The 138,197-nt window shown below is 43.0% G+C and overlaps 5 protein-coding genes and 1 long non-coding RNA gene across 11 annotated transcripts in view; 2 read left to right on the forward strand and 4 right to left on the reverse strand.

Moving 5' to 3' along the window:
• Nucleotides 1–16,152, reverse strand: part of LOC111977234 (phosphatidylinositol 3,4,5-trisphosphate-dependent Rac exchanger 1 protein-like) — a 161,705-nt gene extending 145,553 nt beyond the window's left edge. The window contains 1 exon segment of the mRNA XM_024006602.2: nt 15,488–16,152. Within this exon segment, the coding sequence (XP_023862370.2) occupies nt 15,488–15,628 (141 nt within the window). The 5' untranslated portion in view covers nt 15,629–16,152.
• A 26,799-nt stretch (nt 16,153–42,951) lies between these two features.
• Nucleotides 42,952–52,503, forward strand: LOC111977214 (RING finger protein 223-like). Of its 2 annotated transcripts, XM_024006574.2 has the most exons (3): nt 42,958–43,290; nt 47,415–47,570; nt 50,477–52,503. In XM_024006574.2, exon 3 carries the CDS (start codon nt 50,576–50,578, stop codon nt 51,299–51,301), a length of 726 nt encoding a protein of 241 aa, XP_023862342.1. In that variant the 5' UTR covers nt 42,958–43,290; nt 47,415–47,570; nt 50,477–50,575; the 3' UTR covers nt 51,302–52,503. The 2 variants fall into 2 exon arrangements, with proteins under 2 accessions (XP_023862341.1, XP_023862342.1); XM_024006573.2 differs by lacking the exon at nt 47,415–47,570 and having other exon boundaries at nt 42,952–43,290.
• Nucleotides 52,504–53,585: 1,082 nt separating this feature from the next.
• On the reverse strand, nt 53,586–117,196 carry LOC111976610 (tyrosine-protein phosphatase non-receptor type 11). 4 transcript variants are annotated; one of them, XM_024005575.2, is made up of 16 exons: nt 116,853–117,196; nt 91,448–91,570; nt 81,288–81,482; nt 80,549–80,741; nt 79,389–79,505; nt 79,099–79,212; nt 77,445–77,541; nt 77,275–77,354; nt 73,616–73,771; nt 72,979–73,110; nt 63,515–63,669; nt 63,028–63,095; nt 62,474–62,625; nt 61,992–62,095; nt 61,696–61,823; nt 53,586–57,190 (listed from the first exon to the last, which is right to left on the reverse strand). In XM_024005575.2, the coding sequence occupies exons 1-15, from the start codon at nt 116,864–116,866 to the stop codon at nt 61,733–61,735; spliced, it is 1,791 nt and encodes a 596-aa protein (XP_023861343.1). In that variant the 5' UTR covers nt 116,867–117,196; the 3' UTR covers nt 53,586–57,190; nt 61,696–61,732. The 4 variants fall into 4 exon arrangements, with proteins under 4 accessions (XP_023861343.1, XP_023861340.1, XP_023861342.1 ...); XM_024005572.2 differs by having other exon boundaries at nt 79,389–79,508; XM_024005574.2 differs by having other exon boundaries at nt 53,586–57,193; nt 79,389–79,508.
• LOC111976612 (uncharacterized) lies at nt 63,663–72,937 on the reverse strand. 2 transcript variants are annotated; one of them, XM_070448111.1, is made up of 4 exons: nt 72,600–72,937; nt 71,304–71,502; nt 70,952–71,066; nt 63,663–70,837 (listed from the first exon to the last, which is right to left on the reverse strand). In XM_070448111.1, the coding sequence occupies exon 4, from the start codon at nt 66,802–66,804 to the stop codon at nt 65,986–65,988; it is 819 nt and encodes a 272-aa protein (XP_070304212.1). In that variant the 5' UTR covers nt 66,805–70,837; nt 70,952–71,066; nt 71,304–71,502; nt 72,600–72,937; the 3' UTR covers nt 63,663–65,985. The 2 variants fall into 2 exon arrangements, with proteins under 2 accessions (XP_070304212.1, XP_070304213.1); XM_070448112.1 differs by lacking the exon at nt 72,600–72,937 and having other exon boundaries at nt 71,304–72,545.
• Nucleotides 115,460–120,353, forward strand: LOC139029067 (uncharacterized). The gene is made up of 2 exons (XR_011481336.1): nt 115,460–115,533; nt 119,943–120,353. It is a non-coding gene; the product is annotated as an uncharacterized lncRNA (long non-coding RNA).
• Nucleotides 120,354–133,272: 12,919 nt separating this feature from the next.
• The window catches only part of LOC111976655 (agrin-like), a 411,714-nt gene continuing 406,789 nt past the window's right edge, over nt 133,273–138,197 (reverse strand). The window contains exon 36 of the mRNA XM_070448114.1: nt 133,273–135,964. Coding sequence (XP_070304215.1) covers nt 135,795–135,964 — 170 coding nt within the window. The 3' untranslated portion in view covers nt 133,273–135,794. The remainder of the gene's footprint in view (nt 135,965–138,197) is intronic.

A 138,197-nucleotide genomic window follows, 5' to 3' on the forward strand; every position in this document is an offset into this window, starting at 1 on the left:
TGCCCGGGAGGTCCTTTTACCGCTCCAGAGGATGCTCGTCCCATGTCAATCCTTCTCTTTCCCACTGTGCTGTCGTTGGCTGTCCGTTAACCCGCTGCTTGTAATCTTGGTTTGTGTGGGTGATTCGTGTGAAAGGTTTTCTTCCTGGTGACGGAGAGACCAAAATGCAGCGTAACAGCGCCATGCTCAAACATGTTGGTTTAAGTGGTATAAGAACAAGTGAACACTTACGAAACAACTTACAAAATAAACAGGAGCGGTGCAAGAAGGCCGAGACGAGGACGCCTACTGGTGCAGAACACAAACACAGAGACAGTAACCTAACACCGCACAACGAACAACAGTGAAACAACCTACCTAAATATGACTTTCTTAAATTAGAGGAAACGCAAGAAAAAGCACCTGCCTCGAATAGAGAAGCCAACCAGCAACCCTAACCAACATGAGAAACACAACAGAGCGTGGAATCCCCACCCAAAACTCACGCCCTGACCATCAACACATGACAAACACAAACAAAAACAGGGTCAGGAACGTGACACGTTAGGCGTTGTCGGCTAGCTAGCAGCAAAGCAAGGGATAAGACCGTTCCCAGCAATGGAAAATAAAGGCACGAACGACTGTGTCACGGTCCATAATATTCGAACGTCTGGGTTCGCAACTCTAGAACCACCAAAGGATGGGAGAATTTAGCTTTAAAAATAACAATGAGAAAACGTTTTTTTTTTACGAGTAAATGTGTGCTTTCATATGTTTTCTTTGCAAACTGTGGTTATAGTGGGAAGTAAACGCCTGTTTCTGCTACATTACCTTTGGAAAATTGCACCCTCAAAAAGGACTTGCGCGCCGTTCGTCCAAGGTATGTACAGAAACGTTTACCGTTTATCCCGTACATGTTGGAGACTTGAAAGATGGGAAATGATCATAGCATCAGAACAATAGAATTGCAGTATTGTGACATTTACACATATTCCCAAAAGTCGTAGGCCAACAGATAAGATGAATGCAGTTGAATTCTCAACACAGGCCAAAATGCAACTCAATTGGTTAGGGAGTGCCACAAATCCTCAGATGCAACCATAAGAGCCATAACGCTTATTTATCATACTACTCATAAAATGGGTTTGTTACATTTCATACAGATGACTGTGCCCTTATTTCCACTTCCCGATGCTTTCATGTCATAGATAAAGATCAAGATCATTGGAAGCTAGTAGCAACACAAACTAGCCAACCATCACCACAGCTGGAGAGATAGCATTTCTCTGCCACAAACTGCTGGTGGCGCACTAGTCATACCCAGGGAGGGCATGGTCCAGTCTCATATGACTTGCAGCCAAAAGGGTCATATGTGGGTTGGTCACCGAGTTTGCCATTTGTTGTGATTTAGCAAAGCGAGGAAGGGCCAGACATACAGGTGTCCACGAGCAGACGCACATATGTGGGTGTCGGGTTCCGCGTTCACTCATCTGGACAGTGACAGGAGGGTGAAAAGGCCTGCTGCCTCCAACATCGGCCCTGGGTCGGGTTCACTGGCCTGGACTGGGTTCATTTTGAAACTGAGCAATGAAAAATTACATTTCTTATTGGAAGTCTAGGTAGTTGGCTACCTGTTCGGTTTCGAAACGTTCTCTACTGTTTTGTTCCTCCTGAACACGACCCCTGGTTCTAAAGACACTTTTCCGTGCCCAAAGCGAGAAGCCAGTCTGACTACAAGTGATCCCTCTGAGCCAAGCTTAACATGGTTGTGTTAAACTCCTAACTTAACGGTAATCACATTAACTTTGATGCAGAACGACGGCAACTTTCAATCAGCTCAAATTTGCATAGCTTTCAAAGCCGCATTTTAGACCTAATTACGTTGAGAGTGGTAATGGTAAGAAGACTACATTAATTGAAGCACTTCTTCCATTGTGTGGACCCAGTCATCCCCATAGGCCTTGTGATGCAGTTGTGTCCGTAGGGACATGGGGAGAGAGCGCTACAGCTACATCGCCTCTTAACATTATGAAATAACATGCTAAATCAAACTTACAGGGAAATCTAAATTGGCACATTCTGTAAGAAACAAAAGAGCGGTGCATTCAGCTCAGGATTAACTGATAGAGAAGTGACGAATGTTGCCCTTANCAGGGAAATCTAAATTGGCACATTCTGTAAGAAACAAAAGAGCGGTGCATTCAGCTCAGGATTAACTGATAGAGAAGTGACGAATGTTGCCCTTAACTGCCGGCAGGACTGTTCCAAGTTGCGAAATGGGGCCAAGGTCCGCCAAGTCAGCTGTAGTAGCGAAGCTGGAAGAGCCATAACGCTGCTTGCGGCAGGGACTTCACGTGGGGTACAACATTACAGAACGTTCAGATATAAAATGTTTTGAGTAGAACACATCTGATTGTCTATCATCAGGGACTGTCAGCTCTCGTCATGATATTGTAATCTGCAATGTTCCGAACATTTAACTTCACCGAATATCCTCGAATAGAGGAAAAGGGGGGGATTCCGGTATGGCGCAGAGCTTATCAGTCGCGTGTTTTTTAGCTCCGCTACAAATTTGAAATAAATCCTGAAATAAGTTCACCCTTAAGCTTAAAATGTACCAGGAAAGGCAGTAATAGTGTATTAGCTTCTGAAACCCACAATGCCGACAAAAAAAAAGTCACACCAAAAAGCCAGACTTAACGAAAGAAAGTTTAGAGTCTGAGGATGAAGGCGCCGTGCTAGCTTCATGTGGTAGTGGTGGAAGCAGGACTGACGCGATAAACACGTGCAATGCCGATAGCTCCGAAGATATCCTCAAGGTCATCAAAGATATGAATGCAGAATTCTCTATCAAATTCGAAAATGTACTGTCTGCAGTGGACAGCATCAAAAAGGATGTCCAAGAATGTGCTGGGCAAAATCTCTCAGGTTGAGGTACACATCTCTGGAACCAAAAACAACATTATAGCCCTGCAGGCAACGACCACRGCTCTTGAGGAAAAGGTTGAATCGCTAACCTCTAAACTAGTTGATTTGGAGGGCCGCAGCAGGAGATCGAACTTGAGACTAGTGGTTGATTGTTAGGCATGTGCTTTTGTACAACAACGTGCTTTAAAGCGTCCTTTGTTTATTGTGGTAACAGAGGTCTATTAGTATATTAGGCTGATCCAATGTGCCCTTATGGGGCAATGTTTTAGTTCAAGTGTCCATGGTAAATTCGATGACTCATAGTGTTAAGGTTACATTTACATCCTGGAACAGTAGGGGATTAAATAAAATAGCCAGAATAAAACAGGTAATAAGTAGATTAAAACAACTTCAGGCGAAGATCATATTTAAGTAAGAATCACATCTATTATCTGGCGACATTCCTAAGATACACAAGACAGTCCCTCCAGGATTCCACGATTGCATAATTCAATGTAATTTTTTTTAATTTTTATAAAACAATTATGCGAGAGCTCGCAATTTTGACCAAACCCTGCACTTTTAGCGCATAAAAGGGTCCAATCGAAAGCGGGTTCGTAATTTTGACCAATTACTGCACTGTTACCGTGGAGAATGGCCCAATCCACACATTAAAAGTTTTCCACCTGGCCTGTCAGCATACTTACGTGCAAAGATGATAGGTGATTGTTGATGGCTGACATGCAGTACAATGATTTCTGTTCATTCTCATTTGCCAACAAAAATAACAGCTAACGAATAAGTCGACAATCAACAGTCACTTCMAATCAGCAAAGCATATGAGAATGTCAGAACAGTTCCCACAGCAGCGGCAGATCACCATGACTGAAGTGGTAGCAGGGAAGACTGTGGCAAGCACTGAAAGAATCAAGGTGAGTGGCGTTTTACTCAAACTTTTACTCCGCTAACCTTAGCTTTAGTAGGGTGGTCGGCACTCTGCTCTCCCCAGACAGTCTATGGAGAGCGCTGCTCAAAGCACGGAGTGCAATTTGTCAGCATTGCCATTTTAAACTCTCTGTAAGACTTAATACGGACCACGAAAGCACAATCTTTCTGGATTCTTTAAAAAGGAATAATGAAAATCAACCACAACTCTATTTTTACATGTTCTGTTCTTTATCTCCCTTATGACCCTTTCAGGYAAAAAAACAAGACAATTTATTAGAAAGAAATATCGATCCTCAAATTGAAAGTGATTGATCAGCGAGAGAGAGCGAGATGCATCTCGTGTTGATAGCAAGCCCAAAGCCTGATGGAGAAGTGTGTGAGTGAATTATGACAGAGCGGTTTGTTCAGGAAAATAAACAGAATTGAGCACTTTAGATGTTTAATTGTTTTTGTATTCTGCTTAAAATCATCTTAAAACTGAGCACATATGACTTTTATTGCTTTATAGGAAATTAACGTGAACAAAAAAAACATTGCAAAATGTAAATCAAAGATTTTTTGGGGGCCGCAAAAATCACAAAACAAATTTGCGAAATCCTGGATGGACTGGCAAGAGGTGGCCTGGGCAGGTCATTGCAGCCTCATTTAGTTCCCATGCAAGGGGAGTTATTATTCTTATCGATAAGTCCATTCCATAATCAGATATTGCAAACAATGTGATCCCACCGGCAGATATATTATTACCTTGCTGTCCGAGCAGTTMAATTTAATTAATGTGTATGGTCCCAACGAAGATGATTCTAAATTCTTTAACGATTTGTTTTTAAACCTTTCCACACTTCCAGGTAATTATYTTGTTGCAGGAGACTTTAATTGCACTTTAGATCCTGTTAAAGATCGCACCTCGGGTTCGAACTAGTCCCACACCCAATCTAGGAAAACCATGCAGCATTTTATGAAGGATTTAAATTTAGAGATTGAGACAAATGAAACCAGATGATGTGGAATACTCCTGTTACTCTAGCACTCACCAGACCTATTCCCGAATCAATTTTTTTTTGATCTCAGCAGCATTACACTCAAACTGAAGATTGCTTTTATGATAGCATTGTCATCTCTGACCATGCTTCAGCAWCGCTTATATATTCCGATTCCAATTTAGTAGGTGTCCCACCTAAATGGCTCTTCCAACCTAAATGGCTGCAAGATACAAGTTTTACAGAATACATTGGACAGAAAGCAAATTGACCTATACTTTTCAATTAATACAACACAGACCTCAGCTTGTACTAGACGGGAAGCCTTTAAAGCTTTCATAAGGGGTAAAATTATACATTTCACGAGCTCCAGGTCAAAAAATACTAATCAAAAAATGAAATTACTTAAAACCAAAATGTAAAAATTCTGGAGAGAGAAATTTCCCACACTAATTCCACAGGTMCACACAAGGAGTTGCTCTTGCTCAATATAATATAATTTCTGCGGGTAGAGCTGCAGCAAGCTTATTGAMACTAAACCAATCATATTATGACCAGGGTGAAAAAGCTGGGAAGCTGTTGGCCTGGCGAATCAAACAGCAGCAAGCGGAGAGAGCAATCAATTCAGGATGCAGGGGGAGCTGTGACGGTAGACCCTCGGGAGATGAACAATACCTTTAAATKATTTTATCAAAAATTATATGCATCAGAGTATCCTCCTGAAACTGATACCCAGGCTAGATTTTTAGATTCATCTGAAAGATTGGAGTTTCCCCAATATAAGGATATTCTTAATATCGAGCTGACTGTTGAGGAAATTTCCAATGCAATTGATAGTATGAGGGCATCTGGCCCAGATGGGCTGCCCATTGACATCTACAAGAGATTTAAGAACAAACTGTGCACTCCTCTCCAGGAGATGATTTTGGAATCTTACGAAAATGGTCTCCTGAACCCCTTCTTTGAGAGCTCTGATCACTCCGCTCCTAAAACCTGAAAAGCTGCATACCAAACGTGATCCCTATCGTGCTATTTCACTTTTGAATTCTGACACTAAGGTTCTTTGTAAAGCATTTGTGAGGAGGTTGGAGGATTTTCGTCCGGATGTGGTGGGTTGACACCAAAATGGCTTTATTCAAGGTCGTCAAGGATTTAATAATGTTAGGAGAATGCGAAATGTTCTGCTTCCAGTCTAAATTGGGTCGTCAGACACTGCGATCCTGTCGTTGGACGCAGAGAAGGCCTTCGACAGGGTTGAGTAGCCCTAACTCTTTGAAATGTTAATTCGTTTTGGTTGTGGTGAGAGCTTTTGTAAATGGATAATGATACTAAATACAAATCACAATGCAGAGATCCTTACTACTAATACGGTATCTAAAACTTTCGACATCTGCGGGGGTTCTAGGAAGGGCTGCCCTCTTTCTCCTCTCCTGTTTATCCTAGCCATTGAGCCTCCAGCCATATATGTTAGGTGCCACCCCAATATTTCAGGTATCAGAATAGATCAGATGGAACATCGAATTTCCCTTTATGCAGGCGATGTAATTTTGTTTCTTACAGACTTGTGCYATTCAATATCCGCACTTCTGGACCTTATCAAAGAGTTTGGGGTGTTCTCGGGATACAAAATAAATACAAAATCCTCAATTATGATGCTAAAGGAGGAGGAAAGACACAGACCTACACCTRTGACTTCTTTTCTTAATGCTACGGAATGCTTCACATATCTCGGCATTCATATTGTGCCAGAGATTGACTGCATAGTCTCAACTAACTATGCACCTGTAGGAGATTCAATAACTCAATCGATAGATGGTCATCTTAACCTGCTGTATATCTTGAATTGGCCGGATTAACATTGTGAAAATGAATGTCCTCCAAAACTGTTGTATCTATTTCAGAATGTTCTCTTGCCACCTCCACCATCCCTCTTCACAAGGCTTCAAAAGATGTTCACTATATTTATCTGGAATAACAGACGTCCCAGAGTTCGCTTATGCTTATTGTACKTACCGTATGACAGAGGGGGGCTCCATTTGCATTAATATCCAGTGGTACTACTGGGCAGCTCAGCTTCGCATTGCAATGTACTATTTTACCTCAGAGTCTCTCCCTTCGTGGATGGAGATTGAAATGTCTTCAGTTGTACCCAAATGACCCCTTAACCTCTACATTTACTCAGCTGATATCAAGACACTAAAAAAATAATACGATCAACGTTTGGTATGAGGTGCGGAAGTTCTTTGGTGAAATGCATTCTTTGTCATGTTTTAGTCCTATCTGTGGAAACCACAGTTTCACTTCTGGGAGAGCTGATCCGGGTTGGGCCAGCAAGGCTTTAAGGAAAGTTCAAGACCTGTATAAAGAAGGTATTTTTATGTCATTTGAAGAAATATGACATTCCTAGAAAACTTTTTTATTTTTTATGTACAGCTAAGGAGCATCCTCACGGCTGCCCAAAACCAAAACCTAACAGAACCCCTTCTATCCACTTTAGAAAATACGATCTCAGCCCATTGTAAATGGTAAGGTTAGAATTTCAGCTCTATACAATATGCTAGAGTCTGGCTCAAACGAATCCTCTGCACACAAACTGAACTATTGGAAGGAAGATATTCGGGAGGACATAGTCTTGGAGTGTGGAGTAGTATATGTACTAAGGCTCAGAATGTGAATACTCGGCAAAACTATTGCAACACAATTGGTTTATGCAAACATATGTAACCCCTGCTAAGTTAAGTAAATTTAATAGTACAATTCCAGATATATGCTACAAGCACAATCATTCTAAAAAGGGACTGTTTCATTGTCTGTGGGACTGTGAGAAAATTCAAGATTTTTGGAAGGAGGAGAATATATTATATCCCAAATAGTATCAGTAAAATTACCTCTCTATGCCAACGTGTTCATCCTGGGGTTGTACCCAATCAATCCTCATCTAAAGAACCAAGTGCAAACACTTATAGATATGGGGTGGCAGGTAGCCTAGTGGTTAGAGCGTTGGACTAGTAACCAAAAGGTTGCAAGATTGAATCCCCAAGCTGACAAGGTAAAAATCTGTCGTTCTGCCCCTGAACAAGGAAGTTAACCCACTGTTCCTAGGCCGAAATTGAAAATAAGAATTTGTTCTTAACTGACTTGCCTAGTTAAATAGAAGATAATTTTTTTTTTTTTTTTAATTGCTTGTTGTAAGCAAAACGCTTGATAGCTCTTGCCTGTGAAAGTGTGAACACTTCTAGTATTGCCCAATGTCTTAGGGAAATGTCGTCTTGCCTAACAATAAGAGTAAACAAGACACTTTTAAAAAGGTTTGGGGACCATTTTGGGATATGATGTGGTGATGTGGGTGAAATATTGGCTAATGAAGGGAACTCTGGGTAGCGTACTACGCCTTGTGTGCATGTGGGGTGGTTGTGAGAGATATCCGATTGGCTTGTGGCACTGTTTCATCTGAAATTTATCCCAAATATGTTCTATCCTATTGGATCAGACCATTGTAAAATGTTATTTTGGTGGTGTTATGCTTCTGTAACACTTGTCTTAGGATGTTTCACCATTCATTTATTGTTCCATTCATTTGTGTTTTTTCATAACCGAAAATATAATATTTATTTTCAGCGGTTTGAAGCAGTGTACAAAACCAAAAGTAAGATGCAAAAACAAACTTAAGAACGAGAAGCCTATACATAGAGCACATAGAACCAATCTACCTCTCCTTAGATTGCTTTCAATGACAGATCTATAACTAACAGCTCTATAACTAACATTTCCAATGTGAATTTTGTCAGATCGAAAAGTGCAAAAATTATAAAATGTTTTACTATTGCAACATTACGTACAATCCCGTTCACAGAGGTTGTCTGGAGCGTGCTAAAGTTCACATCTCATCGTAAATGGTTATTCCCAATKGTTTGCAACCATGTCAATGAGCATCATCCCTTTCCTTTGCAGTACCTCACCTAGTCGGCACGGGGATTTGAAACAGCGACCTTTCGGTTACTGGCTAGGCTACCTGCCGCCCCTACCTGTGCATTTCCATACAGGATTTATTCCAGTGTTTTACCAAAGAGGCTTAGACTTTTCAGTTTCCATCTAAACTTTTTTTGGTCTTGACCTTTTCTGAGATACATTGTGGATACAGGCCCAGGCCCGAAGGGGAAGAGAAAAAGCAGAAGTCACAAAAGGGGCCAGCTCAGCCATTGTGAGGAGGGTAAAAAATAAATTTTAAAAAAGAGAGCCTAACAGAGCAAAAGAGGGGATGGATGAGGGCAGGGGAAAAGGGTGGTAGGTACTTTTGCAGTGAATTGTATCGACACTGCAGTGCTGCATGGTCTCGATCATTCCTCCATTATTAAGCAAAGGAAATGGCAGTCCTTTTGTGACTGTAGTAGAAGTGCACCAGTGCTTATATTAGAGCTATGATGAAAAAGCAAAATCGACCATTGGTTTCCTGGCATTACATCTGGGTATGAAGTACGAACATGGGCAAAGTGAAACAACTATGGGAATCATATGGTTCTCTCTTCGCTATGAGTGAAAGAGAGTGTGTGTGTGTGTTCACATCAAACTGCTCTGCATGTTCTCAACTACACCCCAATCGGAACAGTAATTTGGGTGCAACAAGCACCAGCTCAAGAGGTCAAAGGTCAGTCAGTTGTGCAACTAAGACCCCCATTTCACCCTCTGGTAGGTTGATTGTAAGCTAGTGTGGCAGAAGAGAGCCAGTGAGTAATCTGACTCCACAAGGACATGGAGATACTGTAGATTTGGCCATGGGTGCATGGCCAAACTGGTTTTAACATTAAATCAATGGTTCTGCATAACAATACATGTTTATCTCCTAAGTTGGTCACCACACCCATCTCGAGTGTTGAAATGGTGTTTTATTTAGTTATCTTGGCAAGTCAGTTAACCACATCATCTCCACCCCTGAACCAGTATTCTAAAAGAGCACAGACACAAGGGACAACAGACACACCGGTCTGTACATTGCAGATGAGCTGAAGGCAGTCATCAAGGACCTTGGACCACAGAAGGTATTTGCACTGGTGACAGACAATGCTGCGAACATGAAGACTGCTTGGTCTAAAGTGGTGGCGTCCTACCCTCACATRACAKCCATTGGCTGTGCTGCTCATGCATTGAATCTGCTCCTKAAGGACATCATGGCACTGAAAACAATGGATGCACACTACAAGAGAGCCAAGGAAATGGTTAGGTATGTGTCATCAAGTCATAGCAGCAATCTACCTCACCAAGCAAAGTGAGAAGAATAAGAGCACCACCCATTTGGGGTGGTGTTGTCATCATGTTTGACAGTCTCATGGAGGGGAAGGAGTCTCTCAAAGAAATGGCCATATGACAGTCTGGTGATATGGACAGCCCCATCAAGAGGATCCTCCTGGATGATGCATTTTGGGAGAGAGTGGTAAGCAGCCTGAAACCTATAGCAGTAGCCAATGCACGGATTGAAGGAGACAATGCCATCCTGTCTGATGTTTAGACTCTGCTTGCAGATGTAAGAGAAGAAATCCGTACTGCCCTGCCKACTTCACTGTTGCTCGAAGCAGAGGAKACTGCAGTTCTGAAATACATCAAAAAGCGTGAAGACTTCTGCCTGAAGCCCATACACGCCGCAGCGTACATGTTGGACCCCAAGAATGCTGGCAAAAGAATCCTGACTGGTGCAGAGATCAACAAGGCCTATGATGTCATCACTGGTACCGAGTCAGTGTGCGGGGATACAGATTAGTTGAGGTAATTTGTACATGTAGGTGGGGGTGAAGTGACTATGCATTGATAATAAACAGCAAGTAGCTGCAATGTAAATTGTCAGGTGGCAAATTTATAAATTGTTCAGCAAGCTTATGGCTTGGGGGTAGAAGCTGTTGAGGAGCCTTTTGGTCCTAGACTTGGCGCTCCGGTACCGCTTGCCGTGCGGTAGCAGAGAAAACAGTCTATGACTTGGGTGTCTGGAGTCTGACAATTTTATGGGCTTTCGTCAGATACCGCCTATTATATAGGTCCTGGATGGCAGGAAGCTTGGCCCCAGTGATGTACTGGGCCATTCGCACTACCCTCTGTAGCACCTTACGGTCAGATGCCGAGCAGTTGCCATACCAGGCGGTGATGCAACCGGTCAGGATGCTCTCAATGGTGCAGCTGTAGAACCTTTTGAGGATCTGGGGACCCATGCCAAATCTTTTCAGTCTCCTGAGAGGGAAAGGGTGTTGTCGTGCCCTCTTCACGACTGTCTTGGTATGTTTGGACCATGATAGTTTGTTGGTGATGTGAACACCAAGGTACTTGAAACTCTCGACCCGCTCCACTACAGCCCTGTCAATGGGGGCCTGTTCGGCCCACCTTTTCCTGTAGTCCACGATCAGCTCCTTTGTCTTGCTCACATTGAGAGATTGTTGTCCTGGCACCATACTGCCAGTTCTCTGACCTCCTCCCTATAGYCCGGCTCATTGTTGTCGGTGATCAGGCCTACCACTGTCGTATCGTCAGCAAACTTAATGATGGTGTTGGAGTCATGTTTGGCTACGCAGTTGTTGGTGAACTGTGAATACAGGAGGGGACTAATTACACACCCCTGAGGGGCCCCAGTGTTAAGGTTCAGAGTGGCAGACATGCTGTTGCCTACTCTTACCACCTGGGGGCAGCCCATCAGGAAGTCCAGGATCCAGTTGCAGAGAGAGGTGTTTAGCCCCAGAGTCCTTAGCTTAATGATGAGCTTCGTGGGCACGTGTTGAACACTGAGCTGTAGTCAAWTAACASCATTCTCACATAGGTGTTCCTTTTGTCCAGGTGAGGAAGGCAGTGTGGAGTACGATTGAGATTGCGTCATCTGTGGATCTGTTGGGGCAGGATAAGAATTGGAGTGGGTCTAGGGTGTCTGGGAGGATGCTGTTGATGTGAGCCATGAACAGCCTTTCAACGCACTTCATGGCTACCAACATAAGTGCCACGGGGCAGTAATCATTTAGGCAGGTTACCWTCGCTTCCTTGGGCACAGGGACTATGGTGGTCTGCTTGAAACATGTAGGTATTACAGACTCGGTCAGGGAGAGGTTGAAAATGTCAGTGAAGACACCTGACAGTTGGTCTGCGCATGCTTTGTGTAAGCGTCCTGGMAATCCGTCTCGTTCCCCTGTTGCCTCCATCATCCTCCAAATCCCACAYACATCAGCCACCTCAGAGCGCAACTGMTCCTTCTTTGGGAACACCAAAGAACGCAACAGGCTGACCAATACAAGGGTTGAAACATTAGTGGCCATCCAGGAAAATTTGAAGCTTTTTGAGCCTAACAACAAGCCATCCTCAACAAGGTTGGAAAGTGACAGTGAAGATGAGGCCTCAGAGTCTGATGTTCAAGAGGTGGACATTGAGGAGGTCCAGGGAGAAGACATGGAAGCCTGAGAGGAAGACAACCAAAGCTTTAGTTTCTAGACCATCATTTTACAGATGTATGTTGAAAACGTTTTTGGGAGATGCGATGGATCATTCAATATTCCCTTTATTTATTTTGTTGTTCAGTGAAATCATCCCATGTGAAGAGTCAAGTCATATACTACATTTTTTTTCCTATTAGAAGGATTTAATAATTTGAAAGTATGTATACTTATGATAAGGTAAAAGGTTTCTGTTTCTGTCTCAATATGCTATGGTAAATATATCCAATGCAAAAACATCTACATTTAAATGGTATTAATTTGCATATTTTTCWGTTAATTCCCCTATATTCCCATTGAAAGTTTCCACCTCTGAATATTCCCCAAAATATGCAACCCTAGGCACAAGCACTTCACTACACCCGCTAAACATGTGTATGCGACCAATAACATTTGATTTGTATCAATAACACGGCCAATCACTACACTTGTCAGGTTCTCTACACAACCTTTTCAATTCGCTCCACTTCCCCCACCAGTAGAGATGAAACACTTGAGTGTATCGCAGATACAAGTGACATGGCATGAAATTGAATAAATAAATTAAGAAATCCCCTTTTTGTAGCCGGTCCACAGCGGGGCGTAAAATGATCCTTATAATCTTACCCTCTTCCCCCACAATCCTCCTCTCTCGGCCGTGCGCATCTCCAACAAAGTCATATTTTGGTCTCGTGCCTTTCCTCTCGCTCACTTCTGCTTTAAGGGCTGTGAAGTTCACAGCTCATTGAGAGGCTCACATAGGCAGAAGTTGGCTTGCTACGGGGAGGCTAGTCGGTCTTTCCTCAGCTCCGTCAAAATGGAGCCGCAGACAGGAAGACTGGACCAGAGACGTCCTCTCAAAGACAAGAGAGACCAGACACTCTGTTGTCTTGTCTGTAGGTCTGACGAGCTTGGTTCCATTTAAAACTTCTGACAGAAGTCTCTCGATACATGACACTTTGTCTTGGGGTTGTTGGAAATCTTGTACGATGCTGTGCTTTCTAACATGATTGAAAAACCAAATGAAAATATTACTCAATGGGTTCTACAACCATGTCAAGACGTAAAACATTTTACTAATTGCAGCCATGCTGATTGGACCCCTAATGTATCAAGATTCAGTGAAAAACGGAGGGTTCCATCATGACAGGGTATAGTGACCAATGCATCTCATATTGCTACTAGTCTGTATGTGAGAACCCTGAACATTCAACTAGATCTGGGTTAGTTGAATGTACAGCTTTTTTAGTACATCTTGTCCTCTGAATCAGGACCTTTTAATTGGCCCAGTAGTAAAGAAGCATGTCCAATTGGAGGGGAGGGTCTTTGTAATCATCTCATTTGGGTGTACCCGACCTAGGTCGCTGAACGCGTATTGAAATCGGTTTTAAATATCCTTTTATGAGCACTTAGCTCTTTCAAGTCAGTCCGCTGTTGCTGCCACAATTATGTTCACCCCCACTCTTTAATGTGCGTTTGCATTTGCACGAGTGGGGTTTTTGAGTGGAGCTTTTCTGAAGTGGATATGGGGACTCGGTGGTTGGTGTCATGTTGAGAGGTGACGTGCTGGAGATAACATCTTGGGACAGATTGTAGAGGCCATCTGGAAGTCTTGATGTGTGTCCACTGTGACAGAGATCAGTTGGACAGGGAAGAGAGCTGTAAGATCTGGAACGTTCCAATATGATACGGGCCTCAGATCTGTCGGTGATGTACAAGTTACCCAATGTCTTACATCTCCACTCCATACTATGGCTGTTCACTAGATACGATTACATGCAAACATTTAGATGTATGTAGAGGAATCGGGAGTTATCTACACAGTACAGGAAGTATAGCTTCAGAATATAGTGTATAAGGGATAAAAAGGTACAAACAATAAGTGATACAACAGGAGATGTTTGTGTGTATTATGTGTGTGTGTGCGTCAAGCCATAGGATGCCACACTTTGAAATTACTCAGCCCGACATAAGCCATTAGCAGCGTCACTGAGACCTGCTAAGAAGATGGCTTGTGGGAAGTGAAATAGCGCCCTGGCATGCCATCATGGTCAGAATAGGATCAAAGCAGACACCCACCCACTGGTTCTGAATCAGACAAGAGGAGCGGACCAGTCATAGACAGTATCGTAGCCAATAAACAGACCAGAATCAGCTGAACAACGTCTCTAAATTGATGGGATACAATTACGCATCTTCTGATCAGATGGTATCTTGTAGGGCTGAGTGATTAACCAAATGTTGGTTATTTTTCACACAACTGATGTCAGTTGAATTATTCGAATTCCATTTTGTTCTGCTTTTTTTTCTTCCTGTGWGCTCAATGCACGCTGCAGTTTCTCTTGAAATAAAATCATATCATGCCTGAACTGTGCGATGTAGTAGGGAGTTGTAGTTTCCAACTGGCAAATGTTCTACATAGTTTAGCGCAGAAAAAGTGCTACCTGACTATAATGAACATAATCACGGCTACTTGTCCAGTTTGTGTTTCTTTTATGGCTGCTATGTAAGATACAGAAGAATGCGTGATCAAGAGAGGATACGGAGACCAGTTGCTTAGCGGGGTATTGATATTCACAAAAATAGTGATTCTGTCAGACAACATAGGGAGCAGATCTATGGATATGAGATTGCGTAATGAATTKAAGTTAATAAAACAAATGTAATATACACAACCAACATATGTTATTAAAGTAAAGTAGTGTGAATAACTGGTGGCTAATAAATGACAAGCACTCATGGGCAACCATTACTTTCATYGGACTTGCACAGGACAAACATACAGGTATGCATACAGGTGAGCGTTTTCAGAATTGACAAGTATCGGCTGATGATGATGATTCAACGTTGTTGCTAGCAAATGGTGCGACCTGTTACCAATACTTAACTCCGCCTCGCTATATTGAMAACAGAGTTGAGCGTTCCTCAGCTAGCCCAAATTGTCATGCGGGTGAAGTGACCGTTCCCTCAAATGAAAACCTCATTAAATGCAGAAAAGCGCCGCTCRAACAGGCTACCATAAACAGAAAGGTGAAGCTACAAGTTTAAAACCAAAGAGAGGATGTTGGATTGTGTTCTCGGTGCAACCAGCAGCTGTAGAAAGCCAGCCTTACCTTCACTTTCTCGTAAGGTGTTTGTTGCCATCACTTTGTGATATGTGACAGCTGAACAATACAAATACCATGTTTGGCAAGCAGACTAACACAAGTTCAGTTAATGCCAAAAGCGTGAACAAAAACTTACCGACTGAAGGAAAAGCAATACCCGAACGTAATCCCTCTCGGTGTTCAAGATTTCATGTAAAACACAGAGCCTCAAGCGTTGCTGGAGGTCCGACTCTTTGGTGCTGTGGAGGACGCCGTTCTGTTTCCCCTCTTCTTCCATGATTGATCTTTATCCAAAAAAGTAGGGGAAAAAACAAGTCTTTCGATTATTTTTGATACTTGGGTCACTGCAAAAGTATCCCGAGTTAGTTGCAGTTTAAGTCCATTTTGCATCACCGTATTTTCAAACCCCCAAGCACTGATGCGCAATCGGCTTTACATGAACTTAACCAAAAGTATTAAAACAAAAACACGCGTCTTGAACTTTTTTGTTGTTTCTTGAAAAGACTGAAGCCACAATAAATGACGAACGACTCCAGATCGACTTGATTGATCCGATTCCCGGACAAGAAAAGACAACTTCAGATAAGAATATTACAGCTCATAAACTCAGAAGAGAGCTAAAACACAAGCTCTCAGGTTGGTTAGTTGTGTGTCAAAAATAAGTTGAGGAGACGACACATGATGTAGACAGTACTAGTTCCGCAGAAGGCAGTCTGAAAAGTGCCTGTTGTCCTCTTCTCGGCTTTTGTTGGGACTAAGCTCAGTGCCAACGCTGGTGCAAGTGGTGGCTTTCAGAAGTGCCGCAGTGTAGTGACCGACCACCTGTAGGTTAAGTTAGCATAACGAATGTATGTTCAATATCAAATAATWAATTCTGCACCTACAACATATGCTATACCCAATTCTTCTTTCAATAAGGCAGCCTAAACAATAAGTTACTTTACGCATAAAGTGCCATGGTTTGTCCAGGCCTYTTAAGCAATTGAACAAGTCGAGGCTGCAAATGAAGTCGACATTTTTAGGAATACAATGTCATATTTTAGATGATTGTTGTTATTTAATTTATGAAGAGGGTCTGAGAGAACCAACAGTACCACCAACTGGCTCAAATATTAAAGCGCTGCATGGTCAATCCAAGGTCTCCATTGGCCGTGCAGCGTTTAGGGAGATATGGCCTCTGCAGAAGTCAGGCATTCATAAGTCTTGCAAAGCTGTTGTCAGCACAGAGCGGTTGAAGTCAAGGAAACGAGTTTGTGTTTATAACGGACATCTCGCCCCCACCTACAGTCAACCAATCATGTCAATGTGGAGAGATACTGAGCACTCCGCTGTTGCAACATTTTGGAGGCGCATGGAGATGCTGGCCAGAGTTCTGTTTGGCCTCTGCGTGTCCCCCGAGGCTCCGCGATTGCGTCACACAGAGCCTCCGACTACATTTTCGGATCAAGCATAAGCATGAGTTGAGCACCAAGCAGCAGCCGTGTTGAATTTAGAAATATGAGAGTGGACTCATTCATATGAGAGTGGACTCACTTTAATTTGGGTCAAATTAAAGTGTCAAACGAGTAAAATTCCAATGATTGAGAGAACGTTAAGTGTGTTTTTACTTTATTCCTCAAATGTTGGGGGTCAAAAATTTAAGAAATGAAAATATAATGACTGCAGGTTACATTCATTATCCACTGTGATTCTAGTTGCATACAATTTTTTTTGCCTTTTCAAATGAGGAACGCAACAGACAACTGATATGGCCCTGTCCGGGGGTATCATCGGATGGGGCCACAGTGTCTCCTGACCCCTCCTGTCTCAGCCTCCAGTATTTATGCTGCAGTAGTTTATGTGTCGGGGGGCTAGGGTCAGTCTGTTATATCTGGATTATTTCTCCTGTCTTATCCAGTGTCCTGGGTGAATTTAAGTATGCTCTCTCTAATTCTCTCTTTCTTTCTCTCTCTCTCGGAGGACCTGAGCCCTAGGACCATGCCTCAGGACTACCTGGCATGATGACTCCTTGCTGTCCCCAGTCCACCTGGCCGTGCTGCTGCTCCAGTTTCAACTGTTCTGCCTGCGGCTATGGAACCCTGACCTGTTCACCGGACGTGCTGCCTGTCCCAGACCTGCTGTTTTCAACTCTCTAGAGACAGCAGGAGCGGTAGAGATACTCTCAATGATCGGCTATGAAAAGTCAACTGACATTCACTCCTGAGGTGCTGACCTGTTGCACCCTCAACAACTACTGTGATTATTATTATTTGACCATGCTGGTCATTTATGAACATTTGAGCATCTTGGCCATGTTCTGTTATAATCTGCACCCGGCACAGCCAGAAGAGGACTGGCCACCCCTCATAGCCTGGTTTCTTATACACATCTAGATGTGTATAAGAGACAGAGGTTTCTTCCTAGGTTTTGGCCTTTCTAGGGATTTTTTCCTAGCCACCGTGCTTCTGCACCTGCATTGCTTGCTGTTTGGGGTTTTAGGCTGGGTTTCTGTACAGCACTTTGATATATCAGCTGATGTAAGAAGGGCTATATAAATAAATTTATATATTTTTTTTTTGTAATGATGTGCAAATAGTAAAAATACAACTGACATTTACTCCTGAGGTGCTGACCTGTTGCACCCTCAACAACTACTGTGATTATTATTATTTGACCATGCTGGTCATTTATGAACATTTGAGCATCTTGGCCATGTTCTGTTATAATCTGCACCCGGCACAGCCAGAAGAGGACTGGCCACCCCTCATAGCCTGGTTCCTCTCTAGGTTTCTTCCTAGGTTTTGGCCTTTCTAGGGATTTTTTCCTAGCCACCGTGCTTCTGCACCTGCATTGCTTGCTGTTTGGGGTTTTAGGCTGGGTTTCTGTACAGCACTTTGATATATCAGCTGATGTAAGAAGGGCTATATAAATAAATTGATATATTTTTTTGATATGCCTCACTTTATTTACATATAATTCTTGCTTCCTGTAAATCACAAGTTATGTCCTTAAAATTGTCCATAAAATATGTAATATTACTGAACAACAAATAAGTAATTTATGCAGGGGAGCAACTTTGGTTTTAGGAGTGGGGGGGACCTATTTTCATTTTATTTTTATCCGGTAGGATAAACACTCCAAACAGCCTACTTGACGCTCGGAGGCGTCCGCATGGTCCTAAAGCACACCGTTGCCTCGTTTTGTATCACATTCCAATGATAAAACTCGTGAACAGTTGCACCCCTGAATTGATAAGATTAATTATTGACTGTATGCAATTGCTTTGATTAATTAATATTCAACACTTTTTTCCTTCACAAAAAGTATGCAAAAATTACATAAAAATCATAAACCGTCCAAAATTAAGGGACATGATCTATTGCAATGATAGTAAATCAAAAATTAAAAAAGATTTTAGTCAATCACATTTCACAAGATAAAACTCTTCCTTGAGTATACAGTGGCAAGAAACAGTATGTGAACCCTTTGGAATTACCTGGATTTCTGCATAAATTGGTCATAACATTTGATCTCCTAGGTCACAACAATAGACAAACAGTTTGCTTAAACTAATAACACACAAACAATTATACGTTTTCATGTCTTTATTGAACACACCATGTAAACATTCACAGTGCAGGGTGGGAAAAGTATGTGAACCCTTGGATTTAATAACTGGTTGACCCTCCTTTGGCAGCAATAACCTCAACCAAGCGTTTTCTGTAGTTGCGTATCAGACCTGCACAACGGTAAGGAGGAATTTTGGACCATTCCTCTTTACAAAACTGTTTCAGTTCAGCAATATTCTTGGGATGTCTGGTGTGAACCGCTCTGGAGGTCATGCCACAGCATCTCAATTGGGTTGAGGTCAGGACTCTGACTGGGTCACTCCAGAAGGCATATTTTCTTCTGTTGAAGCCATTCTGTTGTTGATTTACTTCTGTGTTTTGGGTCGTTGTCCTGTTGCATCACCCAACTTCTGTTGAGCTTCAATTGGCGGACAGATAGCCTTACATTCTCCTGCAAAATGTCTTGATAAAGATGGAATTCATTTTTCCAAGGATGATAGCAAGCTGTCCAGGCCKTGAGGCAACAAAGCAGCCCTAAACCATGATGCTCCCTCCACCGTATTTTACAGTTGGGATGAGGTTTTGATGTTGGTGTGKTGTGCCTTTTTTTCTCCACACATAGTGTTGTGTGTTKCTTCCAAACAACTCAACTTTAATTTGTCCACAGAATATTTTACCAGTAGCTTCGTGGAACATCCAGATGCTCTTTTGTGAACTTCAGATGTGCAGCAGTGTTTTTTTTTGACAGCAGTGGCTTCTTCAATGGTGTCCTCCCATGAAATCTATTCTTGTTTAGCGTTTTACGAATCGTAGACTCGTCAACAGAGATGTTAGCATCTTCCAGAGGTTTCTGTAAGTCTTTAGCTGACACTCTAGGATTCTTCTTAACCTCATTGAGCATTCTGCGCTGTGCTCTTGCAGTCATCTTTGCAGGACGGCCACTCCAAGGCAGAGTAGCAACAAAGCTGAACATTCTCCATATAGACGATTTGTCTTACCGTGTACTGATGAACATCAAGCTTTATGCAAGTCAACAATTCTTAATCTTAGGTCTTCTGAGATCTCTTTTGTTCGAGGCATGGTTCACATCAGGCAATACTTCATGTGAATAGCAAACTCACATTTTGTGAGTGTTTTTTATATGGCAGGGCAGCTCTAACCAACGTCTCCAATCTCGTCTCATTGATTGGACGCCAGGTTAGCCGAGTCCTGACTCCAATTAGCTTTTGGAAAAGTCATTAGCCTAGGGGTTAACATACTTTTTCCAACCTACACTGTGAATGTTTAAATMATGTATTCAATATAGACAAGAAAAATACAATAATMTGTGTMTTATTAGTTTAAGCACACRYTGTTTYTCTGTTGTGACTTAGAGGAAGATCAGATKAAACATTTTTTAACCAATTTATGTGGAAATCCAGGTAATTCCAAAGGATTCATATACTTTTTCTTGCAATTGTATTTCCAAACTGCAGGCCAGTGTAAAAAATAAATAAAACTACAATATATGAGAAAATAAATGTGCTCAGTGCATTAAGACTTCCCATATGAAACATTAAAGAAATATGTTTGGTTGTTTTATCCTCTTCAATCTTTGAGATAAATACATTCACATTGTTACAGGTAAAGGGTTCACTTCAGGGCTTTCAACTCATTGCAATACGCAAAGTAAACTCATGATTGTATAGATGGAATAAACATTTTGCTCGTTTGCAGTGAACATGAAAATCAGTTCAATCAGAGCATTTTCTGATTCCAAATCATATGCAAATTTGCTTCACCTTTTGTTATTAAAACTAAACTATCAGTTAACGTTGCCATCCAGTAAATGCTTTCGCCCAATGGTTCGTTTGTAGGGAATGAGAAATCCTGAGACATCTCACATTCAAACAGACCAAAACATTCTCAGTACCCAAGGTGCATTTCTGATAAAGAGCAATGCCTGGACACATCTGACAAAAGAAGTGTGCCATCTTCAGAATGAAGAATAATCATGTGCCTTTACCAGAAAGGAGAACTGTATGTATGCCTTCCTTCTCTAGAAACAGTCATGAGACAGTTGATGACTGGTGTTGCATCACACATCCAGTATAGACATCCCTTTGCATGGGCTAGAGATGAGCAAAAACACCTCAGATGCAAAATTCACATCTCCAAAGTTGGCTCACACTTAGTGAAATATGACCTATGAGTCAAAATGGTTCAGAGCTGGAAAGACTAATYCTGGTCTACTTRATTGTAAGAACAATATCTGTGCACCCTSTTAGCAGKTGACAAACATTAAAGGGATAGTTGGTTWAAAAAAAACTCAACAATTTGGATACAAGGGTGAAGTACCCCTTTAAATGCCTTTGGTTATTTTTTATTCATCTTCAGGTTGTTTCAGTATGTTTTAAACTGACCAATTCCCAATATTGCTGCTTTGTTCAATTCCATTTTCTCAATGACAGGGAAGACTTTGTACAGATACATGTGAGGATGTAAAAACCTTCTTTGAAACCAGTTATTAGATAAGATGTAAACACGTTCAAAGTAATATATGGATCCATAGTGTAAAATGTATGAAATCCAACTGCAGTTCACCAAATCTCTCACCGTAACCACTAGATTAAGAATTTATATCTCCACTATATCTGCATAATTCTTTCCTTCTCCGTCCTCTCCCTAGCTGTGTTGATATGATACATGTCAAATTATCAAGAAGTTAACCTATATTTTGAGTCTGGTCCATCTACATAAAAACGGACTCTCTAAAATTGAGGATTTGAAGGACAATAACATTGTTCACTCTTCATTACAATGTAAAATAAAAAATGGCCAACGAGTAGACTATTCTATTGCAATTATAGAGCATCAGAAACTGATACCACGAAGCATAGACTGATAATGATGTGCAGTTACTGGATGTGTAGTAACTCTTCAATGCCAAGTGCCCAGAGCTTAACTGGGGCTTATTGGCCACCAAAAGACAGGCTCAGATGTGTGCGTACGACAAATCTACCGCTTGCACAAGGTACCTCTTTTATTACACTTTGCTCTCAACATCTGTGGCATGAAAGTGTTTGATATAAATCATAAAATATAACCGTATAAATATAGAGAATCTAGGGCTGTGTATGTGTGTGTACACGTGGCTGGTTGTCCGTGACTGTGTGCATGTGTTTTTCTCCGTGTGTTAGTGTTTTTCAAGGAGGAGGGGGTCAAAGGTGAATAGGCCTCCCTTCCCCCACCTCCTGGAAGACTGAGGTGTAGAACTCGGGCTCCAGCAGCTTGCAGTAGCGGTGCACGATGTCGGTGATCTTCTGCTTGCGCCGCATGTGCGGCGGGCTGTACGTCTCACTCTCAAGCCACTTCCACCGGCACACATTGATCACTGTCTGCCGCACCAGGAACCCTGGGGAAAAACTGTGAGAAGAAAGTAACATCATGAGCCAAATACCTAAGTGAAATGGGACTAGAATTTAGATGACAAAATCGTTAACTGCCAGCATTCAGTTGACTTCAGTTCATTTAGTAAATAAACACTTTGATAAAAAAATATGGAAATCTGATTACCGCAACAGAGGAGACACTAAGGGCAAATGGGTTGAATGCAGCTTAACATAAATGACAATAAGACAGTAGCATTTCATCTAGAGACAAGGGTAGAGAGAGAGTGGTCACCTAGTGCTCTGTCGCTGACCACTATGCCGTCCACGAGGGGAATGACCATGCTGAACTTTCCCATGGCCCCGTGGAGCCTGACCCGGAACAAACCCGTCCTCAGGAGGTGGATGACAATCAGGGGCATGTCCTTCTCCAGGAGCCCCAACCTGGGGAGGTAGGGGGAAGAGAAAATTGACGTTCTATTCAAAAGCAAATATGTGTTGCAGTGGATTTTAGGGTGTCATAACTGAAAATGTCCACAGTGGTAACCTCCTGAAATTGTCATTCTATTTGGCATGAATACAAAATATTCCTTACTGCTGAAATGATCATATCTATACTGATGAACTATTATAGGTGCTACTTAGAAATAACTAAGAAGGATATAACTGTCAAGAGGAAGGCATCCCGTTTAAATATTTGCTTGTACATCTGGCTCTACAGTACATTACTCCTTTCACTATAACGGACAGCCCTGTTTGGTGTGTTCAGCCTGGTTAGGAGCCTGAGGGTTACTGTTTGGTTGGGCGTGGGCCTCAGAACCTGCAGGAAGTGCTGTTGTTAGGGTTCACCTCCAAACCTGTGCTGGTTTCCACCAAGAGGTTAGACAGAGGGAAGTTCTCTAGAGAAAAACAAGGGGAAACACCTTCAACTGTGTCTCACTTTGGTTTCTCACTTTGGTTAGGCAGGCGCTGCTAACGGAACAGTAAAAACAAATCATGGGTGGTCTTATGCAAAATCATATGAGGACAGAAATACAGACACAGGTCAGAGGGTGAACGTGTTATAAAGGAACTGTATAATCCAAGGTTGTTTACCGATGTCGTCGTAGCGCTCCACCCAGGCCACAAGCACCTTGGTCTCAGGCCCCGGGGGAGGAGCAGTCTTTCCTGTAGATGATCTCTTGGTCTTCACCATATGACTCTGCTAGAGGAGAGAAGAGATCAGAGACAGATGTCAATAGACCAGGCATAGAAGTGTCCAGAAATACCCTGAGATTTAATATTTTCCTCCAAAAAATCCTTGAAGTTAAGTTTGAATATATAAAATGTTCAAAGAATTTCAAACTCAAGTAACGTTAAAGGTGCAATCTTGGATTCAAACAACAACACACACAAACGCAGACAGCTAAGTAATGGGGTTGGAGAAATGTAACCACTCTAAAATACATAGACCGAGGTTGATACAAGGACTGATTCATCCATGAGATCAAAGTGATCTGAGAAATCTCAGCGCTGACGACAATACCAAAACAACTCTTTGTTGAATCAAAACTGTCTTCATGTAGGATTGTGGGTTAGTTAACCCTTTGGGAAGCTGATAGGTTGTCTGAATAATCGGGGAAGAGCTCCAGTGTTAGGTTGGGTTGCTTCAGTAAACTAGGCAGGAGGTCTGCGTGTGTGTCCGCCTCCACTTTCGAGTCACTGTGCACCGAGGAATCCTCTGCAAATACAAAAAGAGCCATAAGCCATCCAGAGATAGGCAAAACTGTGTCTTCTTGCATTAAAGAGACATTACACTCAACACTAAGTTTGTCATATGTTCTACACGTCAAAAGTGATCCATTGAGATAAGACCACATCCCAGGACATCTGTTCAGTAGCTTTCGTTATATAAATAAATCCACTATAATTGAGAATTTCAATAAGCATTTTTCTACGGCTGGCCATGCTTTCCACCTGGCTACCCCTAACCCGGTCAACAGCACTGCACCCCCCACAGCAACTTGCCCAAGCCTTCCCCATTTCTCCTTCTCCCAAATCCAGTATCTGATGTTCTGAAAGAGCTGCAAAACCTGGACCCCTACAAATCAGCTGGGCTAGACAATCTGGACCCTTTCTTTCTAAAACTATCTGCCGAAATTGTTGCAACCCCTATTACTAGCCTGTTCAACCTCTCTTTCGTGTCATCTGAGATTCCCAAAGATTGGAAAGCAGCTGCGGTCATCCCCCTCTTCAAAGGGGGGACACTCTTGACCCAAACTGCTACAGACCTATATCTATCCTACCCTGTTTTTCTAAGGTCTTCGAAAGCCAAGTCAACAAACAGATTACCGACCATTTCGAATCCCACCGCACCTTCTCCGCTATGCAATCTGGTTTCAGAGCTGGTCATGAGTGCACCTCAGCCACGCTCAAGGTCCTAAACGATATCTTAACCGCCATCGATAAGAAACAATAATGTGCAGGCGTATTCATTGACCTGGCCAAGGCTTTCGACTCAAGGATGTGGTCAATCACCACATGCTCATCGGCAGACTCGATAGCCTTGGTTTCTCAAATGATTGCCTCGCCTGGTTCACCAACTACTTCTCTGATAGAATTCAGTGTGTCAAATCAGAGGGCCTGTTGTGGGGCCTCTGGCAGTCTCTATGGGGGTGCCACAGGGTTAAATTCTTGGGCCGACTCTCTTCTCTGTATACATCAATGATGTCGCTCTTGCTGCTGGTGAGTCTCTGATCCACCTCTACGCAGACGACACCATTCTGTATACTTCTGGCCTTGCTTTGGACACTGTTAACAACCCTCCAGATGAGCCTCAATGCCATATCAATGCCATACAACTCTCCTTCCGTGGTCTCCAACTGCTCTTAAATACAAGTAAAACTAAATGCATGCTATTCAACCGATCGCTGCCTGCACCTGCCCGCCCGTCCAYCATCACTACTCTGGACGGTTCTGATTTAGAATATGTGGACAACTACAAATACCTAGGTGTCTGGTTAGACTAAACTCTCCTTCCAGACTCACATCAAACATCTCCAATCCAAAGTTAAATCTAGAATTGGCTTCCTATTTCGCAACAAAGCATCCTTCACTCATGCTGTCAAACATACCCTCGTAAAACTGACCATCCTTCCGATCCTCGACTTCGGCGATGTCATTTACAAAATAGCCTCCAATACCCTACTCAATAAATTGGATGCAGTCTATCACAGTGCCATCCGTTTCATCACCAAAGCCCCATATACAACCCACCACTGCGACCTGTACACTCTCGTTGGCTGGCCCTCGCTTCATACTCGTCGCCAAACCCACTGGCTCCAGGTCATCTACAAGACCCTGCAAGGTAAAGTCCCCCCCTTATCTCAGCTCGCTGGTCACCATAGCAGCACCCACCTGTAGCACGCGCTCCAGCAGGTATATCTCTCTGGTCACCCCCAAAACCAATTCCTCTTTCCAGTTCTCTCCTTCCAGTTCTCTGGAACGAACTACAAAAATCTCTGAAACTGGAAACACTTATCTCCCTCACTAGCTTTAAAGCAAAACACTGTGCCCCGGCTTTGATATAATACAGCCCTCAGTCACCCTCAGTTAGATAGTGAGGAAGAAACGTAACAATGTGAGTATACTCCATGGAATCTTTTTCAATCAGTGATCTGGTTGACCTTTGACCTGTCTGTCTCCAAAAGGATGGGACAACTCACGTGTGGGTGATTGTACCTCAGTATGCATGGCACACACACTTCATCCTGCCAGTTCATAGAAAACACTTGATTCCACATCAATACGAATGTACCATAGTAACTGGTCTGTCTCCATAAGCACGGGTAACATTATCATTTTACTCTTTATTCTCCACATCAAGGGTTTTGTCCAAAAGTCATTCACTTTAGAATAAGTTTACACTACATTCAATTTGGACAGTGATAAGAGCTGCGTTCCAATATGCTAAACTACTTTGACCCTCCTCTCCCTGCATTCTTTCCTTTATGATCATGGATAGTAGAACACTGGATAGGTGCCAGAAATAAGATGAACACTTATCAAGGTACTTTCAGATCATTGGTCATGAAAGAGAGGATATGAGAAGACTAGGATAATCAAGAGTCTATTGGGGTCATGGTGGGGTCAACATTGTCGCTCACACCTCCTTGTCGACTATGTCGTCCAGGTCTGGAACGCAGACGTCAGCTTTGACAAGGGGAATCTTGTCCACCACCTCTGGGAATCGGCCTCTGCTTGACGTTGTAGCGGATCCCCACGTCATCCTTGGGCGCTGGGCTGCCCTCTGGGACAAACACCTGCTGTAGGAGAGGAGAGGATGTTCAATTAGTGTTTATTATTATTATATCATGCTGGGTATAACAGTTGTGTATTACTATAAGAGTAGAGTATGGAATCAGCAGAGATTTGAGTAATACTAGTTGGTGTAAACAGCTACCACAAAATAAAGCCTCAAACATTTGAAGATGCAAATAATCGCTTGTCAGTGTAGTTCGCTAGCCATTTCATTTCTAACATTTTCCTATTGGTAATAGGGAAAGCACCCCCTTACACTAATCCTTTTGTATGGAAGCAAAGCTCTCATACCCTTTCCACACTACTGAGCGAAGCAAAGCAAAGCCAAACTGTACTATGACAATAGCAGAGCCAGAACAGTAAGGTTTGTGTCATTAAGGTAGTGTGAAAGGTTATACTCTGTGTGCCTCACAGACAGACTAATGTGGACCAGTGGGCCAACTAACTGGTCTCACCCTCTGGTTGGCCCATGATCCTCTGGGCTGGTGGAAGYGCTGCATGGTCCTGGTGTGTCGCCCCGGCCACGCCCCGGATCAGGAAAGCCACTGACGGGTCTGCAGAGAGTGGAGAAGCAGTTACACCAGGGTCCCCAGTGCTCGAGACAAAATGGGTGCCTGACTAGCCATCTGCCATTGAGATGCCTACTCACTTTCATAAGCCACGTTCCTATTTGCATTTATGTGTCCGACTTATTTTGCTGTTCATTGTACCAGGTGAGTGTCATGATTGAGAAACTTAGCAAAACAAGTTTGGTTTTGAGTAAAAAGCAACACAAGCATCAACCAACAGACATGACGCTACGACAAAAACAACAGCAACATGCAACTACTTATACAACTGAAAATAGTTAATAAACCTAGTTGTTACATGTCAAAAGCAAGACAGTGCACTATGCTTGTGGTGAATGTGGTTATAGTATGCAACTGCTTATAGTGAATCAATTGTCCTGCACGGATGTGATCGCTATAAGAGGAATGTACAGTAGCTGCAGTCTATCCAAATAAAGTGGGTTTATCCAAATAAAGTGAAAGCCCAGCTCTTTTTTTAAAAAGGAGGTCTGGTTTTGTCAGTTCTGCTCAGTCCCATTTACTCATTGCCCAACGGTTGCTCCAGGATGACTGAGTTGCCCAGGACAAAGTAACGGAAGTTGTTGGGTCCCGTGGCTTTGAGGCGGGCGTAGCGTATCAGAGTATCCTCGTTCAGCAGGCTGCATGTGGAGGCTGGGCCACTGGGGGAGGGGAAGGCCCCCAGGACCTGCATGATACTGGACAACAACAACAAGAGAGAGAGAGGAGGTTGGTTTCAAAGTGGCTAGACCGATACCCAGACGGGAGCAATACACAGTATTTATTTAGTTAGTTATTATTGGACATGTGCAATTTTGGGCAAAAATACAAGGGTCATGTTCATCAAGGCACACCGTAGCAAAGTGTTTTGAAACGGAAAACAAAAATAGATTTGTTAATGGACAAGTCAGGGCAGATACACCCTGTATCAACCATTTTCCTTCATTTTTATGTCTAATGAACACAACCCAGGTGTTTAGTGCACTGTGCACTCTCACCAGGAGAGGGGGGCCTCGGCTGCATCCTTAACCCTCATGGAGGCCGGGATGTGCTCCTTCTCTCCCTTGTGCCTCACCTCCTGCTCTTGTTTAGACTTGCTGCCTGAGATACCCATCTCTACGATCTTCAACACCTCCACCAGACAGTCCAGACAGAGAGAGACACAGGTCAAATACAGGCAACACTCCACACATGCAGATACATGGTCAATACCACAAACATGGTCAGACATGGTCCTACTTGACAAACATGGTCAGACATGGTCCTACAACAAACATATTGGTCATACATGGTTAATAGACAAATATAGTGAGGTCCAAAGGTATTTGGACAGTGAAACGTTTTGTTGTTTTGGCTCTGTATTCCAGTACTTTGTATTTTCATCCATTTCGGGTGAACCGTTGAAAAAATTACTGTTGGATGCATTTGCAGTTTGTTTTGGTTGTGTTTTTAAGATTATTTTGTGCCCAATAGAAATGAATGATAAATAATGTAGTGTGTTATTTTGGAGTCACTTTTATTGTAAATAGTAGAATATGTTTCTAAACACTGCTTCATTAATGTGGATTCGACCAACATGTTTCAAGCAGACCACCATAGTGCCTGTGCCCAAGAACACTAAGGTAACCTGCCTAAATGACTACCGACCCATAGCACTCACATCTGTAGCCATGAAGTGCTTTGAAAGTCTGATCATGGCTCACATCAACACCATTATCCCAGAAACCCTAGACCCACTTCAATTTGTATACCACCCCAACAGATCCACAGATGATGCAATCTCTATTGCACTCCACACTGCCCTTTCCCACCTGGACAAAATGAACACCTATGTGAGAATGCTATTCATTGACTACAGCTCAGCGTTCAACACCATAGCGCCCTCAAAGCTCATCAATAAGCTAAAGACCCTGGGACTAAACACCTCCCTCTGCAACTGGATCCTGGACTTCCTAATGGGCCGCATCCCAGGTGGTAAGGGTAGGTAACAACAAATCCGCTACGCTGATCCTCAACACAGGGGCCCCTCAGGGGTGCGTGCTTAGTCCCCTCCTGTACTCCATGTTCACTCATGACTGCACGGCCAGGCACGACTCCAACACCACCATTAAGTTTGCAGATGACATAACAGTGGTAGGCCTGATCACCGTCAATGACGAAACAGCCRATAGGGAGGAGGTCAGAGACATGGCCGTGTGGTGCCAGGACAATAACCTCTCTCTCAATGTGATCAAGACAAAGGAGATGATTGTGGATTTGCATTGCTGTTTGACCCTCTTATACCACTGCTACTCTAAGAGCTTTGRACACCTGGATAGTACAATATTTGTACATTATTATTTGTATTGTTCTTCAGGCTCTGCCATGTCAGTTGTTGATCATTGCTAGACATTTAAGTCTTGCTATAGATTTTCAAGACGATTTAAGTCAAAACTAGGCCACTCAGGAACATTCAATGTCGTCTTGGTAATAAACTCCAGTGTGTATTTGGCCTTGTATTTGGCCTTGTGTTAGGTTATTGTCCTGCTGAAAGGTACATTTGTCTCCTAGTATCTGTCGGAAAGCAGACTGAACCAGGTTTTCCTCTAGGATTTTAACTGTGCTTAGCTCTATTCCGTTTCTTTTTATCCCCCACAAAAATCTTCCTTGCCGATGACAAGCATACCCATAACATGATGTAGCCACCACCATGCTTGAAATATGAAGAGTGGTACACAGTGATGAGTTGTGTTAGATTTGCCCCAAACATAACACTTTGTATTCAGGACATAAAGTTCATTTCTATGCATTTTTTTTGTTGCAGTTTTACTTAAGTTCCTTATTGCAAACAGGATGATTCTATACAGACTTCCTTCTTTTCACTTTGTCATTTAGGTTAGTCTTGTGGAGTAACTACAATGTTGCTGATCCATCCTCAGTTTTCTCATATCACAGCCATTACATTTTATTTTAAAGTCACCACTGGCCTCATGGTGAAATCCCTGACCAGTTTCCTTCCTCTCCAGCAACTGAGTTAGGAAGGACACCTGTATCTTTGTAGTGACTGGGTGTATTGATACACCATCCAAATTGTAATTAATAACTTCACCATGCTCAAAGGGATATTTAATGTATTTTTTTATGCAGAAAAAAAGCATAACAAATGTGTGTTGCATTCTGAAAATGCAGGTGTACAGGCCATTACATTCAATTTCAAGTTACAAATGTTTATATTTAAACAGACTCGCTGTGATTATCCAAAAACGTTAAAACTGTTCAAACCACAAGCTTTCTCTCTGCGGCAGTGCTCGGAGGGTGAGTGTGGCAGGAGTAGCTGTCAGTGGCATTTTTGTTGCTCGGTTAGATTTAAACCGGGGGAATATTTTAAGAAAAAAGCTTGAATGAATGGAATGGCTAGCCAACATAAACAATGACGAGCCAATTAACACAAAGAACACTTTTAGGGTTCTTTAACCCCTCCGCAAATCAAAATGAAAGAGAGACACTGTGACAGAGAATGTGACAGACAGAGAAAATGACAGACTGCAGCTACAGAAATAGCCAGGAAAGAGGAGACTGCAGCTGATGCTAAACAGCTTAAATTGAAGGAAGAAGTAGTAGCTGGTGTGAAAGGGAAACATATGTTTTGCTCTTTGTGAGAAATGTGGGAAAAATGTGGCCTTCACCAGAGGCTGCGCAACATATCCGGAAGTGCATTAAAACTTCATGCAGAGCAGTGACCACCGGGAAGCAGTATTGCTCAGCCCTTACACATTTTTAGGGGGAGTAGCCTAACATTGGAACAGGCAGAAAAGCAAACAAAGGACTCCAACATGGTACAACTGCTGACTGTATGGCAAAAGAGTACATACCAGACAGCAAGTTTTCAATATTGATAGCGCTGCAAAAAGAAAACGGATGCCCTGCCCTTCAGTCGGGTACCACCGACACCAGGGTTCCCCAACTGGTGGCCCGCAGGCCGAATTTGGCCAGCGGATGGTTTTCTCCAATTGATTGTAATGTAAGAAATCTGTTCCAAAGTATTCCCACGCATAATAGAGAGACACATTATCATATACAAATGTAAGCAAGATTTGAAATTATTATATTTTAGTCAAACATATGTGTTTGGCCTTCTTGCAGTCAATTTSCAGTCTACAAATTATTTGAAATTATAAACTAGGTGGTTCGAGCCCTGAATGCTGATTGGCTGACAGCCGTGGTATATCAGACCGTATTCCACGGTTATGACAAAACATTTACTTTTACTGTTCTAATTACGTTGATAACCAGTTTATAATAGCAGTAAGGCACCTCCCGGGTTTGTGGTATGTGGCCAATATACCACAGCTAAGGGCTGTATCCAGGCACTCCTCATTGCGTCGTGCTTTAGCTGTGGTATATTGGGAATATACCACACCACCTCGGGCCTTATTGCTTAATTATGTTCTGGCCCCCCAAACATTCACTTAAGAAAAAACTGGCCCACGGCTGAATATAGCTCATTATCCCTGACCTAAACCAATAATTACACACATCACTCCAGTGTTGCGCAAATAAAGAATGCCATGAGTGAAACACTATCTGTGAAGGACATACAAGAGATAGAACGTATGTTGGAATAATGATAGACAAGTGACAAGTCTGTGACAGTCGAGAATAAACTTGTGGTGTTGGTGAGGTATGTGCATGAGGGCCAGGTGAAGACTGTGTTATTAGCAAATGTAATGATACAGTCACAAATGTTGTTCTAGCAACATTCGTATCAAAGGGTTTTGATTTTAAGAAGGTTGGACTGGGCAGCAATGGTGCAAGTGTCATGACTGGAAAARGCACGGGGTGGGTCAGAGACTGTAGGAGATAAACTGTGGTGCGCATTGTGTTGTGCTTGTGGCCTGAGATGCATCAAAAGGAACAGAGAAAATTGCCCGATACAAAGCAACCCAGTGGTGTGAGGTGGCTGACCCTATCCAGAACAGTGAGGGAATTCACTCCAATTGGCCTGCGCTGGTGATGGAGATGGAAGAGGGCGCGGCAACAAAGAGAAATCTAATCGCCGAGGTCCTGCTGAAGCGAGTCAAGACCGAGAGCTTCGTAGCAATATCCCACTTCTTGCTGGATTTGCTTCCAATCGTGGATAAATATGTCCGTTGCACACATCAAGCCGATGGTTGTGGCAATCAGGGCCACCATACAAGATCTCCACCAGGGCCACCCTACAAGATCTCTCTGAAAACCAGCGAGTGTATGAACGACAGCTCATGAATGAGATTACTGCCAACCCTGGTTACTACAAAGGCCACAAACTCCTCCTCAGCAGTGATGGCAATGTGAGCTCGCACAGGCGAGTGCGCACAGACTTCGCACCTTATCCAGGGCCTAAATGACCGATTTGTAAAGGATGATCTGAGCCATCTCTCTTGCATGGACAAACTTCTAAACCCTGCCAATCTACCAAACAATGTCATAGACCTTACCCAGCATGGAGCTACAGAACTCGACCGTCTATGCAATATCTACAAAGATATTCTACCAACCATTGTCCTGCGCCAGGAAATTACCCAGGCAAAATATGTGTTTATGCTAAAATGTTATTGTTTACAAGGCAATTTGTGTTTAATTAATATCATGATGAATAGAGTTTTGTGCATGTTTTCTCTTTCCCATGCGCCTCACTCACACACCAGTGGTGGTCAGTGCCGTTTAAGATGAGGGAGGACGATAGCATTTTTATGAGCATTATCATTCATATTCCATTCACCCAGCTCAATGTAACGTCGATAGGCTTAGGCTACTATCCCCGTTTCGTTCTGTTTGCTTCCGTTTAAGAAACATGTTTCAACAGAATCAGCAGAATGAWTACACCCCTTATCACATGCAAACATAGTTCACTTTCATAGCAACCACATAGAAACAGCATGATCACACCATGGTGAGGCTGGAAGACAGCTAGTCTTCTCCTCTGGGTACATTGACTTCAATACAAAACCTAAGAGGCTCATTGTCCTCACCGCCTTCCATAGACTTACACAGTAATTATGACAACTTTCGGATGACGTCCTCCAACTATCAAAACTCTTGCAGCATGAACTGACATGTTGTCCACCCAATCAAAGGATCAGAGAATTAATCTAGTATTGAAAGCATAAACTACATCTAGCTAGCTAGCTGCTAAAATATCGCTCAGATTATGTGATTATAATGTTTTCACATAGCACCCTCTTGAACTGACCCATATTGTCCCGCTTTCTAGAACACTGAGTATGTATTTATCGTCCTTTTGTTTAATTAGAACGCAGGTGAACTCTATTAAAGCGCAGATTTTTTGAGGGTCTGCGTTTTGAAAATGCAGACTTTTGAAAGCTAATTTGAGCCCTGAGAGTCCGTGCAATTTATTATGTGACTTGTTCAGCAAATGTTTACTCCTGAAATTATTTAGGCTTGCCATAACAAAGGGGTTGAATACTTATTGACTGAAGACATTTCAGCTTTTCATTTTTTATTAATTACTAAACATTTCTAAAAACATAATTCCACTTTGACATTATGGGGTATTGTTTGTAGGCCAGTGACAGAACATCTCACTTTAATCCATTTTAAGTTGAGGCTGTAACACAACAGAATGTGGAAAAAGTCAAGGGGTGTGAATACTTTCTGAAGGCACACTACCCCACCGGCGCAAGGCTTTTCTTTGTGGAGAAGAATGACAAAACCCTGCATCCGTGTACCGAATACCGGGGCCTGAATGACATCACTGTTAAAAAACGTTACCCGCTTACACTTATCGCCTCAGCTTTCGAGGCTCTCCAGGGGGCTACCATCTTCTCCAAGTTGGACTTCCGAAATGCCTACCATCTGGTACAGATACAGCAAGGGGATGAGTGGAAGACAGCCTTTAACATGGCTAGCGGACACTACGAATACCTGGTGATGCCGTTCGGACTGACCAACTCTCCTGCTGTGTTCCAGGCCCTGGTAAACAACGTTCTCCAGGACATGTTGAACCGGTTCGTCTACCTTGATGACATCCTCGTGTTTTCCCACTCGGCTCAAGAACATGTCATCCATGTCAGACAAGTCCTCCGGCTTCTTCTGGAGAACCAGCTGTTCATCAAAGCTGAAAAATGCAAATTACATCGCTCCACCATCTCCTTCCTTGGGTACATCATAGCTGCAGGCAACATAAGGATGGATTTTGAAAAGGTGATAGCGGGGTGGTTTGGCCACAACCCACCTCCAGAGGGCAGCTGCAACGCTTCCTGGGGTTCGCTCATTTCTACCACCGGTTCATTCGGGGCTACAGCAGCCGGGCCCCCCCCCCCCTGTCAGCGCTCACCTCTCCCAAGGACCCGTTTGTTTTTGGTGGCCCACCTTGGTTCCTGACGTCTCCGCGTTCGCCGCTGCCTGCACCGTGTGTGCCCAGAATAAGACTTCTCGGCAAGCTCCAGCTGGCCTCCTTCAACCACTTCCCGTCCCTCACCATCCCTGGTCACATACTGTATATCCCAGGACTTCATCACTGGTCTTCCCCCGTCTGATTGCAACACGGTTATCCTTACCGTGGTGGACCAGTTTTACAAAGCCACCCATTTCATTCCTCTCCCCAAGCTACCCTCAGCCAAGGAGATGGCCCAGCTCATGGTGTAGCACGTCTTCCCGGATCCATGGACTTCCGGTGGACATGGTCTCCAACCGGGGTCCTCAGTTCTTGTCCCAATTCTTGTAGGAATTCTGCACGCTCATTGGGTCGTCGGCCAGCCTGTCTTCCGGGTTCCACCCCAAGTCTAACGGCCAGTCGGAGCGAGCCAATCATGACCTGGAGATGACTTGTCGCTGCCTGGTCTCCGCCAATCCCACCAACTGGAGCCAGCAGCTTGTGTGGGTAGAGTACGCCTACAACACCCTCCCTTGCTCAGCCACTGGTCTCTCACATTTTGAGTGCTACCTGGGATATCAGCCCCCGCTCTTCCCGGAGTARGAGGAAGAGGTCAGCATACCCTCGGCCCAAATGTTCGTTCGCCGCTGTCGTCGTACCTGGAAGAGAGCCCGGTCGGCTCTTCTCAAGACCACCTCCAGGTATCAACAACAGGCGGACCGCCACCAGACCCCAGCTCCCCGTTATCGTCTCGGGCAGAGGATATGGCTGTCCACTTGGGATCTGCCCCTCCGGGTATAGTCCTGCAAACTGTCCCCCTGTTTTACCGGCCCTTTCTCCATCTCCAAGATTCTTAGCCCCTCTGCTGTTCGTCTTCTGTTGCCCCGTACCCTCCGTATACATCCCACTTTTCATGTGTCTAGGATTAAACCTATGTCTCACAGCCCTTTGTCCCCTGCCGTCCTGTACCTGCCTGACTCTGACCTGTTCACAAATCTATGCCTGTCCTCGACCTGCCCTTTGCCTGCCCCGTGTCTGCATCTGGGTCATATCCTGAGTCGTGATAACATAGTGATGACTATATTGAAATAAGATTGAGGTAACAACCTTTTAGTCAGGTTAAGTGTTACTTTAATGTCATTGTTTACAATGCTGGTTGAAATTAGATGAAAACAGTACTTGGTTGATTGCTCTTTTCAAATACAATGTATTTTCCACATTGATTCCACATCACAATACATTGACAAATTGCATTGAAACAACATTGATTCAACCAGTGTGTGCCCCAGTGGGTAGCTGCATTTACTTTTGTTTTACTCTTTTCTTCTATTTACATTTCTTTGTATATATCCATAAAAAGTATGCTGATTCATGATTTCGGCTGGCTGAGATAAGCTGTCTGTTTCATCCTGACATGTTATGGGACATGCAATTCAAAATTAAAACAAGGCAAAAGTAAACATGTCATCCACCACAAATTATGTATCGGCCCCCTTAGGCCAATCAGTGTAATTTTGTTAATGACGGATCTCTATGGCAAGATGCATCATTCACCCAAGTTTTGTCCAAATCGGACCAGCGGTGTCAGATATTGCATGTGACCAATGTACTTACAGTTGATTACCTTAGCGCCCCCCTTGGGCCAATTAGTGTAATTTTGTAAATGCCGGATCGCTATGGCAAGACGCATCATTCACTCACGTTTTGTCAAAATCAGGCCACTGGTGTCTGAGATATCGCGTGGCTTGGCTAGACTCATATCCCTGAGCATGTGTGCCAAATTTCAAACAGATCAAGTGATATAAACATGTGCCTGTTATATCTCCACCGTGTGGTCGATATGAATGTTCTTGCGTATGTTTAGTTTGGACAGTGTTTGCAAAATGTGTACCAAATGTTGTTACAATATGAATATCATTGACTGATTTTATATGCAGATTTATATGCATTTACAGTGGGGAGAACAAGTATTTGATACACTGCCGATTTTGCAGGTTTTCCTACTTACAAAGCATGTAGAGGTCTGTAATTTTTTTTATCATAGGTACACTTCAACTGTGAGAGACGGAATCTATAAAAAATCCAGAAAATCACATTGTATGATTTTTAAGTAATTAATTTGCATTTTATTGCATGACATAAGTATTTGATCACCTACCAACCAGTAAGAATTCCGGCTCTCACAGACCTGTTAGTTTTTCTTTAAGAAGCCCTCCTATTCTCCACTCATTACCTGTATTAACTGCACCTGTTTGAACTCGTTACCTGTATAAAAGACACCTGTCCACACACTCAATCAAACAGACTCCAACCTCTCCACAATGGCAAGACCAGAGAGCTGTGTAAGAACATCAGGGATAAATTGTAGACCTGCACAAGGCTGGGATGGGCTACGGACAATAGGCAAGCAGCTTGGTGAGAAGGCAACAACTGTTGGCGCAATTATTAGAAAATGGAAGAAATTCAAGATGACGGTCAATCACTCTCGGTCTGGGGCTCCATGCAAGATCTCACCTCGTGGGGCATCAATGATCATGAGGAAGGTGAGGATCAGCCCAGAACTACATGGCAGGACCTGGTCAATGACCTGAAGAGAGCTGGGACCACAGACTCAAAGAAAACCATTAGTAACACACTACATACCGTCATGGATTAAAATCCTGCAGCGCACACAAGGTCCCCCTGCTCAAGCCAGCGCATGTCCAGGCCGTCTGAAGTTTGCCAATGACCATCTGGATGATCCAGAGGAGGAATGGGAGAAGGTCATGTAGTCTGATGAGAGAAAAATAGAGCTTTTTGGTCTAAACTCCACTCGCCGTGTTTGGAGAAGAAGAAGGATGAGTACAAACCCCAAGAACACCATCCCAACCATGAAGCATGGAGGTGGAAACATCATTCTTTGGGGATGCTTTTCTGCGAAGGGGACAGGATGACTGCACCGTATTGAGGGGAAGATAGATGGGCCCATGTATCGCGAGATCTTGGCCAACAACCTCCTTCCCTTAATTAGAGCATTGAAGATGGGTCGTGGCTGGGTCTTCCAGCATGACAACGACCCGAAACACACAGCCAGGGCAACTAAGGAGTGGCTCCGTAAGAAGCATCTCAAGGTCCTGGAGTGGTCTAGCCAGTCTCCAGACCTGAACCCAATAGAAAATCTTTGGAGGGAGCTGAAAGTCCGTATTGCCCAGCGACAGCCCTGAAACCTGAAGAATCTGGAGAAGGTCTGTATGGAGGAGTGGGCCAAAATCCCTGCTGCAGTGTGTGCAAACCTGGTCAAGAACTACAGGAAACGTATGATCTCTGTAATTGCAAACAAAGGTTTCTGTACCAAATATTAAGTTCTGCTTTTCTGATGTATCAAATACTTATGTCATGCAATAAAATGCAAATTAATTACTTTAAAATCATACAATGTGATTTTCTGGATTGTTGTTTTAGATTCCGTCTCTCACAGTTGAAATGTACTCATGATAAAAATTACAGACCTCTACCTGCTTTGTAAGTAGGAAAACCTGCAAAATCGGCAGTGTATCAAATACTTGTTCTCCCCAATGTATGTGCCAGTCTGTGCCCACGTGAATATTTATTGATAAATAGCGGCCATTGTTGTTTTAGGTACTAGTCTAGAAATACTACGTTGAGTGACCTTTGTCCGTAGATGCCACATATCAAGTTTTGTGCAGATCGGTCATTTGGTGCCAGAAGAGTAGCATTTTAAGTGTTTTTCACAAAATTCTAATTGGCGGAACATCCATCACAGCAGACCTTATGTGTCCCTGAGGCAAATTTGTTCCTTCAGGACTTTAAGTAAAATGAGGTGAGGGGCAGGACTTTTCAAAGTTAGCATTTTCCATCTCTTTTTATAGTGCCACCACCTGACCAATTAGTGTGATTTTGAAAATGCCGGATCTCTATGGCAAGACGCATCATTCACCAAAAAGTTGAATCAAAATCGGGCCAGGGCTGTTTAAGATATCGTGTGTGACTAACATAAGAAGGTACAAACGTATCATGGACAGAGACAGATCCAGTACTAACGGCTGGAGACAAATGTACAGTCTCCTCCCTGATTTCATCGTGGAGGACAGCAATGTTACAAACTTCGGAGAGACAGACAACAAGGTTTATACAAATCTCTACTGTTGCAAACCAAATGCTAGCAAAAAGCAAGGGGAGATGTCTTCAGTAGATGCTTTTTTACAGTGGAGATTTGTAAAAAAAAAAAAAAATTGCATGGCTGGGGAGATGAGACAGTGAATTGAGAAGTGAGATGGAAACTTAATAGGCATTTCAATGTCATAGCCTTAGCCAGTGGTAATTCTAGACGTGAAATAGACACTGATTGGTTTTAACCAATCAGCATCCAGGATTAGACCCACCTGTTGTATACATATCCATATTTCAACTTCCTCTTTGCATGTTATTGCTATTTCCCCTTCACATTAAGGCAATTTACCTATTATTTAGCTTTTATACTTTTTACAGTGAATAGGCCAAAAAAATCCATATTTGGTTTATACACAGAGTATGTTTTTCTGCAGAGAATCTCTCTCCTCAGAACTAGGTCCTGTTCTTATAGATTTATAGAGATCACAATGTTGTATATGTGCCATTTTGGCATCTGACAGCATTTGGCGGCGCCATTAAAGTTACCTCCACTTTAAAGTAGTACATTTTCTTCTTCTGTTGATGTTAGGCAAAAAAATCTGCTATTACCAGTGATTTAGCTCCACTTGAACTGCTGGAGATTTGAACCAAATCTTGTTTGTCATTATTTTATTGTGGCCACTAGATGGCGGTGATATAGTTTAAAGCCATTTACAAACTAGGCAAACCAATTTGAAGAAGAAGACAACCAATGCTCTGATCATTGGTTGATCACTCCCAACCCATAGGGATCCCCATCCTATTGACAACTTTAAAATAATGGAAGCCCTCAATGGCAATGTCGCTGCAAAAACGGGTTATTGCTAAGTAGCAATCTTTATACGTCTCCATGGTCCTGTTGTAGAATGGATGATAATGGGTTTTCTTTTACTACTGAAGTGCAAAAATATAGGACTATGTGACAAAACCATAAATATTTCCAATAATAGTTCAGTAGTATGTTTTAGATGCTATTCAACAAGGGGTAAATCCTAACTTCCCATTGACATCAATGCATGACTTAGGGGAAATGCAACATAAGCAAGTAATTCAACTCATTTGAAAGATCATATTTAGCCAAGAAGCCAATAGACGGTCACGCTATCCTACTGCAGAACCTACCAAGCAAGATGCAAAACGTCTCAGAGTGTCTCGTTCGCTGCATCAGAGATACATACTTTTCTACTGCAGAACCTACCAAGCAAGATCCAGAACGTCTTCGGAGACTCTCATGCGTTGCGCTAGCCTTCACTGTACCAAAATCATCTGTTAGCTCCGTTCACAGGCCCAGGCATCGAGGCCACTGCGCTGATAAGCGGTTTAAAAATAAACAGCATCTTTGAATTGACATACATTGTATCCATGCTTGCCCTAGTTAGGGGCATACAGTATGATTCAAGTGTGAGGGTTTTATAGTTTAGTTGTTACTAGTACGGATGAATCTATTCATGGTGTATGCTAAGCTGTGGAGCGCAGGTGAGCGTGGGCTGGCTGCTGGTAAATGGAGGGTGGAGAACGAATGGCCTTAAGGTATAGGATTTCTTCTCCACCTCCGACCTGTTGAACTCTATCGATTCAGAGAAATGCTGTTTGGCATAAAAAGGAGCCAGGGTGCTTTTTGAGTTGAGCAGTTCAGAGTTACATAATACATTGATCATCAAATCCCTCCCTTTGCAGCGCTGGCTAATTTAATCACACACTGCATATGGACTGAATTATAATGACCCATGCATTTCTGGTTAAACACTAACATACTCAGAAATATTAATGACTGATTAACTAACCCTGATATGTCTTGTATTTGTAGCAAGGCATATTTTCTATTTCAAATATACTTGCAAAATCACACAAATCATGAAGCACTCAAAAACAACAGTGTATACCACCAAAGTTGGCTTTAAAACACATATAACACGTTACAATATAGGTTTTCAAGACACTTATGTGACTTACAATCGAAGCCCATGATGACCTTATGTTAAATGGAAACAAATCGCCTTTTCCCTATCTTGCTTGTATAAGCAAATGCCTCAACAGGCCCAGAGTAAAATGTAGATAGTTAACCTAGTATTATTTATTTCCCCTAGGGCAGCGCAGCAACCATTACTGCCCGCTCACGTGCGAGCATCAAGCTTCATCTAGCAACCAGTAGAATCAAACCGTCTTGTCATGGTCGCTGTGTGCTCCGTTGCTTCTCTTCGGGACAGTCACTCATTTTAAAGGCTGGCAACATATTTACAGGCATGCACACAAATTCCAGGTATGAGGGAAGTTGATTATTTAACTAGGCAGGTCAATTAGGAACAAATTCTTATTTACAATGACGGCCTACCCCGTCGCTGGGCCAATTGTGCGCCGCCCTATGGGACTCCCAATCACAGCCAGTTGTGACACAGCCTGGAATCGAACCAGGGTCTGTAGCACTGAGATGCAGTGCCTTAGACAGTTGTGCCACTTGGAAGCCCTTAATTATTCCTCTGTTACCCCCTCTCCCTTCCCCCTCAGGCACATGCAAGCCCCCACACCTCAGCAACCAATAAATGACTGGGGTGATATGAAACAGCAGTATTTGTATTCCAGTTACTAAATAACAGGCGGGCTACAACAGCTGTTAGCACTAGGCCAAAGTTTTGCTAATGGCCCAGACCCATGTCACCATGAACTGCCATGTGTTATTAAAACAGACACGGTTCCCTGAAGTGAGCGGATATGTGATGCACCGTTTTCAATGCCTCACCTTGTGACACAAGCACTTTTTCAGGATGGATGTCTTGATTGTAATAGCACAGGCTATTCAATGAGAATAACCTGTATAAACAGAGGTTAAATAATGAAATAAATCCGTGTTTTGGATTATGTTGTGTTGAATAGAAATGAATGGTAAATAATGAATTGTCTCATTTTGAAGTCACTTTTATTGTAAATAAGAATAGAATATGTTTCTGAACACTTCTACATTCATGTGGATGCTACCATCATTATGGGTAATCATGAATGAATCGTGAATAATGATGAGTAAGAAAGTTACAGAGGAACACATATAATACCACCCAAAAAATCGAACCTCCCTTGTTATTGGTAATGGTAAGAGGTTAGTATGTTTTAGGGGTAAGAACTTTGTTCCTCTGTAACTTTCTCACTCATCATTATTCACAATTCATTTATGATATTATATTCTTATTTACAATAAAAGTGACAATGCATTATTTACCATTCATTTGTATTGGACACAACATAATCCGAAACACAACCAAAACATTCTGCAAATGCATCCAACAGGTTTGTAGTCAAAAGTTTGATGTAGTCATTGTGTGCTAGGAATATGGGACCAAATACTATAATTGAATTTGTCCAAATATTTATGACACCTTCAACTGGGGTGACTCGATACATAAAGTGCTTTCATTTCTAAATGATAAAAATATATTCATGAAACTACCCTCAAATAAAAGGTGACATTCTGTACTGTCGCCTCATATAACACATTTGATCTCGAATTCAAAATGTTGGAGTATAGAGCCAAATGAAACATTTTCGTTTCACTGTCTAAATAGTGTATTATTCTGTGTTTTATGTGACTGTTCTCAATGCGAGGTTGTTAATAGTAGGGCGCCTAGGATTGCAACATTCCGGTAACTTTTCAAAAATACAGCGATTTTCCAGAAATACTGGTTGGAGGGTTCTGGATTTTCTGCTTACTCCCTCCAGTTTCCAGGATTCTTCCAACTGGGATTTCTGGAAACCTGGGAATTTTTTGGAAAGTTACCGGAATTTTGCAACCTTAAAGGGACCCAGGTAAACTTTCACGTGTAACCACAAATGAGTGTCTAAAGCAGAAGGGACTGCAATGAGCTTGTCAGTGACAAATGCCGTCTCTAAGAGATGTGTTATGACAGTACAAACCCATTCATGTGGTCTGATGCGCTGTGAATCTTATACTATTTTACACGTGTGATCACACACAGTAGATGGGAAGGCCCTGAGAACAGTTAGATAGGCTGGGTGGCAACACCCTATCTGAACACTCCCAACCTTACCTGTCATAGGGTAAGAGCAGTAACAACATTTGATTTGATTGTCTCAGTGTGTTTTTGCATGAGTGTGTTGGTGGGATATAAGGGAGAGAGAAAGAGAGGAGAGAGAGAGGGGGAAGGAGATGGGGAGTAAGGAAAGGGAGTGTAAGGTAGAGAGGCAAGAATGTGTTGGAGCCTCCTTAGCCTATCCCTCCCCCCTCCCCCCCTTGTCCTACCCCTTCAGACACTCCCTCAAGGCCACCTTTTTGTTCCCCTGCCTGCAGTGTCATTTGCATAGAGAGCTGAAAAGGGAGTCGGGCAGAGTAGAGCAGGTGAGAGACGACCAACGGACAGAGAGAGAAGGACCCCTGGGCAAATGCAAACACCTCATGCCACTGTGAAGGCTTTGTTAGAGCACACCTGCAGCTTGCTTGACTTCCATTCGTTTAGCTTCCAATGACCAGGGAATACTGTAGCTGCAGAGTGATCCCCACAATTCACACCTCCTCCGTGGGACCCCCCCAGTCGTCCAACTTGGCCTGAAGATGTGTTTTTGTCTACAGAAGGAAGAATCGATCAGGAAATACCTGTAATACACTAGAAAGAGAAAGAGGGTCATCTGACAATAGTATCACTATACAGGTAAGAGGAAACTTAAGCAGGAACTTTAAAACTTTTGCTGACCTAAGCTTATATGTATAGAGTGCAAACATATGAGATTGTCCCAGCTGATACAGGATAAAACATGTTGTTTTAGATGATGTTTTCACATGTGGATCAATTAACTTCATATCAGAGCAGGTTTTCTGAGGAGAACTGTATGCTGTTGCACACCTCACGTTTCCGAGGATCAAGTTACGTTTACTTTAGAATCGGAGAACAGGTAGAGCAGCAATGGAAGAGAAAGGCAGTTGAACTGTCTATGCACCAGCTGACCTCAAAATACACACAGCTGAAGAACACAAAGGCCACGCTCAGGGGTGGACAAGTCATCTGGCATTTCGAGCATTTGGTGCCAGATGGGCTGGACCATTTTTAGCCGAAGTGGACATGTACATTTTTTTTTTAGCTAAATGATTATTATCTGGCTAATAATGGAGGTCTCAAGGAATAAAATGGGCTGGTGTAGGGGCCTCAAGGGAAAACGATTGGCTGTTGTGGGGGCCACAAAGGGAAAAAAATGGTCTGTTGTGTTAGAAATTCCAGAGACGATTTCTGGTCCCAGTCCACCTCTGGCCACGCTAGTCAGTTGAAAACAACAGCTGCTGCCCTAAAAAGTCAACACATAACTCTACCTGCTTTGCTTCGTAGAATCGTAGGCACTGCAGCCTACTGCACTTAGCTTAGCTTACCATTCAAAAAGGAAGACTTGGTAACACTTTAAAATAGCTATCATGAATAAGCATTGATGAACTATTTATAAACTGTTAATAAATACGTATTTAATTAATTGTAAACATTGATACACATGTATAAAGATTTATTCATGAAAGACATCAAATGTTACCAACGACTTTAAACAAGCTAAGATTCCACTCTGAGAATCTGAAAAACACAACACTTAACAACACAAAATATCTCAGCTCAGGCAGCATGGATAGATTTGGAGGCAGTCACAAAACCGGGTCACTCGGCTAAAATGTCGATAGGGTGAAAACGTGCCGCTGATAGCCAAAGCGGGTCGTATAGATAGAGACAGGGCAGGCAGGGAGGAAGGGTTGAAACTTCAGGGAGCACCAGTCTGCAAGGCAAAACAAAGGCTCTCATTCCTCATGGTCCTGTGGTAGATAATCAGGTCCGACTTGCCTGACAAAGATTATATTAATGACTAACTGTCAGTGGTCCCACACACTAAAATGTGCCTATAAGCACTGAAATGTGGTCGGTGTTGTGGTTTGTTGACTGTTAAATAAACCTGATTGTTCCAGCTAGGAGTTAGGGATGGTAAGCTGATCTTAGATCTGTGCTTTGGGGGTAACTTCTACCTGAAGTGCAAACAGTGGATTGGGATCGTGGGAGGTTATTAGTGGTATAACAAGTTTAACAAAGGTTGGAATTAAACACATAGGCCACAGATAAGCTGCAGATATTCTCACTTGTTCTACTTAGTTGATTGTTTTACATTGTTTCCAACATCAGAGCAGTTGCATTGTAGTTTGCGTAGGAATTTAGGGGATCCATCAAGACTTCTTTTGGGGGCCTCCAATTGTTTCTGTGTCTGAAATGGTGGTGTGTGTGAGAGAGAGAGAGAGAGAGAGAGAGGGAGATACTGTAGATAGAGAGAGAGACAGGAGGCCTGGGCAGAGGCTGGCTCTGCAGGAATGCCAACAGGTAGATGGAGCAATGAGAGGACAGGAAGAACAAGCAGACACATTGTACCAGCCGGCTGGCAGAGCTGGCAGAGCTGGGCCCGGACAGAGAGGGGTAGGGCTGCTGTGTGGCGAGGAGGAACACATGCAACTCAACCCCCCCCCCCCCCAACCTCCTCAACACAGCTACTGTATCACCTGTCCTGTACCTACTAGCTACCTACCTATCCTGCATTAGAGGAACACAGGTGTCAATCACACCCAAACCAATACCAGAAAGTTTGTCATTTGTCAGGAAGTGGCATATGTAGTTACAGTGCCTTCAGAAAGTATTCACACCCCTTGACTTTTTCCACATTTTGTGGTGTTACAGCCATGATTTAAAATGTATTATATTGAGATATTTTGTCACACACAATATCCCATAATGTCAAAGTGGAAATATGTTTTTAGAAATTTTACAAAGTAATAAAAAATGAAAAGGTGAAATGTCTTGAGTCAATACGTTATTAACCCCTTTGTTATGGCAAGATGAAATAGTTGAATAGCCCTTTGAGCATGGTGAAGTTATTAATTACACTTTGGATGGTGTATCAATATACCCACAAAGATACAGGTGTCTTTCTTAACTCAGTTGCCAAAGAGGAAGGAAACTGCTCAGGGATTTCACAATGAGGCTGATGGTGACTTTAAAACATTTTAATGGCTGTGATAGGAGAAAATTGAGGATGGATCAACAACATTGTAGTTACTCCACAATACTAACCTAATTGACAGAGTGAAAAGAAGGAAGATTGTACAGAATAAAAATATTCCAAAACATGGATCCTGTTTGCAACAAGGCACTAAAGTAATACTGTAAGAAATGTGGCAAAGTTATTAACTTTTTGTCCTGAATACAATGTTATGTTTGGGGCAAATCCAATACAACACATTACTGAGTACCACTCTCCATATTAAACGCATAGTGGTGGCTGCATCACGTCATGGGTATGCTTGTAATCGTTAAGGACTGGATTGACTCAGGGTATACAATACTGGATGGCTAATGGCTAATGGTTGTGGTACAATAGTGGTGGTGCTATAACACTATCTGTCTGTTGATCAGACTGATGGTTGGCTGGGTGACTTTGAGGCTCTGGCCAGAGGGAGGTCCCTGTGAAGGGTGCTCATCCTGACGTCTGCGAAAACCGGGAATAACAAAGAGCTCTGTGTCCATCCCTAGTACTGCCTGATGAGAGTCCCACATAACTGTTCCCCACTCACTAGAAAGATGATTTAAACAGCTGGGCCTCATTCAGCCGGTGCACAGCGTTTGTGAAATGCTCAGATATAGATCATATAGGTTTCCTGATCGCCCTCGTAAAAGAGGTTTCTTAACTCAAGGGTCTTTCCTGGTTAAATAAAAGTGAAATAAATGATATATTTGATGTAGAACAAAAATGCCTCTGACAGGTAGAATGACCAATTGTGTCAGCTCTATTCATAACATTTCTATCGACAACGTTTCACAACATTTCCCTGATGAACATTGCCCAGGGGATGCAAGAGGTTGCCTAATGACTTCACAGTGGGTTTAGTTGGTAGTAAGCAATGATGTGCAGTACCAGTCAAAAGTCTGGACACACCGACTCATTCAAGGGTTTTTCTTTATTTTTACTATTTTCTAAATATAGATTTTTTTTAAATATATTTTTGTAATGTTTAGCTCACGTAATATTAGTTAAAAGTATGCATTAAAGTGTCTGTAATAGAATACATTTATCAATGTAGATGTTTCCAAAAATCTTTTCTTACAATAGATGAGTACCAAGATGGCTGCACGGTGGCTTCAATACAGCGCCCCAATATGAAAGAGCTGAAATGGGAGTGGTTCTGAACACCTCCCGAGTCCGTGTTTCAGCTACGGACTTTCTGTTGCCCTGGACACGCCCATAGCAGCCACACGCCTCTGCTGTGCTAAAGCACAGTTTGTGAGACAACATGCCAAAATAGGTTGTTCTCACGGAAACATCTCCAAAGTCCAAACGGTTTGAGCTACAGACAATGACCCCATCATGGAAAGCTTAGACACTCACGAACATGCTTGGGTTGTCCGTTTTGCTCGATGGTCACATCCGCACAGGACTCATTAGAATGGAAGGGGTTTTCTCCATAGAAGATCTTAAAGAAGTATTGCATTGTGATAATTAGGGGGTTCAGCAGAAAAGCTGGTGAAAGTCTATTGTATATGTTCCAGTTCATTATTATTATGTTCCTGTTTTGGTGAAAAAAATGCTAACTCTTGTGAGATGAAAAGGCCCAGGACTGTGCAACTTAGCAACATGGTAAAGACCCAAGTGCGATACCATGCCAATTGGCCACATGGTGGCACTATAACAAGCAGTTGAAAATGCTAACTTTGAAAGGTCAGCCATTGCACCCGTGTGACCTAGTGTCATGTAATTTATTCCACAGGTCCCTCTGCTCACAAGGGAAATATTTGCCTCAAGAAGCCATCATGGATTTCGTGAAAAACACGCTACACCTCTGACACCGAATGGCTGATCTTGGCAAAACTTGATATATGGCATCGATGGACAAAGGACTGCAAACACACTATAATCCAGGCTAGTGCGTCAAAAAACTTAGTATGTTATGTCAAACTGACCAARGAACATTCACGTGGGCATGGTCTGCACATAAATGCATATAAATCAGTCACGGATAATCGTAATGTAACAAATCTTGGTGCATGTTCCAAACACTGTGAAGACTCAACATATGCAAGCACATAACGGGCAAATATCTTGATCTGTTTGACTCAAATTTGGCACATATACTCAAGGATATGAGTCTAGCTAACCTGTAAAATATGGTTGAGTTTGGCCACATTGTGGCACTGTTGGATAGGAAAAACCATTCATGCAAGCTCATTGGCTCATATTGTTTCAGCTGGAGTTTTGGAGAATTTTGTCCCGATCGGTCCAGTGGTTCTGGAAAAGAAGACGTTTAAAGTAGTCAACATTATTGAAAATGGTCCAAAATGCATCAAAAGCAAATAATATTGCATGATCAGTTTGAATTTGAGTTCTGATATTTGGCAAGCATGGTAAATAGTAGAAGTAACTCGTCCAAGGGCAATGTGTCCAATTTGTCCTGATGATGGCACAGCGGGCACACAGCGTAACCCCGGCAATGCTGCTTGAAGCTTTAATTCCTGATGTTTTCCTGAGCTTTTTATAGCTACTAAACAGACTTAAAACACTTACAGACAGATTACAGACATGGGTATAAGACAATGGGTGAGGTTTTGTGGATACAAGAGTCAATTTCATACATTTCTGCCCAGGAAATAGTGTCTATTATACCGTAATAGACTCATATAGTTGCTGTCACAAACTCCAAATTGAACACAGTTGTCACATACTATTTGAATATTCATATCCCACAGAGCAAACATTTTCTGTATTTACATAATTCTTATAAATGCTGTTTTTAGATCAGGTTTTTGTTTGGTTGACCAAATTTTTGTTGTCACAGTATTGAATTAAACTCATGAATGTACATTTTGATGTCAGAATGTTTTTGATAGGATGATTTGGCTTGGGACCGATATACAGTTGAAGTCGGAAGTTCACATACACTTAGGTTGGAGTCATTAAAACTCGTTTTTCAACCACTCCACAAATTTCTTGTTAACAAATTATAGTTTTGGCAAATTGGTAAGGACATCTACTTTGTGCATGAAACAAGTAATTTTTCCAACAATTGTTTATAGACAGATTATTTCACTTACAATTCACTGTATCACAATTCCAGTGGGTCAGAAGTTTACAAACACGAAGTTGACTGTGCCTTTAAACAGCTTGGAAAATTCCAGAAAATGATGTCATGGCTTTAGAAGCTTCTGATAGGCTAATTGACATAATTTGAGTCAATTGGAGGTGTACCTGTGGATGTTTTTCAAGGCCTACCTTCAAACTCAGTGCCTCTTTGCTTGACATCATGGGAAAATCAAAAGAAATCAGCCATGACCCCTGAAAAACAAATGTAGACCTCCACAAGTCTGTTTCATACTTGCAAGCAATTTCCAAACTCCTCAAGATACCACATTCATCTGTACAAACAAAAGTACGCAGGAAGGAGACGCGTGCTGTCTCCTGGAGATGAATGTACTTRGGTGCAAAAAGTGCAAATCAATCCCAGAACAACAGCAAAGGGCCTTGTGAAGATGCTGGAGGAAACAGGTACAAAAGTATCTATATCCATGGTAAAACGAATCCTATATTGACATAACTTGAAAGGCCGCTCAGCAAGGAAGAAGCCACTGCTCCAAAACCGCCATAAAAAAGCCAGACTATGGTTTGCAACTGCACATGGGGACAAAGATCGTACTTTTTGGAGAAATGTCCTCTYGTCTGATGAAACAAAAATAGAACTGTTTGGCCATTTTGACCATTGATATGTTTGGAGGAAAAAGGGTGAGGCTTGCAAACCGAAGAACACCATCCCAACTGTGAAGCACGGGGGTGGCAGCATCATGTTGTGGGGGTGCTTTGCTGCAGGAGGGACTGGTGCACTTCACAAAATAGATGGCATCATGAGGATGGACAATTATGTGGATATATAAGTCAAGACATAAGTCAAGAAGTTAAAGCTTGGTTGCAAATGGATCTTCCAAATGGACAATGACCCCAAGCATACTTCCAAAGTTGTGGCAAAATGGCTTAAGGACAACAAAGTCAAGGTATTGGAGGCCATCACAAAGCCCTGACCTCAATCCCATAGAAAATTTGAGGGCAGAACTGAAAAAGCGTGTGGGAGCAAGGAGGCCTACAAACCTGACTCAGTTACACCAGCTCTGTCAGGAGGAATGGGACAAAATTCACCCAACTTATTGTGGGAAGGTTGTGGAAAGCTACCCGAAWCGTTTGACCCAAGTTAAACAATTTAAAGGCATTACTAATTGAGTGTATGTAAACTGTGATGAAATAAATAAAAGCTGAAATAAATCATTCTCTCTACTATTATTCTGACACTTCACATTCTTAAAATAAAGTGGTGATCCTAACTGACCTAAGACAGTGAATTTTTACTAGGATTAAATGTAAGGAATTGTGAAAACCTGAGTTTAAATGTATTTGGCTAAGGTGTATGTAAACTTCCGACTTCAACTGTATGTAAATATGTAAAAATARATGACATTTATACACCTTACTTTATGATTCAATTCCACCAACTGCTGAATTATTTGTGACTACTGTGAGTGTAATCACCTTAAATTAGGTCAGAATGTAATCATATTCTGAAGGGAATAACATAATGGTATTGCAACTCRGCCTGCATGAGGACGTAAACTTTTATGACCTACTTTATAATATTCTCTTGAATGAAATCCTGTTAACCATTTGGGATTATGTACACACTGCTTGATGCTAAAAATAGATGTTACATGGTGTCAAGCTCCGTTATTTTACTATAAACTATCTGAACATGTCATTAAAATATAAATAATCTGGATTTTCATTCATTCTCAGATAATCCACACCAAAAACAAAGAAGAGACAGGGGGAAAAAGAGGGTGTGACAATCAAGACCAAAGAAAGGGAGAAAAGGATACAGAACACCCCTTAAAGATGGCGCAGATCCTTCAGGTGTGGCACACCAAGGTGAGGCCCCTGGAAGAGAATGTGGACCTGGACAAAATGGTTGCTTTTGGTAGCCAACCCGAGTGCTCTATCTGCTACAACACCTACGACAATGTCTTCAAGACGCCCAAGCTGCTGGACTGTTCCCACACCTTCTGCCTGGAGTGCCTGTCGCGCCTCATGGCCATTTCGCTAGGGGAGCAGGAAGGAGGAGGCAGCAGCAAGATCCCTTGTCCATTCTGCCGCCACCCTACCCTCCTAACCAAGGAGGGTCCGCCTGCCCTGGCCACCAGCCAAGAGGTACTGTGTAAACTGCCCAGCCACCAGCAGCACGAGGAACCTGTGTGGCTTGATGGGGAGAAGCTGTGCTACAAGCGGCCACTGGAGGCCAACCCCGGATCATCCAGCTCCACCTCGGCCTCCTGCATCTCCATCGACATCGGGGCCAGCAAGGCAGGCGAGGTCCTTGCTCAGACATGGCCCCAGCACATCGGCTTCCTGGAGCATCTAAACAACTGGAAGCGGCTGCTGCTCTTCATCATGTTGATGGTGCTGCTGGTGGTCATCGTGCTGTGGCCCCTGCAGTGCATTGTCACCACGGGCAATATGCGCTGCATGCCGCGTTCCGTGGGCTCAGTACACGGCGTCACCACCACCACCACCGCTACCCCATTCACCAGGATACACAGTCTCACAAAGGGAGCCTTTAATTAAAATACATGTATGTAGTAGGCCAGATACCTGGTTCACAAGTCCACAGATCCCCAGAGTGCTTATTGAAAGGCACAAGGCCATGTGGTTAATGCCCACGACTGTCAGTTAGGGGCTCGTAAGGAAGCATTTCACTGTAAGGTCTACACCTGTGACTAATAACATTTGATTTGAATCAAAGAAGACTGAATATAGAACTAAACGGTGAGAGACTGCACACTCCATCCAATTGCTATAACAATTGATAACGGTGCGCTCAGCGTCATTATTCTGACAAGAAAGTTACAAATAACAATCATAATGAAATTCATACATGAATTCCAATCCTTGCACTTTGATTTAACTGATATTGTTTGAGATTTTCCTTTATAAAATTGTTATTTTGTATTAAAAATATAATATGTGGATTAAATATGTTGTAATATTCAGACACAATCTGGGTGAAATCTATTCATATCTACAGTATCAGATTTGTGGGCCACAGTACAYCAGTATAGTTTGACAGCTAGGTCATTTTTTTCAAACCAAATCCGTCCGACATTACTTTCACAACACACTGAAGGCATTATTGTTGTGTATCCAAGTCAAAGCAGACATTGAAACTCAATACCTTAGAAACCTCCACTCAAAATGTTCAGTTAAAGAACAATGTTAAAGTTCAGCTGTCTTATCTGATTTGAAAATAATTGTATGCCACAACACAATGCTGAAATTGTAAGTGTATATAAATGTACTATTGTTCATTGTACTATTTTGATATATATTTAGTTTACCATACTACAATAAATGAAAAACAACACAGGCATGGTCTAGGTTTAGGAAAATATTGCATAGCTTTGTTCATGAACAGCTTTGTACAGCACTTACTTAATCAGGATTGACCAAAATTACATAGACATGAATGGGTGGCRTTGGTAGGAACTAATGATTCATGGACTGCTGTTTCCCACTTCCTGTTAGAATCTTTTTATTTTATTTGTATTATATATATTTTCTCTTATTTTCTTACATTCCAAAAACAAACATATACATACTAACAACTTACAGACACWCAAACAATGACTACATCTCCCCTGCCCAGACCTGCAAGCTCACTCCCCCATCCCTGCATTATTGTTTGCCACTTGGCCTTAAATTGTACCAATTTGTTTTTCCTCGGTCGCCCATGCCATTTCAACATTTCAAAAATAAATAATTCGATTTTCCCATTGTGTCAATGATGGCGGATTGTTTGAATTCCAAGTTTCTTTGTACGTTTTTTTCAAGAAGAGTAATTCCTGTAAGTATCTTATCTGGGCACACACCATACGACCAGTCATGKTTTTCCCAATACACAACCATTATTWCTAACAACAAGGTTGTAAACTGCTTCAAAGGAATAGTGAACCCTTCCTGCTACAGTAAGGAGTGGCCTATCCAGTTGGGGGTTCTCTTTTTACAGTAGTGAGTGGTCTTTACAGTAGTGAGTGGTCATAACAGTAGTGAGTGGTCTTTACAGTAGTGAGTGGTCTTTACAGTAGTGAGTGGTCTTTACAGTAGTGAGTGGTCTTTACAGTAGTGAGTGGTCTTTACAGTAGTGAATGGTCTTTACAGTAGTGAGTGGTCTTTACAGTAGTGAGTGGTCTTTACAGTAGTGAGTGTTGATATGAGGCTGATAAACAGCTACTTTAGAATGCAATAAAACGCTATAGAAAGACTTGTATTACCGTGTGTTAGACAGATATGCTACGTTATAAGATATAAGTGCTTTAGTTGATTTCCTCCTAAAATAATGCATTTATTCCCCCTGAAAGGAAAATATATGGTTTTATGAAAGGCATGGACATTGATTGTCAAGTCACATTACAGCGCACAAGAGCATAAAAACAAAAGAGGAGTATAACTAAGTATAGCTAACTAAATATGACATAAGAAAATAGTTGCATTATTTGGTATTTAGCTTTTACCTAAGAAATTACACATTTCCTGCAGAAGAAAATCACTTCACATTTCCCTGCTTATAAAGTAAATGTTGTGCCAACTGTCCACGGACATCAGCAAATCACATTTTTTTACAGCATTCAAGAAGGCACTAAACTATCATTACATAGAGACAGGAATGAGCAGAGATCATATTTCCTTCATACATTTTTTATTAAACTATTAAATATTTAATGATTTTGTTATTTCTGACCATCTCATTGCATCAGCGCTATATGCCTGGACAGAAGGCGTTTGAGTCAGTGCAAGAGGGGGGGGAAATGTCTTCATCCAAACACAGGAACAGTCAGTATACCACTACTCAAATCAGGCATATTGCAACCAACAAAAGAACAAGTATTTATTTTTTTACTATGTCGACATCATATTCAAGTAAATTTAAAGAGCAGATATAAAATAACTGATATAATTACTGTATACCTCCAAGAACACCTGTTTAGCTTATAATTCATAATCATGACGTTATTATCAATGGTGTAATAACACCAAATAGACACACAAATAATAATCTTATAGAAAACAAAATGCTTCAAAAGAAAATAGGAAATGAAAAGAAAACGTACAACACTGACGGCGTATAAGTGTAGCAGACTATCATCATACTGTACTCTTTAAACAGCCAGTGGTCATCCTGACAGTCACAGATCACAAGCCCTCAGCTAAAGGACTCAGAAGCTTCAAACAGAATTTCAAGTATTGTGTTCGGGGCTAATTTCCACCTAAGTCGAGTTTTCACTCAGTGTCCCACTTACATCAATAAGTGAACATTTCTCATAAGTAGAAGTTAGGATTCGCCCCTCAATTTTTCCACCACATAACAAAAAGTTTTGACCCGTAGAGGCAAAGTGAAATACAATACAAAATCATCAACATCATGATCATCAGTGCAACATAATTAAGAAAACAGAAGAAAAAAAAATCCACTTTTCATTCATTGGGCAAGATTAGGAGTTGAGCAGGCAGTTGAACGATGGAGAGAGATAATTGCACAAAATGTTCAGTGATCACTTCAGAATAGCATACCACTTCATTTCAAAATACATACAGCTACCAGTGATTTCAGAATATACAGCGAGCTAAAAAAGTATCGGGACAGTGACACATTTTTTATTGTTTTGGCTCTGTACTTCAGCACTTCACCTTTGAAATGATATATGAGGTTAAAGTGCTGACTTCATCCATACCAGGTGAACCATTTAGAAAATACAGCACTTTTTGTACATAGTCCTCCCCATTTTAGGGGACCAAAAGTATTGGGCCAAATTCACTTTTATGTGTATTAAAATTGTCAAAAGTTGACTATTTAGTCCCATATTCCTAGCATGCAATGATTACATCAAGCTTGTGACTCTACAAGCTTGTTGGATGCATTTGCTGTTTGTTTTGGCTGTTTCAGATTATTTTGTGACCAAAAGAAATGAATGGTAAATAATGTAGTTTCATTTTGGAGTCACTTTTATTGAAAATAAGAATAGAGTGTTTCTGAACACTTCTACATTAATGTGGATGCTACCGTGATTACGGAGAATCCTGAATGAATCGTGAATAATGACGAGTCAGTAAGTTACAGACGCACAAACATGCTAACCTCTCACCATGACAATAACAGGGGAGGTTAGCATTCTGGGGGGGATAATGATATTTGTGTGTCTAACTTCCTCACTCATCATTATTCACGATTCATTCAGGACTATCCGTAATCATTGTATCATTGTAAAAAGTGCTGGTGTACAGAGCCAAAACTAAAAATAATGTGTCACTGTCCCAATACTTTTGGAGTTCAGTGTAGCATGAATACAATATCGAGAATGACGTATCCTATTAGGACTGATTTAGCTGTGCTTTCTGAAATACAGACATTTCGGCTAAAAGGGAAATACTGACAATTCATACTTTCAGTATTACTGAAAGTTACTGCATTGGTGTTAGGACGAGCAAGGGACGATGTAGCAAATGCAGCCCTCAGATGTGCTGCCAAGCCTTAGTTAAAAAGGCCTGAACCATGTACAAGTACAGCCCGACTCACACAGCAGGTAACACAACCTCTATGTAGCCAAACAACTGGCTTGTTCAAAAGGATGACATCATTGTGCCGCTGGCTAAATCCAGTGCGAACATCTTCAACATTAGATTTTTATGCAAAATGGTAAGAATAGTTAGCATGCCGTCTGTCAGAAAGAAGCCACTGCCCATTATGTACATGTATATGTAAAAATATATTACAGAAGGCTCTTTGCTGTGCGGCGCCTCCCTCCTTATGACATCATCACTGACGTAGGTTTTTACTCCCACCATCGTCAAGCCTGGATTATAGCCATCTTGTAGATTGCTTTTTGGAGATAAATCTATGATTTAATCATGGGCTGTAGGCCATCTGGCCCAGTAATGTTTGGCTAAAGACTTCAGCGATGGCAGCCCATGTCAGTGAGCCAGGCTAGAATCCTGACTTCTCTCCTATCCTCTCCCATCTTCTCCTATCTCTCGCTTGGCAGATGTTTAACCCTGTTTGTTATGCCATTCGATTAGGATGAAAACCTTTGCAGACTTTCTCTGAGGCCAACGTTGACCTCAAACTATGTTAATTTCCCGCATATCAACCAGGATCTGCAGAGCAAGTGCGGGGCAGAAAATTGTGCTTTTTTGTCAATTCATAACAATGGAATTGGATCTTTCTTCCGTTGGAGGCAATACCACACCGCTTTTTCATTTCCCCCAATAAACAAAAACATAAACATATCCTGTGCATTACAAAATCACACCAATAATAACAATAAAATAAACAAGAATCAATTGAAAGGACACAGATTCAAACTAAATAAATAGAAACATTTCATGAGTAAGTCTGGAGAGGAGCTTGTTATTATTGACTGAATAGGCGCTCAGCAACTGCAATGGTGGAATCACTAAAGTAGATGAGCATGTCTTCTATTGGCACAAGAGACCATCGGTGGGACAGGTGGGATTAACAAGTACATCTCAAACTATATTGAAGAAATACTTCCCTGTATAGAAATGGAAAATATCCACTTTTAAAAAATAAAAAAAACTCACTGACAAAGGGCCATTGCGAATACCCTGACTTTCCTCAACTTTCAAAATGAAGGTATGGGAGAGGGTTGAGTAAGGAGTAAGCTTGTCTGCGCCAGTGCCTCACGTGGTAAAATCGCTCAACACTGCAGTAATGACTGCTGCTAGCAAGAATAGAACATTGCTAAAGTCTTTGATTCAAGTCGATGAGAGCCAGCAGAGAGAGCGAGAGAGAGAGAGAGAGAGAGAGAGAGAGAGAGAGAGAGAGAGAGAGAGAAAGAGAAAAAGAGAAAGAGAGAGGAGCGAATTCTGAGAGTGACAAATGGCTTAGCTTCATCCTTTCTTGTCCCATCCACCGCACGATGGAACACGACAGAGCAAAGCATCACTTAAACATTGATATCACACAAGAGTACACAATGGTTTGTTTCTTTTGTCGATTTAGTTTGAGTCAACAGAAATAAGCAAAGGACATTTGTTGGGCTGGTGGGATGGTTGATGGATAGGGGGTTTGGGTGGTGAGATGGAACAACTGTGGGAGGAGGAAGGGGGGTTACAGACACGTCTGTAGACAAGGCACTGTCAGTAAACGGTAGAGCCTGTAGAAGAGACATGAAGTCATGTGGAGTCATGTGGAGGTCAAAGAGAGAGAGAGAGAGAGAGAGAGAGAGGGGTGGGGGGTGAAGATAGAAGGACAAGAACCCTGCGCTACACCCCTCTCTCCGTGGAGGGGGATGCTCCAGACAGCCAGCAGGGCAGCAGAAGGGGAGAGACTAGGAGGGGTCAGGACCTCCACCTTCACCCCAGGTAGGGTCCACCGCCAGGGGGTCCGGGGCCAGAGCTCCACAGGCTTCCCATGGATCAGGCGCTGGCGAAGCGGCACCTCTGCTGAAACTGAAGCACACACACAATGGCACACCGTGTTACACAGAACCACTTCTAATAGAAAAGCACACAATAAAAACACAGTAGTGAGCACGACAACTAAATGAATCCTATAATCACTACTCCTTCAGAGTAATGGCGTCGGAGGGGACGGCTTCCGTTTTACGGGCTCCTAACCAAATTGTGCTTTTGTGTGTTTATTCGCATTGTTTGTAACTTATTTTGAACATAATGTTGCTGCTACCGTCTCTTAAAACCAAAAAGAGCTTCAAGATATCAGAACAGCGACTACTCACCTCGAACTGGAAGACTATTTTTTGAGTCTGACGCGAAGGATACACTATTGCTCTTGGACCAGGCCCAAACCCCCTTCATTCGCATTAAGAAAAGACAGAGATACAAGGGGAAAGATCCGGGTGCCTTGTGAGAATTCGTCAGCAAGTGMGTAACTCGCCTCTACCATCCGTTCGATTGGCCAACGTGCAATTACTAGAGAATAAACTGGATGAGCTCCGTTCGAGAATATCCTACCAATGGGATATTAAAAACTGTAATATCTTATGTTTCACGGAGTCGTGGCTAAACGACGACATAGATAATATACAGTTGGCTGGGTTTTCAGCYCATTGGCAGGGCAGAACAGCAATGTTTGGTAAGACGAGGGGTGGTAGTGTGTGTCTATTTGTCAATAACAGCTGGTGTGCGATGTCTAATATTAAGGAAGTCTCGAAGTATTGCTCGCCTGAGGTAGAGTACCTCATGATAAGTTGAACACTACACTATCTATATATTTTCCGTAGCCGTCTATTTACCACCACAAACCAATTCTGGCACTAAAACCYCACTCAGCGAGCTGTATAAGGCCATAAGTAAACAAGAAAATGCTCATCCAGAAGCGGCGCTCCTAGTGGCCGGGAACTTTAATGCAGACAAACATAAATCCGTTTTCACCTTATTTCTACCGTCATGTGCAACCAGAGGAAAAAAAWAAAAAACTCTAGACCACTTTTACTCCACACACAGAGACATGTACAAAMCTTTCCCCCGCCCTCCATTTGGCAAAATTAACCATAGTTATATCCTCCTGATTCCTGCTTACAAGCAAAAACTAAAGCAGGAAGTACCAGTACTCAATACGGAAGTGGACAGATGATGCGGATGCTAAGCTACAGGACTGTTTRGCTAGCACAGACTCGAATATGTTCCGTGACTCATCCAATGGCATTGAGGAGTATACCACCTCAGTCACTGGCTTCATAAATAAGTGCATCGATGACATTGTCCCCACAGTGGCCYTACGTACATATCCCAACCAGAAGCCATGGATTACAGGCAACATCCGCACCAAGCTAAAAGAAAAGGAAAGGGGAATGCATTCAACTGAAATGTGCCTTTCACATTTAACCCCCTTCTGAATCAGAGAGGTGTGGAGGGCTGCCTTAATCGACATCCACGTCTTCGGCGCCCGGGGAACAGTGGGTTAACTGCCTTGCTCAGGGGCAGAACAACAGATTCTTACCTTGTCAGCTCGGGCTAAAGGCTAGAGCTGCCGCTTTCAAGGAGCGGGACACTAATCCGGACACTCATAAGAAATCCCGCTATGCCTTCAGACGAACCATCAAACAGGCAAAGTGTCAATACAGGACTAAGATTGAATCCTACTACACCAGCTTTGACGCTTGTCGGATGTGGCAGGGCTTGAAAACTATTACGGACTTCAAAGGGAAACCCAGACGCAAGCTGCCCAGCCTACCATGACGAGCTAAATGCCTTTTATGCTCACTTCGAGGCAAGCAAAACTGAACATTTACATTTACATTTACGTCATTTAGCAGACGCTCTTATCCAGAGCGACTTACAGTAGAGTGCATACATTTTTATTACATTTAAAAAAAAATTTTTTTTTACATACTGAGACAAGGATATCCCTACCGGCCAAACCCTCCCTACCGGCCAAACCCTCCCTAACCCGGACGACGCTATGCCAATTGTGCGTCGCCCCACGGATCTCCCGGTTGCGGCCGGCTGCGACAGAGCCTGGGCGCGAACCCAGCCCAGCCTGGGCGCGAACCCAGAGACATGGGTTCATGTACCCAGAGACATGGGTTCATGCACATTCTTGTTCTAAAGCCATTCCAYTGTTGTTTTTCCTGTATGCTTGGGGTCATTGTCCTGTTGGAATATAAATCTTTGCCCCAGTCGAAGGTTTGCCCCAGGCGTGCTGTCAAGTGCCTTTTTCTCATGAGAAGCTTCCATCTGGTCACTCTCCCATAAAGCCCAGATTGGTGAAGTACTGTAAAGACTGTTGTCCTTCTGGCAGGTTCTCTCATCTCAGCCAAGGAAATCTGTAGTTCTGTAAGAGTGGTCATTGAGTTCTTGGTCACCTCCCTGACCAATGTCCTTCTTGCCTGGTTGCTCATATTGGTCGGACAGCCAGCTCTAGGCAGAGTCTGGATGGTTCCATATCTCTTCCATTTCCCAATGACGGAGACTACTGTGCTCTTGGACACATTAAACACTCTGGAAATGATTTAATACCCTTCCCCAGATATATTCCATCTGTGGCAAAAAGGTTTGCTGTGTCTGTCAGCGTAGTGTCCAGAGCATGGAGGCGCTACCAGGAGACAGGCCAGTACATCAGGAGACGTGGAGGAGGCCGTAGGAGGGCAACAACCCAGCAGCAGGACCGCTACCTCCGCCTTTGTGCAAGGAGGTGCACTGCCAGAGCCCTGCAAAATGACCTCCAGCAGGCCACAAATGTGCATGTGTCTGCTCAAACGGTCAGAAACAGACTCCATGAGGGTGGTATGAGGGCCCGACGTCCACAGGTGGGGGTTGTGCTTACAGCCCAACACCGTGCAGGACGTTTGGCATTTGCCAGAGAACACCAAGATTGGCAAATTCGCCACTGGCGCCCTGTGCTCTTCACAGATGAAAGCAGGTTCACACTGAGCACATGAGCACATGTGACAGAGTCTGGAGATGCCGTGGAGAACGTTCTGCTGCCTGCAACATCCTCCAGCATGACCGTTTTGGCGATGGGTCAGTCATGGTGTGGGGTGGCATTTCTTTGTGGGGCCGCACAGCCCTCCATGTGCTCGCCAGAGGTAGCCTGACTGCCATTAGGTACCGAGATGAGATCCTCAGACCCCTTGTGAGACCATATGCTGACACATGCACATTTGTGGCCTGCTGGAGGTCAACAACACAATGTAACTCCAAGTCAATCACACTTCTGTGAAATCAAACTGTCCACTTAGGAAGCAACACTGATTGACAATAAATTTCACATGCTGTTGTGCAACAGGTGGAAATTATAGGCAATTAGCAAGACACCCCCAATAAAGGAGTGGTTCTGCAGGTGGTGACCACAGACCACTTCTCAGTTCCTATGCTTCCTGGCTGATGTTTTGGTCACTTTTGAATGCTGGCGGTGCTTTCACTCTAGTGGTAGCATGAGACGGAGTCTACAACCCACACAAGTGGCTCAGGTAGTGCAGCTCATCCAGGATGGCACATCAATGCGAGCTGTGGCAAGAAGGTTTGCTGTGTCTGTCAGCGTAGTGTCCAGAGCATGGAGGCGCTACCAGGAGACAGGCCAGTACATCAGGAGACGTGGAGGTACTAACACTGAGATGCAGTGCCTTAGACCGCTGCGCCACTCAGGCTCTTCATTGAAGAAGAGCTTCTAAGGTTCTGATCAAAGAACCCTATAGAAGGGTTATGCAGTATATACAACTTTTAGGGGTTCCATATATGAAGCAAGTAATAGAACTCTTTTTGGTTCTTTAATCCCCCAAAAATTCTAAGAGTGTACTGTAACAKTTTTTTTCAGTTGTAGAGGGGTAAATCTGATTCAAATGTTGAGGTTAACTATTCTGTTTAACTTCTATAACCCCTTGACCGCCACATCTTCTGTATGTTGTATTTTATGTTATGTAAGCCGTTTTTATGACGCAAAGGACATTTATGTCAAAACAGACAATAAAATGCTTTCTTATCCATCTTATCGTAAAGGCTTCTTCGCCCATAATGATTATTCACCGGGGAGGCAGGTGCCATACATGTACCACAACCAGGTAGCCTAGTGGTTAGAACGTTGGGGCAGTAACTGAAAGGTTGCTAGATCGAATTCCCGAGATGACAAGGTACAAATCTGTCGTTCTGCCCCTGAACAAGGCAGTTAACCCACTGTTCCTAGGCCGTCATTGTAAATAATAATTTGTTCTTATTTAAAAATATATATATATATTTCTATTACTAATGAATCTGTTTATTTTGGTGCCTGTCAGCTGGTTATTAACACATTATATAAATCAAATAAAGTAATTTAAGAGTATATGGAGGAGTTGCTCAATAAAAAGTGATCAATTATTTTTTATTTTATTTTAAATAACAATAACACCACTTAAATCCTGCCGGTATGATGCTTTATAACTTGTTATAAGCACGTATGAGCCTTTATAATGTCATAACTAAACGAGCCACCGTAATAGAGTACTCACAGAGAGGTTGAGAGAGGCAGAGGTCCGTGGCTGGACTTTACCTCCTGGTGTTACTGCTGCTCCCAGAGCTCTTTGGGTTCTTGATGTTTAAGTTCTCATACACACTGGACGGGTTGTCATTTGTCACCCTGCATCACACAAACAAAACARGGTGAGCTGAAATTCCGTTCATTCAGACAATGTTCATTGGATGTGGATGAAATGATATGAAGGAGATCGAGTGTGCATTTAGAGAGAGTAAGAGCAGCATTTGTCTGTGAACTACGAGCAGTGTGTGTATTTGCAGGGCAACTCACACAGAGGAGGAGCGTGACACACAAGTCATGTTGGGTTTTGACCGGGCGTTGGTCATCTGGGGGTATTTGATATTGGAGTACTCCCTCTCCTTCGTTTTGTTCCTCTGCAAAGTGTAAACAAGAAGCCCATGTTTTTAGAACTTGAAAAGGAAGATCGGTCAACATTGAGACAGGGTAGCATAACGCGCACCTGGCCAACATGCTTTGCTTGTTGACACCCTGAAATGTAATACCTGTAACTCGGGTTCAACTCGATTGTTCCTTTGAATCAAGCTATTATCAAATGCTTGGGTCTCCAACTGTAAGGCAATACCTAAGCTCCAGACAGTCCCTTTAGTAATAAACGACTACTCTTCCACTGCTAATATACAGTAACTGTGACTAAAAGGGCCACGTTTACTGCTAGAATACTTCTACTGCCACAGTAGTGACAATATTACAGAACTATTTCCACTACTCCTTTGCTACTGTTTGGTAGGTACCTGTTCCTCCTCCAGTCTCTTCTGTGCTGTGTCAATGTACTGCTGGACGGCCATGTAGATGAACTTATACTGGGCCTCCGTCTGCACCATGCCTGATCGCTGCTGACGAACCCTCTGGATGGTCTTGGGGATGTCGATATCACAGTCTAATCCTGAAACACACACACACACAAACGGTCACACACGAGCACGCACACAAACACACGTACACACACAAGCACAAAGGTCAAAAGGGCAGCATATTTAGCACGGTTACACAGTTTTGTCCCAAATCCTAAACTTTACTCCATACAGAGTCATCCAAAAACACAGTATCACAGCCGTAACGTTTGGATAGGACCGATAGAGCTGTAAGGTCTGGACAGGACTGATATCAGAGCTGTAACGTTTTGAGTAGGACTGATGTCAGAGCTGTAACGTTTGGATAGGACTGATGTCAGAGCTGTAACGTTTGGACAGGGCGGATATCAGAGCTGTAACGTTTGGCTAGGACTGATTTTATAGCGGTAACGTTTGGTTAGGACTGGTAACCATAATGTTTGACATTGTCTTACCGTGTCTGTTGATGACGTCAATGAGAATGTCAATGACAATTATGGTGCCTGTTCTCCCAATTCCTGCACTGGTTGGGGGGGGGGGGTCAAAGGAGACAATAGCACTATATTACTACAATTAGGTGGCACTTTCATAACAGACATAGACCCAAACTGCCATTTCGCTAAAGTTACACTTACAAATATGACCAAATCTATAAGAAAGACAGTAAAATGTGAAAATACAGTCTACTTTTTGGTTTGTTCAATGTATAGTATAACACAGATTCATGGTCAACTCTTGATGTATACAGTCCTAGAATACTAGACCCATAGTTATATATTTGTTTATCTTTCCATATCACATGACAGTGTTCTCCCAAACAGTCATCACAAACAGACATGCATTTAGGCCCTAAAATAACTGCCTTTATGTCTGTAGGGCTTGGAGAGTTGTTGCATCTGATACGTGCCATCTGTCACAATGTATGCCCTCTGTCTGTTTTACCTGCAGTGGACCACAATTGGCCCGGTGTCTGGAATGGCGCTCTGCGTGCGGTTGACCTGCTCCAGGAAGCTGAGCACTCCCCCAGGCTCATTGGGCACGCCATGGTCAGGCCAGCTCAGATACTGGTAGTGCCAGATATACCGCACCAGCTCCCTCTACAGATGGAGAGAGGTAGCACTACAGTTTACAGGCCTATTTCAGCAGTGTTCACCTGGGGAGGGGAAATTCAGTTGCACACGAATAAATGTAACTTCCTTCCCTTTTTATGCACTTCTCTCTACATGTATTCTGACCTTGAATTTTGGGAAACGCATATATCACCGTTCTAAACGCATGTTTCTGTCACACCCTGATCTGTTTCACCTGTCTTTGTGATTGCCTCCATCCCCCTCCAGGTGTCGCCCATCTTCCCCATTATCCCGTGTTCTCTGTTGGTCTGTAGCCAGTTCGTCTTGCTTGTTCAGGTCAACCAGCGTTTTGTGTCTAAGCTCCTGCTTTTTCTAGTCTCTCTTTTCTGGCCCTCCTGGTTTTGACCGTTGCCTGTCCTGACTCTGAGCCCGCCTGCCTGCCCCTGACCGCCGACCTGTACCTTTGCCCCCATCTGGATTACCGACCTCTGCCTTACCCTGACTGCCGTCCGGTAGGCATGCYGATTTGCTTTGTGGGCTGATGGAGGGGGTCCAAACGTTGGCTGAGCGCTATGACTGGGCGTTGGACATGCTGCGGGAGCAATTCCGCGGGTTGGCTGGGGGGCAGCCTGAGTGGAGGGGTGGTGGGGTTTCCCTCAGTAACCCCTTCCCGGGAGCCCTGGTTACCTCCCCCGGAACGCCTAAATGGAGAGCGGAGCACCTGTCGGACGTTTTTAGCTCAGAGTGTCCTCATTTTTGAGCTTCAGCCCTCCTCAACCTCGGATAGTTCCAGAATAGCCTACCTCATAATGCTGATGTCTGGAAGGGCTCTCACCTGGGCTACTGCCACATGGGAACAGCAGCCAACCATATGCGTGAGCCTGGAGGGGTTCGTGGGAGAGGGGAGGAAGGTTTTGGATGCCCCGCTCTCCGGGAGAGAAGCTGCCTGGAAGCTAAACCAGCTCCGGCAGGATGCCCGCACAGTGGCCGACTATGTGGTGGATTTCCACACGTTGGCAGCGGAGAGTGCGTGGAACCCGTAAGTATTATTCGACATGTTCCTGCACGGCGTCTCGGGGGGGTTAATGCCGAGCTTGTGGCTCGGGAGTTGCCCACGGATCTTGACTCCCTCATCGCCTTGACCATCCACATAAATGGGCGATTGCGGGAACGATGGCTGGAGAGAGAATTCGACGTCACTCGCACGTCCAGGGATTCCACCTCACCTCCGAGCCATCCCGGAAGTCCCCGACGGTCCTGTGGCCGAGAGCACCCGAGGTTTCCCGACCTTCCTCGAGAGTCACCGAACAGGCCGGGGTACTGTTTCCCGAGCTCATGCAACTAGGCAGAGCTAGGCTGTCGCCAGCGGAACGGCAACACAGGATCAGCACAAGGAGCTGTCTGTATTGCGGGACTTTTGGTCATTTTGTGTACTCGTGCCCTGTAAAGGACCATGCTCACCAAGGAGCGAGTACTCTGGTGGGCAATATGGGGAACTTTTCTGCTTCCCTTACTCGCACCCCTTTTCATGTCATTCTGCTGTGGGGAAATCAGTCCAAATCTCTCTGGGTCCTCATCGACTCTGGGGCCGATGAGAGCCTTTTGGACGCCACACTGGCTTCCAAGCTGAACATCCCCACTCAGCCCCTCTCCATTCCCATGGATGTTAGAGTGTTGGACGGGCGTTCTATAGGTCGGGTCACCCATAACACCACTCCCATCAACCTACGTGTTTCAGGGAATCACAGCGAGACCAATCAGTTCCTACTCATCAACTCCCCCCAGATTCCTGTGGTGTTGGGATTGTCCTGGCTCCAGCGACACAACCCACTCATCAACTGGTCTATGGGTGCCATCATGGGCTGGAGTCCGTTCTGCCACGTCCATTATCTGAAGTCGGCGCAACCTGCCCCGGGACGTCTTCCTGGGTCCTCGGAGGTGGTTCCGGATCTCTCCGCCATCCCCGCGGAGTACCAGGACCTCCGGGAGGTGTTCAGCAAGTCCCGGGCCACTTCCCTTCCGCCGCACCACCCCTATGACTGCGGGATTGACCTTCTCCCTAGTGCCACGCCTCCCCGGGGGCGTCTATACTCGCTGTCGTGACCTGAAATCAAGGCTATGGAGGACTACATTGGGAACTTCTTAGATACTGGATTTATCCGTCCCTCCTCCTCTCCCGCTGGCGCAGGGTTCTTCTTCATGGAGAAGAAGGACAAGACCCTGTGCCCGTGCATTGACTACCGGGGACTCAATGACATCACTGTAAAGAACCGTTATTTGCTACCACTCATTTCCTCTGCTTTCGAGACGCTCCAGGGGGCCACTGTGGTCTCCAAGTTGGATTTACCTAACGCCAACCACCTGGTGCGGATACGAGAGGACGGGTGGAAGACCGCCTTCAACACGGCCAGCGGCCACTACGAATATCTGGTCATGCCCTTTGGCCTCACCAACGCCCCTGCCGTGTTCCAGGCTCTGGTGAATGACGTTCTCCGCGACATGCTGAACCGGTTCGTCTTCGTCTACATTGATGACATCCTCATCTTCTGCCGCTCCCCCCAAGAACATGTGCTCTATGTCCGGCAGGTTCTCCAGCGCCTTCTGGAGAACCAGTTGTTCGTTAAGGTGGAAAAGTGCGAGTTCCATCGCTCCAGCATTCCCTTTCTGGGCTACATCATCTCTGCTGAGAGTGTCAAGATGGATCCCGAGAAGGTGAAAGCGGTGGTGGAATGGCCCCTGCCTACGTCCATGGTGAAGCTGCAACGCTTCCTGGGGTTCGCCAACTTCTATCGCCGCTTTACCCGGGGTTACAGCACCCTGGCCTCCCCCCTGTATGCCCTCACCTCTACCAAGGTTCCGTTCACATGGTCCACGGCTGCTGACCAGGCGTTCCGGGACCTTAAACATCACTTCACCACGGCTCCGATCCTGGTTCATCCGGACCCTTCCTGTCAGTTCGTGGTGGAGGCCGATGCTTCGGACATTGGAGTGGGTGCTGGTCTGTACCAACGTTCTGCACGGGACCTTAAGCTGCATCCCTGCACCTTCTTCTCCCACCGCCTCACTGCCACGCAGAGGAACTACAATGTGGGGACTCGGGAGCTTCTCAAGGTGATAATGGCATTGGAGGAATTGAGGCACTGGCTCGAAGGGGCATAGCATCCGTTCATTGTGTGGACCGACCACAAAAACTTGTTGTATCTCTGCACCACTAAGCGCCTCAACTCCAGGCAGGCGAGATTGGCCCTGCTGTTTACCCGGTTAAACTTTTCCCTCTCCTATCGGCCGGGGTCCAAGAACTTCAAGCCGGATGTCCTGTCTTGCTTGGGGTTCCACCCCCAGTCCGATGGCCAGTCGGAGCGAGCCAACCAGGACCTTGACAACTCTACGCTGCCTGGTCTCCGCCAACCCSACCACCTGGAGCCAGCAGCGTGTGGGTGGAATACACACGCAACACCCTTCCCTGCTCTGCCACGAGCCTATCACCCTTTGAATGTTCCCTGGGGGTAAAAGCCCCCGCTCTTCCCCGAGCAGGAGGAAGACGTCGGCGTACCTTCTGCCCAGATATTTGTCCGCCTGTCGTCGTACCTGGAGAGCCCGGTCGGCCCTCCTCAAGACCACCTCCAGGTATCGATGACAAGCGGATCACAATCGGACCCCGGCATCGTCTCGGGCAGAAGGTATGGCTACCCACCCAGGATCTGCCCCTCCGGGTGGAATCCTGCCAACTCTCTCCCCGCTTTATTGGCCCGTTTCCCATCTCTAAAATTACTAGTCCCTCTGATGTTCGTCTTCTGCTGCCCCGTACCCTTTGTATACACCCCACCTTTCATGTGTCCAGAGTCAAACCTATGTCTCACAGCCCTTTGTCTCCTGTTTCCATGCCCACCCCTCTCCCCTGTCTCAACGACCGCCAACTGGCTTACACGGTGAGGCATCTCCTGAAGGTTCGACCTCGGGGCAGCGGGTTCCAGTACCTGGTTGACTGGGAGGGTTTTGGCCCGGAGAAGAGGTGCTAGGTCCCCGCCAGGGACATCCTGAAACCAGGCCTCATCACGGATTTTCAACGACTCCCCGGTCAACCAGGTAAGCGCCCAGGTAGGACGCCAGGTGGCGCCCCGAGAGGGGATGGGTACCGTCACACCCTGATCTGTTTCACCTGTCTTTGTGATTGTCTCCACCCCCCTCCAGATGTCACCCATCTTCCCATTATCCCCTGTGTATTTATACCTGTGTTCTATGTTGGTCTGTTGCCAGTTCGTCTTGTTTGTTCGAGTCAACCAGCGTTGTGTCTCAGCTCCTGCTTTTTCTAGTCTCTCTTTTCTTGCCCTCCCGGTTTGACCCTTGCCTGTCCTGACTCTGAGCTTGCCTGCCTGACCACTCTACCTTACCCAGACCCTGCCTGCCATCCGGTACCATTGCCCGACCTCTGGTTTTCTGACCCCTGCCTGTCTTCCCCTGTTTGAACAAACACATTGTTTTTTCGACGTGATCTGCATCTGGGTCTTCCCTTCATACTTGATAGTATCAATATGTTGAAATTTAAGTCAAAATATACAGTGCATTCAGAAAGTATTCAGACTCCTTAACTTTTCCCACATTTTGTTATGCTGTAGAACTTATTCTAAAATTGATTAGTTTTCCTCCCTCATCAATCTACACACAATAGGTTTAGACATTTTAGAAAATGTATAACAAATAAACTGAAATATCACATCTACATAGTTATTCAGACCCTTTACTCAGTACTTTGTTGAAGCATCTTTGACAACTGTTGAGTTGGCTTTGTAGTCCAGCACTTTGGATTTGAAATGATACAATGACCTTGAGGTTAAAGTGCAGACTGTCAGCCTTAATTTGAGGGTATTTTCATCCATACAGGGTAAACAGTTTAGAAATTAAATAACTTTTTGTTCATAGTCCCCCCCCCATTTTAGGGGACCAAAAGTATTGGGACTTAGTCACTTAAATGTGTATTAAAGCAGTAACATGTTAAGTATTTGGTCCCATATTCATAGCACGTGATAACTACATCAAGCTTGCGACTACAAATTTGTTGGATGCATTTGCTGGTTTGTGTTGGTTGTGTTTCAGATTAGTTTGTGCCCAATAGAAACTGTAAATAATGCGTCATGAGTCACTTTTATTGTAAATAAACACTTCTACATTCATGTGGATGCTACCATGATTACAGACAATCCTGAATGAATCATGAATATTGTTGCGCGAGAGATACAAACCCACAAACATCATACCCCCAAAACATGCTAAGATCTCACTCTGAAAATAACAGGTGAGGGTAGCATTTTGGGGGGTGATATTTGGCGTCTAACTTTCTCACTCATTATTCACGATTCATTCAGGATTATCCGCAATCATGTCAGCATCCACATTAATGTAGAAGTGTTTAGAAACTTATTCTATTCATATTTACAATAAAAGTGACATTATTTACCATTCATTTTTATATGGCACAGAATAATCTGAAACAAAAACAGCAAACACATCCAACCAATTTGTAGAGTCACAAGCTTGACAGTGTATCACTGGCCCAAAACTTTGAGCTCACTGTATATATCATTTTATTAACTCAGTCGGGGTCTCAAATTAGCGTTGAGAACTAGAATACACAAGCTTCAAGTTCAAAATGTGGTTATGCGTCAGCAGTTCCTCTTGTCATGTCAGTCTCTGACACTCACTCACACCCACTAAATATGTTTTAATTGGTAAATTAGTTTAGCCAGCTATCTAAAATTGTAGTAATCGTGGTCGAATTACCGACCGGGTAGCCCCCCATTTATTTTGTTAGTCACTCTCACTCATATCAGACACAGCAAACATTCACTGTAAAACTGCTCATTTTCCCCTCTGCTCTATAGCAAAATGTGAAAAACTTGCAGCAAACTTCCTTTAAGACTGCCACATTCTCTCTACACCCCATGACAAAGTGTAGAATTGCAGGAAATTTAAAATATATATATATATATATAAACACACACCTCGCTGCTGTCAATAAGGGGGTTGCTAAAATGTTTTGCTCGCAAGGTGGGGGGGCCATCCCCAACAACATTTAGCTTAGGGCCCCCATAAGGCTAGGGCCAGCTCCGACTGCATGTGTTGCTACTGTATGTATGTCGGTACAGAGACCCGCGATGCCACAGCAACCCAAGTTCAGATTTGTTGTGGACCCCATCCCCTTCAAAGTTGCACATCCTCGATCAGCTAAATGAACAGAAAAACCTATTGAACAAAAACTTCCTGTTCAAATAGGTAGGCCGCCCATTGGGCGTTTTCTGGGGTTGAATTAAATGTATTCAGTGCGCACAATGGTGCCACACACGCAAACCTGGTTACAAGTCTGAATACCAACTACTAAGAAGTGCGTAGGAAAGGGGTACATTTCCTATGTCTGAATCGGGCCCTTATGACACAATGCAGAAAAAGGAACTTAATAAGGAACTGAATCTGCTGATCTGGCCTTGTTTTTTTGGCATGCTCCTCAAGAAATGCTGGCGGCCATATCAGAAACCAAACGTGACGTGGGTGTTTCTTGGGTGTGTCCTTGCCACCACCGAGACACACCCATCTGTCAGAACCTCTCATGCGCTGCTCCTCCCACTCAATAACCACAAACAAACCTCCTGCAGGATGAGTTCAATAACTACAGGCAGATAGATGTATGAGGAGATGCCGGAGGAAGCATTGAATAGGTCAGTAGCCTTCAGAGTAATATGAGAAGAATGCAARTGTTGAATTTATGTAGATATTCTAAACAAAGTTACAGATCCATGTAGAATAAACAACCCTTTACATAATACAATATAAGCCGTGTTGTGCAAATACAGTATAACAAAATACACCTTTCATTGTCATTCCCAGCCGATACAGATATTGTGCCTATCGGCACATTTTGTCATGTGGTAATGGGACTACCTTGGCAAAACATGTCAGAGTACCTTCCTGTGTGGTGTCCCGTATACAACAGGAGTTCCTTGATCCTGGTGCAGAATACATAGGGTTTCTCCCTCCCCATACTGACTGACACCAGTCAACCCAATAATAAAAAAAGACAATACAAGTAAAAGTTGTCTAGTAAAAAAAAAAATTATGCAGAGTGCCAGGTCCATTTAGAGACATCAGCCAGTCTTCATCACGTCATCTTGCAAGTCTCCATGTGCTGGCTCCATACATGTTTCTATGAACACATACATAGAGTCACTGTTCTATTACCAACGGCAGTTTGTCAGATATCACCTATCCTAACACACATAGACTATGTTGAAGTTTGAACAGGTCATACTAAACCTACCTAATTCTTGTCGCCCCATCGACGACCATTGGCGAGGAGGCAAGAAGTAAGGTCTATGCCAGTGTCCCATTGATGGGCGTCGCAGCATTGATGAGCTCCTGACCCCTCAAAGATACTGGTCGGTCACAAACATACAGAGCACTGATTAGATTATCAATGGTGGTTATGATTAGCATGGTGGAACCAATCTGATCGCTGTGTTCCCCTTTCCATTTCACCTCAGATATCATGATATGTGAAGTGAAATAGAATGGTAAARGCAGCGATCAGGCTGGTTCGACGAAGTTATGAAGGTGAATTGGGACAAAACTCAAAACTGTTTTGACCTTTGACCAGGTAAAATGTCACCAACCTGATTCAAGTGTCCGCCCTGTTCAATTTATAGGAATGCTCACAGCGAGGGCATGTCAGCGTGATGCTGAGGGTCCCCTTGCTGGTCTTCTCTATGTTGCATGTTCTGCTGCAAATCTGGGAATCTCTCAAACAACTGCAGCAGGCAATCCTCATAAACAATGTCCTTTATCTTATGAGGTGGTGTTGACTGGGAGGGCCTGTGACAGGGTGATACAATAGACAGCCAAGTGGTAAATTACATTTTGTTATAAAGGACAACGCTTTTTGATAATGCAKTTAACCAAAATGACTGCACTATTTGTATCTGCTTGGCTGGGTAATTAACCTACTAGTTTATCAAACGGTATGTTTGAATAAAACTTTCCACATAGCACGTTGTTGATGAAGCCGTCTGTGTCATCAGGGCAGTAACTCGGGTCAATTTAGTTATACGTTGTCACTAGTTAACACAGCCACAAAGTCATAAACCCTGCCCATTTCTACAATTTCTTTTAACCTAACCACACTGCGAACCTCAGAATCTAATTTTATTGGTCACATACACGTGTTTAGCAGATGTTATTGCTGGTGTAGCGAAATGCATGTGTTTCTAACMCCAACCAACAGTACAGTAGTATCTAACAATTTCACAACACAAACACACATCTAAAGTAAAGGAATAGAATTAAGAATATATATTTGGACGAGCAATGTCAACCACCTTATGCCTAACCTTACATTAAGCTCATTTTTGTTTTTAATAATTGTTATTATAGTCAATTTTGACTTTGTGGCTGTGGTAACTAGTGGAAACCCAAATTCTATGCTTTACAGATGTAGACTGACTGTAGCTCCCAGATTGGATTAGATTTAGGCCAATGGCGCCATTACGGTTTGTTGCTCCTAATTCACTGCAGCTAACTCATGTCAAACTCAGACATGAGTTAGCTACCACCACAGCTGCATCCATTATTTAGTTTGCCCTAGACAATACAGAATACACTTGTGCTACGAACTGAATCGCAAATCCGACTTGTAGACTAACATTAGCTAGCTAGCCTTCCTCGCTAACATGATCAAATGATAACTTGACATAACCAACAGTATCCAGACAATACACAATAAACTAGTATGAGCTACGACCTAACTATGTTGTAATGAGGTAATTAGCTAGCTACTCGAACGTTAACTAAAACTTTAGCTAGCCTGCCTAGCTTCATCACAAGATAGCTACCAAGCTACATAACATAATTTAAAATCGTTAGCTAAATTATACCAGAGGTCATTATATTCCAGTATCTCTGGTAATACTTACAATACTAGGGTCCTTCAGCAGGGCACGCAAACCATATAAATTTGGCTGTGGAGACATGGTCAATCCGTATATGGCTTTTCAGTCAGCCGTCCTTTGAACGCGTTGGGGCAATGAAACACGGCACCCCCATTCAACGAAGGGAAGCGAAGTTGAGCTTGGCAAGTAGTGCATTACTCAAATTGTACGGTGGTCACTCAGAAATGGCCTATGTAGTACCTGTTAATTATATATTAATTTATACAACCAGAAATCAACCTCAACCAACCCCCCCATCACAAGTGGACTTAGTTAAGGTGAAATATACTGTGCTATACCAAACTGTACCAATTTTATAAAGATCCTCCTTAAATGTATGTGGTCACTACAGGGGCTGTCTTACCCTGTCCAAACGCGTCACCTCCAATTCCCTTAGGATGTAGTCCTGAGCCGGACACTCCTCCACGTTCTTCACACTCACTTTCCCAAACTCCTTAGTGGCGTTGAGGTCGGGCCAGTAACGCACACACTTGTTCTGTCGAGGGAAAAGTGGAGCATTACACAATCTAGAAGGCCCCGCTTTTTTCTCAAGCAGTTTTACAACCGGTTTAGCTGTCATACTATCCTGGTCATCCCGGAGATGGGCTGACAACAGCTGTTTTGGATTGGAGGAGGAGGAAGGGGGTTAGCCAAACAATGTATTGCTAGCCTCCTGAAGTTCAGTTCTGATAAGCATCTATCTGTCCATACATGCACCCCATCCACTGATGTACTTCTAAACAGAGATGGTGTCAGTGGGAGACTTTCATCCTTAGAAATAGTATTACATTACATGGACTTAATAGTCCTTAATAGCCTGTTCTAATACATTTACTCATTTTTCCCCCCCCTTTCATCTTTTTTTCAAATTCTGAATGTCTAACATATTTTTATGTATTTGTTGAAAGAGCAAACTGGGATCCCCACCATGGGTTCCATAGATGATATCTTTATCACCGGACCAGACTTTGGACCCAGTAATTCTACTTCTATGCCCTCACCCGTCCTCTCTCCATCTCCTTGGTGGTCATGACAATGACGTGTGTGTTTTCCTGATAGACCATCTTCCAGAAGTCCACCACCGTGTTCTGAAGGCAGCCCTGGGTGGCGATGAACACCTTGCCCTCCTCCACGTGGCGGCCCTCTTCATGCATACTCTGGGCGAGAGACACATACAGCACCTCGTTAATTTCATGTCTTCATTCATGAGGAACAGATGAACATTGGTAACCTGGTGGTGGTTCAGTCTGTTTGTGCTTTAACCAACTCCTCACTGTGTTAGTTCATTTTCATGCCAAACATAGAAGATTTGGCTACGACAGCACATAGGCTACAGTATGGGAACAGGCCAAAACTTTGGGGCCTAACTGTGACAATATGTATGGGTCGGTCCATCACGAGAGACATTGTGGGGTACACAATTACAGTAAGTATTCACAACCTTTGCTATGACACTCCAAATTGAGCTCAGGTGCATCCAATTTCCTTTGATCATCCTTGAGATGTCACTACAACTTGATTGGAGTCCACCTGTGGCCAATTCAATGGTTTGGACAGGATTTAAAAATAAACACCTATCTCTATAAGGTCCCACAGTTGACAGTGCATGTCAGAGCAGACATTATACCATGAAGTGCAAGGAACTCTTCGTAGAGCTCTGAGAGAATTGTGTTGAGGCACACAATACCAGTCAGAAGTTTGGACACACCTACTCATTCAAGGATTTTACTTTATTTGTACTATTTTCTACATTATACAATAATACTGGAGACATCAAAGCTATAAAATAACACATGGAATCATGTAGTGACCCAAAAAAAGTGTTAAACAAAACCAAATGTATTTTATATATGAGATTCTTCAAAGTAGCCAACCTTTGCCTTGACAGCTTTGCACATTCTTGGCAGTCTCTCAATCAGCCTCACCTGGAATGTTTTTCCAACAGTATTGAAGGAGTTCCCACATATGCTGAGCACTTGTTGGCTGCTTTTCCTTCACTCTGTGGTCCAAATCATCCCAAACCATCTCCGTTGAGGTCGGGGGATTGGGGAGGCCAGGTTATCTGATGCAGCACTCCATCACTCTCATTCTTGGTAAAATAGCCCTTACACAGCCTGGAGGTGTGTTGGGTCATTGTCCTGTTGAAAAAKAAATGATAGTCCCACTAAGCTCAACCCAGATGCGATGACGTATCGCTGCAGAATGCTGTGGTTGCCATGCTGGTTAAGTGTGCCTTGACTTCTAAATAAAATCACAGACAGTGTCACCAGCAAAGCACCCCCACACCATCACACCTCCTCCATGCTTCACGGTGGGTACCACACATGCAGAGATCATCCGTTCACCTACAGGCCTCTGTCTGCGCTGAACAGTTGATTTTGAGATGTGTATGTTACTTGAACTCTGTGAAGCATTTATTTGGGCTGCAATTTCTGAGGCTGGTAACTCCAATGAACTTATCCTCTTCAGCAGAGGTAACTCTGTGTCTTCTTTTCCTGTGAAGGTCCTCATGAGAGCCAGTTTCATCATAGCACTGATTGTTTTTGCGACTGAACTTGGGAAAAAAAATCAAAGTTCTTGAAATGATCCGGATTGACTGACCTTCATGTCTTAAAGTAACAGCCTGTTGTTTCTCTTTGCTTATTTGAGCTGTTCTTGCCATAATATGGACTTAGTCTTTTAGCAAATAGGGCTATCTTCTGTATACCACCCCTACCTTGTCACAACACAACTGATTGGCTCAAATGCATTAAGTTAAAAAATTCCACAAATTAACTTTTAACAAGGCAACCTGTTAATTGAAATGCATTCCAGGTGACTGACTCATGAAGCTGGTTGAGAGGATGCAAAGCTGTCATCAAGGCAAAGGGTGGCTACTTTGAAGAATCTAAAATATATTTTGATTTGTTTAACACTTTGGTTACTACATGATTCCATGTGTTATTTCATAGTTTTGATGTCTTCACTATTATTCTACAATGTAGAAAATAGTACAGATAAAGTAAAACCCTGGAATAAGTAGGTGTGTCCAAACTTTTGACTGGTACTGTATATCTGGGGAAGGGTAAAAAAAATTGAAACTTTCCACACACTATACAAGACCACAGTGGTCTCCATCAATGGGAAATGGAAAACATTTGGTACTACCAAGACTCTGACCAAACAGAGCAACCGGGCAAGAAGGTCCTTGGTCACGAGGTGACCAAAAACCCCATGACCACTGACAGACCTACAGAGTTCTTTGGCTGAACATATAACTTATCTGGGAGAACATGCCAGACGGACAACAGTCTATACAGCAATTCACCAATCTGGGCTTGATGGGAGAGTGGCCAGACGGAAGCCACTCTTGCTAAAAAGGCACATGACAGCACGCCTGGAGCTTGCAAAAAGGCATGTGAAAGACAGAGCATAAGGCAAAAGATCCTGTGGTCTGATGAGAAAAAAAAATGTAACTCTTTGGCCTGAATGCAAAGCGCTATGTCTGGAGAAAACCAGACATAGCTCATTACCCGTCTAACACCATCCCTACCGTGAAGTATGGTGGTGCCTAGCATCATGCTATAGGGATAGGATGCTTTTCAGCAGCAGGAACTGGGAGACTGGTAAGTATAGAGGGAACAATGAATGGTGCCAAATACAGACAAATCCTTGATGAGAACCTGCTTCAGAGTGCAAACAGACTGGGGCTGTTACAACAGGACAATGACCCCAAGCATACAGCCAAAGCAACGATGGAATGGCTTCAGAACAAGAATGTGAAAGTTCTTGAGTGGCCCAGCTAAAGCCCAGACTTGAATCCCATTGAAAGTCTGTGGAAAGACTTGAAGATTGTTGTTCACCGCCGCTCCCCATCCAATTTAACAGAGCTTGAGAAAATCTGTAAGGAAGAACATCCCTAAATCCAGATGTGCAAAGCTGATAGACCTACCCAAGACAACTCAAAGCTGTAATCGCCACCAAAGGTGCTTCTACAAAGTATTGACTCAGAGGTGCAAATACTTATGTAAATTAGATATTTATGTATTTCATTCAATACATTTGATTTTTTTAAATAAAAACCTGTTTTCACTTTGTCATTATGGGGTATTGTGGGTGAGAAAATACAAATATTTAATACATTTCAGGCTGTAATACAACAAAATGTGGAATAAGTCAAGGGGTATGAATACTTTCTGAAGGCACTGTAAGCGTAAGGGGCAAATCAAATTCAAGCCAAATGTTCACTTCTCTACTCGGGCCGGCACCCGTGTCTTACTGGGCCAAGGCTCCGGCGGACCGGCTCTCGCTTGGGATCAAAGCCAAGGCCACTGGTACTTTTCAGCTTTCATTTACATAAAAATAGCTAACTGTGAACTTTAACACCTTCTCACAAAGCAACTGTTTTGATTATGCAGAGGTTGTTGATTCTGCTCTTCACAAGTCCTCACTGTCAGCCCTAGTTATTGAAACAATTTCCCAAGTATAACATAAGGGTGTATACACTAGTGTAACAGTCAAAAAGCAGAATTAGTCACGCATTGATGTCAATGGGAGATTAAGGGAACATTTGATTTAAATGGAAGTTAGGATTCGCCCCTAAGTGCAATTATTCCACTCAGCTATGAAGTGCATAACTACATTCTTGGTTCTTCATCTCCAGGTTGTTTCCAGAACTCACTCTGATGTAGTTGGCGTTGATGTAGTCGGAGCCAGGCACATCTGTGTCTGCTTCCCTGATCTCCACCCGTGTGGTGTCAACTGGAACACAGATAGACCGGGATTAGGGTCATTGGTCACACACACAGGGAGGTTTTGTAGACTGGAGGTTCAGGTCGATATCTCACTCACAAGGGAGGATGTTCTTGTATCTGTTTTTACTCTTGTTCTCTGCTCTCTGCCCTTCTTTCCTAGGGTAGAGGAGCTTACACTCCTGCTGCTGTAGCACCTGGAAGAAGAGAGAAGAGAACAAGGTAAGAGAAAGAAGACACAAAATAGCCAGTGGCATTCCCTATTGGCAATCTAGTGCAATACTTTTGACCAAAGCCTAGGAAGACATTTTGAAGTGAAGAGTCTAATCTGAGCCATAAAAAAATCCCTTAGACCCAGGTATCCCAAATGGCACCATATGTGCCAAGATACCTTTGATCAGGGCCCATAACCAGACTATGACAGTGGTGTCCATCTTAGAGTTAACAATAATGTGCTGTGTGTTGTCCTTCAGGAAATGCCTCATGAACATACTGGATGTACATCCTCCAGACGAGCCTCAATGCCATACAACACTCCTTCCATGACCTCCAACTGCTCTTAAATGCTAGCAAAACTAAATGCATGCTCTTCAACCGATCGCTGCCCGCACCCGCCCGCCCGTCTAGCATCACTACTCTGGATGGTTCTGACTTAGAATATGTGGACAACTACATATACCTAGGTGTCTGGTTAGACTGTAAACTCTTTCCAGACTCACATTAAGCATCTCCAATCCAAATTGAAATCTAGAATCGGCTTCCTATTTCGCAACAAAGCATCCTTCACTCATGCTGCCAAACATACCCTTGTAAAACTGACCATCCTACCGATCCTTGACTTCGGAGATGTCATTTACAAAATAGCCTCCAACAATCTACTCAGCAAATTGGATGCAGTCTATCACAGTGTCATCCATTTTGTCACCAAAGCCCCATATACTACCCATCACTGCGACCTGTATGCTCTCGTTGGCTGGCCCTCGTTTCATATTCGTCGCCAGACCCACTGGCTCCAAGTCATCTATAAGTCTTTGCTAGGTAAAGCCCCGCCTTATCTCAGCTCACTGGTAACCATAGCAGCACCCACCCGTAGCACGAGCTCCAGCAGGTATATTTCACTGGTCTTCCCCAAAACCAACACCTCCTTTGGCTGCCTTTCCTTCCAGTTTTCTGCTGCCAATGACTGGAATGAATTGCAAAAATCACTGAAGCTGGAGACTTATATCTCCCTCACTAACTTTAAGCATCAGCTGTCAGAGCAGCTTACCGATCATTGCACCTGTACATAGCCCATCTGTAAATAGTCCACCCAACTACCTCATCCCCATATTGTTATTTTATTTTTCTTCTCCTTTGCACCCCAGTATCTCTGCTTGCACATTCATCTTCTGCACATCTATCACTCCAGTGTTTAATTGCTAAATTACAATTATTTCGCCACTATGGCCTATTTATTGCCTTACCTTCCTACTCTTACTACATTTGCACACACTGTATATAGACTTTTCTATTGTGTTATTGACTGTATGTTTGTTTATTCTATGTGTAACTGTGTTGTTTGTTTCGCACTGCTTTGCTTTATCTTGGCCAGGTCGCAGTTGTAAATGCGAACTTGTTCTCAACTAGGCTACCTGGTTAAATAAAGGTGAAATAAAATAATAAAATAATCTTGACTTTCATCTTTTGGATTATGAGGTGTGATTTACAATAATTTAAATACACTGGCAGTGATGATGATACAACCACTCTCGTACCTCAAACTCTTCCCAGAATCCCTGTTTGGGCTTCTCTGAGTTGTCTGCCACTTTGTTTAGTTCCTTCACCCTGTTCTCAATGTTGGCTGCATTTATCCTGGTGGCATTGAAGGGCTTCCGTTGGGAAAGGGAAGAGCAAACCATGGATTATCATATGATCCACCCTTCACATTAAATTATATTACTAATATAGAATTTGCAGGTCACCCATACTTGTTGTATGATGTATTWATGGCAGTACAACATTGTTTCATGTGCGGCTGTGTGAATGCACTGGTTCAGTCTCTCACCTGTTTGAGGTGAACAACAATTCCACTCTTCTCCACCATGGGGTTCTTCTTGTAGTGATCCACCAGGTCAGCCAGCGTGTCAAACCTCTCTCCTCCGCCTACGTCATACTTCCCATCCTGCTGGAAACACACAAAAACTAATGCTTGCCTACAAGCCTGCTATCCCAGCCTGCCATCCCTGCTATCTAGCCGGATAGACACTAGCCTGCCTGCTAGCTTGCTAGCCCTACAAGCATGCTAGTCTTTACTAGCTGGTCATGGCTAGAAGGGATACAGCTAATGTCAAATTGATGTCAAAAGTTGCATGTTTGAGTCGCATCGGGGAGCATTTTGGCATTTTCGCTAACCCTAACCCTCTTCCTAACTTTAACCTAACTCTCCTAACCTGCTACGTTAATTATCTTAACATCTAAGATCCACCACCATATGGTGTTATTTTCTGCTCAAGCATTCTCATTTTGACGCCAAACCCACCACTGGTGTGAGCGGCCAACTACTGTAAAATATGGTGGTGGATCTTTAATGTTATGGGGCAATTTCCATCCACTGGTCTGGGGCTCTTGTTAAGGTCAACGGCATCATGAACTTTACCCAGTACCTGAAGTTTGGCTGCAAGTGGATCTTCCAGCAAGACAATAACCCCAAGCACACATCAAAATAAACAAAGAAATTGATAATTGGCCACAATTTTTTATTTTTTTGCAATGGCCATCTCAGTCACCTGTGGTTTGAATTGAAGAGGGCAATCCATAAGTGCATATGAAGGACATCAAGGATCTGGAAGGATTCTGTATGGAGGAATGGTCTAAAATACCTCCCACTGTTCTCTAACTCATAAAACATTTTAGAAAAAGGCTCAGTGCTGTTATCCTCACATTGTGATGTTATTGAAAGGTATTGAAAGAGTAATTTTGACCCCTACCTTTGAGAAAAAAAGTATTACTTGTACAAAATTACAAAATTACAAAATTACAAAATCTATTTCTCTGAGCAATTGTATTAGTATACAATAGTAGAACTTCAAAAAATGTTGAGCATACAATATAGCTCAGTAGTTGAATTATTTATTATATACACAGTTATTTTTTTGCTCATCTTTATTTAAGGATGTCAATCATTTCAGACCCCACTGTATATGTAAAGGCCCTAGCTGGTCTTACCTGGTAGCGAATCATGACATGGGTGACCTTGGTCTTGCGGTCTACGTTCTCGTGCTTCTCCTCGTTGGTGAGGACAGAGAGCACAAAGTCACCTGGTTTGCTCTGGCTCTCCCGTACCAGGAAACTGCCAGGCTTGCCCTTGTCCATGAGCAGCTTCTCAGCGTCGCGCCCAGAGAGGTGCCCGTGGTACCACCTAGTGTAGATCGGTAGACAATTTATGACTATTATGTTTGAAAATACTAATACTATTAAAAAGCAAAGAATGGAAATCACCCCAACCCTGCCTTTTACGAGTAATTGTTTACATAAGAAATTTAAAAATGTGGGTGTTTCTGAATGTGTGAGTTTGCACGTGATGGTGTTTACAAAGAAATCTGAATTGTGTGTGTTTGTGTGTTTCTCTGTATGAGAGCTTGCACATGTAAATGTGTTGTAGGTTCCAGCAAGAGCGCTCAGCTGGTGTTTCATGGAGAAACCATCCTCAACAGGGATCACACGTTGTTTTTGGAACTAGATACAAACTGATACACTGTACGTTACAATGTGTAGAGACAGAAATGCCAGCACAGATATGTTTGAAGATTATAACAGTGTGTGTGTGTGTGTGTGTGTGTGTGTGTGTGTGTGTGTGTGTGTGCATTTTATTGTAAATGCTGTGTCTGTGGTTGTTTTCATTTGTGTGTGTGTTTGCAGCCATGTGTGTGCGTGTACGTACCTGTGCGTGCGTGCGTGTACGTACCTCTCGGAGGTGGGGTCCTTACAGTTGAGTGGGTACTTGAGCTCGATGACGTCTCCGTTCCTCTCTCTGAGGAGGTCGTGCTGCTCTGTGTAGTACTGCACCAGCTCTGCCAGCGTGGCAAACTTCTCCCCTCCATACAGGTCGTAGTAGTCCCCTGAGTTCTGGATCTTAATGTGAGTGACCTCATTGTTCCGCCTGACACACACAGAGGAGAGTGGTTGGAGTCAGGGTTAGTCATAGTGCACATTGTTCAGACAGATCACTATATATTATGTAACAGGTGCACCCTGCAGCATGTAGCAGAGGTTAGGTTAATAGGGTACCCCTGTTCTCTCTGTGTGATGTGAGTCCTGCCGAAAGGATAATGTATTCTAGCCACAGGTCGTGCTCAGCATCTATTTGGAACCGCAGCAGTGTGTGTCATTTGTGTATGAAAAAAGTATGTGTGGGTATGGCACACACACACAGAGAATACCAGGACTTGCGTTTTAAATAGTAGGCATTTTGTGTATGCGGGAAAAAAATCCTGTTTTATAGTATGTAACATTTCTGAAATGTTGTATGCTTTAAATGCCAGGATGTCATACTAATTTTGCTTTTCATCGAGTGGACTTCATTGCACACTACTGAGGAAAATAATCGTCTTTGGAAACCGACGTATGTTTGACAACAGCTGATAATCAGCTGAGGGGACGCGCTGTACCAAAATGAACAAATGGCGGGAATCAATGCAATTGTGCATTAGATGAGGCATTCTCAGTAGGATGAGCCTAGTATCCTGATATTTGATGCTTACTGTATTTGTTTTTACTAAACAGTATGTAGTACGATTAGTACACAGTATGCCTTTCCTGCAGTCAAATGCCCAAATCGCCCTCTAGTGGCTTCATGGGTGGAATGTTATTCATATTTTTAGTTTTAAAATTAAATCAACATTATTTCCAAAAACCGTCTGAAAATCCAGTGTTTGTTTCTTTGTCAAACGGTTTTGTTATATTTCAGACTTATGTGACGTACAGTACCAGTCAGAAGTTTGGACACACCCACTCATTCAAGGGCTTTTCTTTATTTTTACTATTTTCGACATTGTAGAATTATAGAGAAGATATCAAAACTATGAAATAACACATATGGAATCATGTAGTAACCCCCCCCAAAAAAGTCAAACAAAACCAAATATATTTTATATTTGAGATTCTTCAAAGTAGCCACCCTTTGCCTTGATGACAGCTTTACACACCCTTGGCATTCTCTCTGAGCACTGAGCACTTGTTGGCTGCTTTTCCTTCACTCTGCGGTTCAACTCATCTCAATTGGGTTGAGGTCGGATGATTGTGTAGGCCAGGTCATCTGATGCAGCACTCCATCACTCTCTTTATTGGTCAAATTGCCCTTACACAGCCTGGAGGTGTGTTGGGCATAGCCTAGTGGTTAGAGCGTTGGACTAGTAACCGAAAGGTTGCAAGATCGAATCCCTGAGATGACAAGCTAAAAATCTGTAGTTCTGCCCACTGTTCCTAGGCTGTCATTGAAAATAAGAATTTGTTCTTAACTGACTTGCCTAGTTAAATAAAGGTAAAATAAATAAATAATTGTCCTGTTGAAAAACAAATGATAGTGGGACTAAGTGCTTACCAGAAGGGATGGTGTATCGCTGCAGAATGCTGTGGTAGCCATGCTGGTTAAGTGTAAATAAATTGTTTAAAAATAATAATAAAACACCGACAGCGTCACCAGCATAGGACAATCACACCTCCTCCTTGCTTCACGGTGGGAACCACACATGCAGAGATTTTCCATTCACCTCCGCGTCTCACAAAGGCGGTTGGAACCAAAAATCTAAAATTTGGACATTAGACCAAAAGGACAGATTTACACCGGTCTAATGTTCATTGCTCGTGTTTCCTGGCCACAGCAAGTCTCTTCTTATTGCGGTCCTGTAGTAATGGTTTCTTTGCAGCAATTTGACCAAGAAGGCCCGATTCAAACAGTCTCCTCAGAACAGTTGATGTTGCGATGTGTCTGTTACTTGAACTCTGAAGGATTTATTTGGGCTGTAATTTATGATGCTAGTACTGTTCTTGAAATGACCAAACAGGGCTGTCTTCTGTATACCACCCTTATCTTGTCACAACACAACTGATTGGCTCAAATGCATTAATAAGGAAAGAAATTCCACAAATTAACAAGGCACACCTGTTAATTGAAATGCATTCCAGATGACTACCTCATGGAGCTGGTTGTGAGAATGCCAAGAGTGTGCAAAGCCGTCAAGGCAAAGGGTGGCTACTTTAAAAAATCTCAAATATATTTTGATTTGTTAACACTTTTTGGGTTACTAGATGATTTCATTGTTTAAGTCTTCACTATTATTTAGTAAATATAAAGAAAAACCCTGGAATGAGTAGGTGTCTCCAAACCTTTGACTGGTACTGTATATAAAGTGCAAAATTGGGATGCAAACTCATGAGAGCATCAGCTGTTCCGGACGACTGTGTGATCACGCTCTCCGCAACCGATGTGAGTAAGACCTTTAAACAGGTTCACAAGGCCGCAGGGCCAGACAGATTACCAGGACGTGTACTCTGAGCATGGGCTGACCAACTGGCAAGTGTCTTCACTAACATTGTCAACCTCTCCCTGTCTGAGTCTGTAATACCAACATGTTTCAAGCAGACCACCATAGTCCCTGTGCCCAAGAACACAAAGGTAACCTGCCTAAATGACTACCGACCTGTCGCACTCACATCTGTAGCCATGAAGTACTTTGAAAGGCTGGTCATGGCTCACATCAACACCATTATCCCAGAAACCTTAGACCCACTGCAATTTGCATACAACCCTAACAGATAATGATCTCTATTGCACTCCACACTGCCCTTTCCCACCTGGACAAAAGGAACACTATGTGAGAATGCTATTCATTGACGACAGCTCAGTGTTCAATACCATAGTACCCTCAAAGCTCATCACTAAGCTAAAGACCCTGGGACTAAACACCTCCCTCTGCAAATTGATCCTGGACTTCCTGACGGGCCGTCCCCAGGTGGTAAGGGTAGGCAACAACACATCCGCCACGCTGATCTTCAACACGGGGGCCCCTCAGGGGTGCGTGCTCAGTCCCCTCCTGTACTCCCTGTTCACTCATGACTGCACGGCCAGGCACGACTCCAACACCATCAGTAAGTTTGCAGATGACACAACAGTGGTAGGCCTGATCACAGACAACGACGAGGCAGCCTATAGGGAGGAGGTCAGAGACCTGGCAGTGTGGTGCCAGGACAACAACCGCTCCCTCAACGTGATCAAGACAAAGGAGATGATTGTGGACTACAGGAAAATAAGGACTGAGCACGCCCCCATTCTCATCGCCGGGGTAGTAGTGGAGCAGGTTGAGAGCTTCAAGTTCCTTGGTGTACACATCACCAACAAACTAACATGGTCCAAGCACACCAAGACAGTTGTGAAGAGGGCACGACAAAGCCTATTCTCCATCAGGAGAATATTTGGCATGGTTCCTCAGATCCTCAAAAGGTTCTACAGCTGCACCATCGAGAGCATTCTGACTGGTTGCATCCCTGCCTGGAATGGCAACTGCTCAGCTTCCGACCGCAAGGCACAACAGAGGGTAGTGCTTATGGCCCAGTACATCACCGGGGCCGAGCTTCCTGCCATCCAGGACCTCTATACCAGGCAGTGTCAGAGGATGGCCCTAAAAATTGTCAAAGACTCCAGCCACCCTAGTCATAGACTGTTCTCTCTGCTACCGCATGGCAAGCGGTACCGGAGTGCCAAGTCCAGGTCCAAAAGGCTTCTAAACAGCTTCTACCCACAATCAAATGGCCACCCAGACTATTTGCATCTTTTACACTGCTGCTACTCTCAGTCGTCATCTATGCATAGTCACTTTAATATCTCTACCTACATATACGTATTACCTCAACTAACCAGTGTCAACACACATTGACTCTGTACCGGTACCCCCTGTATATAGCCTCACCATTGTTATTTTACTGCTGCTCTTTAACTATTTGTTACTTGGAATGTTTTGGGTATTTTTTTTTTAACTGCATTGTTGGTTAGGGCTTGTATTCGGCTCAGGTGACAAATAACATTTGATTTCAACTCTATATCTGACATGGTACAGGTGTTTTCTAGACCAACGCCATGTGTGTGAGGTGTATACTTTTGTTTCAAAGTAGATTTGTTTAAGACTACCAAGAAACATTCTGTGTGACCCTGATTCAGCCCCTGTAGTAAAAGGTTAAGTGAGTAGTAAAGCCAGATTTCGGATACGGCTCGAGTGTTCGTGTTCATGTACGTGTCTGCGTGTGCCTGAACAGATTAAGAGAAAACACCACGAACACCCACATGAAAATAACAGGTTGAAATGGTCCGCGGGAAACCGTGAACACCCAATCATTTCTGCACAGGAGGAAACTGTTTGTTCATCAAGTCTATGTGGAAATAAGACTGTTTTCCTCGTAAGAAAAACCTTATCAGACAAGATTATTCCTTTAGAATACCCTGTTGATTTTGAGTTCGTATTTGAGAGCAACTGGCTTTCACTAAATGCAGGTGGCTAGGGAGCACAGATAAGGTCCAAAAAACAGTCTGCCACTTTTCAAAARACACAGCCACAAAGAGAAACAATGTCACACACACATAGCATTCTAAACCCGAAACAGTCTTATCAGCACGGAAACAAGAAGTGAAAAATGAGGCCTAGTTGAAGACAGTACTTTCTTTTTCCATTTCCAGTGAAAATTTCAGAGCAATATTTGTCTGCAGCAAAAGGCCAAACCAATGCACAAACATGCACTTTGTCTTAGTACACCTACACATTTACAAGTCGGTTTTTAGCCTGCAGCAAACCACAACTCCCACTCCGCACACTTTTACAAAAAAGATCATACTGTTGCTAGCAATCTAACTCAGGAAGTTAGAAAAGTGACAGAACTGCACATTATGCTATCTGATATCTAGCTTTAATGCAATTAGCTAGCCCTCTCTCTGCAAATTGATGATCAAGTAACGATCATATAAAGTGGAACAAATCCCATTCCCTCCCTCTCATCCATCTTTCTCTCCTATAAACCTGCATTCTCTCCTTCCCCCCCTCTCATCCATCTTTCTCCCCTATAAACCTGCACTCTCCTTCCCTCCCTCTCATCCATCTTTCTCTCCTATAAACCTGCATTCTCTCCTTCCCTCCCGCTCATCCATCTTTCTCTCCTATAAACCTGCATTCTCTCCTTCCCTCCCTCTCGTCCATCTTTCTCTCCTATAAACCTGCATTCTCTCCTTCCCTCCCTCTCATCCATCTTTCTCTCCTATAAACCTGCATTCTCTCCTTCCCTCCCTCTCATCCATCTTTCTCTCCTATAAACCTGCATTCTCTCCTTCCCTGTAATTGTGTTATGAATGTTTGAGTGGAGCAGTATGCCTCCCTGTCTGTGGCTACTAATGGCCCGTGGCGGCTGCACTGTGTGTGTGTGTGTGTGTGTGTGTGTGCACCATGCTGTTTGTGGGAGTTTAACACAATTAATGACGTTGCATTGAGCCAAACATCCATCTAGATTTTACTCTGCGGATGGGATGGGTCTCTTGCAGACTTGGAGACATAGCACACAATCATTGTGCCATACAGCATTCATTAAGCTGCTTTTGACAATGGCAAAATCAAGTAATGCTGTTATACAGAGTTATGTGAATATTGCTTTTTGGACATACAATGGCGTCAGGAATTTTCAGATGCCTTGATAAAGATGAGCAAAAAGACTGCATAAAATAAATACAAATATAGAGCTCAAATGCACCCTGGACAACACTGAGCCTTTTCTAAAAAAAAAAAAAGTGCTGATATTGGAGAACACGTTGGGAGGGATCTTAGAACATTGCTCCATACAGAATATTTCCAGATCCTTGATATCCTTCCTCTGAGTTTATGGACTGTCCTCTTCAAACCACAGGTTTTCAATGGGGTTCAAGTCAGGAGACTGAGGTGGCAATTGCAAAATGTTGATTTTGTGGTCAATTAAACCATTTCTTTGTGGATTTTGACGTGTGCTTGGGGTTATTGTCTTGCTGGAAGATCCACTTGGGGCCAAGCTTCAGTTTCCTAGCAGAGGCAACCAGGTTTTTCACTAAACATATCCTGGTACTTGGTAAAGTTCATGATGCTGTTGATCTTAACAAGGGAAGCAAAATAGCCCCATAACATCAAAGATCTAACACTATGTTTTACAGTGGGGATGAGGTATTTCTGAATAATACGCATTGTTCTTTCGAAGGCCAAACCCGCTGCTGGAGTGCGTGACCTCTGATCTCTATTTTCATGTCATCTGACAATAGCACCACCTGGAGTTTGCTAAATGGCATTGGCACTTGGATTGGAACCCTTGCTATGGTCATAGAGGTCTTTGGCCACGCACACCAGCAGTGGGTTTGGCCTTCGAAAGAACAATGCATATGTGAGGGCTTCTGGTACAAGAACAGTCCCCACAAGAAAAAGGGTTAGGTTAAGGTTTAGAATTAGGGGTTAGGGAAAACATGATTTTGAATGGGAATCAATTGTTTGGTCCCCACAAGGATAGTAAAACAAATGTGTGTGTGTGTGTGTGTGTGTGTGTGAAGGATCTGTCTACCTACAAGCCCTTCTGACTACAAGAATGGAGGCCGCTGCACTTGTTCTATTGTATCTGGAGCAACATTAGGTCATCATCAATCTTCAGCGGCCCACCCGTGGTTCGAGAAGGAGGGACACACAATGACACTATTTAGTCCCTCTCCCCCCCTTTCCTTTTTTTTCCTACTGGCTTCCGATCTCTCTCTAGTTCCAAAACAAAACGTGTGTATCAAACAGGCCTTTGGACAGATTCGAACACATGTAGACGTCAGTATATGCGAGTGCTGAGGGCAGAGTCACTAACCACTAAACCACCATGGCCACGTCTCTGTTACATAGTATCCAGTGAGAACACAATCCACTTATCAAAATGAGATGAATCAACATTCTATTAGGTCAATTTGGCCAATGCATTTAATTGATTGAATCTATAAATAGCCTGACTGCAATGGAAATATGTCTAATGGAAATGAATGGAGGCAATGGCATTATGTAATACGGGGAGAAAATCCATCCACAGTCCACAGCTAATGCCCTCTAAACTTCTCCTCTGATTAAGAGCATAGAGATGTATAAAAACACAACATGATACTAGAACATACACCACAAGAACAAAAGTTGTGGCCTATGTTCCCAAAAAATGTTTACTGAAAGAAAACAATGAAAAACCAAGGCATTTCTTTTGATCTGAGAATTACATACACAGAGTATACAAAACCTTAGGAACACCTTCCTAACATTGATTTGCATGCACCCCTTCTGTCAAGTTGGCTGGATGTCCTTTAGGTGGTGGACCATTCTTGATACTTCTTTAACATGTCTCCCCCCCCCTTCATCTACACTGATTTAAGTGGTTTTAACAAGTGACATCAATAAGGGATCATGGCATTCACCTGGTCAGTCTGTGTCATGGAAAAAGCAGGTGTTCTTAATGTTTTGTATACTCAGTGTACATGCGCTTCACAATTACATAGGCTCCATCATGCTTGGCTGTGTAAGTTCTCACTCCCTCAAAATGCAGCGTAGAGCTATGGTTATCAAGGCCTCTCCCATAACAGAACACACTGTCTACTTAACCACACATTGCGGTCTACTCTGGCCACTACTGGAACAGTTGTCATAGCAGAAAATGTTTAACACCTCCCCCTCCACCACCACCCCCATCCTTCCCCTGCCATCCAGCCCCCTGCCCAGGCCAGGAAAGGGAGAGGGGGAGATAAGCGAAGGGAAAAGCAGGGAGAATGAGATAACAGCCCATTGGAGTACCAGGGCGTCCATTAAAAGGAGAGTCAAGCTGGACCCCCCTAATAACATGCTGGTAAGAAGAAACACTAATGACTTGGTAATCACTCTCTCGTTGAGTGTGTGTGAGAGAGTGCATGTGAGTTTATATGAGTGGGTGTGTGTGTGTGTGGTGTGTGTGTGTGTGTGTGTGTGTGTGTGTGTGTGTGTGTGTGTGTGTGTGTGTGTGTGTGTGTGTGTGTGTGTGTGTGTGTGTGTGTGTGTGTGTGTGTGTGTGTGTGTGAGATTTGTGAGTATATACGATTGAGAGAGTGTGTGTGACATGAGTGTGTGTGAGAGAATGCTAGAGAGTGTCTGTGATGTGGGAGTATGTGTGAGCATACAAGTAAGAGACAGTTAGCTTGGTCACACTGGACCCTGGCAAGCTTAGGGTCCAATTCCGCCACACCTTCATTTATTCGATCGCCACCCAAAATGAATATCAGGTGAATAGCACGCTTTTCCATTGCTTAAGTTCAAGGTCAGAATACTCAGAGAAAAATGCATYAACATTTCATTACGTTCCATTTACGCACGCTGAACTCGGGTCGGAATTGAGTCCTTAGTGAATAGGCAAGACATAGCTGAATAGTCGCAAAGAAAAGTGTAAGTGAGTAAATGTAAAGCATAACTCTCATCAGCTCATGAAAGCTGAATAAGCTTTTTGTATTTCTCACCGTAAGCAAAGAAATAAACTCTGTTGCATTCATGTTGGTACGTAGCCTACTTTCAACAGCAAAACAGTGCAGACACAAAATAAAGCTGCCAATGCTCTAGATAGCACTATTCTAACCATTTCCCCCTTCCCCCCACCAAGCTAGTCCAAACTAACCTCACCGTACCATGGGGGGGCATAAATCACAAAGCCCACAGGAAGGTGGTGGAGTGGGGGTGAGGGAGGGGTGCTGTTAGCCTGCGCTAGAGTTTAGCCACAGGGCCTGTGGTCTGAAGAACAACAAATACATGTCATTTAGCCTGGTGAACYCAAACACACACAGGCAGTTAGGCAGCCCTCAGTCACCACAAAGCCACATAACACCAGGGGCATGCAGGGTCAGACCTCGACATGGGCCCCCGGCCTTAACGTTATTAAGAGCTACTGCCTGGACTGGCTGCCACACTCACTGCTGTTACCAGCCTAACAACCTTCATTCTTTCTCACCCCTCTCTGGTGAGAGCGTTGGGCCAGTAACCGAAAGGTTGCTAGATCGAATCCCCGAGCTGACAAGGTAAAAATCTGTCTTCTGCRCCTGAAGCAAGACAGTTAACCCACTGTTCCCCGGGCGCCAAAGGCGTGGATGTRGATTAAGGCAGCCCCCCGCACCTCTCTGATTCAGAAGGGTTGGGTTAAATGCAGAAGACACATTTCAGTTGAATGCATTCATTTGTACAACTGACTAAGTATCCCCCTTTCCCTCTACCCTACATACACTCCCCCCTCTCTCTCACACACACACACACACACACACACACACACACACACTCCTCTCTCCCTCGCTACTCAAGCCAACCTCTGCTAAAGAGAGCGAGCTAAAGGACGATGCTGGACCTTTGCCATGAGCTCGTCTGACTGATAAGCCTCTTAAAAGCTTCCGTTGCCAACGCAGAGGCCCTCTCTATCCTGGCGCTACAGGAAATCACAGAGGCCTGCTGTTTACCAGAGAAACTCTTTTGTATTCAGCTCTCCAWCTACAGAGCTCCCTGTTCATAATTCAGTGAAATGTAATGTCATGGGACAGGGTTAGACCTGATGATTTCATACATGGGGTCAGTGGCGTAAGTGAATTCTTGTGAAAGGCTACTTACGACCAGTTCTCGCTTTCTTTTCAACCGAGGAGGGAAACAAACATTTTCCACTTSGTAGAAACGTGGGAGAATAACAAACTAGGCATATTTCAAGCTTGAACTCCCACAAGCTGTGACTGTTCACCCAAAGGCAAGGCTTTTGCTCTCTCGCTAGCTTGCTTACTGGGAAGCGATCATTTCCCATTTCTTGAGGCTTGACTCACGAGACAATTTGCTCGGAATTATTTACTTTACACCAGGGGTAATGTTGTGGAGCATAGGCCGCTAACGCTAGGATAAAGAGCTAGGCTAAAGCGGTGGGCTAAAGCACTAGCAGAGAACCATGCTAACACAGAACATTCACGTAACATTACCTAAAATGTTCTCCTTTGGTTATTTGACAAATAACTTAACCAGATTGTTATTGGAACCAACATTTGTTAGCTGGGAACATGGAGGCCCCTACCTGATAGAGAGAGTAAAATCTCCCGGGTTGCTCTTGCTCGGCCGYGCTAGGAAACTGCCATGGACCCCCCGGGTCAAGAGGAGCTGCTCTGCCTCGATGCCGGTGATGTTMGGGTGGAACCACCTGGTAGAACAGAGAGAGAGAATAGTTGAGCACAAACACCAAATCCAGAGTCACTGCGCCAGAACCAGTGTTTCTCAATGTAGCCGATTCAAATGATCAACCAGTAGGATCAGGTGTGTTACTGCCGGGCTAAAAAGTATCAGAGGCCCCCTCCAGGAGTTGATTGATAAACATACCTTTAAACTCACTCATCAATCATTATTTCCCAGTAAAAGATTCAGTATGGTGACACTAGTAAGAAACACACTGGAGAGCAGAGGCCAAAACTKCAAATGAGGTTTGAGTAGTTAGCTAAGTCACTTTGGTCAACGAATGTGGCTCACCTTTTAGCCTGCTCTGGGGCAGGTTAACTCCATTTATCTTGAATTAAGTGTCTGAMATGTGGGTTAAGGACCAATAAAATCAGACTCGCTTCCTCTTGCAAAGATTGTCATGCCCTTGTTAATTGTGTCATTTGAGYAAGATGACTGATTCAATATTTTATTAATCAAATGTTTGTGTACATTTGTTAAAATACGTATTACACAATTAGTGATGACAGCATTTGTTTTCCAAATTGTACATTTTTCACACAATTGTATTTTGAAATTTGCAAAATGCAAACTGACAGCCGCAACCAACCATAGACATTTAACCCATAGATGGCAGTTARCATTCAAGTTAAAAGAGCATTATGTTGATTTTTTTGTAAGGGTCCAGCCCAGCACTGGTTGCTCTCACGTTCGTCGTTAAGGGTAGACCAAGGCACAGCGTGATTTGGGTTCATCATACTTTATATAAATGTGAACCAGTGAAAAAAAAKCAATAAACAACACAACGAACGAAAAGCTTCGTCGTGCAAAATATACGCAACCAAACTAAGACGATAAAGCACAGCTGAAACGTGCAGCTACTGGTGTGCACACAGGCAACTAACTGTAGACAAGATCCACGAATAATCAAGGGAAATGGCTACCTAATATGATCCCCAATCAGAGACAACGATAAACAGCTGCCCTTGATTGGGAACCATATCAGGCCACCATAGAAATACAAAACACCTAGATGGCCCACCCAAGTCACTATCACGCTCCAACCAACACAGAGAATAAACAGCTTACTATGGTCAGGCGTGACAGACCCCCCCCCCCCCCCCCCCCATCAAGCATTGGATGGCATCCAGCACCACACTGTCAGATAGCTAAGAACACATGCTTCATTTCAATAGAGAATAGCTAGGTACCTTTTCTATTCCTTTCAATTATGGGCAGTGTGAACTTTGTGTGCATCATTTATGGTTTCTTGTACCTCGGTCTTTGAGCCTGCCTTCTTTGAGTGGCCTATGTAGGTTTATCTCTCTGGTACTGTCATGTCTCCCTCTCTACTATTCAAAATGTTTGCCAGTAATGAAGATACTATATGCTTGGAGTATAACCAACTGTCTTTTTCTAAAGGGGGGATGAGTTTCTGAAGGAGCCTGGAGTTGTTGAACTAGATGGGAGCACCATGGAGGCAACAAATGGSGAAAACAGGCAACAAGGTTTTTTCCGTTAACTATTCCCAGACATTATCACCCTATATGTGTATTGCAATGTTGTACAGATCTTATTCGGTGGCTTATGTTCTGTTATGTTCTATCACTTCTATTTATCCTGATGAATATGAGCATCTCCGAAGAGACCATAGAAGTAAATGATGATGAGGTCAATTACCGAATGAATAGTGTGGAAGATTGTTCTTAATATTTGTGATGTGCTAGTGTATTTACTTTTGTTGTTTGTATTTATAATTGACCATTATACAGTAAATTTGGAAAGTATTGACGTTTTCCACATTTTGTTACGGTACAGCCTTATTCTAAAATGTATTAAATTGTTGTTTTTTTCTCATCAAGTGTATGTAACCTAAATGTATGTAAACTTCCGACTTCAACTGATATATATATATATATTATAAACTGCGTGGTTAAAACCCTGAATGCTGATTGATTGACAGCCATGGTATATCAGACCGTATACCACAGGTATGACAAAACATGTGCATCTCATGCTACATCTGTACTGCTCTAATAACGTTGGTAACCAGTTTATAATAACAATAAGGCACCTCAGGGGTTTGTGGTATATGGCCAWTTTACCACGGCTAAGGGCTGTATCCATAGCCGTGGTATATTGTCTCTTCCTAGAGCTGACCGTCTGGTCAAACTGAGCAATCGGGGGAGAAGGGCCTTGGTCAGGGAGGTGGCCAAGAACCGGATGGTCACTCTGATAGAGCTCTAGAGTTCCTCTGTGGAAATGGGAGAACATTCCAGATGGACAACCATCTCTGCGGCACGCCATCAATCAGGCCTTTATGGTAGAGTGGCCAGACGGAAGCCACTCCTCAGTAAAAGGTACATGACAGCCCAATTGGAGTTTGCTAAATGGCACCGAAAAGACTCTCAGATGATGAGAAACAAGATTCTCTGGTCTGATGAAACCAAGATTGAACTTTTTGGCCTTAATAACAAGCATCACGTCTAGAGAGAACCTGGCACCATCCCTACAGTGAAGCATGGTGGTGGCAGCATCATGCTGTGGGGATATTTTCATCGGCAGGGACTGGGAAACTGGTCAGAATTGAAGGAATGATGGATGGCGCTAAATACAGGGAAATTCTTGAGGGAAATCTGTTTCAGTCTTCAAGAGATTTGAGACTGGGATGGAGGTTCTCCTTTCAACAGGACAATGACCCTAAGCATACTGCTAAAGCAACACTCGAGRGGTTTAAGGGGAAACATTTACATGTCTTGGAATGGCCTAGTCAATGCCCAGACCTCAATCCAATTAAGAATCTGTGGTATGACTTAAAGATTGCTGTACACCAGCGGAACCCATCCAACTTGAAGGAGCTGGAGCAGTTTTGCCCTGAAGAATGGGCAAAAATCCCAGTGGCTAGATGTGCCAAGCTTATAGAGACATACCCCAAGAGACTTGCAGCTGTAATTGCTGCAAAAGGTGGCTCTACAAAGTATTGGCTTTGGGGGGTTGAATAGTTTATGCACGCTGAAGTTTTCAGTTTTTTGTCTTAATTCTTGTTTGATTCACAATAAAAATATTTTTTATCTTCAAAGTGGTAGGCATGTTGCGTAAATCAAATGATACAAACCCTCCAAAAATCCATTTTAATTCCAGGTTGTAAGGCAACAAAATAGGAAAAATGTGAAGGGGGGTGAATTCTTTCGCAAGCCACTGCGTGTCATATTAAATATATTCACCCCACCCAGTATTGTAATCAAAACTTAACAGAAAGAATGTAGTCCTTGGCTCAGACAGTGTAGTAGTGTGGGCTCACTAGCATCTCACTGGTGTGCTGGATCTTAAGAATCTGCTGTACATATGATGGAAGAATGCACTGTTCATGCAGAGGGTTGCAATTCCATTGAATTGGGGATAGTTTAACCAAAATATGCCACAAGACCTAGAATTGCCTTGTGTATCCCACAAAAAAAGGTTCACTGTTATAAGCTAACCTTTTTGATGAATTTAAGCAAAATTCTTTACATTGAACATTTTCTGTAAAATTCTAGAAATTTGCTGGAAAGTTTCCAACCCTTTGCAACTCTACCTGCTACCACACCTGTTTATCTTAGCTAGCAGCTGACTACTCTGCTGTTTACATTCTAGCTCTCTCACGCACGCTCACGCACGCTCCCTCATGCCCAGGCACTCTCTCTCGCATCTATGCGCTCTCCCACTCTCTCACAACCATAGATTGTGTATATAAAAACAACACAAGAAGCGGGGGGAAGCCTGGGGGTCATGGACGACTAGCTGACCACTTTAAATATGTCATTGAGTTCATTTGTCTTGGGTAGTTAGGTGTTTTTACATCCCAGTTAAACTCCTCTGGACATTTTCCCATTTAACCTTTGTTGTGCCGGGAGAAAGTGCAGTGATGACACTTTTGGTGATAAATAAACGAACAACCTTTATAATCTTTGATATGACATGGTGTGCCCAGTAAGAAGGATTTTTATGTCCTGAAGACGCACCTGGCAGGTGTTTGTGTGTGGAGAATGCAAACTGAGGGAGAGGTTGTGTTCTGTTCACAGCAAGTGACATGATGCCATACTAATGTCATGCCAATAAGTGTCTGGCAACGGACACTCTTTGGGCATAACGCTAGTATGTCATCATGCCAAACGCTTTGAGAATCCTAGCGCCCAGGAACCCAGTGTACTGTGAATGGGGATCAGGGAACGTGTCCCTGATTCTCCAAACACAGCAACTGGGCATGACAACTCGGGTTTCCTGCACCAAGGGCACCATGCTGCCACATCACAAACTGTGTGTAGGCAGCATGCCGGTACTCCTGGGCGTCATCTCCAGCCTCTGCTGCATCAGCCACTGCCAACACGTCAACACCGCCTGTGCAAACGTAAATATCCGTTGTCTAGGCAGTAACCGGCGAAATGTGGCAGCTGGCTTACACAGAGGTCTGGTCCCAGACCGCAACACTTCCTCTCTCTGTCTGTAGGCATCTCCTTGCAGTTGTTGGAGTTGTTTGTTTGAAAATAGCCGAACTGGTGTTGTCATAAGCCAAGCTTCCACGATGTGAGAGGAAAAATAGGGATATCTCCTTTAAGACTGACAGCCATGGCTAGTGTACCCATGAGTTCAACAGTCAAATTGCCAGGGTTAGAGGTTCCAAAACTCTATGGATTGTATGCCTATGGCCACAACGCAACAAGCTGTTCCACAGATAGAAGAAGGAGCGATAGGAGTGGGAAAAAGGTGCTTGTGCATTGATAAGCACACCAAAGACGGCATAAATGATAAGTCATGAAAGAAAGATAGCACTTCTAAAAGTCTATTTCACACCACAGCCTGCTGAATATGCAAGATAACTTTATTTTTTCATTTTGATTTCAGCACAAATGAAAATGTGGCACTGACTCGCCCATGGATTGATGTTTCAGAATTGTCTCAATGAAGAGTCTGGCATTCGACTAGCCACGTGCAACATGAATGCGCAGTTACAAGCCTACTAGAGTTGGGGGCAGGCGGACGAGCAGTATCCACCATCATAGTACAGTTAAAGCCTGATCTGCAATGTGAAGCTGACCTGGCTTTATAAAAGCCTGAGTTGATCTCGTTTACTTCGTAGTATACCACTCAGGACACCAACGTTCACAGAACTTAAGATAACTGGCAAATGCTTACTTCCTGTGTTATATAACCAAACAGAGAGTAAAACAATGTACTCCACCCAGCTCACATTTGGATAACCATATTGTTCACCATCAACAATTACACATTTGGATGCTACATTGTCCAACAAGAAAATGTACAGAAATACACCACAAGCATAATCGCAAATGATGGCTCTGGTCTGTGCCATTCTATCGCTATCTCCCTCTCTCCATATATCCTAACTATTCTCCCATAAAAAATCTACATAAATAAATATGGGGGATTGGGACTCCTCGTGGTATCAAAAGATCAATAGAGGTCTGAGAACTTCCAACAAAAACAAGTTTTGTGGTTATGTATAAAAAGCCAACATGGAATTCTATTTTCCCTCACCATAACGTATATATTTTTCATAATTATGAGGTTAATATGCTGAATTATTCTGGGTCTAATCCATGACCTATTCGATTCGCAGGGTCCCTTTCCACAAGTGGTTGCTATAGCAAATGGAATTCACTATTGTGGCTTTTTCAAGGCTAGTTAAAAGTGTGAACCCATTTGTATTAAGCACAATGAATCGGGCCTACATGAAAAAACAACTGCTAACGTTGATGAAGCCTATTGTGATGATGTTGTCTTGAATCAAAATTATGTTGTCAAAAATCAAAATTCTCAAGGGTGGATTGAGAATTTCCACAAAACACTGTGTTGAATATGTCTGGATACGCTCTTGGAGGAATACAGTGCAATGTTCTGGTATCAGACTTAAAGGCACAATGTGTAGCTTCTTTGTCCACGAGACAGAATGCACCAATGGTTGCTGCTTGAACAAACCATAGAGATAGATAGAGGACTCATCTTTGTATCTGTGCTATTATAGTGTCTGTGACAGAATGGGAAGCGCCATTGAGGCTACAACCCATAGGAATCCAAACAGTTTACTATTTTAATACGGTGGAAGCCCTCAATGGCGCTGCCCATGCTAAAAAGTAATTTTGGCCAATAGAGGCCTCTATCATTCTCTATGGAACAAACACGCACACATTTTTTGGGTCAATGTAATCCAATCAGTGAGCCATAAACTCACAAAGGCCCACTTCCTTAGTCCTGCCAGGTCAATACATGACTCAAAACAAACTAAAGTTGAGCTGTCAAAATATCAGTAGCCTATGAATATTWAAAAGACAACTGTCAGTAGCCTGTTATGCCTTACAACAGCAGAAGCAGAACTTCAAGACCTAGTTCGCTACTTATGTTAAAGAATATCATCCTTTTATACAAACTAGAGGTCGACCGATTAATCGGAATGGACGATTAATTAGGGCCGATTTCAAGTTTTCATAACAATCGTAAATCGGTAATTTTGGACACCGATTTTGCTGATTTTTGTATTTATAATAATTTTTTTACTACACCTTTATTTAACTAGGCAAGTCAGTTAAGGACACATTCTTATTTTCAATGACGGCCTAGGAACGGTGGGTTAACTGCCTTGTTCAAGGGCAGAACGACAGATTTTTACGGTTCCGTATTTCACTGAAAGAATAAACGTTTTGTTTTCGAGATGATAGTTTCCGGATTCAACAATATTAATGACCTAAGGCTCGTATTTCTGTGTGTTATTATGTTATAATTAAGTCTATGATTTGATAGAGCAGTCTGACTGAGCAATGGTAGGCACCAGCAGGCTCGTAAGCATTCATTCAAACAGCACTTTCGTGCATTTTGCCAGCAGCTCTTCACAGCGCTGTTTATGACATCAAGCCTATCAACTCCCGAGATTAGGCTGTTGTCACCGATGTGAATAGGCTAGCTAGTTAGCGGGGTGCGCGCTAATAGCGTTTCAAACGCCACTCGCTCTGAGACTTGGAGTAGTTGTTCCCCTTGCTCTGCATGGGTAACGCTGCTTCGAGGGTGGCTGTTGTCGATGTGTTCCTGGTTCGAGCCCAGGTAGCGGCGAGGAGAGGGATGGAAGCTATACTGTTACACTGGCAATACTAAAGTGCCTATAAGAACATCCAATAGTCAAAGGTATATGAAATACAAATCGTATAGAGAGAAATAGTCCTATAATTCCTATAATAACTACAACCTAAAACTTCTTACCTGGGAATATTGAAGACTCATGTTAAAAGGAACTACCAGCTTTCATATGTTCTCATGTTCTGAGCAAGGAACTTAAACGTTAGCTTTCTTACATGGCACATATTGCACTTTTACTTTCTACTCCAACACTTTGTTTTTGCATTATTTAAACCAAATTGAACATGTTTCATTATTTATTTGAGGCTAAATTGATTTTATTTATGTATTATATTAAGTTAAAATAAGTGTTAATTCAGTATTGTTGTAATTGTCATTATTACAAATACATTTTWAAAAAATCGTCCGATTAATCGGCATCGGCTTTTTTGGTCCTCCAATAATCGGTATCGGCGTTGAAAAATCATAATCGGTCGACCTCTAATACAAARGTTTGCTATCTCGATCTGTTGCTTCAGTATCCAAACTATTTAGCTAGGAAAAGCCTGATTATCTAAGAAGCTGCATCCTGGTTCTCCATACTTCCCCCAAAGTATGCACTTGCACACTCCCAGTGATGGATTTACAGCGATATGTATTGGTGGTGTAAATTACACCAATACTTTCTGAACACCATTTACAATTCTTCACTGTTTACCAGTGGAGGCTCCTCAGGGGAGGTAGAGGAGGACCATCCTCCTCAGTGAATTTCATAAAATAGAAATTGTGAAACATTAAAGTTTTCCTTTTTAGATAAAACAATACTAAATATATTCACGTCACCAAAATAATTGATTAAAACACAATGTTTTGCAATGGTCTGCAGTAGCCTTAACAGCACTCTCTGGGGTAGCACCATGGTGTAGCTGGAAGACAGCTAGTTTCCGTCCTCCTCTGGGTACATTGACTTCAGCAGAAACATAGGAGGCTCATGGTTCTCACCCCCTTCCATAGACTTACAGTACACAGCAATTATGACACCTTCCGGAGGACGTCCTCCAACCTATTAGAGCTCTTGCAGCATGAATTGACATGTTTTCCACCCAATCAAAGGATCAGAGAATGAATCTAGTATTGAAAGCATAAGCAACAGCTAACTAGCACTGCATTGCATAAAATGTGGTGAGTAGTTGACTCAAAGAGAAAGACAGTTTTGAACAAATTAATTTWTAWAAAAAATGAAGGAAAAGCAAAAGAGAGAGCGAGATAAATTTTGTATTTTCTTCACTTTCACTTTCTAAGCTAGCGAATGCAGCTAGCTAGTTTAGCCTACTCAAACACCCGGCTCAAACAGAGAGGAATGCTATGTTAGCTAGCTGGCTATGGCTATCCAACACTCTTCCAAGTCAAGGTAAGCCTTTGGTTTTATTCATTTATTGCCACCGGGGCCAGGCGCGCTGCCAGGGATTTTGGGCCCCGTGAAAAGATATCACATTGGGCCCCACCACCACAGGCCTCACCAACCCTGCACAATTTCTGTAACCACACACCTCCAGAAGCCAATCGACCCATTCAAAGCTTTAAATAACTCTACCTTTGCAGGCTTGCAACTCTCTTGTGGGCCAATATTTACTGCAAGGTATTTACTGACAGTGAGCTGTGATAATATAACACTGTGCAGACATGCATGCAACATTCTGCATACAGTGGAATTCACTATTTGATGCAAGACTGATYCCCTCTATAAGAAATMTGCTAAAGGCCATCTTTTACAGTCTAAATGTAATTTTAATGGTAAAATTCTTGAATGGAAAATTCTCTTAACATTAATGAATAACTTAAAATAAATATAACTTAAATATACATTAACCTCTTCAATTAAAATAAATTAACATCATCTATAGAATGATATAACAAACAAAATAATAAAATCAGAAGCAGATTTTTGAACTTAGTATACATAACAACTAGAAAATAAGCAGCTGTGAAAGTGAAAATGGAAAACAAAATGGAAATGAAAAGGCCTGATGGTGGCGCTAGAGGAAAGGTCAAGAGGTCACCAAATCAATAGGTTTCTTCTACTTGGGGTCTTGATTGTGCACAACAAATGTTATGGCAATCGAGCCATTACTTTGTGATATATGTTGTTCTCAGTCTGTTCACTGTCTTGTTCTCAGCCTGTGGGCATCATGTGTGTAGTGATCCAATATCCATAGCCATGCCATTTAACAGTTATCACTGGCCCTTGCTCAGCCTTACTCACCAAGAGCCCATCGCCGAGCCTTCTTGCTAGCAAAGTCACTGATCAAGTCTTTGAAGTCCAGCTTTCTAGCTAACTGACTTTAAATGGACAGCATGGCAAGACTGCAAAGCCTGTCCTGGGACATAGTGTACCTCAAATAGTTTATCAGTTTTAGCTTACTGAAAGCTCTCTCGCCACCAGCAACAGTCACAGGCAGTGTGCAAAATATATGTAACGCATTTCACACTTCTCCAAAAAGGCTTTGCAGCTGCATCTTACAAATTGCATTCAGGTGACCAAGAGGGGACAAGTTAGGGGGGAAAGTGGCAGCATATAGAGAGTTCAGGTGTCTTACTTCCTTTTGAAACTCAGGTGTAAGATCTCTGGAATACTTCATGATCAGTGGTTGGCACACAGAAGGGACTTTATCCTCACTAATCTGCCCAACTTTCAGAACAGCAGAAGTGATTCTATAATTTTTGCAGTGGTGTGGAACCTAGTGTCCAAGTCACTTGTTAGCAGTAAAAAAAAAKCACTGTGTTCTGAAACACCGTTGCTGCACTGTCCTGAGCTGTCTCCTCTTGAGAGGTCTCATCATTCAATCTCTTCCTTTTCCTCTGGCGGCTGTGTTCCTTGCTAAATTGAGGTGCAACATCCATTTGCGTAGCAATCAGTGTTGCCTCAGACAGGAGAGACTCTCATCCATCTCTAAGAGCCTGCATCTCTTCCTTTAAGGCTCTGATATTGGCTGCCTCTGTGTCAAGTGAGATTTTTCCTGACTGGAGAATCACATTCCTGTCCTCAATGCATTGCAGTACCTGCATTTATGAACTGACATTCAACACAATGCTGCTCATCTTCTTCTTCAGTTGGGAGTAGGGCTGGTTCAGGGGTATGGGGATGGGGAGACAGGGCTGAGCCTGAAGCTGCATCAGTTGGGCCTGGCACCAGGCAGGGGCAGGGACAACTGATTTAGTATTAGCTTGCTAAAAGTTTGCCTGCATTGATTAAATGTCGGCTAAAAGGGAGCGAAATATCTTCACAAAATGTTTTATGTAACTAATGTTAGGGGAGCAAAAGTAGCCTATTTCACTATGGACTAAGCTAACAGGTTAATTTCCACCACTCACGGACTACACCCACCTTCCTCTGTTTAAAATTGGGTGACATACTGACATACGGCCATTCTTTTCTCTCTCCTGTCTTTCTTTTCTTTCTTTTCGTTTTTGGAAGACAGATTTTTCTTTAGGAAGCTGAGACATGATGCTCCACCGGCACTCCTCACTCGCAATTCAAGTACCGTTCGCGCCTGGTTTGGGGGCAGGACCGAACCATTTCATGTAAATAGGGGGGGCATGGGAAATACAGAGGCTGGATGTTTACTTTTTGCCAAAAACAAGACTTTTTTTCTCCTTCGTTTTATTAGTACATTGTAAATAAAATATTATATTAATGATGACAGGTTAATAATTTAATATTTAACCTAATGTTCTAATAATTTTTTAGGGCCCCTGTCAGTCACAGGCCCTTAGAATCGTCCTAACTCCACCCCCCCCCCCCTCCCCCGCTATGAAAGTGTTTGCGGGTGATCAGGGGTGTATTCATTCTGCCGATTCTGTTAAAACGTTTCTTAAACGGAAGCAAACAGAACGATACGAGGACAAACGTACCTGAATTTGTCCAACAGAAACTCTCGTTTGCAACTGTTCGGACTAATGATAACACGCTAGATGCAGGCAAGAGTGTGCAAGGCGGAATTGAATGTCTCACTGTCTGTCACCTTGATTACTCGACCTGCGCAACTATCTTGTCAACTTTCATTCTTAGGCTAGGTTGTGATGGGTATAGGGAATATGTCAGAATCATGTAGTAGCCTAAACCTATCGATGTTACAATGAGCTCATATCATGCTGTAAAAGGTCCTGCTCATAAAACAATTCTTGTTCTTTCTAATCGGCACCGACCACCACTGCTGTTTCCAATTCACTGTTTCCAACACTGTAGGGGATTCTTTCTTTTGAGGAAATATCAGAGATAAGTGGGGAATTTGGTTCGGGGGGAAAATTATACTTTTTGACACTGACATTGATAGAATCAGTGAGTCACATAGCACATGCATTTCCACAGCAAAATATCGCTTCCACCAGGCTTCACAAAGAATCATGGACAGCGATAAATGCAGTAAATGCAACAATAAGATACCCTTTTATTAAACTCCACACACACAATCTTTGCCAGATCAGGCCTCTATGCCAAGGCACAAAAGTGAGTATTTGGGTATTTTCATGTACATTTTAGTCATTTAGCAGACACTCTTATCCAGAGAGACTTACAGTATATTTTTACTAGGTATCAGCAGTCAGTGCTGACAGAGGAGAAAAAAGTCAAGTGCTCGTTCACAAAAGGCAAGGGAAGGGGTGAGGGGTTGCTGTGGGATTATATACGAAGAGGGGTTTCAAATGTTTTTGTGTAGATGGGCAGGGACTCTGCTGTCCTAGTTTCAGGGTGAAGCTGATTCCACCATTGGGGTTCCAGGACAGAGAAGATCTTAGACTGGGCTGAGCGGGAGCTGCTCATGTTTATATTTAGGAGAAAAACCCATGACCAGTGACAGAAAAAAATAGCATGTTTTTTTTTCATCTTAAAATTACTATTAATAAACTAAGGAGATCAACAGGCATGTTAACACTAGATCTACTTACAAGCCTTGTGAGACTTTCGTACAGCCTTCAAGCAGCCGTGAAACGCACATCCTTTCATATTTCTGTTTGATGGCAAAACTGTGGATCCAATTTAACCGGACTCTTGGGGAGCTTGAGCTCAACTGCTGGGCAAACATCTAAATTGATAAAGTCCCCGACAATGTCAACAGAGTAAACTAAGTCCTTGGAATGGCGGGATGTTGTCCTGTGCCTTCGCTCCGGACCTCCGGTGCAATGACACTCAGATCAGGATGAATCAGGCTATAGTGGCGGCTCGTCATTCACAAAGCAGATTGACGTGAGAGAGAGGGAGAAACAGAGAAAGAGAGAGAGCAAGAGAAGACAACAGTAGACAGTAGTGGAGCTGATGGAAGAGGGAACAGACAGGGCCAAAGCCACGCAAAGCCTCAGACATCTGGGGAGCGACACTGGCCCAGATTGCACCTGACCCCCTTATCCAGCCGGGTACCAGGCTTATTTCTCATTCCAAGCCCAGGAGATTACCGAGGAACTTTTCAAACAGCAGCAGCAAATTGTAACAGATTACAACTGGCATTCAACAAGGGATTAGACACAAATACATGACAGGGGGGGAATTGAACAAGGCTCTGCATCATCAAAGGCCCATGCTCTGTCATTAACAATAGACTGGGATATACAGCAATGAAAGGAACATTTGCCAAAGTAGATTTTTTTTGTATGTGTAGAGATCCAGAAACACGCCTGATGTATTGTAGAATAGGGGTCACTGCAGGATCCACCTGATTCAAAAACAGTCCGTCAGGAGATAAGAGGAATTACATCTACACAGCTGCCACCAGTACAATACATTGGGCTCTACTTTAACAAACCTAACGCCATGGTAAATCTTACCATTATTATGAGCACAATAGCTGGTGGTAGTGTGAACGGGCTAGGTTTTGATGAATAAACAAGTCGTAGGTGTGACGAGGGCTTGGCCACTCACTGGCCAATCAAGGAGTTTCATGGCTTAATACTGCATACGTTTGTCTCAAGTTCCATTGGTTATTGACGGTCTTTGTTTTGTATTGTCATCAACCCCCAAGCGATAGCAACAGTAAAAAAAAAATACATGCAGTGTTTGCTCAATATGTTTGGATTGTTGACAGTCAGCACTTCTTAAATAAAAAATACTTMGCTTCCGTAAATTGTATTGTATGTGTGAGGCACGTTCTCATTAAGCAAGACACTGTATAGCCCAGGCCTACTGTTGACATGGCGTTAAGGGACTGAGCATTTTGAATAGCCAATGTTTGGAGGAGCGCGTCTTTGGTAACCGGACAAGAGGTGCTCTTTGGAAATGAGGATGGATACAAGCCAAATGGAGTATGCATTGCAGGTAGGCCTATGTGAATTGTGAATAATGCAAAATCATGTTGGCAAAAGCATCACGAGTAGACCATTTAGAAACGCTAAAGCACTAAATAAACTTCAGTTAGTGGTAAACACGGCTGCTAGAATCTTGAATGGAACCAAAAAGTTTGATCATATTACCCCAATGCTAGCCTCTCTACAGTGGCTTCCTGTTAAGGCTAGGGCTGATTTCAAGGTTTTACTGCTAACCTAAAAACATTACATAGGCTGCTCCTACCTATCTTTCCGATTTGGTCCTACATACCTACATTTGGTCCTACATACCTACACGTACGCTATGGTCACAAGACACAGGCCTCCTTACTATCCCTAGAATTTCTAAGCAAACAGCTGGAGGCAGGGCTTTCTCCTATAGAGCTCCATTTTTATGGAATGGTCTGCCGATCCATGTGAGAGACACAGACTTGGTCTCGACCTTTAAGTCTTTATTGAAGACTCATCTCTTCAGTAGGTCCTATGATTGAGTGTAGTCTGGCCCAGGAGTGTGAAGGTGAACGGAAAGGCACTGGAGCAACAAACCGCACTTGCTGTCTCTGCCTGGCCGGTTCCCCTCTCTCCACTGGGATTCTCTGCCTCAAACCCTATTACAGGGGCTGAGTCACTGGCTTACTGGTGGTCTTCCATGCCGTCCCTAGGAGGGGTGGGTCTCTTGAGTGGGTTGAGTCACTAACGTGATCTTCCCGTCCGGGTTGGCGCCCCCCCCCCTTGGGTTCGTGCCGTGGGGGAGATCTTCGTGGGCTCAGGATGGTAAATTGGAGGTTGAAGATATCCCTCTTGTGGTGTGGGGGCTGTGCTTTGGCAAAGTGGGTGGGGTTATATCCTGCCTGTTTGGCCCAGCCCGGGGGTATCATCGGACGGGGCCACCGTGTCTCCCGACCCCTCCTGTCTCAGTCTCCAGTATTTATGCTGCAGTAGTTTATGTGTCGGGGGGTCAGTCTGTTATATCTGGAGTATTTCTCCTGTCTTATCCGGTGTCCTGTGTGAATTTAAGTATGCTCTCTCTAATTAACTTTTTCTCTATCTCTCTTTCTTTCTTTCTCTTGGAGGACCTGAGCCCTAGGACCATGCTTCAGGACTACCTGGCCTGATGACTCCTTGCTGTCCCCAGTCCACCTGGTCGTGCTGCTGCTCCAGTTTCAACTGTTCTGCCTACGGCTATGGAACTCTGACCTGTCCCAGACCTGCTGTTTTCAACTATCTAGAGATACTCTGAATGATTGGCTCTGAAAAGCCAACTGACATTTACTCCTGAGGTGCTGACCTGTTGCACCCTCTAGAACCACTGTGATTATTATTATTTTACCCTGTTGGTCATCTATGAACATTTTGGCCATGTTCTGTTATAATCTCCACCCGGCACAGTCAGAAGAGGACTGGCCACCCCTCAGCGCCTGGTTCCTCTCTAGGTTTCTTCCTAGGTTCTGGCCTTTCTAGGGAATCTTTCGTAGCCACCGTGCTTCTACACCTGCATTGCTTGCTGTTTGGGATTTTAGGCTGGGTTTCTGTACAGCACTTTGTGACATCAGCTGATGTAAGAAGGGCTTTATAAATACATTTGATTGATTGATTGATATGGATTGACTCCTTGGCTAATTCATGGCCAGGATAAGAAAGACACCAGATGCATTGCTGTTGAACCAGCTTTCATTATATTAGGGTAAGTGTAGTATAAGATTAATTTAACGAAATGAAAAACAAGCAATTGTTACTGAAAAATTACTTAAATGTCGATAGCTTACACAGAGTTTTTACACACATCCTAAATAATAACAGGAGCTTTTACACACATCCTAAATAATAACAGGAGCTTTTACACACTTCCTAAATAATAACAGGAGCTTTTACACACATCCTAAATAATAACAGGAGTGTCACGCCCTGACCTTAGAGATCCTTTTAATTCTCTATTTGGTTAGGTCAGGGTGTGATTAGGGTGGGCAATCTTAAAGTAATGATGGACTGTCATTTCTCTTTGCTTATTTGAGCTGTTCTTGCCATAATATGGACTTGGTCTTTTACCAAATAGGGCTATCATCTGTATACTACCCCTACCTTGTCACAACACAACCCATTGGCCCAAACGCATTAAGAAGAAATTCCACAAATAAATTAACAAAGCACACCTGTTAATTGAGATGCATTCCAGGTGACTACCTCATGAAGCTGGTTGAGAGAATGCCAAGAGTGTGCAAAGTTGTCATCAAGGCAAAGGGTGGCTACTTTGAAGAATATAAAATATATATTTGTTTAAAATATTTGTTTAACACTTTTTTGGTTACTACATGAGTCCATGTGTGTTATTTCATAGTTTTGATGTCTTCACTATTATTCTACAATGTAGTAAATAGTAAAAATAAAGAAAACCCTTGAATGAGTAGGTGTGTGCAAACTTTTGACTGTTACGGTATAATAGAAATGTGGGTACATTTGTGGACAAAATTCTTCTTGTGCGTCTAACTTTCTCACTCATCATTATTTACTATTCATTCAGGATTTTTCGTAATCATGGTAGCATCTACATTCATGTAAAAGTGTTTAGGAACATATTATATTCTTATTTACAATAAAGGTGACTCCAAAATGACTGTAAGGGGTGCGTAACTGGTGGCAAGGAAGTCAGACGCAGGAGAGCAGAACTAAGTAATAGCCGGAGCAGTTTAATTGCAAAACCAACGGCATACAGAAATAACCAACATGGGTACAAAACCCGACGCGCACCAGTAAACATGTGCACAAGCACTTACAACAAACATTTCCACACAAAGACATGGGGGGAACAGAGGGTTAAATACACAACAATTAATGAGGGAAATGAAAACCAGGTGTGTAGGAAAACAAGACAAAACAAATGGAAAATGAAAAGTGGATCGGCGATGGCTAGAAGACCGGTGACGCCGACCGCCGAACGCCACCCGAACAAGGAGAGGCACCGACTTGTGACAATGACACAATACATTATTTACTATTCATTTCTATTGGGCACAAAATAATCTGAACCACAGCCAAAACAAACAGCAGATGCGTCCAACAAATTTGTCACAAGCTTAATGTAGTCATTGTGTGCTATGAATATGGGACCAAATACCTAACTTTTTACTACTTTAATACACATAAGTGAATTTGGCCCAATAATTTTGGTCCCCTAAAATGGGGGGGTTATGTACAAAAAGTGCTGTAATTTCTAATAGGTTAACCCGATATGGATGAAAATATCCTCCAATTAAAGCTGACAGTCTGCACCTTAACCTCAGTCATTGTATCATTTAATATCCAAAGTGCAACAAAACAATTGCCACTGTCCCATTACTTTTGGAGCTCACTGTATATCCTCCAAACGCCACCGCTGCCACCAGTTGTTACTTGCGCTATGGTTATGAGCAACGTTCTATGGACATATATGGCATTCTGTGGTCCTGCCATCTTGAATACACAGTCTCATGCGTTTTAATGTTGTGTTGACCGGGGTCCCGTAGACTACTGTAGACCTTGGGTTGTTGACTAGGGTGCAGATTAGATTTAATATTGTTGTTTTCACGGGCCATGGAAAAAACATTTCTCTACCAATCGGAAAAGAATGCCATGTGTTACTATTGTAATCCCAGACAAGCTGTTTTTTTAAGCCACACCAGCACTGCTTTCACTCATGTCATCTGATGAAACAATGGCAGCCCACTCAGACCATTCAGTCTTTGAAACTGTTCACCATTGTTCTATAATAACAACCGGCGAACAAAATGACTTGCATCTTTTATGCACAGCTTATACAACAGTTTTAGTGAATCGTATATTAGCACTACACATGCAACAATGTTCAAAGTGTTTTGTTTGCTTTGAAATTGGAACAAACACCCGACAAAGTGTCCGACACTTAAACACAATCAAAATACCGTTGTGCCGGATGCAGGTCAAAGGACAACAGAGAGCAGTCAGTATCACTTTCTGTTTTTGGGTTCTAGTCTGTCTGGTCTGCAACCCTCACCTCAACACTAAACACACACTAACAAACAAATGCACGCACGCACACACGTGCACACACAGACACACACCTGCCTGCCTGCTAATGAAGATCAGACAGGAGGTCACCCCCTGTTCGACCCCTGACCCCCTCAATGGAACAAATAGCACTGCTCACCAATTACTGCACATAATCCTTCCCCCTCTTTCTCTCTCTCTCCCTGGCCTGGGAGGGATCACACTGCCCAGGTCTGTACCCACACACTTGGCAGTTCAGCAGGGTCAATCCCCTCAAGAATCCCTAACACCAAATGTCCGCCCACAAGCACACCCACCCAGCACTACCCAGTCCACTCCAGCCAGATCCTCCAAAATGCACACAAATTCATGAACTATCAACCATTGAAGCGTGACACTAACTTGACCTAGTGCGTTGCACGAGAAACACAACAACAGCAATTTACTGGTAAGACCCAATGCATGTGGGTGAAAAAAAATACATTTTAATGCCAGGAAGGTTTTTTCCCCTACCTCACCATTCTGATTGGAGCTGGTCAGAGCCCCCTGGTTCAGTTCCCCCAGAGTTTAGTAATCCAGCCCCTACACGGTTACACAAGGAGGTGAAGGGAGGGAGGGAGGAACGAGGGGGAAGGGCAGGGACTTGTAGGAGTGCTGCCGCTGTGGGTTGGAGCGAGAGAGGCGGGGGCGTTTAATCTGGGATTTGGATGAGTGCGAGCGGCCCTGATAGCACGAGACAGGCGCTCCTATCGGCTTCGGAGCGGCTATCAGGCTGTCCCTCGGGACGTACATGATGCGGCACCGTCGACATGCCAACCAAAGACTCCAACTCCTACTATATCTTTATGTACATATTCTTTATCCCTTTACACTTGTGTGTATAAGGTAGTACTTGTGGAATTGTTAGGTTAGATTACTCGTTGGTTATTACTGCATTGTCGGAACTAGAAGCACAAGCATTTCGCTACACTCGCATTAACATCTGCTAACCATGTGTATGTGACAAATAAAATTAGATTTGATTAGATTTGCCTTCCTTCCTTGAAGGATAGTGGTTGCCAGGTCCCAAAGCAAGGCCGACAGAAAGGCCCAGTCTACATGCGCAGTAGGACATTACTGACCACCGAGCCTAGTAAGGATGTACAACATAGAAAACTATGCTAGGTCTCTCTGTATGTTCTCTAGTAGCATATTGGAGTTTATGTTGCTGTTATGTGGGAGATAATGTTGTACATAAAGTACTATTGGATATAGTAGCCGATAGTAGCTGGCCTACATGAGTTAGGTTCAACACCTTAGTTCCGGCATTTCCGAATGATGCTGATGGGGGAAAAAAGTATTACATTGCAACACAGTATTAAATGCAATTTCATCACAAAAATGATATCTGAAATAGGGAACAGTGAAACAAATGGAAACTATTTCGAAATGATCTCGAAATGAATCCGATCAGGTACATGATTAATGCCTGAAATTAGACATGCCAATGATTGTACTCTCTTTTGCATTCTCTTTCAGCATTGCAAGATACATGACTATATAAGTTTGAAAGGAATAAGCAATTGCTACTGCATGTCAACCAAGACATGGTGGATGAGCAAAGACAAACATGACCTGGACAAAACCAAACGTTTTAAATTCTAACATAAAGATACCCTCAGCTTTCAATGCTCAGCTATGCCATTTACTTGTCCAAATGTAAAGAAGATACTGTACATTAAGTATATAAGTCACACTGAAGTGAAGAAACTAGCAGACTTTATCCCAGAAAGCTCATGTCACTAGCAGCATGTGCCCAGATGTGAAACCATGAGGCCAGGCCAGCTTATTAAGAGTTTCCCCTCGTAAGCTTCCTGCTTATGCCTGATCCAGTCCCAGGGGTCCTATTCAATCTGCCATGAAGACGCTAATGGTTAACAAGTACACCCTCAAGACAAGTCACGCCCTGACCTTAGTTATCTATGTTTTCTTTATTATTTTGGTCAGGTCAGGGTGTGACGTGGGTGGGTATGCTTGTTTTTGTATTGTCTAGGGTTTTTGTATGTCTAGGGGTGTTTGTAAGTCTAGGGATATTGTAGGTCTATGGTGGCCTGAATTGGTTCCCAATCAGAGGCAGCTGTTTATCGTTGTCTCTGATTGGGGATCCTATTTAGGTTGCCATTTTCCCTTTTGGTTTCGTGGGTTCTTGTCTATGTGTAGTTGCCTGTCAGCACTCGTTTTTATATAGCTTCACGTTCATTTTGTTACTTTGTTTAGTGGTTTTTCTTCATTAAAAGAAGAATGTATGCATATCGCACTGTGCCTTGGTCTCCTCCTTACAARGAACGTGACAAGACATGAAGCCTGCAGGCTCCTCTATGGCCTTTCATTGGCGCATGGAGAGACATAACATATTATAAGCATTGTTCTAAGACATTGCAAAGGCTCATTCATGCTTATAACAAGTTACAAGGAATTATACCTGGATATTTTAGGTAAAGTGTTACTATGGTATTCAGTTAAAAAACAATACACCAATGTGATGTGGTAAGAATGGACACCAGAATGGGATTTTTTTGTCAAACTTTGAATTGTCTGGTTATTGTGTAAGTCTGGGGCCAATGTGTTTGCCTTTTCTCTTTTTCTTTGTGCAGAGTTTAATGATTAACTGGTAGTGTCCATGCTAGCCACATCTCTCACTGAGAAATCCCTTTTGCAAATAGATCAGCTTGAACAGATGTGCCCCACCAAAATGGAGACCCGTGTTTGTCATTTAGTTTATGAACACATTTAACATATTAAGACCACTTGACTTACTGTACTATGAATTCAACAAGTACCTGAAGTAGGCCCTTTCTGTGGTGTCCTCGTGCTACAAATATCATCCTCATCTCTCTTTATATCCTCACAGAACACGACCGCAGGAGTGACGCAGGGCTTTCCCAGAATTTCCTTTGACAACTACCAGGCCCTTCAATTCCCCGTATCAGGCATGGAGCACTGGCCGAAAGAGAGAGCGAGAGAGAGAGAATAGTTTTGAGCACAAAATCCAGAGTCACTGCGCCAGAACCAGTGTTTCTCAATGTGCCTGATGCGAAACTGTCAATGAGAGACTGGTATAAGACATAGAGACATACAGAGAGGGTGAGAGCAAACTGTAGAGCGACAGATGGAAGGGAGAGCAACACAGTCAAAAAGCCATGGCTCAGCGGGCGAACAGAGCACAGAGCACAGTGCTAGCTTGCACAGACAGACAGGGGAAACAGAGGCCCCATGTGCATACAGCACACCGGCTCTCTATCCTCTTACATAATGTCTCAAGATCAGTACAGCCTGGGCTATTTAAAGCACTGGCTAGGCCTGGTGACAAAAAGGTGATATACTTAGTGCCCCCAACGCTGCATTAAAGCTCCGTAAGGGCTATATCGGTCACAGACAAGCCCCGGGGAGTGGATTTTGGTCATGTTACTGGTATTTTTTGAACAGCTGATGATCCTGCGGTATTTACCTGCAGTGCAAACCCACCCTCAGCGGCTAGATGCCCCACATCGCTATGTAGTCAGCTAGCGGTTAGCAGCTAACTTAGCGCTTTCAAGTTGCACATGAAATGCGTATATGAATGTATGCATATGGACTAGCCCCCTCTGTTTTGAGGGGATGGCTAACTATTCTGCCTTTTTGTGTGCAATGATATTGAACATCTGGGTAAGAGGGCTTTTAGACTTAATGGGCAATCCATTTAAATTGCATGAGCATAGGCTATGCACACCGTTTGAAGAGAGAGCAAGCCGTGCTACTCTGGTTACATGGAGCTACAGGTTCAACTGTGGCCAGACAAGGAGTGTAGCATTGGCGGTTTAATATAACCTGACCATTACACATTGTCTGTGATATGTAACCCATTTTGAGAGTGTTGCGCTATCTTGATTCATTTGATGATGGAAAAACCTAACTTCCCGAACCTTGGATAACATAAGAACAATTAGCATTATCAATGCTATTTTTTTGAAGCAAGATGTTGATCAATCATAATTTAGAAGAAAGCAGGTATGAAAAACTGATAAAGCTTGGACAGCTATATCCTCTTCAAAATGTGACTTTATGCAACTGGTAGCTAAAATGCATGTTATGGTAGTTTAAATTGGTGAAATATTATGAAGCCAGAAATGTGCACATTTAAAGGGATAGTTAACCCAAATCAAAGTTTATCAGACATTTTCATACTTCAAGCTTGTGAGCTACCCCTTTAAATGGGATCGGTTATTCTGTAACGCTCGTCGTTGGAATGAGAAGAGGAGGACCAATGCGCAGCGTGGTAAGTGTCCATATTGTATAATACGCAAAAATGAACACTGAACAAAAACAATACAACGACAAACGAACACTCCTGGACGGTGAAAACAAAAACCAGAACAGAAAATACAATCACCCACAAAACCCAATGAAAAACAGGCTACCTAAATATGGCTCCCAATCAGAGACAACGACTGACACCTGCCTCTGATTGAGAACCATACTAGGCCAAACACATAGAAACAGACAACGTAGACATACAACATAGAATGCCCACCCACATCACACCCACATGACCAAACAAAACATAGAAACATACAAAGCAATCTATGGTCAGGGCGTGACATATTCATTAGTCAGTAGCAGTAACTTTGATCTAAACGTGTTGCCTTTATCTCCACACACACCCATGTGGAAAGTCCAAGAAGTAAAAAAAAAATAGCCTTAGTTTATGAATCATACAGCTTCAAATAACAGAAGAAACATATTTCATAAATCCCAAAATATCCTAGAGCAAACCAACCAACAAAATGACAAACTGGCGGATACATTTGAGAGTGCTGTGGTTATGCATCAAACAGGTGCTGGAAATGATATCAAAAATGGGATAACCTAAATCAAACACAGCTGGAGGGAAGATGAAAGGATTTGATTGGATTGGTAATTATAGTATGGCTTTAACAGCTCTTATTGTGAATTCCTGGACATTTTGGATGGGCTATCTTACATCTCCACATTGGCCTGTTGTTTTCCTGAGTGCTTATCGACCCCGTATGACTCACTGTTTTCCACAGTTTCAATCAGTTTCAGTGAAAGACGAGGCTCGTTCCACAAACAAAAGAGCCAAAAGAGAACCGTTTTATTTGAACTTCACCAGGATGGTGAAACGTTATAGGTTATGAGAACTCCTGCTTTAGCTAACAATGTAAAATTGGTATGACACATGCAACTCCATTGTGATAGGCATCATGTCAAGCTTATTACAGTGTTATTGTGGCAATGTGCAAGCCAACCTCCAGTAATGTGTTACTGAATGATGAACACACGGTTGTCGAAATGTTGTGAATTTTGGTGCAGAGAATAAATCACTCCGGAGCAGCATTATGTACAGCACCGATTTTAGAACGTTTTGCAAGCGCCTTACTCAAAACGACGCCCTTCATTGAACTGTCACTAATAGRTATGAAGTACTTTGCATTTGATGATAAAAGGCAAAACGCACTAACTATTAATTATTGGTTGATCTGAAGTAGAAACTGACGGACTCAAATGTACGACTGCTAAACGGTAAATTCAGAAGCAGASYGTCTTTCCAAGATGGCACCCAGACTATTGTTCAGATGAAAGTGTCAGAAACTGTTCCCCTGTGGCTCACAGGAGCAGGAAGTACTGAACCACAGACTAAACAGAACAGATGACAAAGGATGGAAAAAAACACCCACTAACCAACTAGGTTGTCACGATACCAGCATTGTGATACTCAGAAAACAAAACATGAAGCACACTTAATTGATTGAGTGTCACATTTTCTTATTTGCCAAGCTATTAAGGACTAAAGCAATTGGACTGCTTTATGTTCTCCTTTCGTTGCCATGGAAAATAAAAGTTTCATAGTATTGTGATACTGGTATCGTGACAACCCTATAATCAACAAACTCCAATTCAATACTACTACTGTTTCGCCTACCAACGTCATATTATCATAATGTCTCCCAAGCATGAAACTACGTGTAGGCTATCGTTTGTCCATAGTAAAGGCTCGACACAAACTCACTGAGAACCTAAAAAGACATGTTAGAAAGTTCTCGGGGAACGAGCCAAGATGTTTATTTCACAACAAGTCCGTTGTGATGCACAGAGACTAACGCCAGATCCAGGCAGTATTAATGCAAGCTGTTTAAAAAGCCAAACTGCCACATGGATGAATTACACCCCTTTGTTCTCAAGAAACAGAAATAAGTGTCTTTGGACCGCATTGCTAAACGACATTGTTGTTATCTAACATCCATGAATTAGTTCGCACAGCTTTGCTTCTACAGTGGCAATCCCGTTTGGAGACTTTGATGTGATGCATCGCTCTCATTTAGAGCGTACTCATATAGGGGTGTCTGTGCACACTGTCAACTCTTAGATTGCTGACATGGTCAATGTTGATGTTATTTTGTGTACTGTAGGCTTATCTCCACTTGCAGGTACTTGCAGCTGCCCACCTTWAGACTACATGTCAAAAAAGTGTTTACATAACTACAGTATACAGCTGGAAAGGTAGGATTACACTTACACACTTACCAGAAAAGCATAATATGTATGGTAGTTTGAACTAGTACATAAAGATACATGTATTGATTGAAATGGCAATCAATAGCCTTTGCTGAACTCAATTACAAACTGCAGTTGTAATTGAACAATTTACGGTTGAGCTACAATTTTTTTGTGGCGGTTATGCCTGCCTGGATAGCATAGGCCTACCTAAACCCCATTCTGATTATTTTACTATTGTTTTATGAGACTGACACTAGGCTACATTTGAAAYTGACTTATTTACTGGGTGAAAACGATCTTATTTCCTACTGATATGAGGGACACACACTTCAGTTGATAACTTAATTGTAAATGTGTAATATTGACCAGTCCTGTTCAGATTACAAAAAGTCAGTGAATGAAATACCTCATTGAACAAACATACCAAACATCCTAATTTAAATCAAGGCCTATCTGTAGATTCCAAACAGTATGCTGCGCTCTAATGGTTCAACAATAATATCACATCTAAATGTGAAGACTAATTAATTAAGTTTCTCAAACATCATAGAGAAATACTTTGTAAAACAACCACGTGTCAACTAAGACCGTAATGTATGCTAGTCTACAGTAGCCTCCCAAATAGTTAATAGTGGTTACTTGTTTTAGGTTTACAAATCATTCAAATGTTTGTTCTAACAGGTTTTCACCACATTGAGGTAAAAATGCAACACGTATTTCTGATGTAACCAAACCAAAGTGTAATTCATTTGTGGCCAATCCTATTGTTTCTAAATAGAACAAATAGCCAGGTCGATTCAACCTACATTTGAACAAGTATGTTGCATTCCAACTACAAATACAGAGCTTGCATTCTGCAAAAGCCACACCGTGGACCTTGATATCATAGCTCAACTCCTGCTGGTTTCCTGCACAGCAGAGAGAGAGAGAACTAGTGTGCTATAGAAAATAAGACCCTCATGGTTCTCAAATGAACAGTTGTCGCTTTATATCAATCTATATTCAACCGCACGGGAGTTGTGTCATGTCCCATAGCCTTACAAGCGTAAACTAGCCTATAACCTAACTGTCTATGACAAAGTTATTGTAACTCTGAACTTACAGTCAATAACTTGTGTCATACCAAATACAAGATGCCGACAAAGCAAAAACAATACCACAAACTGAAGCAACCATTGTGGGRTTTGTGCGTTTTAATGGGTCAAAACGTCAACCTGCAAGTCCAACACAGCATATCCCGGAATAAGTCGTGGTACGCTGTTATAATGGGTGAAAGGACTATTCCCGGTTCGTTCCATTGGTTTCGATAAAGCCGGTCTTACCTGCGAGACGTCATAGCAGTCTTAGAAAGGTGTAGTCGAATGAGAAGGGATAGTCTAATAAAGCAAGCCTTCCCTTTAGGGCTTCGCGGTGTCCGTGTTGGAGAGCATGCACTGGGGAGAGCGTTTGTAGAACAATGTTCAACTCCAAAGACAATATCGCCGGATAACCCGCCTCCAAAGCCCACATTCAGGGATACTCATTCTACTACGGGTCGGTGTGGCTTACACAAAGACTAAAGTGTGTATTTAAAAAAAAAATTATACTGTGTCCATAATATCCACTTGGTTCATGTCAGATTGCTTACAGGTGGAATAGCAGAACAATGAAGAACAGACTGAAGGAGCGTGCGCTTGTGTCTGGTGCATGCGTGTAGAGGCCTAGTCTATTGCCAATCAAACATTTGCCTGTATTATATAATCGAATTCAATATTATATAGCCTCTAAAACCAAAAGGGGAGGGCAAGCAAATTAAAGACAATTTTATATCATCTCAATCATGACCTACTTATGGGACCTCACGTCATATCAGTGCTGTTCATGAGAAGGTAACTAGTTGAAATAACAAACTGTATCCTAAATGCTGCCAATTTTCGTATTGAAATGCATGATTACACACGTCTTGATAAGAAAATAGCCCTCCACGAACTCCCTTTCGAGTTATTAATAGCAACAATGCAAGGATAATGGCAAATCTATTTTAATCTTCTGCCTGCCTCTGTCCACTACATCTTACAATGGCATGAACGCACGTTGTAGGTTGCAGAGAGAGAGAGAGGGAGAGAAGCACAGAAACAGAGGGAGAAAAAATAAGATAGACAGATGTAGAAAGAGAAAGGGGAGAGGGGGAAGAGAGATATAGAGAGAGGCCAAGAAAAAAACACAGGGGTGAGAGAGTTGAATGTTTACTGTTCATTTTTATTGTTTATTTCACTTTTGTATATTATCTACTTCACTTGCTTTGGCAATGTTAACATATGTTTCCCATGCCAATAAAGCCCCTTGAATTGAATTGAATTGAGAGGCAGGGAGAGAGAGATACTGTAGAAATGGAGAAAGAGAGAGAGAGAGTTCACAAACACAAACAGACACCACAGAGCCCCAGGACAGCAACACAATTAGACCCAACCAAATCATGAGAAAACAAAAAGATAATTACTTGACACATTGGAAAGAATTAACAAAAAAACTGAGCAAACTAGAATGCTATTTTGCCCTAAACAGAGAGTACACAGTGGCAGAATACCTGACCACTGTGACTGACCCAAACTTAAGGAAAGCTTTGACTATGTACAGATGAAGTGAGCATAGCCTTGCTATTGAGAAAGGCCGCCGTAGGCAGACCTGGCTCTCAAGAGAAGACAGGCTATGTGCACACTGCCCACAAAATGAGGTGGAAACTGAGCTGCACTTCCTAACCTCCTGCCCAATGTATGACCATATTAGAGACACATACTGTATTTCCCTTAAATTACACAGATCCATAAAGAATTCGAAAACAAACCTGATTTTGATAAACTCCCATATCTACTGGGTGAAATACCACAGTGTGCCATCACAGCAGCAAGATGTGTGACCTGTTTCCACAAGAAAAGGGCAACCAGTGAAGAACATCACCATTGTAAATACAACCTATATTTATGTTTATTTATTTTCTCTTGTGTACTTTAACCATTTGCACATCACTACAACACTGTATATATACATAATGACATTTGTAATGTATATATATTATCCACTTCACTTGCTTTGGCAATGTTAACATATGTTTCCCATGCCAATAAAGCCCCTTGAATTGAATTGAATTGAGAGAGAGGGCTCCTCAGTCAGAGCGAAAGGCATCTCAGTCAGAGCTTCCATGGCTGCAGCAGCATTGACGTCACCAGGCTGTGTGGTTATCAACAGAGGTTAATCTGCTGGGGAATGGGGTTATGCAATTGTCTGAAGCCACAGGGCTTTCTCTCATCTATGGATTTGCTTTGCACTGATATATGCTGAACACAAATATAAACGCAACATGCAACATTTTTWAAGATTTTACAGAGTTACAGTTCATAAGGAAATCAGTCAATTTAAATACATAAATTAGGCCATAATCTATGGATTTCACATGACTGCACAGCCATGGGTGGGTCTAGGAGAGCATACACCCACCCACTGGGGAGCCAGGCCTAGCAAATCAGAATTAGTTTTTCCCCACAAAATGGCTTTATTACTGACAGAAATACTCCTCAGCACCCCCTTAGATGATCCCGCAGGTGATGAAGCAGGTGTGGAGGTCCTGGGCTGGTGTGGTTAGGGTGGTCTGCGGTTGTGGTCTGCGGTTGTGAGGCCGGTTGGACGTACTGACAAATTCTCTAAAATGACGTTGGAGGCGGCATATGGTAGAGAAATTAACATTCTATTTTCTGGCAACAGCTCTGGTGGACATTCCTGCAGTCAGCATTCCAATTGCACACTCCCATTTTCATTTACTGTTCCATATTTTATTAAACTAATATTTGTTGTCATATTTATGCATTTGGTCTTGTGTCTTGTACAGAATACTATCGTAGTAGCAGTCAGATATTCACAATGTTCCATGAATACTAGGCTAGTTTTTTGCAAAGACGCTAGCTAGCTACCTACCTACCTAGATGATATTAGCAACATGCCCTTATTTTACCACATCCTCTTCTCCTTCAGCCGGTGGAGGTCTATATTTAATCCTTTATAATGTCTGCCAACTATATGAATGAGGTGAAATGTATTTCAATTCATATTGTCATAATGCACTAACTTTTGACATGTTCTGTCGCAGATTCAAAGCCAAATGAACTAATTGCAGTATCCATAATCAAGAATAAAAAAGCGTATTTATTTGACAAGAATGCACCTAGTCAATCACATCAAAAACCTGATTTCCAATAAATTACATTGTTTTAAAGAAATCAAAATAATAAACWACGCATATGCCTTTTATACTGTACATAACATAAAGACATCTGACTTGAAGTATTAATCAATGCCACAAACCTCGAACATCAAAGAGCACCATATTAATTATTATCACTATCTGAGAACTGACAGATTCTTCTGCTTTTCCATTTTAGGAATTAGACCAGRTGTCACGACTTCCGCCGAAGTCGGTCTCTCTCCTTGTTCGGGCGGCGTTCGGCGGTCGAGTTCACCGGTCTTCTAGCCATCGCCGCTCCACCTTTCATTTTCCATTTGTTTTGTCTTGTTTTCCTGCACACCTGGTTTACGTCTCCTCATAATTACTATGTGTATTTAGCCCTCTGTTCCCTCCATGTCTGTGTGGGGTATTGTTTATTTGTCGAGGTTGGCACGCTTCCGGCTGGTTAGCGCCAGGTTTTATGTATGCATGTTTTGTGGCAGCCTGTACTTTGTACTTTGTTTGTGGTACTTTGTGCTGCCTCACTTGTTTTGGGCATTTGGTTTTGGTGATGCTGTTGAGTTCTGGTCTTACTATTTGCCTCAGTAAAGTGCTTCGTGTTCACTCATCTCTGCTCTCCTGCGCCTGATTTCCATGCACCAGCTACACCCACCGTTGACACCAGCACATATTACACAAAATGTAAAACGTCCTATTGTGATTTTGGGTGGGTGAGTTACAAATTGAGAAACAACTGGATGCGTAAGGTAGGTTTAATATAAAATACTACAGTGGCTTGCGAAAGTATTCACCCCCTTGTCATTTTTCCTATTTTGTTGCCTTACAACCTAGAATTAAAATAGATTTTTGGGGGGTTTGTATCATTTGATTTACACAACATGCCTACCACTTTGAAGATGCAAAATATTTTTTATTATGAAACAAGCAAGAAATAAGACAAAATAATTTAAAAATTGAGCGTGCATAACTATTCACACACTGTCACGACTTCCGCCGAAGTCGGTCCCTCTCCTTGTTCGGGCGGCGTTTAGCGGTCGACGTCACCGGCCTTCTAGCCATCGCCCATCCACTTTTCATTTTCCATTTGATTTGTCTTTGTTTTACACACCTGGTTTCAATTCCCCAATTACATGTTCATTATTTAACCCTCTGTTTTCCCCATGGTTTTTGTGCGTGTTTGTTTTATGTATTTCGGTCCTTTTGTGTGGGCTTGGTATTACTACATGTATTTGGTAATTTTGAGTAAAGTTACTTTTATTACTCATCTTTGCTGTCCTGCGCCTGACTCCTCTGCACCAGCTACACCCAGACCTTTTCCACCCCCCAAAGTAAATACTTTGTAGAGCCACCTTTTGCAGCAATTACAGCTGCAAGTCTCTTGGGGTATGTCTCTATAAGCTTGGCACATCTAGCCACTGGAATTTTTGCCCATTCTTAAAGGCAAAACTGCTCCAGCTCCTTCAAGTTGGATGGGTTCTGCTGGTGTACGGCAATCTTTAAGTCATACCACAGATTCTCAATTGGATTGAGGTCTGGGCTGTGACTAGGCCATTCCAAGACATTTAAATGTTTCCCCTTAAACCCCTCGAGTGTTGCTTTAGCAGTATGCTTAGGGTCATTGTCCTGCTGGAAGGTGAACCGCCGTCCCAGTCTCAAATCTCTTGAAGACTGAAACATATTTCCCTCAAGAATTTTCCTTTATTTAGCGCCATCCACCATTCCTTCAATTCTGACCAGTTTCCAAGTCCCTGCCAATGAAAAACATCCCCACAGCATGATGCTGCCACCACCATGCTTCACTGTGGGGATGGTGTTCTCAGGGTGATGAGGGGTGTTGGGTTTGCGCCAGACATAGCGTTTTCCTTGACGGCCAAAAAGCTCAATTTTAGTTTCATCTGACCAGAGTACCTTCTTCCATATGTTTCGGGAGTGTAACGATCTTCTTCGTCTGATGAACAGGAAGGATCAGACCAAAACGCATCGTGGTAAGTGTTCATGCTTTCATGAAAACTGAACACTAAATACAAAATAACAAAGTGAAGAAACGAAAATCGAAACAGTCCTGAAACACAAAACAGAAAACAACTACCCACAAAACACAGGTGGGAAAAGGATACCTAAGTATGGTTCTCAAACAGAGACAACGATAGACAGCTGCCTCTGATTGAGAACCACACCCGGCCAAACACATAGAAATAGAAAACATAGAATAAAAACATAGAATGCCCACCCCAACTCACTCCCTGACCAAACCAAAATAGAGACATAAAAAAGGAACTAAGGTCAAGGCGTGACAGGGAGTCTCCCACATGCCTTTTGGCGAACACCAAACGTGTTTGCTTATTTTTTTCTGTAAGCAATGGCTTTTTTCTGGCCACTCTTCCGTAAAGCCCAGCTCTGTGGAGTGTACGGCTTAAAGTGTTCCTATGGACAGATACTCCAATCTCCACTGTGGAGCTTTGCAGCTCCTTCATGGTTATCTTTGGTCTCTTTGTTGCCTCTCTGATTAATGCCCTCCTTACATGGTCTGTGAGTTTTGGTGGGCGGCCATCACTTGGCAGGTTTGTGTTGTGAGGTTCTGGGTTATGCACTATAACCCAATACTATAACACATGTGATTGAATATTAGCAACTGTTGGCCTGGGAGCCTGGGTGTCTGTGTGTGTGTGCTGGAAGTAACAGTTAGCCCCAGATAAGTGTGCTGGGAAGCGGTGGTTAGCCTTGAGCGAGAACAGTGTGCTTTTGTATGCAGGTGCGAATAGCTCAGACAATGTTGCAGAGCTGTCTGACCTCAGTCTCTGGGGTGAGGGAGCGTAATCTACACAGCAACAGCGCRGGGACACCAAAGAGCGCAAAGAGGCTAGGACTAGCCTGAYCGCCGGCGATAGGCTGGGTGAGTCTAAACCACGCCCAGTCTCTACTCTGACAGGCCGGCTCGGAAGCGGGAACTATCTCTGTCAGAGTATATTATAATATCTTTGTCAGGAACAAGTCAGTTCTCTGTCTTATCCTGCGCGATGATACATTGAACCCGTATATACGAAAATTGCATTTACCATTTATTGCTTAGTTAATAAAAAATACATAGCATACAATCGGTGACTCATTGTCATACTTATCCTTGTACCAGATTGAATTGACGCAACCCTAACAGTGTGTGGTGCCGTATTCTTTCCATTTTGTAATAATGGATTTAATGGTGCTCTGTGGGATGTTCAAAGTTTTGGATATTTTTGTATAACCCAACCCTGATCTGTACTTCTCCACAACTTTGTCCCTGACCTGTTTGGAGAGTGCCTTGGTCTTCATAGTGCCGCTTGCTTGGTGGTGCCCCTTGCTTAGTGGTGTTGCAGACTCTGGGGCCTTTCAGAACAGGTGTATATATACTGAGATCATGTGACAGATCATGTGACACTGATATTGCACACAGGTGGACTTTATTTAACTAATTATGTGACTTCTGATTTAGGGGCTTCATAGCAAACGGGTGAATACATATGCACACCACATTTCCTTTTAATATTTTTTTGAATTTATTGAAACAAGCTATTTTTATTTCACTTCACCAATTTGAACTATTTTGTGTATGTTCGTTACATTAAATCCAAATAGAAATCCATACAAATTGCGGGTAATGCAACAAAATAGGGAAAATGCCAAGGGGGATGAATACTTTTGCAAGGCACTGTAGGTTAACTCCAGCAGAATTAGAAACACACTTAACAGACTAAAAACAAGGCTGACATGCCTAAGAGAGAACAGTCTATGACTTGGGTGACTGGAATCTTTGACAATTTTTTSGGCCTTCCTCTGAAACCGCCTAGTATATAGGTCCTGGATGTCAGGAAGCTTGGCCCCAGTGATGTACTGGGCCGTTCGCACTACCCTCTGTAGCGCCTTACGGTCAGATGCCGAGCAGTTGCCATACTAGGCAGTGATGCAACCGGTCAGGATGCTCTCGATGGTGCAGCTGTAGAACTGGGGGGACCCATGCCAAATCTAGTCTCCTGAGGGGGAAAAGGTTTTGTTGTGACTGTCTTCATGACTGTCTTGGTTTGTTTGGACAATGATAGATCATTGGTGATGTGAACACCAAGGAATTTGAAACTCTCGACCCGCTCCACTTCAGCCACGTTGATGTTAATGGGGGCCTGTTCGGCCCTCCTTTTCTTGTAGTCAATGATCAGCTTTTTTCTCTTGCTCACATTGAGGGAGAGGTTGTTGTCCTGGCACCACACTGCCAGGTCTCTGACCTCCTCCCTATAGGCTGTCTCATTGTTGTCGGAGATCAGGCCTACCACTGTTGTGTTGTCAACAAACTTAATGATGGTGTTGGAGTCGTGCTTGGCCACACAGTCGTAGGTGAACTGGGAGTACAGGAGAGGACTAAGCTCACACCCCTGAGGGGCCCCCATGTTGAGGATCAGCATGGCAGATGTGTTTTTGCCTAACCTTACCACCTGTGGGCAGCCTGCCAGGAAGTCCAGGATCCAGTTGCAGAGGGAGGTGTTTATGTTCAAGTGTTCTTAGCTCAATGATGAGCTTTGTGAGCACTATGGCGTTGAACATAGGTGTTCCTTTTGTCCAGGTGGGAAAGGGCAGTGTCGGGTGTGATTGAGATTGCATCATCTGTGGATCTGTTAGGGTGGTATGCAAATTGGAGTGGGTCTAGGYTTTCTGGCATGATGGTGTTGGTGTGAGCCATGACCAGCCTTTCAAAGCACATCATGYCTACCGACGTGAGTGCTACAGGGCGGTAGTCATTTAGGCAGGTTACCTTTGCTTTCTTGGGCACAGGGACTATGGTAGTCTGTTTGAAGCATGTAGAATCAGTCAAGGAGAGGTTGAAAATGTCATTGAAGACTCGTGCCAGTTGGTCCGCGCATACTTTGAGTACACGTCCTGGTAATCCGTCTGGCCACACAGCTTTTTGAATGTTGACCTGTTTAAAGGTCTTGCTCACATCAGCACAGAGAGCGTGATCACACAGTCGTCCGGAGCAGCTGTTGCTCTCATGCATGCTTCAGTGTTTCTTGCATCGAAGCAAGCATAAAAGTCATTTAGCTCGTCTGTTAGGCTCGCATCACTGGGCAGCTTGCGGCCGGGGTTCCCTTTGTAGTCCGTAATATTTTTCAAGCCCTGCCACATCCAATGAGCATCAGAGCCGATGTAGTAGGATTAAATCTTAGTCCTGTATTGACACTTTGCCTGTTTGATGTTTCGTCTGAGGGCAAAGCAGGGTTTCTTATAAGCGTCCGGATTATTGTCCCGCTCCATGAAAGCGGCAGCTCTAGCCTCTAGCTCTAGCCTAGCTCGGTGCGGATGTTGCCTGTAATCCATGGCTTCTGGTTGGGAAATGTATGTATTGTCACTGTGGGGACGATGTCGTCGATGCACTTATTGATGAAGCCGGTGACTGAGGTGGTATACTCCTCAATGCCATTGGATGAATCCCGGAACATATTCCAGTCTGTGCTAACCAAACAGTCCTGTAGCGTAGCATRTGCGTCATCTGACCACTTCCGTATTGAGCGAGTGACTGGTACGTCCTGCTTTAGTTTTTGCTTGTAAGCAYGAATCAGGAGGATAGAATTATGGTCAGATTTGCCAAATGGAGGGCGAGGGAGAGCTTTTTATGCATCTCTCTGTCTGGAGTATAGGTGGTCTAGAGTTTTTTCCCCTCTGGTTGCACATGTAACATGTTGGTAGAAATGAGGTAAAYTGGATTTAAGTTTACCTGCATTAAAGTCCCCGGGCACAAGGAGCACCGCCTCTGGATGAGCATTTCCTTGTTTGCTTATGGCCTTATATAGCTTGTTGAGAGCCGTCTAAGTGCCATCATCGGTTTGTGGCGGTAAATAGACGGCTACGAATAATATAGATGAGATCTCTCTTGGTAGATAGTGTGGTCTAGTGTGGTCTACAGTTTATCATGAGGTATTCGACCTCAGGCGAGCAATATCTCGAGAAAACAGGTCCATGTTGCTGCTGTCAATTGTGAGCAGCACATTTACCCCTGCATTCAGTCTGAACCCCAAAAGGAGGACAGCATAACACTGGTTTGTGGTGCTCGCTCCCACGAGCGGCACCGCTGGCTCGGCGCACGAGGCGCCAAAAGATGAAATTAGCTGGAGTCTAGAACGCCCACTGCAAATGGTTGACTAATGAGAAAAGTTAATCTTGTCAACCAATCAAGCAATGTTTTAATGACAACATTCGAGCTGACAACAACCGGGACCACTGGTCACTACACATGGTATGTTGATTTCCTCGCAGTGTGTAAGCGCCTTTTAAACGTGTTACAGAGTCTAGATGTTATCAAATCAGGAGAAGAAGGAAGCAGCATAGGGAAAATAGGTGAAGGTAGGGTGGGTTTATAGAGATAAGATGGAGAGTTCCAAAGTGGCTGAAGTTGAGGGACCATGAGATGTAACAGGCAAAGTGTGGAATAAGGGGTAGCTGGAGAGATGGTTGGCCATGAAATTAACATAAACATAAAATGGGGTGCTGGAGTGCTTCTGCACCCCTTTTATGCTGTTGTCACAAATATCCGGCCCATGTCCAGTCATACTAGGGGTCTCAGTGTGTGTCCCTCGACGTCATTCAAATCGTGGTCATCTAGTGTCTGTGAATCGCAYCATAAAGACGATGAGTGATCACAGCATTTCCACAGATTGAACCATACACAATACAACGTAATCATTGAGGTCAGCATGTTGTTGATAACATGGTGGTTTACACTATGTCTACTGTGTGTGAATGATGGAAGAATCCTACCCCAGCTGTAGGTCCATTTGAGTGTGTGTGGTCACTGTACATCAACCAGTACTGGGACCATTGGAGACTTGGGATGTTTGCTCTCAAAGTGCTGTTTGAATGTCTTTGCAACTGCGTCTATAAAGGTCAAGTACAAAATGGATGAAGTTCATCTGTGGCTTAGATTGAATTAAAAAAAATTACACGAATGATGAACAAAGCAATACAACCTTCTACACACTCCAGCACCCCATTTTATGTTCTACACATACGAAAGACTATACCACAAAGGCCAGTACAATAGCTTACAAATGGAAAGGAACCTAATGGCACATACAGTACCAACCAATACTACACACCCGACAGACAAGGCAGGTGTGGACCAGCGCTGCCTTGGCTGCAGTCTTCTGGTCCACACCTGCTCCGTTCTTCTTAGCAGCCTTTGCATCAGTCAACACGTTCAACTTCAACTTGAGAGTGGAGCATGCGGTATGTGTACCATTGTACAGAATTACTTAAAAGAGTGGACAGCTACAGATCTGAATGGCAGGAGTGTGTATAAGCTTTTGTTCCTGCCCAGCTGATACCTGATTACAAACCATAGCCTATCGCCGTAATTTGTTATGTTGATTATGGTCAATGGATTATGTTGATCAAGTGTTAGAGCTGGGCTGGGACAAAACCTTTCACGGACTCCTGCTCATCAGGACTTCCTGCCAAACAGACCAAAGCATGAGAAAAGTGTTCCAGGTTGCAACTGTTTATCTAGTTGACAGGTGATAAGACTCAGGCACACCCGTTGGTTCTGGAATAGAGAAGGTGCAAATAAGGTTTGCAGTTTGGCATCAATAATATGACAGTAATTCTAACTCAAAAACAAATGTGAATACCAACTAATTTAAAACCCACCATAGCATGTACGACTAAATAAGGTTTCATAACCTACTAGGGCTGGGAATTTCCAGGGATCTCACGATACGATATTATCAAGATACTTAGATAGCTATACAGTGGCAGTGGCAGTGGCAAGAAAAAGTATGTGAACCCTTTGGAATTACCTGGACTTCGGCATAAATTTGTCAAAACATTTGATCTGATCTTCATCTAAGTCACAACAATACAGTCTGCTTAAACTAATAACACACAAACAATTATACGTTTTCATGTCTTTTTGAACACACGTGTAAACATTCACAGTGCACGGTGGGAAAAGTATGTGAACCCTTGGTTTTAATAACTGGTTGACCCTCCTTTGACAGCAATAACCTCAACCAAACGTTTTCTGTAGTTGCGGATCAGACCGGCACAATGTTTAGGAGGAATTGTGGACCATTCCTCTTTACAAGACTGTTTCAGTCTTTACAAGACTGTTTCAGTTCAGCAATATTCTTGGGTTGTCTGGTGTGAACCGCTCTCTTGAGGTCATGCCACAGCATCTCAATCGCGTTGAGGTCAGGACTCTGACTGGGCCACTCCAGAAGGTGTATTTTCTTTTGTTGAAGCCATTCTGTTGTTGATTTACTTCTGTGTTTTGGGTCGTTGTCCTGTTGCATCACCCAACTTCTGTTGATCTTCAATTGGCATACAGACAGCCTTACATTCTCCTGCAAATTGTCTTGATAAGCTGTCCAGGCCCTGAGGCAGCAAAGCAGCTCCAAACCATGATGATCCCTTCACCATACTTTACAGTTGGGATGAGGTTTTGATGTTGGTGTGCTGTGCCTTTTTTTCTCCACACAGAGTGTTGTCTGTTCCTTCCAAACAACTCAACTTTAGTTTCATCTGTCCACAGAATATTTTGCCAGTAGCTCTGTGGAACATCCAGATGCTCTTTTGCGAACTTCAGACGTACAGCAGTGTTTTTTTTTTGACAGCAGTGGCTTCTTCCATTGCGTCCTCCCATGAACACCATTCTTGTTAAGTGTTTTACATATCGTATACTCAGCAACAGAGATGATAGCATATCCCGGAGATTTCTTTACATTTACATTTACATTTAAGTCATTTAGCAGACGCTCTTATCCAGAGCGACTTACAAATTGGAAAGTTCATACATATTCATCCTGGTCCCCCCGTGGGGAATGAACCCACAACCCTGGCGTTGCAAGCGCCATGCTCTACCAACTGAGCCACACGGGACCGTGTGTCTTTAGCTGACACTCTAGGATTCTTCTTAACCTCATTGAGRATTCTGCACTGTGCTCTTGCAATTATCTTTGCAGGACAGCCACTCCTAGGGACAGTAGCAACAGTGCTGAACTTTCTCCATTTATAGACAATTTGTCTTACCGTGGACTGATGAACATCAAGGCTTTTAGAGATACTTTTGTAACCCTTTCCAGCTTTATGCAAGTCAACAATTCTTAATCTTGGGTCTTCTGAGATCTCTTTTGTTCGAGGCATGGTTCACATCAGGCAATACTTCTTGTGAATAGCAAACTCAAATTTTGTGAGTATTTTTTGTAGGGCAGGGCATCTCTAACCAACATCTCCAATCTCGTCTCAATGATTGTACTCCAGGTTAGCTGACTGACAATTAGCTTTTGGAGAAGTCATTAGCTTAGGGGTTCACATACTTTTTCCAACCTACACTGTGAATGATTAAATGATGTATTCAATATAGACAAGAAAAATACAATCATGTGTGTGTTATTCGTTTAAGCACACTGTGTTTGTCTGTTGTTGTGACTTAAAAGAAGATCAGATCTAATTTTATGACCAAATTATGCAGAAATTCAGATAATTCCAAAGGGTTCACATACTTTTTCTTACCACTGTATTGCGATTCTCACTAACCTTTTTTTCAAAATTGTATTTATATATATTGTTTCAATGTAATTGTTTTACCCCTTTTTCTCACCAATTTCGTGATGTCCAATTGGTAGTTACAGTCTTGTCCCATCGCTGCAACTCCCATACGGACTCGGGAGAGACGAAGTTCGAGAGCCATGCATTATCCGAAACACTACCCCGCCAAGCCGCACTGCTTCTTGACACAATGCTCGCTGAAGCCAGATGCTCCAATGTGTTGGAAGAAACACTGTACACCTGGCGACCATGTCAGCGTGCATTGTGCCCGGCCCGCCACAGGAGTCGCTTGAGCGCAATGGGAGAAGGACAACCCGGCCAGCCTAACCCTCCCCTAACCCGGATGACTCTGGGCCAATTGTGCCTCCCGGTCTCCCGGTCGCAGCCGGCTGCGACACAGCCTGGGATCGAACCAGGATCTGTAGTGACGCAGCAAGGACTGCGATGCAGTGCCGTAGACCGCTGCGCCACTCAGGAGGCCTGATTCTCACAATTCTATATGTATTGCGATTCGATACTGTGATTTTATTGCGGTTTGACATTCCAAACATATTGCTCAGTATTTGTCTGCTGCAGAGAGACAAGAGAGTACATGAGAAAATGAATTTTGATCAGTCAAGGAAATAAGTGCTAAAAACATGTTGGATCACTATGTTGGCTCACTATTTTGGCTAACTTAGTTTTTGTTTAAAAAATAACAAATCGATACTTGGAGTCTAAGTATTGATATAATATCATCCACAATAATATTGTGATGTAACTGTATTGCTTGTATTTTTCCTCCATCAATACTGCCTGCTAGCTATACTAATGATCTGCGGTAAAGAGGGCAACAGCAAACACAGTAAAGTAAAGCAAGCACACTGCTGACTCAAGAAAGGATGCTAATCAGTTCATCTCCGAAACCTCTCAAAAGGCCAAACCAAAATAATACTAGGGTAGCTACTGTACAAGTCAAGTAATACTTGAAGTAGGCTACCCACCCCTCACCCACAGATACAAACATTATCAAGAACGCCTAGTTCCCCATCTAAGTTAGCAAACTAGTTAACTAGCGAGCTACCTTGTTGGTTTATAAAAGCCAAAGAAAGCTAAACTCATTTTTCAAGCATTTATATGGCTAGACAGACAGCTAATGTAGCCATCTAGCCAGACTAATATTGTTAACTAGCTAACCATGAGCTAGCTGGCTTAATAACATGTATTATGTACAGTAAATTAAAAACTTGCCCGAGACAGTTCACAGATGTGAACTTAAATTCACAAATGTGAATTTAAATAAATGTAGGCAATTTATTCATTACTAAATTTAGCTAACAGATAATTCAGCTCTTTAATCCAGAGATTCTTACCTTTGCCTTGATTCGACAGACTCATCCAGATCATCATGGCTTGGTGAGTGACGTGAAGCTTGAGACAGGCATTTGTAGTTCTGTATGTGTTCTCGTTAACAGCTAATTAGCATTTCATTTTTGAGGGTGTAAATACAGGCAAATATCAAAACGTCATGCCAGGGTAAGTCGACACGAAACACAACCCTTATTTAAAGTGTTTCTAGAATACCCTATGGGAAAAATGAATGGTGGAAAAACGATCGGAACCATTTCCCTGTTTGACCCCTAGGTTTACGGGTATTATGACTCATACTGCGGTACTCTATACTGCATCAGTAACACAACACAGAGTGAGTTCTGTTGAATTCAAATGTAATTMATATGTCATTGCTCTTTTAGGGAATTCTAGGGACTGGTCTTAAAGCCAAAATAGATAACTTGAGAGCCATGGAGAACGGTTTGTTCCATTTTCACTTAACAGAATATTCTCGGAGGACCTGAGCCCTAGGGCTGTGCCTCAGGACTACCTGGCCTGATAACTCCTTGCTGTCCCCAGTTCACCTGGCCGTGCTGCTGCTCCAGTTTCAACAGTTCTGCCTGCGGCTATGGAACCCTGACCTGTTCACCGGACGTGCTACCTGTCCCAGACCTGCTGTTTTCAACTCTCTAGAGACAGCAGGAGCGGTAGAGATACTCTGAATGATCGGCTATGAAAAGCCAACTGACATTTACTTCTGAGGTGCTGACCTGTTGCACCCTGGACAACCACTGTGAATTGTATTATGTGACCCTGCTGGTCATCTATGAACATTTGAACATCTTGGCCATGTTCTGTTATAATCTCCACTCGGCACAGCCAGAAGAGGACTGGCCAACCCTCATAGCCTGGTTCCTCTCTAGGTTTCTTCCTAGGTTTTGACTTTTCTAGGGAGTTTTTCCTAGCCACCGTGCTTCTACACCTGCATTGCTTGCTGTTTGGGGTTTTAGGCTGGGTTTCTGTACAGCACTTTGAGATATCAGCTGATGTAAGAAGGGCTATATAAATACATTTGATTTGAATATGCCGTGGAAATGTTTGAGGTTGAGTTTACTAACATAATGTAGAATATGTATAGAGAGGACAGTGTTGTGCAGACCAAAGCTGGGTCCAAATACTTTGAAATGGTTTCCTTTACCCATTTCCACTGTCCTTCCCTCACTCATAGTTTAACTGATAGATCCACTAAAATGGAATTAGCAGATTTATTGCTATGTGACATCCAGGTTGCCATTGACAGAAAGGTGTTTGGTGGCGGAGAACGAGAGGTGCAACACAGACAAATGATTCATCCAGATCCAGACCATTAGTTGGTGTAATGGGATACTCTAAATGAATTAGGAAATGTAAGGCTTTTCACACTACTGAGCGGAATCGAGCCGAGTCAAACCAAGCTGCTTTAAGCTGGCCTGGTTAAGCGTCCACCCTAGTTGCGGGAACCATTACAATCATGCTCTGTTTGGTTTGGGTAAACAGTCGGCAGTCGGCATGATAAAAGAGCCCATGGGATGGGGTGACTGTGTATGCCGACTGAAGCTCAGTGTTCAGCAGCGTAGAACGGTCCCATAAAACCAGGCCAAGACCTCTCTCCTCTCTCTCTGTCCCGATGTGATTGGTTCCAGGCTGATATTTTCAACCTGAGACTCAAGAGTCCTCTGGTCCAAAATAAAGTCCCAGAAAAATAAACAAAAGGGATAGAGAGAGTCTGATAGCAGGACAGCTAGGTCCTTGTTACAGCCAGAAAAATAGAGCCTTTATTGCAGCCAACCCTGGCCTAGCTAGAAATCCCCCCTCCCAAAGAGAAAAGAGCCCTCTTATCCGAGCTCGGATAATTTCATCATTACTTCACATTGGACCGCAGAAATCAAACACAGTGAGTTTTTATTTTTGCAGTTATGTCAGGAGAAAGGCTCATGGATGAAATTGCTTTTTTCCCCCACACATCTCCAGGCTAGCCGCCTCTCCTCTGCTGCTCAGGATATCTACTGAAGGCCCGGCATTGTTGCATAATTCATACATCTCCTTTGACCTTCTCCTTTGATAATAATTTAATAATGTATTCCCTGTTAAAAATAACAAATCTTGAAATGTGCTTAGCTGGCTGGAGGCTTTACACTCTGATGCCAGTCCAAAAGCCCACATGAGTTGAACTCAGAATAATAATGAGAWTGGCATTGCTGCCTGCCTGTCCATCTAATTTTCGCACATGTTGACATTCCAACTTTACATTAGTCCTGAACTCATAGTTATCTGTGGAGGTACTCGTATGTTGGAATGTGTGCCCTCCTACACAAGCTCTTATTCAGCTATGGCTTGAATTGTAAAGGCCGCAGTTCATTCTGCACAAATGTATATTTATATAATTCAACCATCCAAGAGTAACTACATAAGGTTGGTTAGGAATCAGTAACACTTTAATAAGTACGAGTAAAACATATGTTGTTATTGACATACCGTGTACAGTAAGCGTCGATCAATGTTTAGCTAGTGCTTATGATGCCGTTATGCATTGCTTATGAAGGTGTTTTGCTTATGAAGGTGTAATCCTGATGTTGTTTTGACGGAAGGAGATGGATTCCACGGAGACAGGCGACAGAGGCAGGTCTGTTTGACATTTTATTTCATGGTGGTAGGAACAAAAGACAAAGGTAATAAAGTTAGTAACGGTCAGGTCATGCCACTCTTACTCGGTGCACTGCCCTTCAGGAGCGTCCCAATCAAACAGCAGTTTAGAGGCCAGTCGATAGGGGAATCCACATGAAGACATAAATAAGGAACAGAAAATAGATTCAAACAGTAAATAGTATATTTTCTGTAAAAGCCAGAGGCAGACATTTTTTAGGCTCTCCGATGACTTGTCATGAGCATTATTATGAATATAATTATTATATATTAATTTACACGATGGGGATGATGAGGCTAGTATGCTGGCTAAAATAAGAGCACAGAACAGTATGGACAACGACTTTGTCAACCGGTAAGCCGTTGACCTGTTTTAAGGCAATTCATAGACAGTTTCAACTACCCCGCCATTAGATTGTGCCCGTCTTACTCTTGAGCCAGTGTCACTTCTGAGTGTCAATAACACAGGACATATTCCACAACTACTGGAATAGGTCCAATTCAACAGTAATACAACATAGAAATGCAGTGGTGTAGACCATACATACGCACACACGGTTACTGGTCTTAGCTTTGGAAACTAGTCCTTGATTTGACTCAAAAGCCATATGCTTCAATGCTCTTCCCCTCCCCTTTCCTTCCCCATTGACATGGGGAACATAATTATTGTGTGTCGTGAACAGACAAGTCAGGCTTCTTGGTTCCAGTGTATAGTACTAAAAACATAACCACCACAGTTTTGCACAATGCTAAATTTACACGTACAAAATGGCCACCTTTGTTTCAGAAGGGGAAAATATGACGTGAACAATATTGCCAAGTATCTTCTATATCAAAACAGAGTGGGTTTATGTCAGTCATTGCAGTTTTTGGATGTTACAGAATGTTTGTTTATTTGCAATTATGCAATTATTAAGCAGTTTTCTTTCTTTAAATTTTGCTGCCCAATATCCCAACTTATCACATTATCCCCTTTCCAACAGCAAGAGGTTCAAATCTGTCGTTCTGCCCCTGAACAAGGCAGTTAACCCACTGTTCCTAGGCCGTCATTGAAAATAAGAATTTGTTCTTAACTGACTTGCTTAGTTAATTCAATAAAGTTTTTTTTTAAAGAAAAAAAAGAAAAAAAGAGATGGACCACTCTAATGCAAGAGTATCAGTTTTCATTTCAATTTGAGAAACATTTTTTACTCTGAAGTTTGAAAGATTGAAGAATTTCATTGATGACTGAACATTCCATGACTGAGCATTGAAGGGTCCCATTGCCCACCTGGTATGATATCTCTCCTCTTCCTCTAGCTGTGTCCTCTATTTAGCCTTATCTTACAGCTCCTCCATCAGGCCAGTTCTGGTAAAAACAACTTGTTCTGTTACACCATTTTCAAAAAAGAACCCAGCCAAATGAAATAGTTCTACAAGCTCAGTGAAATCAGGTGAGAGTAAAATAATCCACTTGACCGCTGTCACGTTCGCCTCAGAAAATGAAAAGACATTCGCGGAACAAAAACAAAACAAAATCAACACGGCAGAAACTGCATGCAACTAGTGGTCATTGTTAGCTTTACTGATTGTAAAACAGAATATGCACAATACATGAGAAGCACAATACATGAGAAGAGAACCAATCTTACATATTCACAGTCTCAGGTATTTATATACTCTATATTTATTACATTTATTGATGTAAATTATTATTACATTTCTTGATTGATGTTCTGAAATTATGATATGTAAGTTGTTCTGGAATGCAGGGCACTTTGTCTTTGTTCAAAAATGAGACTCAGTCATTGATTCAGAGCCAACAGAGCACTTGCGCTGTATGAGGAGTTTGAAGAGTTTGATCAGGCGGTTTCCGAAACTCATTCTTAACTAATATGGAATACACTTGTGTCCTATCAGGGGCAAGCATAGGGTTCTATGATACCAGAGTTGTGTTCATGAGGCACCAATAAGACACGCTTGTTTTCGTTTCAAAATGTTGTAAAACGTTTTGTAACAGTGTGCTCTAATGWACATGACACAGGTAACTGCAGTATGTCTCTACTGCATTTGCCTCACACGGGAATGTTTGTATGTAGAGTTAGGGTTATGTCTATAGGCTGTGTTGGGTGGTAGTGACTGATATGACACCAAGACAAGGCAATAATAGAGAGGACCAATGTGGTTCACCAGTGTTCAAGTTATGAGCGATAGGGAGGTTTTGTTCGCGTTTGTTTGAAAATAACAAATACAATTAATACAACTTTCGCTTGTCTTGCGACGCCACACAAATGTACGCAAGGTATTTACACCGGCATTTCAGGAGGGGATAATGAACGAACGGGAGGCGTAGATAAACAAACAAAAAAAATACAGTATATAAAAACAAAATAAAACAAATTAAAACAATGTATTATTTTTTTCCAATATAAAAAGCGATGACAATTATACAAAAATAGAACTTAATTACAGCATTAGACATGTAGTTTATGAAGGGGGTGGTTTAGCCAGGCTATTTTTTGGCCTCAGCGGCGGAACAGTGTAATATTTTGGGGCTATTGAGGGCGTCCTCCACCAGGTGAAGCTCCCGGCCGTCCACCACCACGTTCTTTACACAGCCAACGAAGCCCGTGCTGTAAGCCTTAGGCAGCCTGGGGGCCACCATCAACTCCTTCAGGCCACCTGGAGACAGAGAAGGAGAGAGAGGGAGGGAAAGTGAGAGGGAGGGAAAGAGAGGGGGAGGAAAAGAGGGGAAGAGAAAGAGGGTGATTTAGGACACAGTGTCTGAGGTGCATGGACAGACACACAACAAATGCATGCACCCCCACAGATTGAGGTCACATCCTTGCATCTCCCACAAAGCAGCCTGTGTCCTGCCACAAAGGATAACAAACTGCTGTAAAGTACTGTGTGATGTTGACACTGGCTGTAGATGATGAGAAAGAGACATGTAGCTCTGGTGAACAGGAACGAACTGCATATCAAACAGGCGGTCCTTTCTGGAGGCCTGCTCTAGCAGTACAGTCACTAGAAATCACCTCTCTCATTCACTCCAAGGGGAGCCCGTCTTCTGATAATTCCCCTGGATTTATCTTTCTCTCTCGTTTTCTGTCTCTCATTCTCTATCAAACACTTTCACACACTCTTTGTCTATATCTCTTTCCCTCTCAAAGACACCATTTCCCACTTATTCCCTCTCTCTTCCCTCTCCTGCTTTTGTCCCTGTTAAATCTGCTGCGCCGAGTTGGCCATTCCGTCAAGCTCTTTCCCCCCTTCTCTCTGTCCCCTCTAATCGAATTGCGTGCCTCTGATTCGGGGATCGACAGGGCTAATTTTATGCGAGTAAAAGATTAATTAATGATGAGCAGTGAAAGAGGAAGATTTGAAAGCGAGGAGCTGCTTGATGTGAGGCCTGCTGAAAGGATAATGTATTCTAGCTGTGGGGCGTGCTCGGTACCTGTTTGGATCCGCAGCGGTGTGTGTGTGGTGTGTTTGTGTGTGTGTGTGTGCGCGCGTGTGTGTGAGACAGAGAGGGATTATGTGTTTGTGCGCGCGTGCGTGTGAGAAAGAGAGGGATTATGTGTGTGTGTCATGTGTTCTTCTACCTGCTGGCTCTCCTAACTCAAAACACCCACACACACCTTCCCAACACCTTACACGACCAAATGCATTTCAAGGGAAAAAAAATTCTACCAGCGCCATTTCCCCAGAATATTCTATCTATCAGCGTGTGCTGCTTCAAAAGCCATTTCGCTGAGCGAAGTTCAGGTCAAATGGAACTCAAAAAGATAACAGGCTTCTTCGGTCGTTTCAAATTCCAGAGAAAAGAAAACTTTTGACTTTCGTCAGATTGCTTTTCATTTCTCAAATCAATACCGGAATAGAGTTGGACACTCTTTCCAGACAGTCATCTTACATTTCTGACCAATTCTTTTCATGCCAGCGAGTTTCTCTCACATCCATTGCAATGCATAGTGAGCGCATTCCTCATTCCTGGCACACTTCTACCATTGTTACAGACGGAAATGTACTATGTGCGTCAGATTTCAGGTTAACCCGATATGTTGCTCAACAGTACCTCGGTCACTAGTCCATGTCCTTTAAATCAAATCAAATGTTATTTGTCACATACACATGGTTAGCAGATGCTAATGCGAGTGTAGCGAAATGCTTGCGCTTCTAGTTCCGACAATGCAGTAATAACCAACGAGTAATCTAACCTAACAATTCCACAACAGCTACCTTATACACACAAGTGTAAAGGGATGAAGAATATGTACATAAAGATATATCAATGAGTGATGGTACAGAACGGCATCGGCAAGATGCAGTAGATGGTATCGAGTACAGTATATACATATGAGATGAGTAATGTAGGGTATGTAAACATTATATTAAGTGGCATTGTTTAAAGTGGCTAGTGATACATGTATTACATAAAGATGGCAAGATGTAGTAGGTGGTATCGAGTACAGTATATACATATGAGATGCGTAATGTAGGGTATGTAAACATTATATTAAGTGCATTGTTTAAAGTGGCTAGTGATACATTTATTATATTTATGGCAGCAGCCACTCAATGTTAGTGGTGGCTGTTTAACAGTCTGATGGCCTTGAGATAGAAGCTGTTTCAGTCTCTTGGTCCCTGCTTTGATGCACCTGTACTGACCTCGCCTTCTGGATGGTAGCGGGGTGAACAGGCAGTGGCTCGGGTGGTTGTTGTCCTTGATGATCTTTATGGCCTTCCTGTGACATCGGGTGGTGTAGGTGTCCTGGAGGGCTGGTAGTTTGCCCCTGGTGATGCGTTGTGCAGACCTCACCACCATCTGGGGAGCCTTACGGTTGTGGGCGGAGCAGATGCCGTACCAGGCGGTGATACAGCCCGACAGGATGCTCTCGATTGTGCATCTGTA

The sequence above is a fragment of the Salvelinus sp. IW2-2015 genome, linkage group LG17, assembly GCF_002910315.2.
Source record: "Salvelinus sp. IW2-2015 linkage group LG17, ASM291031v2, whole genome shotgun sequence".
NCBI classification, from domain to species: Eukaryota; Metazoa; Chordata; class Actinopteri; order Salmoniformes; family Salmonidae; genus Salvelinus; species Salvelinus sp. IW2-2015.

Bases quoted from the DNA above. Each gene is read 5' to 3' on its own strand.
- LOC111977214 (XM_024006573.2), top strand. From the start codon at position 50,576: ATGGCGCAGATCCTTCAGGTGTGGCACACCAAGGTGAGGCCCCTGGAA.
- LOC111976612 (XM_070448111.1), bottom strand. From the start codon at position 66,804: ATGCTATGCCCCTTCGAGCCAGTGCCTCAATTCCTCCAATGCCATTAT.